This window comes from Nuphar pumila, chromosome 16, assembly GCF_984573655.1.
Source record: "Nuphar pumila chromosome 16, dmNupPumi1.hap1.1, whole genome shotgun sequence".
Lineage (NCBI taxonomy): Eukaryota > Viridiplantae > Streptophyta > Magnoliopsida > Nymphaeales > Nymphaeaceae > Nuphar > Nuphar pumila.
This window is the reverse complement of record NC_143264.1, coordinates 73,273,375-73,417,553: the sequence shown is the minus strand read 5'-3', so window position 1 is coordinate 73,417,553 and position 144,179 is coordinate 73,273,375. Positions and strand designations below refer to the sequence as shown.

Sequence of the window (144,179 nt, the reverse complement as noted above, 5' to 3'; positions counted from 1 at the left end):
CGAGGACTTATACATATTGGAACCATGATCTCAAGAAGTGTTCTCCACTCAGTTTTGGGTTTTTTAGCGATAAACATTGGCACCAAAATCTTGGCCATTCTCACATGGATGTCGTTCATTTTTTGAAGAAAAACAAATTGATAACTAATAGTTCTAGTTTCTCCAATAAGTCTAAAGGCATTTATCCTAGTTGCACCATGGCCAAGGCATGTAAACTTCCATTCTTCGACTCTAATTTTTCTTGTAAACATGCTTTCAATAAGATCCATTGTGATCTGTGGGGACCTGCACCCATAAGATCAAACTAAGGGTTTCAATACTATGTAGTTTTGATAGATGATCACTCTCGATTCTCTTGGATTTATCCACTTAAACAAAAATCAGATTTCGTGGATTGCTTTGATGATTTTAGAAAAATGGTTAAGACGCAATTCGATAAAGAGATCAAAATTTTTCAATCTGACGGTGGCAGAGAATTTGTTAACCAAAAAATGACAAAGAATTTACAAGAGCATGGGATACATCATAGTATCTCATATCCTGCCACACCAAAACAAAATGGTCGGGCAGAGCCCAAACATGCAAATATCACTGAGTTTGGCCTCTCAATGATGTTTCAAGCCAACATACAACAAAAGTATTAGATTAAAGCCTTCAAAACTGTTGTTTAGATAATTAACAGAATTCCTAGCCGACGTTTGCAAATAAAATCACCATTTGAGATATTATTCATTAAGATACCAGATTATGGATATATGAGAATATTTGGTTGCAGATGTTTCTCGTATCTATGGGACTATTCCTAAAACAAACTTGATCCATGATCCTTTGCCATGTGTTTTCATTGGTTATAGTCAGCAATACAAGGGTTATCACTGCTTGCATGTTTCTTCAGGGCATGTTTACATATCATGACATGTGATATTTGATGAGAACGTCCTGTCATTCTAGGATTCTAAGTCTGACTCTATTAAATATTTACCATTGCATAAATTGACAGAACTTTCCTCTTGGTTTCCAGGGACTACCGATCCTCCATCCACCAATGTGTCACAACATGATGTTCCAAGGCAAACATTGTATGACGATGTCGAACCAGATCAGCCTCCTAACATGGATGAGCCTCCCAATGCCGAGGTCGAAACCCTTCCACCGGATCATGAAGGACTAGCCGACCAGCAGCAGTCTGAGCTTGGCCATGATCAAACTGTTACCAGCCCGCCAGCTGCAGTTGTCTGTGCTACTCATGCCATGACCGCTCGATCGCAGGTAGGTGTGTTCAAACCCAACCCCAAATATCTCATGTTGGCCAGTTGTCTGTGCTACTCATGCCATGACCGCCCGATCGCAGGTAGGTGTGTTCAAACCCAACCCCAAATATCTCATGCTGGCCAATCTTACCATTCCTCCTAAACCCGAGTCCGTCAAGGCCTACCTCAAGCACCCTAGCTGGTTTGAAGCTATGACAGAGGAGATGTGTGCTCTTCACCAAACAGAGACTTGGGAACTCGTTCCCTCATTGCCCCCACATGAACGTTGTTGGCTACAAATGGGTGTTCAAAACAAAGCTTCGTGTTGATGGTTCCCTTGAACGACTCAAAACACGTCTTATTGCAAAAGGTTTCAACCAAGTTGCCGACATTGATTTTTTAGAAACCTTCTCCCCCATGATCAAACTGACAACCATTCGAGTTATCCTGTCAATAGTTGTCTCTCGTGCATGGACCATCCATGAACTTGACGTCAAAAATGCATTCTTACATGACTTACTGACCCCGTGTACATGCAGTGGCCGCCAGGTTTTGAAGATCCTACCAAGCCTCATCACGTGTGCGAACTTAAACACATGTTATACAGGCTGAAGCAATCCTCGTGCACATGGTTTGATCGATTCAGTAACTACCTCCTGTGTCTGGGGTTTTATTGCAGTATCGTTGATTCCTCCTTGTTTGTTTGTCATCATACTCGAGGGACCATTTTGCTTCTCCTCTACGTTGACCACATCATCGTCACCAACAGTCATCCCACTTTTTTATCTGACTTCATCCAGTGGTTAAGCTCTGAGTTCACCATGAAAGACCTTAGAGATCTACATCATTTTCTTAGCATCCAAGTTCAACATTTTTTGGGCGGTATTTTTCTAGATCAATCCTGGTATGCTCTAGACATACTCGATCAGGCTACTATGACTCATTGCAAGCCTATTTCCATGCCTATGGTCGAAAAACCTTCCACTTTAACGGACGATACATTGTTCTCTGATCTCTATTACTATCAAAGCTTGGTCGGGAGACTCCAGTATCTTACCTTCACTCGGCCTGATATCGCCTATAGTGTCAATCATGTTTGCCAATACATGCATGCCCCGATGAACCACCATTTTCAACTCATCAAACGCATTCTTCGGTATGTCAAGGGCTCTATTGGACATGGGATTCATATTTTGTCCAACCCTACCGTTTTGTATGATTTTTCTGATGCAGATTGGGCAGGATGTTCTACCACGTGTCGGTCCACTTCTGGATTTTGTATTTATTTAGGTGAAAATTGCATTTCATGAAAATCCAAGAAGCAGCCCACCGTAGCCCGCTCAAGTACTAAAGCATAATACCATGCGCTTGCTTCTGCCGCTGCTAAATTAACATGGGTATTGTTCTTCTTGCGTGATATTGGGTTATTTCTCTTTGATCCATCCACACTGTTTTGCAACAATCTCTCGGCCCTTCATCTCACTATCAATCCTGTGTTCCAGAATCCCTCTAAGTATATTGAACTTGATTATCATTTTATGCGAGAGAAAGTGTCTCTCTGTAAGTTAATTATGCATTTTGTTCCTTCTGCATCTCAAGTTGCCGATATTTTCACCAAGCCTCTCACTCGGCCATCCTTTCTGAGCTTACGACCCAAACTCGGTCTGCGGGATTCCCCCAACTCAATTTAAGAGGGCGTATCAGTAATATGGAAGCAGATTAGGTCATGCTGAACATGAGCATTTTTGCTCATGCCGACATCGTGGCTGTCTGTTTGCATTTTGGATGAAAGCCATGTGGTTTTGTTGACTTTTGAGCTTTTTAAAATGCAAATCGGATGGCCACGATGTCAGCATGAGCAAAAACGCTCATGTTCAGCATGACCTGATCTGCTTCCCAGTAGTATGGGTCAGGTTGTTAACACACACTCAGATATTATGGTCAACACATGTCATGAGAAGGATCACAATGCCATCCATAACACAGTGTTATCGATAACACATATGCTAGAGAAAAATCAGGAAATGCAATCGACGCATATGCTGGAGAAAAATCAGAAAATACAATCGGAGAAAAATCAGAGAATGTAACCGGTTTACCAAAATATTACGTAAAGATAAAGTGCTACTGTTAGATGAAGATCATGCATAAGCCATTATCGTTATCGATAACGTGCGCTGGTGAGAGCACGTGTGTGCAGAAGATCAAATGTTGTTAATATCTTTTACTGTTATCTCAAGTGTAACAACAATGTAACTCTGTTATCTCAAATATAAGGTTACATGTTGGAATTATAAGCTAGACTCTTCGTATTCCTCCCTCATTTTTGGGAAACTCATTTTACTTTAAGGCTTGTTGGAATTATAAGCTAGACTCTTCGTATTCCTCCCTCATTTTAGGAACTTGTTTTACATTAAGGCTATTTGCAGTTTTCTATGCAACTCTTTGGGTTCCTCTCCCATTTATTTTTTTCCTTGAAAATGTAATAGACTTTTAGTTTTTCTATGGTAGGAATTTATTATGTAATTAAATTCTAGTTGGGCTTGAATGCTATATATATAGCAGCCATGTATTCTCATTTTGACAGGTCATTGGAATGTATTGAAGCCTTTTGTAGCCTTCTCCTTCTCTTTCACCATTTCTGTGTGTTTTTCATTCTAGAGAACAATCTTCTTCTCTAGTTTGTTGCTTTATTTCCAACATAGTGGTATCAGAGCTATGATGGCTTCCAATAATATGGTGCAACCACAAGTTCCTTGCTTTGCTGGGAAAAATTACAACAAGTGGAGTATTCAAATGAAGGCATTCTTTGGTTCTCAAGATCTATAGGACATCGTTGAAAGTGGCTTCGATGAGATGAACAATGTGGAGGGCATCACTCAACGACAACAAACTGAGTTGAAGGAAAACCGGAAGAAGAACAATAAGGCTTTGTTCTATATTTATCAAGCTGTTGATGAAGCCATTTTCGAAAGGATATCCTCGGCGGAGTCGGCAAAGGTAGCATGGGATACTCTCTATACAACATACAAAGGAGAAAACAAGGTAAAAATGGTGAGACTCCAAACTCTAAGAAGTGAATTTGATTCTTTAAGAATGAAAGAATCTGAAACGATTGAAGCTTTTTTCAATCGAGTTTTCTCCATTGTTAATCAAATGCGAGTAAATGGTGAAAAACTTGAAGATCAAAGAGTTGTTGAAAAAATATTGAGGAGCTTAACTCGCAAGTTTTAACATATTGTTGTTGCTATAGAAGAATCCAAAGACTTATCCACCTTGTCCATTGATAGTTTAATGGGATCACTTCAATCTCATGAACTTCGTATAAAGCAATTTGATTCTCCTCCAATCGAACAAGCTTTTCAGACACAATTCTCTATTCGTGGTGGTGCTCGAGGACGAAGAGGAAGAGGAAGAGGATATGGAAGTGGTAGAAATCAAGAAACTAAAGAAGATGCTTGTGATTCATCTTATTCTATGCGAGGAAGAGGTCAAGGTAGAGGTCGAGGTCGTGATCGCTCTCTCTCACAAGTTCAATGCTTTCATTGTCAGAAGTATTGTCACACCATAAAGTTCTGTAGAAAGAGATTGGCAGAAGAAAACCAAAAGGAGGTAACTTTCATGCATGAGAAAAATGAAATTCTTGATGATGATATTCTCTTTATTGCTTGTGATACCAAAGAAGAAACACATGATGAAGTATGGTATATTGATAGTGGTTATAGTAACCACATGACTGAAAACAAAAAATTATTTGTGGACTTAAATGAAATGGTTCAAACTGAAGTTAGAACAGGTGATGATAATAGGCTTGTTGTCAAGGGACGTGGTGATATTCTTGTTAAAACTAACCATGGCAGCAAGCACGTCACCGATGTTTTCTATGTTCCAGGCCTCAAACACAATCTTTTGAGTGTTGGGCAACTTATTCTAAAAGGCTATGATCTTCATTTCAAAGGAGAAATATGTGAAATTAAGGATAAGAAGAATGCTCTTATAGCCGAGGTGAAAATGACTCAAAACAAAATGTTTCCATTTATATTTCAAAATGCTGCTCTTCCTTGCTTCAATACTATTATTAAAGATCCATCATGGTTGTGGCATCTTCGATATGGACATTTGAACTTCAGTTCTTTATCTCTTATGTGCAAAAAACATATGGTCAGAGGCATGCCTAACATTCATCAGCAAGACAAAATTTGTGAAGGTTGTGTTCTTGGAAAACATCACAGAGACTCTTTCCCTGGTAGCAAATCTTGGCGAGCATCAAAACCACTTGAGTTGGTTCATTCTGATCTATGTGGCCCTATGCGCACTACATCTATTGGAGGTAATCGTTATTTTTTAACATTCATTGATGACTTCAGTCGAAAGACATGGGTTTATTTTCTAAAAGAAAAATCTGAGGTGTTCAAATATTTTAAGCAATTTATGACATTTGTTGAAAAGCAAAGTGATCTTTCTATTAAAACTTTGCGTACTGATCGTGGGGCTGAATATATGTCCAATGAGTTTGAGGAATTCTTGAAAAAGAAGGGCATCCATCATCAGTTGATTACTCGGTACACACCTCAACAAAACGGCGTTGCGAAAAGGAAGAATCGCACGATCATGGAGATGGCAAGAAGTATGTTGAAATCTAAAGGTATGCGTAACATATTCTGAGCTGAATCAGTGGCATGTGCTATCTATCTTCTTAATCGTGCCCCCACTAAAAGTGTTCAAGACCTAACTCCTCAAGAAGCTTGGAGTGGGCAAAAACCATGTGTTGCTCATTTGAAAGTATTTGGCAGCATATGTTATTCTTATATTCCCGATGAACGAAGGAGCAAGCTTGAAGATAAATCTGAAAAATGTATCCTTGTTGGGTACAGTGAATGCTCAAAGGCTTATAAGCTTTACAATCCAATCACCAAGAAAATTATCATAAGTAGAGATGTAAAATTCATTGAAGAGGAATCTTGGAATTGGGATGGCGAGAATGAAAATAAAAATTCACATTTCATTAATAAGGAGGAAAGTCATGAACCAAGTGGTGATGGAGATACTTCACTCTCCTCTCCATCTACACATTTATCACCATCTTCCTCATCTTCAAGGAGTTCTGAATCTCCTCCTATGAAGACAAGAAGTCTTCAAGAAATTTATGAAACAGCAAGAAGAAATCTTGAGGAAGACTTGGTGAATTTTGCTTTATTTGCGAATGTCGATCCAATTACTTATGAAGAAGCATCTCAAGAAGAGAAGTGGAGAATTGCTATGAATCAAGAAATGGACTCCATTGAAAGAAATCATACTTGGGAGTTGACTGAGCTCCCAAATGGACACAAATCTATTGGCGTCAAGTGGGTATATAAAAAAAAGCAACTCAAATGGAGAAGTTGAAAAATGCAAAGCTCGGCTGGTGGTAAAAGGTTACAAGCAAAGGTATGGCGTTGATTTTAATGAAGTCTTTGCTCCTGTGGCTCGCCTTGAAACAATTCGCATGGTGTTAGCTTTGGCTGCTCAAAGAAAATAGAAGGTCTTTCAAATGGACGTAAAATCAGCATTCTTGAATGGTCTCCTTGAAGAAGAAGTGTATATTGATCAACCTCCGGGTTATGTAAAGAAGGGTGAAGAAAACAAAGTGTGTCGATTGAAGAAGGCTTTATATGGGCTGAAACAAGCGCCAAGGGCTTGGTATAGTCGCATTGATGGATACTTCTTGAGGAATGGTTTCAAACGGTGTCCTTTTGAGCATACTCTATTCATCAAAGAAAGCAATCAAGGGGAATTCTCAGTCATATGCTTATATGTTGATGATTTAATAATTACTGACACTAATGCAACCATGTGTGAAAATTTTAAGAAGGATATGATGCACGAATTCGAAATGACTGACATGGGGCTTCTCCATTTTTTTCTGGGCATTGAAGTAAAGCAAGCTGAAGATGGAATATTTTTATCTCAAAAAGGTATGCCGAAAATATATTGAAGAAATTTAGAATGGAGGGTGTCACACCTCTTAATACTCTCATGGAAGTTGGCTTGAAACTTAGCAAAAATGATGGTGAGAGAAAGATCGATGCAACTCTCTATAGAAGCCTTGTTGGTAGTCTTATGTACTTGACTGCTACAAGACCTGATCTTATGTTTGCTGTCAGCATGGTTAGCAGATTCATGGAATCTCCTTCTAATACTCATTGGGACATAGGCAAAAGAATCTTGAGATATGTGTGTGGCACTATCAATTATGGAATTCATTATAAATGTGTCGAAGATTCAAAATTGGTGGGTTTTTGTGATAGTGATTGGGGTGACAATAGAGATGATAGTAAAAGCACTTCAGGTTTCGTTTTTCACATTGGCTCAGGTGCAATTTCGTGGGCATCGAAGAAGCAAGCAATTTCGTGGTGCAATTTCGTGAGTATATTTCATTGGCTCTTTTTAGTTGTCAAGCTCTTTGGCTAAGGTGGATTCTTCATGAGCTAAAGCATCCTCAATATAAAAGCACTCCTTTGTTTTGTGACAATAGTTCAGCCATAGCACTCACCAAAAAACCAGTTTTTCATGGTAAAAGCAAGCATATTTGAATCAAGTATCATTTCATTAGAGACTTGGTCAAAGATGGAGATGTCAATGTCAAGTTTTGCAAGACCCAAGACCAAGTGGCTGATATCTTTACAAAAGCATTGAAGAATGAAACTTTCAATAAATTGAGAGAGAAATTAGGTGTCGTTATAGTCTAGCTTAAGAGGGGTTGTTGGAATTATAAGCTAGACTCTTCGTATTCCTTCCTCATTTTTGGGAAACTCATTTTACTTTAAGGCTTGTTGGAATTATAAGCTAGACTCTTCGTATTCCTTTCTCATTTTGGGAACTCGTTTTACATTAAGGTTATTTGCAGTTTTCTATGCAACTCTTTGGGTTCCTCTCTCATTTATTTTTTTCCTTGAAAATGTAAGTCTTTTAGTTTTTCTATGGTAGGAATTTATTATGCAATTAAATTCTAGTTGGGCTTGAATGCTATATATATAGCAGCCATGTATCCTCATTTTGAGAGGTCATTGGAATGTATTGAAGCCTTTTGTAGCCTTCTCCTTCTCTTGCACCATTTCTGTGTGTTTTTCATTCTAAAGAACAATCTTCTTCTCTAGTTTGTTGCTTTATTTCCAACACTACACACGTATTAAAAACGTGTAAAGACAAGTGAAAGAAATATAACACATTCTTTACTTTGAGAAAACCATTCTTCCATTATGTTACCCTCCATGAAAAAAATGAACAAACCATCAGATCAGATACCTCCTCACTCTGCCATCTTTGCATGGAGGTAGTCATTGAGCAGATGCTGCGTGTAGACCTGGCCCGACATCTTCACCGTCGCCTGCTGGATCATCAAGTCATTCACAACAGATACGCTCGCTTGAAGCACCTCTAGATTGAGCTCCTTGAGAGCGGACATCAACCGGGCAGCTGGGTGGTTCCTGCGGTCACATTGCACCCGAATCATGGCCTCCCACCCAAGCATCTTGATCTCAATCTCCACTCCAGGGCACCTGACGGGGTTCAGTATGGTAAGATCAGGATCGTCGTCGGAGGAGGAGTAGCCATGTAACTTCTTCCGACTGGCGCCGCTGCCGTTGGCGGGCCGGGACTCTCGGGCGGCCAATTCCTTCTTCAACGCCTCGACCTGGCCCTGCAACTTCTCCCGGTCGGACTCGTGCCCCTGCAACTTGCCTCGGAGCTCGTTGATGTAGGCGATGGCGTCCCCAAGCAAGGAAGCCTTGTCCATCTTAGACACATTCGGGACGACGGCTCGGAGAGCGTAGAATCTCTGGTTCAGCTTCTCCCGCCTCTGTCGCTCGGCCTCCACATGGTTTAACGGCTCCTCCAGTCCGTTGGCCGGCTCCTGGCCCCGCTTCCTCGGCCGGTTATCGTCGTTCACTCGGCTGCTCTCCGCCTCCCTCGCCGAGACCTCGAGGTCGGAATCCCCCCTTGACTTCACCACGGGCGGGGGGGCGATCGCCGACGAGAAGGACAGCATCCCATCTTCCACATTGCCATTGATCGACTTCTTCTTCCTCCTCTCGTCTGCCACCTTTGCGTCCTTCGAGCCAGAGAAGTTAAGGTCCCGCCCGCCGCGGCCGCTCCTCGGGTCGAAGCTCAGTATCTCGACACTCTCCGGTTTGCACACGGCCTTGCTAGGCTGGTAGAGAAGCCCGAATTTCGTGCCGTTGGTGGAAGAGTCCCCCAGGAACCCTAACTCCGTCAAGTTCAACTTCCTCTGGAGCTCGCTCTCGGAGTTGTCGATCGAGCCAGCGCTCGGTTTCTTCTTATGAAATGGCTTCTGAGCATCGCCACCCTCTTTGGTCTCGGCGACGGACGGCGGCGGATGGTCATGGAGCCAGATTGCCGGATCGAACCCGCCGGAGGCGAACGTTGACTTCACCTTCTGCACGAACTCCCCATTCGCCGACACGAGCTCGGTCGACCCCAGCTCCACCACGCCGTTCTCGACGGGGACGCAGAAGATGGTCTGGAAGCCGAGGGTGTGCGCCTGCCGGACGCGGTCGCAGGACGACGCCGCGAGGGAGCCGGTGCCGGAGAGCCAGACCGGCTCGTGGGAGCACAGGGTGTACCCGGCGAGGCCGTAGCCGTTCACATTGTCGAACGACTGCGTCATGGAGACGAGGTAGAACCACTCAGAGTCGGTGACCTCCTCGTCGACAACGCCGATGTCTTCGGCCGTCGGGCGCACGCCGGAGATGAGCGAGTTGAATTCGCGCAGCAACTTCTTCCGATGTGCCTGCTCCGCCGAGGAGGGGTTCCGAGGGGGCCGCTTGGGCTCGTCCCTGCGGTAGTACCCATCACCCCACACCAGCAGCGACTCCCCCGACTCGCCCACCGACCGCTGCCAGAAGATCGCGTACGTCCACCTGTCGGGCGACGAGTCGATGAGCGACTGCAGGCGGCGCTGCAGCATCTCCTGGTTCAACGGCACTCGGACGGATCCCGGCGCCGGTGCTGCCGCCACCGCAGACGACGAGCAGGACACGGCTGGCTGGTCCGAAGACGGCCTAGGGGTCGGATGGCACAGCGGGAAGTCGGACGCCATGAACGACTCCAGCATCGAGGTGTAGTCGTCCAGCCACAGGTTCGTCGACGGCGTCGACGCTGCCGGCGTCGAGCCCGCTGGCGCAGGCTGCGGCCCCATCCACGAAAACGACCAGTAGTCCGCCATTCCAAACAATCAGTCCCTCTCCTCCTCCAACACCACCATCACGAAAGCTAGGGTTTTAGTGCCGCTCTCCCCCCCCCCCCCCCCCCGGCGAGACTCCTAACGCAGAAACAGCGACGTGAGACGTGAGGCGTAGTTCCGCCGGTAAACCGGGAATCAGTTTTACGGCTTCCAAGTGCGGTTTTGGTGGCCGTGAAGGGGAATCCGGCGGGGCGGGAGGGATGGGGTGGAGACGAGACGTTGGAGGGATGGGGTGGAGTCATTGCATATTTGTATGATCTGATGAAGGTGCACGGTTTTTTTGTTTTTTTCATCCTCTTTGGCTGAATTTAGATTTAACATACGGCGGCCTTCCAAGCTTTTCGTTTTCACTTCCGGTGGGACCCGCTGGGGTGAGAGGGTGGTGTATGTCCCCCCCCCCCATGATTCACTGACGTCTGTGTTTGGGGCTTTGAATGAGCACCACGTATACAAGCACATGGGGCTCGTATTCTCGTGTATGTTGACATAACTTTGCATCGGACTCTGGTGTTGTTGCAAAGACTTAAGTACCCTTTCTTGCTATTCTTCTCATAAAGTGATGGTTTGAGAAAATGACAAAAATGTCTTTCATTCAAAAAAGAAAAAACAAACAGTTCAAAAAAAAGACAACATGTCCTCCATCCAGAAAGTCGAAGATGATGTTGACTCTTCAAAGACTTCTTCTTCTTTCTCCGTAAAACACTGTAAAACCCTCTCTCTCTTTCTAGAGAAGAAATCAAGGGAGGATTCTTGAAAAGACTTAAGTGCCCCAAAGATGATTATTTAAGACCCAGTCTTTGCACTGCAGGATTATCCGAGAAAGAAATCTCCCATGGAGGAGGCCATGAACATCAACCCTCTGACTCCCTTCTCTTTCTGCTTTTGTGCACATCCAGCAGACGATCCTACATTGCTCCATCAAGCACCGACTGACCTGCACATTGACTCTTGTGGAGCCTGATTCAGAGTTTTTACCCTTACAGGAGGAGGGTTAGGGGGCTCCTCCCAGCGTGGGTATCATCATTCAACTAAATGAGTTGTAGATCCTGATTCAGAGTTTTTACCCTTACAAAAGAGGGGTAAAACCTCATCTCACTCTCTCTCCCTTCTCTCTCTACTTCTGTGCACATCCAACAAACAATCCAACATTTCTCCATCAAACACCGACTGACCTGCACACTAACTGTAGCATCGTTCAACTTGATGAGTTGTGGAGCCTGATTTAGAGTTTTTGCCCTTACAGGAGGGGGGTTTGGGGGCTCCTCCCAGCGTGGGTAGCATCATTCAACTTGAAGAGTTGTGGAGTCTGATTCAAAGTTTTTACCCATTCATATTTTAAGGCATTAGATCTCATGTTTGAACATCCACACATGTGCAGTTTGCTTTCATCATGTTCATTTGCTTTCTAGATTATACTTTGAATTCTGGTGCATTTTAGATCTATCAATTTGTATGTAACCAGAGCTCATTTCAATCTGGATTTTTTACGGCAACTTCATGCATATGTCTTCATGCTCTCCACCAAAACTCAGATCATTCTGAGTTTGTTTGACTCACTTTAAAAATCGAGATTCAAAACCTGTTATTTTGCACCGTCAGGATTTTAGCAGAATCAGGACCAACTTGCGGGAGTGATTTCTCCCTAACCAGAGATGATCTTTCCAATATGTAAAAAGGGTTGTTTTCTAAATTAAATCTAGTTTGTTTATACCAAATTTCAACGATTTCTATGGTGTTTTCATACCAGTTTTGGGTCAAAAATCATAACCCTGTCACCCTGTGTCATTTTAACGGCTCAGATTTTGATCCAATTTGTTTGAATTTTATTTCCATAATGGGAGATCATTTTTCAATTCTGTAAAACGGGTTCTCTTTGTTTATGTGTCTAGTTCATCCCTGTAAATTTTCAGAATTTTTCATGGTAAATTACTATTTTATTTTGATTAAATACCAGAACCTTGTATCCAGATTTTATAAATGTTCTGATTTTGGCCCCCATATCATGACTTTGTAGCACTTCTTCAACAAATCGATATTTGATTGACAATATTATTCAGCAAATTATTGTTATGATTTTTTTTGGTCTCTAATAAGTCACTACTATGATTTGTAGTATTTTTGGGTCTCCAATGAGCATCACAATGATTTATAGTGTTGTTTGGTCTTTTAACTATGATTTATAGTGCTTTGGGGTCTCCAATGAGCCCCACAGCGATTTGTAGTGTTTTTCAGTCTTTTAACTATGATTTATAGTGTTTTCGGGTCTCTAACGAGACCCACAGTGATTTATAGTGTTGCTGGACCACGCTATAGCGATTTGTAGTGTTTCTCGCTAAACACTACAACGATTTGTGATACAAATCGCTATCCGAATCAGGACCAACTTGTCAGGGTCATATCTCCCTAACCAGAGATCGGATTTCAAATCCGTAAAAAATGGTGTTTTCGTTATGAAGTCTAGTTTATTCTTGTAAATTTTCAGCGATTTATTTGGTCATTTGATACCCCATTTGGATCTAAAACCAGACCCCTATCAGTCTGCCTTATTTGAGTGAGATAGGTTTTTATTTCATTTTGTAAGAGTCATATCTCCTCAACGGAAGATCATTTTCCAAATCCGTAAAAAAGGTTTTTTTTCTCTATGTGTCTAGTTTATATTTGGAAATTTTTATAACTTTTTATGCTCATTTGATATTTCAAACCTGTTAAAAACCGAGAAGGATTATAATTAACTTCCATCCACTCACTTAAAACGGAATAATAACATGTCTCGGTTTTTAACAGGTTTGAAATATCAAATGAGTATAAAAAGTTATAAAACTTTCCAGATATAAACTAGACACATAGAGGAAAAAAACCCTTTTTACGGATTTATAAAATGATCTTCCGTTGGGGAGATATGACTCTTACAAAATGAAATAAAAACCTATCTCACTCAAATAAGGCAGACTAATAGGGGTCTGGTTTTAGATTCAAATGGGGTATTAAATGACCATAGAAATTGCTGAAAATTTAAAGGAATAAACTAGACTTTATAACGAAGACACCACTTTTTACGGATTTGAAATCCGATCTCTGGTTAGGGAGATATGACCCTGACAAGTTGGTCCTGATTCGGATAGCGATTTGTATCATAAATTGTTGTAGTGTTTAGCGAGAAACACTACAAATTGCTATAGCGAGGTCCAGCAACACTATAAATCACTGTGGGTCTCGTTAGAGACCCAAAAACACTATAAATTATAGTTAAAAGACCGAAAAATACTACAAATCGCTGTGGGGCTCGTTGGAGACGCCAAAGCACTATAAATCATAGTTAAAAGACCGAACAACACTATAAATCATTGTGAGGCTCGTTGGAGACCCAAAAATACTACAAATCATAGTAGGGACTTATTAGAGACCCAAAAAAATCATAACAATAATTTGTTGAATAATATTGTCAATCAAATAACGATTTGTTGAAGAAATGCTACAAAGTCATGATATGGGGGCCAAAATCAGAACATTTATAAAATCTAGATACAAGGTTTTGATATTTAATCAAAATAAAATAGTAATTCACCATGAAAAATTCTGAAAATTTACAGGGATGAACTAGACACATAAACAAAGAGAACCCGTTTTACAGAATTGAAAAATGATCTCCCATTAGGGAAATAAAATTCAAACAAAATGGATCAAAATCTGAGCCGTTAAAATGACATATGGTGACAGGATTATGTTTTTTGACCCAAAACTAGTATGAAAACACCATATAAATCACTTAAATTTGGTATGAACAAACTAGATTCAATTTAAAAAACAACCTTTTCACGGATCGGAAAGATCATCTCTGGTTAGGGAGAAATCACTCCCGCAAGTTGGTCCTGATTCTGCTAAAATCCTGACGGTGCAAAATAACAAGTTTTGAATCTCAATTTTTAAAGTGGGTCAAACAAACTCAGAATGGTCTGATTTTTAGTGGAGAGCATGAAGACATACGCATTAAGTTGCAGTAAAAAATTTAGATTAAAATGAGCTTTTGTTACATACAAATCGATAGATCTAAAATGCACCAGAATTCAAAGTATAATCTAGAAAGCAACTGAACATGATGAAAGCAAACTGCACATGCGTGGATGTTTAAACATGAGATCTAATGCCTTAAAATATGAATGGGTAAAAACTTTGAATCAGACTCCACAATTCTTCAAGTTGAATGATGCTACCCACGATGGGAGGAGCCCCCAAACCCCCCTCCTGTAAGGGCAAAAACTCTAAATCAGGCTCCACAACTCATCAAGTTGAACGATGCTACAGTTAGTGTGCAGGTCAGTCGGTGAACGATGCTATCCACATTTGGAGGAGCCCCCAAACCCTCATCATATAAGGGTAAAAACAGTGAATCAGACTCCACAACTCATCAAGTTGAATGATGCTACCCACGCTGGGAGGAGCCCTCAGACCCCCCTTTTCTGTAAGGGTAAAAACTTTGAATCAGACTCCACAACTCTTCAAGTTGAATGATGCTACCCACGTTGGGAGGAGCCCCAGACCCCTCTCCTATAAGGGTAAAAACTCTGAATCAGGATCTACAACTCATTTAGTTGAATGATGCTACCCACGCTGGGATGAACCCCCAAACCCTCCTCCTGTAAGGGTAAAAACTCTGAATCAGGCTCCGCAACAGTCAATGTGCAGGTCAGCCGGTGCTTGATGGAGCAATGTAAGATCTTCTGTTGGATGTGCATAGAAGCAGAAATAGAAGGGAGAGAGTGTGTGAAAGGGTTGATGTTCATGGCCTCCTCCAGGGGAGATTTCTTTCTGAGATAATCCTGCAGTGCAGAGACTGGGTCTTAAATAATCATCTTCGGGGCACTTAAGTCTTTACAACCACTCCTTTTCAAGAATCGTCATTTTTTTTTGCACCAATGGAGGAGAGGGTACTTAAGTTTTTGCAATCGCATCAAACTCCAACGCTAATTAATGCTGACAAACATGGGGATACGAGACACACATGCTTACATATGTGGTGCTCTTTGGGACCCCCGAGCATGAGATGTAGCTAATTGCCCTGTTCGGGGGGGAACATATAACCTGCTTTGCGCTGGGGTGCCGCGGAATTCAGGAAGAGAGAAATTACGCTTACGCTAAGCCACGTTTGATGCACAGTCCCTCCTCCGAAATGGGATGGCGGCCGTGGCGGCGGTGAAATCGACAAACGACGGGCGTACGGAATCGTCTCTCTCCCTTTTCTTTTCTTTTCTTTTCTTTTCTTTTCATTTTTTTTTTTTAGTTACGAACGTAACAAGGACAAGAGGAACCAAATTTTGTTTTGTTTTTTTTAAATGAACCGACACTCTCTCTTGCCTCGAACAATCTCTTGAATTCTCTCACCCCCAACCCCTTTCCTCTCCTCACTCTTCCCATACTTAGGAATTCAAGTGCAGATGTTAGTGGCCGCAAGACCTAGAAAGACAAAGTTTTCATAATCCGATATAGGGGCCATAATCTCGCCTTCGAAGGGTTTTGAGCTTAGTTAGTCAGTCCACGTGTCAAGGTACGAGGTTCACCCGTTCTTGGCGCATTTACCAGGGGTAATTGAACCAATGATCAAATTTAAGCCTTTACTTTGCCTAAATTTACCTAAGAAATTATTCTAAGTCCTTAATGTACATTGAATCAGACTTGTGCTATGAATTTGAACTTGAGAAATATGTATGCTTTTGGAGATATTTCAGAAATTTAGATTTTTCAAGTGATTTTGAAATAGATTTTAAAGATATATTTGGAAAAGTTTATTTGAAAAATGACTCGAAATGATTTAGAAATTGATCTAAAAATCACTTAGAATTATTTTGAAATCGAAATTGAAAGTTTTTGACATCGCAAATGAAGTATAGAGTTGAACTTGAAATTGAATCTGAACTTTGAAAATGAAATAAATTTAAGTTTGAATTGAAAAGTTTGAACTTTGAAATTGAAGCAGAAATCTAAATTGGAGTTTGAGAATCAAGTTTGATTCTGAAATGAGATTTGACTTTTGAAATGAAAGTCAGAGTTTGAAATTGAAATTTTAACTTGATTTTGAAGTTGGAATTGATTTTTTTGAAATCAGAATTGAACTTAGAAATCGATTTTTAAAATTGAATTTGGAGTTTAAAATTGAAATTGAAAATAAGATTTAAAATTGAAATTGGAAATAAGATTTAGAATTGAAATTGGAAATTAAAATTGAACTTTGAATTTAAAATTGAAGATTCGAAATTGAAAATGTAATTGAATTTTAAAAGTTAAATTGAAAGCCTAAAAATCAAAATTGAAATTTTAAAATGAAATTGGAATTTAGACTTGGAAATTCAGATGAAGTTCAAAATTTAATTTGAAATTAAAATTGAGAATTGAAATGAAATTCAAAATTAAGAATTAAAATTTTAGAATGAAAATTTTGAAATTGATATTTGAATTTGGAATGAAAATAAAATTTGAAAATTGGGATTTGAAAGAAATAGACAATTAAAATTGATGTTTGAAATTCAAAGTTGAAATTTGAATATCGAAAATGGAAAATTTAGAATTGATATTTAAATTTGAAATGAAAATAAAATTCAAAATTTGGAATTTGAAAAAAATAGAAAATTGAATTTGATATTTGAAATTGAAATAAAATTAAAAGTTGAAATTTGAAATTCGAAAATGAAAAATTAGAATTGAAAATTCAAATCGAAAATTGGAAATTGAAAATAGATATTTGAAATTGAATGAAATTGAAAATGAAATTAAAAAATAACTTTGAATTTGATAATGGAAATTGAAAATGACTTTGAATTTTTAAATGAAAATTATTTTTAAAAATCATTTCGAAAATCACTTGGAACTTTAAAAATAACTTGAATAATTAAGAAAAATGATGCAATTCTATCTTAAATGATGAATATGCTATTTTTTTTGAAAATTTATTTGAATTTCAAGGAAAAATTTATACTTTATAGAATTAAAACAAGATTAATTTCCATATATTCATGACTAGGGCCACAAATATACTTTAAATTAATCTTTATTTAAAATTCTAATAAAAAAAGATTTTGTGCCTTTATAGAATTAAAATAAAATTAATTTTAATATATTCATGACTAGAGCCACAAATATATTTGGAATTAATCTTTATTTTAATTCAAGTAAAGGAAGAAAAGAGAATTAATTTTGAAAGAAATGATGATTTTTTAAAATGACTTAAAAGTGTAGGTCGAATTTTTATTTAATAAAGAATAATAACTCTAAGTATTATTCGCATTCTGACTAAGGCCGTAAATACGAACTTTACTTAGTGTTATTTATCCTTTATTAGATGGTACATGTGTCATTCGTGTTTCCATAGTGTATTTAAAAATAAAGGAAAAATAAAATGCAAGAAATCAATATGGAATTGATTTATATGCTCATTCATTCTAAACTAAGCATAAAATAAAAATTATCATTAATGGCATTATTACAACCCTTGAATGAATTACAACAATTAAAAAGAAAAGAAAATCCTGCAAAATGAGCAAACATGTTAGAATGTAGGCATTTATGGATCTTCTTCAATTCTTGAAAAATTGAAGAAAATCTAAAATTTAGCCTTTTTATGCCCAAAAAAATAAGGAAAATCCAAAAATAAGGAAAAAGGTTGAAATCTGGCTAGAGAGGCAATGGGGGAGATTTTTTCGATGAGGGAGTTCGGGCTTAGGTCGAGGACATCGAGGGAGGTGAGGTTTCCGATCTAAGGGGACTTCTCTCATGAGATTGGCATTGGAGATGACGAGTTTGGTGAGGAAGGGGGGGGAGTGAAGTTGGTGGAGAAGTAAGTGAGGAAGGGGAGGGCAGTGAAGTTGGTGGAGAAGTAGGTGAAGAGATGGAGAGGCGGGATGATGATCTAGGTGACGTGGGATTGAGGGGAGCAAGAAATGTAAGACCAGAGGCAAAGAGGAGAACTCACTTGGGGATTTGAAAGATTGGGGACATGAGATGAGGATTTGAGCTTCAAGATTGGTGGTGATGGTAGTAGTAGTGGTTGAGTGTGAGAGTTGAGCCACAAGGAGAGATGAGCGTAGGAAGAGGGGGAAGAGAACAGGGAGGAATAAAACACTTTGATTGATTCTGCTATGAAAGGACTTGTTTAGTTGTTCGCACATCGCTATAAAACAATGGATATTTGAAACACAGTATTTGAGTATGATCCAAACAAATGTTAAACTTGGTACAGGTGTTACAGAATGAATTGTGGTCTGTCTTAAGATTTTTTTCATTTCATCCAAACCTAGACAAGTCCTCAAACAAGCCCCCCAAGGTTCACCATATGCAGTCTGGAGTTTCCCACACTAGTCAACATCTCTCTCAATTACACTCACACTCATTCGATTTGAGGTAAAAAACACTTCTCTTTTATTATTCTCACTCTGAATAATACATCATTTGAAAACATAATATATGTATGAAAAGACCTCCCTTGTTACAAAAAATACCCCCACAACTTGCCCGCTCCAAGTCGTGTGAACTGGCTAGCAGTTTTCCAGAAAGCGGTGCCATGCAGTACACACACCTGTTGTAGTGTGCATCTACTTGTGGCATGCCACATGTGTGCACTATTGTCACGACATGCAGCCATGCAGGTGTGTGATGCTCGCAACGCGCACGTGCTTGTGTGTGTTGTGGTGTGCATCCACATAAAGAGCACAACAAGCTGAATATGTGCTTGTTGTGGTGCTCATCCACGTAATGCAAGCAATGGATGGGGAGGGTGTTGTGTGTTCTCCCCCAAAGATGCATTGTTTGCTACAGTGCATGTTTGGGGGTCCAAATGAGGGTCACGTATATAAGCACGTGGGGCGCATATCCCTGTGTGTGTCGGCATCACTTAGCATCGAAATCTGGTCTGGTTGCAAAGACTTAAGTACCCTTTCTCGCCATTCTCACCATGAAACAACGGTTTGAGAGAAAGGTCAAAAATTTTCTCCATCCAAAAAAGGGAAACGACGGTTCGAGAAAAGGACAAAAATGTCCTCCATCCAGAAAGTCGAGGATGATGTTAACTCTTCAAAGTCCAAATGTTCTGTTTGCATCATCTATTGTAACAGGAGCTCCCTTTGACGATGCACTCTTTACCGCCGTCTGCTGCCGCTGGGGCACCCTTTGTCGTCGTCTCGAGTCCAGGTTCTCGCATTGGTTTTTAGCTTATGTTACAACACATTATCGCCTTCTTGTTCCTGCCTTGTGTTATAAAACATTCTTGGGTTCGTTCCTACCTCATGGAGATAACTATAAATCGATCGACTGGTTCGATCATCGGTGGGCGTCATAGGGGCATTTGTCGACCATCTCTTTTTACAGTCTTTTCTTCTTCTTCATTTTTGTTAGGCAGTATAGAAAAAAGAATTGACACACAAACATTCCAACAAGTGTCATTAAGGCGTTGTGAGTATCTTTCCATGTCATCATGCTATTGTTGAAGAGCATATGTCATCATGAGTGCCATTAAGGCATTGTTTTGTTATTGCAGGTGGATCTTTTCTTTTCGACGGTTGGAAAATTAAAGATATTTGTAAGACACTGAGACCTGTTGACAAGAATGCTTGTTTACAAATGCGAGGAAAGGCCTCTATCCCATTCAGTATCGTCCATTCACTCAGTATATGCAATTTATCGCAAATCACGATTGTAGTAACATACTACCGATTTGTGAGATATTGTTTTGTTTGTTAATATCGATTTGTAAGCTATTATGCTGAATTTTTGTATCGATTTGTAATATATTTTGTGATATGTATATCAATTTGTAAGATATTATGTGTTTTACAGTGTCAATTTGTAAGCTATTATTCTGAATTGCCGTATCGATTTGTAGCATATTATGTGATATGTATATCGATTTGTAAGATATTATGTAATTTCTAGTATCGATTTGTAAGATATTTGTAGAAAGAATTTTAAAACGTGTGTGTGCGGAAATATATTGTTGCGCGCTTGAGGTGGCGATTTTTGTATTCAAATCGCTGCTTATTTAGCGATTTTTATTGAAATCGCTTCACAGCGTCGTAGATATAATTAAACTGTTGTCACGTGAATCGCTATCGTCAACACACATATACGACAAATCATTTCTTTTATTGGCATGGTAAATAACAACTCGATGCATAGTATAAGCAAATAACAAATCGTTGTTGCTTTTATATTGTGATTCATTCAATCATTTTTTTGACTTGCTTAACCTTATCGGTATCCGTTGTTATATGCATCTTGAATAAATCGTAGTAAACATATGCGCTGGCTAACGCAAATTAATATCTTTCTTATGATAGTGGTGAGCTTATCATCTGGTTGCAGTGAAGATTATCTATCTCAATCATTAGAAAGTTATGGAGAAGTGAACATTTGTACTAATGACGCACCTGAAGAAGTGAACATGTGCACTAATAACGCACATGATAAGAAGGGTGCAAGCATTCAATTCACTCTTGACTTGAATGTTCCAGCAGAAGAAATGCAATTCGATAATGAGGTAGACTATCATGATAGTACATTTGATAAAGGTGCAGGCACTGGGAATGTACATGATAGTACACTTGACTCTGTTCCCGTAGAAGGAATGCAGTTGAATAATAAGAAAGTTGCATATAAATTTTACAATGATTATACCTTAAAACTTGGCTTCAGTGTTAGAAGGTATTCTTGGTCAAAAAATACACAGGGTGTTGTGGTGAGAAAGATATATGTTTGTTCTATGGAAGGTTGGAAGAAGTCAAGTGGAAATCCAACAAGAAGAAAGTCATATTCAAGATATGGATGTCCAGCACGAATGGTGTTAAGAAGACTTTCAAATGAGAAATATGTAGTTCGTACTTTAATCAGTGATCATAACCATGATTTAGCAGCTTCATTTATGACTCCTATGTTAAGGTCACATCGTAAAGTCTATGATTATGTTTTGAGCAGATTCAAAGTCAAGAGTAGATTATGAATGCTTCAATGATGTGCTTGTTTTTTATACGACAATGAAGATTAATATTGAACAGTGGCCATTTATGCAGTTTGTCGGAGTAAACCATCACTCACAGAGTTGTATATTAGGCGGCACTTTTTTGTATGACTAGACCAAAGAAAGCTTTGAGTGGTTGTTCAGAGTATTTACACAGGCAATGAATGGGAAGCAACCTGAAGCTGTACTTACAGATGGTGATCAAGCAATTGCAGCTGCAGTGTCTCATGTATGGTCAGATGCACATCATCGCCTATGTTTATGACATATCTTTCAAAATGCAACAAAGAATATAGGACACATATTTAATCAAAAGACAGGGTTTGACAAAAAGTTTACAAGGTGTGTATTTGAGAGAGTAGACGAGGTCACCTTTATGTCTGATTGGTCGGAAATGATTCAGATGTACGACCTTGAAGACTGTGTGGTTACAAAATTTATATACAAAAAAAGAGAAGTGGGCATTGGAATATGTAAGACAATACTTTTATATAGGTATGATAAGTACACAAAGAGTTGAATCTATGCATGTCATACTGAAGAAAACCATGTATTCATGTTTAACAATGTTTTGCTTCATAGAATAATATGGATTATTTGTAGACAGTCTTAGACAGAATGAGCTTAAACAAGATGTGAAATGCTTCAATACATGCCCTATAATTTTGGGCATTGTTATCATTGCAAAATTTTACTTTTGCAAGTCAAACTGACCCTTGAAAAAGATTTTGAAAATAACTCACCTCTGTTTTAAAATGCAGGAAAATTCTGTAGAATGAGAGACGCCTGTCGGTACGAGGTTCAACCGTTCCTGGCACCTTTTTTAGGGGTAATTGAACCAAGGATCAATCTGATGCTTTGCTTTGCTCAACTTGTCTAAATCATGGTATATTTCCTAAATGCACAAAGAATCAGGCATGTGCTATGAATTTCTCAAAATGCAGGTTTGAAAACATGATGTATGCTTCATAATTTTGGAGAATACTTGGAAAAGGAACACTTAGAAAATCATGACCCATGTTGAAAGAACATTTCTGAGGAAAATGAAAATTAATTTTTGAAAAAGTTTTGAAGTTTTGAGGAAAATTGATTTCTGATAAAACTCAACGTGACTTAAAGAAAGTTGATTTCTCTGAATTTAAACTTCGAAAATGAGAATATAACTTGGAAAATCATGAATGGAGATGGAGAAATACTTAAAATATCCATGAAAGACCAAAGGGGGTTTTGAGAAAATCGATTTTGAGGAAAATCAGGGCAAATTTGAGAAAAAATTGATTTTCTGAAATAAGGTTGAAAAATAACTCAAAGAAGGGACGTGTGGCCCTGTGAAATATGTTCATGATGCTTTCTAAACCTAGATGATGCATGAATGTGATTTTGAGAAAAGATTTCTGAAGATTTTTTTGAGAAATCATTGATAAAAGAATTTTTGTGCCTTATAGAACTTTAATGAAATATTCAATTCATATCTGTGGCCATAGTTAGGGATATGAGGTGAATTTACAACTCATTTGATTCTAAAAGGATAAAAACATTTAAAAGATTGAAATATGCAATAGTTTTTTAAGATAGCCTAAGAGTGTAGGCTGATTGTGGCTTAAAAGAAGATGGTAAATCTAGATTTTGTTCGTATTCTGACTATGGCCATAAATATAAACTCGATCGAGTTTACCAACTCCCTAGAAGCTAGTGCACGTGCCATTCATGTAGACCATGGTGGAATTGAAATATGTGCATGAATGACAAACATAACAATCATATATCAAAGTTTAAACTATATATAATGCAAACCTTAATTCTAAGCAGGAATTTAAATTCTTATTCCAAATTTATTTACAATTTACATCACTAATTGAATTTAAATAGAGTAAAACAAAAATAAATATAGCCTTGAATGTCCCTGCAAAACTAGAAAGCTTGTTAGTGAAGATATGTTGGCTTTTCTAAATTTATCTAATAATATCTATAAATTACTGGATTTATCTAGATATAAGCATTTTTTCCATGTTTTCCCTGATATAAACATAATAAATAATAATGTAAAATTAAAGAAATAATAAAGATAAATAATTTTGAAATTTAGAATTTGGGGAAAATTAACAAAAATACCCCTGAAAACAAGACTATGGCCTTGAAATCAGGGCTTTCAGAAAATATGTTGGTAAAATTTTGGATTTAAGGTTCAAAAAGACTCAAATAAAATTTAAATCGAATATGCAATGTTCTAGCATGATTCTAAATATGAACAAATCCTAAAAACATGAACTTTTATAAAAAAAAACAGAAATACCATAAAAAAACATGATTTTGCTAGTGTTTTAGGATCCTACGGACACCCTATTTTGCAATATAATTGATTCAAGCTCCAAATGAGATCCAAAATTAATCAAAATCAACACCTGCACTGCTGATAACCCTAAAATTAAATTGGAATCATAAAAATTTATTTTTAACATTATCTCAATACAAAAATTACATAAAAATCTTAAAATATGCTATTTTTACCTATGGGCGCGTACCTTTTATAGTGTCAGACCTGAATTAAGGGTCAAATCACCATAGAAATTCATAAAATTTTACAGAGAAATAATAGACATAAAAACAAATATTCTCCTATTTATAGATTAGAAAAATCATCTCCGGTTAGGGAGATATCATTTCGGCAATCTGTGCTTGAATTTAACGAATATAAAATATACTAAAATAGGTTTTTTCGATTTCGGGTACAGAGAAAAATAGCAAAAAAAAATCAAAATTTCTAAAATTTTAAAATTGAATAGCAGACACTCAGACAAAGATTTTTCCTTTTATGGATTGTCAATCGGATCTTTGGTTAGGGAGATACAATTGACACAAGTCATCTTAAAGTTTAAAGGAAGCATAATGAGTTCTAAGAAGTTGATCCTATTTTCTGACAGAGGAAAAATAGCAGACAGAAAGAAAAAATTATGAGAAAATTTTATAAAATAATAGACACCAATACAAAGCTATTGCAATTTACGAATCATGAATCGGACCTTGGATGACAGAAATATCACATCTATAATCTATGCTTAAATTTCAATTGTGATTTTAAGGAACAGGAATCACGGTTTGACTTTCTATTTTTCTGACATGGTTCCCGAACCCAAAAACATCTGAATTTTTTATAGGGAGTTACTGAAAAATCTTTGGACCAACCACAAAAAAAACAGAATTTATAACAGATATTTAAACATAAAATAGCATGATTTTTACAGACCTAGAATCAAAAAACACGAATATCTAATAAAACACTAAAAAAACTAATTTAAACATGGAAACTAATAAATAAATACATGAACAGCATAACAAAATTTGATTTGATGTTGGAATATATAAAATAAACACTAATATGATAAGAAAATAAAAAAAATACAAGGAATCCATGGTTGATTTTGATTTACCCTTTGAAAAGATGGATTTAGCCCATTTAATGGGTAAATCTCATATTTAATTGGTTAAGAACATAAAAAATATATTTCTAAACAATTCTAATGGATTAGATCCTGAAAAACATCATAAAATTGAGTTAGATCATCTTCTTGAACCGATTTTGAGGTTCTTAGATGAAACCCATGGTTAAAATCCATGAACAAAGGGGCGCCCATGGTGAAATCATGGTGAAATCATAAAAAAATAATAAACAAATATGAAAGAAGGCATAGAACATCACCTTGGATGGCTGCAGCTGCAATGAAGGAAGGAGAGGATGCTGGGAGGAGAGAGAAGCTCCAAGAAAATCCAAGATAGAGGAGTAGGGGTCGACCCCCCTATGGGTTCTTTAAATAGAAAATTTTAAAACCTAATTTAGGAAGGTTTCCTAATTGATTTGGATAGGCACATGTGAGGGGCAATTTTTCTGAAATTTCCTAACCTATATGGACTCTAACTAACCTAATCAAAACCTAATTAGACTCCTAACTAACCTAAAAGATCCCAAATATGGCGCCGCCTAGTGTGGGCCCACATAGGGTTTTTAAAACTATAATTTAAAACTTAGAAAAACAATAGTTAAAACCCAAAGTTAAAATGGATTTTCAAAAATTAATTTTGACACTTCTAAACCTCTAATCTAACTAGGACACTCACTAACCCTAATCTAACCCTGACTTCTGCAAATGTGGCGCCACCTCGAGTGGGCCCCATTTGATTTTTCAAAAATGATTTTAAAACTTGAAAATGAGAGATTTTTCAAAAGAGGTTTAAAAGTAGTTTTGAAATGACACAGAGTCCTGACTGGGTAAAAAATCCTGTAGATATAGCGCCAACTAAGTGGGCCCCACATCAGGGTTTTAAAATTTTTGAAATAAAGACTGAAAATGACTTTGAAAAGGGGTTAAAATCAACAGATGAAATTCAAAGATTTTGAAAATAGAGTTCTAAGTGAACTAAAACTCTGGACCAGAGTCCTGAACCAATTAGGACCTAAGATTTAGATTTTTGTAAGCCAAATGAAGAAGATTTTAAAAGATTTTATCAGAACTGGTGAAAATACGTCGAAAAATACAGTCAAGGTTAGAATCCTAACTCAACTGAAACTCTGAAATAAAGTTTTGAATCAACTGAAACTCTACAAAATAGACTAATTTTCGAAAAACAAACAGAGAAGATGGAAATGGAAGTAAAAAAACTTCAGAATAGAGTCTTAACTGGATTAGGACTCTGAGACAGAGTCCTGATCAGACTAAAATTCTATATTTTTGACATTTTTGAAAAATAGATGAAGGATTTCTCGAAAACCAGTGAAAATGGCAACAAGCAATAAAATCAGAACAGAATTCTGATCCAACTGGGTCTCTGGGGACAGAGTCCTAATTTGATTAGGACTCTTAAAATTTTGGGTTTTCTGAGAAAACAAACGAGAGGATTTTGAAAACAGGTAAAAATAAGGTGGAAATTGAAGTCAGGTTTAGAGTCCTGATCTGACTAGGACTCTGAGGAAGGGTCCTAATTCGACTAGAACTCTGGGAATTTTTTATTTTCTAGAAAACAGATGATGAGATTTTAAAAAGAACTTTTAAAAACAAGTGAAAATGAAGTAAGAATATGAACTCAGGATAGAGTTCTGGTTTGATTAGGACTCTGGGATAGAGTCCTAGAATTTTGAAACCCTTGTGATAAAAGTGTGACAATTTTGGTTTCTAAAGAGATAAATGAAGAGCTTTTTGAAAGATTCTCTCAAAATTGAAATCAGGGTCAGAGTCCTGATCCAACTGGGACTCTTTGAATAGAGTCCTGATTCAACTAAAACTCTGATTTTTTTACTTCTTTTGAAAGATTTTAAAAAAATATTGAAAATAAGTAAAAATAACAACAAAAGATAGAGTTTTAATCTGACTGAAACTCTTAGGAAGAGTCCTGATCCAGCTAGAACTCTAGACTTTTGACCAGAATGAAGGATTTTAACAAAATTTTATTAAAAATAGGTAAAAATAGAGACAAAAAGCAGAATCCTAGTATGATTAAAACTCCGTGATAGAGTCTTAATCCCATTGAGACTCTAAGATTTTGGCTCTTTTGAAAATCAGGTAAGAAGGTTTTCGAAAACAAGCGAAGAACAAGAGTAAAGGATGAAATCGGGATAGAGTTCTGATTCGATTAGGACTCTGAGAAAGAGTCCTAATTTGACTGGGACTCTAAGATTTTGGCCAAAACAAAAGATTTTGAAAGATCTCAAAAATAGGTAAAAATAGAAGTAAAATGTAGAATCTTGATCCGACTGGGACTTTGAAAAAAGAGTCCTGATCCAACTAAGATTCTAAGATTTTGCCCAGAATGACAGAAATGGACAGGGGATAAGATCACCTCTGATTTAAAACCAAAATAGAATTTTTAAAAATGGTTTAAAAAGATGAAAAGATAGAGTCCTGATCCAACTAGGACTCTGTGATTTTTAAGAAATTTTATAAATGAAAGAATCCAGAAGTGACACCACCTAGATGGGTCTCATCAATCAATTAAAATTGAGTTTAAAACAAATCCAGATCATTTTCTATGAAAGGATTTCTGAAATATAAGATCCTGGGGGTTAGCAAATGGCAAAATGTCGATTCAAAACCTAGGTTTTTGAAATTGATTTCGAAAGAAAAGTTTTAAAACTCAAATCTGGATTAAAAGATTTTGAAAACAAGAGTGTTGGATCTCGATAATGAGATGCAATGCAATGCTATGCTATGCAATGAAATGATATGCCAAATGCATGCAGTGATATGCAATAACATATGAAATGTAAACCCTGGATGAGGAACTTGAAATCCTAGACCCCTGGCGGAGACAAAGAATTTGGTGACTCTCATTTGAGGATGAGAACTGACAATTGAAATTGAGCCAAAATAAGGATTGAATATTAATTGTAAGATGGAGTACTTGAAATTTTTATAAAAATTGGGCTATGAATAACCCTGGCTCAGATATCGACCAGTTGGTTCCCTGAAGATTGCAGAGAGTGGGTCCTAGTGGCAGGAGGTAGGTGTTTGTGAATGAGGGTAAAAATTTAAGGTGTTTACAGGCATAAAAATATTAATGCAACCTGCAGATCTATATACACTAACTATATTTGAATGGATTAAGAAAGAGGTTATACAAGTTATAAATTGCAATATAGAAGGACGCATGCAAACCGAGAATATGCACAAATACCATATTGTATGGGAGGGCGAAGAGCATCCGAAAAAGCAAGAAGCATATGTTACGTACAATATTGACAACGGATCAGTTGAATATATGTGCAAAATGTATGAATTCAAAGGTATTTTATTTCGTCATGCATTAAAGGCACTTAATCAAGAGAAGATACAAGAAATACCTTAGTCATATTTAATGTGAAGATGGACGAGACAAGCAAAGATTGAATTGTTGGATACAAATAATGTCAGTCAATCTGGGGTTGATGAGAAGTGTCACATAGCCTCCCGTTACCAACAACTATGTACGTCACTTATGCATGTTGCAGATTTGGCATCGAAAAGTGAAGAAGTCTATGTATGCATGAGAAAAGTGTCAAGGGAGTTACTTGGAAACATGCGGTTAATTCACCATCAGTCTGTTTTAGCTCATGAAGACCAGTCTAAGAAAATGAGAGCGAACAGTGGAGGTAAAAATCATGCTTCCCTTGACCAGCATGACAAGTTGCACCGAAGCGTAAACATCATCTCCAACAAGTCAGGAGTCAACGTTGTAGATTATGATAGAAAAATTTACCTAGCGAAGGGTATCAAAAGGAAAACTGCCTCTGATCGCAGTCGTCGGAGGACAAAGGGTGCACTAGAATTGGTTGGCAAGAAAAGGTCTAAGAAACAACCAACCTCTAAGCAAAAGCAACCAAGCCCTTCGCATGAACAGGTATATAATACATTATATTGCTTCCCATGTAAATTGCATTACATGCAGCTTATCAATATCTAACTTGTGTAATTTCCAATATGCAACAATACCCTTGTAGCGCCCCAAAAAATTTAACCTTATTATAGTTCAAATATTGAAATTTCAAAACCAAATTTTTTTTATAAATAAATCAGATCTTATAATGCGGAAACGATTTTTAAAAACGGTTAAGACTTTGGGCGCGGTTACACTAAAGATAACAATCAAATCAAAATGTATGGGATATACACATTTCAAACCACGTACAATATAAGACTAAAATATGAAGAGTTTTAATTTCATTTCAAATCAGAGTATGAAAAAATACTTCAGTCTCTACATGGTCAAGTACTTAAAATAAAAAGATCATGAATACCAAGATCGCAAGGTAAGAGTGGACCCTCGAGGATGCAGCTCGATCCGTCCTTCGCTCCAACTACTCATCATACTTTACCTGTATTACTTGACCCGCATAAAATGGGGTCAGACTCGCTAACGTCTGGTAAAGCAACCCAAACTCAAACTTAAAGAAAACATGTCATGCATTTAAAGGTAAAGATATATTATCCATCCATCGTCAAGTGATAGACAAAGGAACAACGTCCTATGAGTCATTCATTTCAAGCATTCAAACATAAAGCATTTAAAAGCATTTCATCACTTAATATTCTATTCAATATTAACTCACGTAATAAAGCATAATCTATATGCATTCAAGTCATACAAGTCATCGCATAAATATATATATATATATATATATATATATATATATATATATATATGCATCTGAGACATTCAGATCATTGCATCATTTTCATATGCATTCATAATTCTTAAAAACAATAAGTCAAATCACATTTGACCATTCCAACGTGAAACACACGGGGATACCTTATAAGTAATTTAGTTAGACATTCATGATACACATCAATCATGATACATAGGTGTGAAATATTTACTCAGACATTCATAATGCAATCATTTGCAATGAAACTATGTAGGCGTGATGTATTATTCACCTAATAAGTCAAAACTAATCATTTGTAGGCGTGATGTGTCATTCACCTATACGCTAATATAAGTGTCACAATCATAACCTCATGTCAAGATCTAAAATCAATAAGGATTTGATTATCATATCTGAGTTCAATATATAATCATGCTATAATAGAAAAGCCAAATCTATAGATTCATAACTCGCTATCTCAATCAACTCAGAAGATCATCATAATTCATCATAACATTTCATTTATTCATAATAAAGATTTATAAAATCTACGTCGGATCACCTAGTCTGGGAAATATACACCCTTATAAGGAGTTACCGCCCTAGACGGATGGTCTGCCTGGTCTTGGACAATGCACTTCTTCAAAGGAATATACCGTCTTTGCGGGCTACCCGCTCTTGGACAATACACTTCCTCACAGAGACTTATCTCTCTAGCCGGATTACCTGATCTGGTCATGCACACCCTCACAGAGAATCCTTTAGAAATAGTTCCTCAACAGGTACCATATCCAGTGAAAACTATTGTGATATATACATCAATACAATTAACCATTCTCAGGGTCGATAGCCATCAACACGGGCATAAGCATGTATACAATCAAAGTATCACACCATACATCACTTCATATGGCATTAAAATTATAAAATCACATATTTAACCAATAAGACTTCATGAACCAAAGTTCACTATTGAACTTAAACATTTATCGCATGCATTCATAATTTCATTTCACGTGGCATTTAAATCATATCATACATAAGCATATTATCATACACATTATATTATCGTCACAAAGAACATTACACTCTGTAAATTGAACCTCAAAGCATGTGTAAATAAAACATGAGTTCTATGCGTGCATACGTGAACATGCACATTTCATAATATGAAGCAACTAAACCTCAACATTTATTTCTCCTACGTAGTTTGAGATTTGCACACACGATAAAAGTCATATGCATTTTTCACCACATGAATCGATATATCACCTTAGATATAATTGTGTAAGGGTTGGTCAAAATCTCATTGACCATCCTACCATACATCATACGCATATATTTCTCAAGCAAACAAGACATACAAGTTCAAAACAGTTTATAACATTCACATGCTTTCTTCTATACAAGAATAAATGAGTCCATCATATGACAAGACAATATATATAACATTCACAGTATGCATCGAACACGACTTATACATGTCCATAGTAGTTATATGTGCACCATGTATCAAATTCATACAAACGTATAAAGCAACATAGTATGCCCAAACCAAAGTATGATGACACACATTGCGTACATATTATACATTCATAGGTGCACAGGCATTCAAACTCACACACAGGTGTACCTGCAGCAAACGCACTCCATATTCTGCTAACTACAATCATGACAAGCATGATCTCCGAACTACAATTACAAGAGTCCTAGATATCCACAACTAAGTGAAATGTGTGAACATAACTTGTATTTGCAATTCATTTAGATATTCAGTGCAACATCATGCTTACACAATTAGTGTCTAAACATGCTCTCTATAAGTTCAGTTAAGGTATCTTACCTTAATAATGTAAAAAATAATGAATCGAAACTCAAAAGATCAAGGAGTTTTGAAGTTCGCAAAGACCGCTACTCAAGTAATACAACAAACCCTTCGTGTGCGATCGCAAATGCCAAAAACTCAAAAAATGACAATTATAACAAGATTAGCCAAAATAGCAAATTACCCTATAAATCATTATCAAGAGCCAAATAACATATAAATACACTCCAATAATTTACAAACTCCATCAAAAATATATTTAAATATAATATATATATAGTGATTTATAGCCCAAAATAGTTCTATAAATGCAAATTATACCCTGATTGACTTGAATGAACAAATGAATATTTAATAAATAAATAAATAAAATTCAAAAGCTAGAAACACATTTCTAATTTGAAGATAAAAAAAATGAGTTCTTTATTTATTAATAATCCTTAAAAAATATGGATTTTACATCCTACCCCCCTTAAAAGAAATTTTATCCTCAAAATTTATACAATCATTTAAACAGGTGAGAGTACTTATCAGGTCATTGACCCTTCTTACCCAAACCATTTGGCAAAGAAAATATCACAAAATAAATGAGTCTTAGGCATATTTTTAAGTTAACATCAACAACATTTCAAACATCATAAATCATACAGGTCTTTCACATTTAATATTGACACATTTCATATATATGCATCTACAGGATTTAAAAACGAATACCTTACTTGCGACGGTCGTCTTACTCGCATCTTGTGGCCACTGTTACCAAACTACTCTAATACCATTTAAAAATTATGGGTTTTACAACCCTACAGACGTGCACTACAACATTGTAACCTTCAATCCTCCCGACCAATTTTTCCAAAATGATAGCTTCAGTTTTACAAGTCTTTTGATATGTAATCAATGTTGGGAGGATGTTTGCATTTCTTGTGAAACTTAATGTAATGTCTTATATTGTTCTGTTTCATGACAGGTCCAGATTAATTCGAAAGTAAGCTATGGAATACATGAATCGCATGTGAATTATGTTTAATAATGTATCCTTCACATATATAAATCGTTATAATATGTATCCTTCACATGTATAAATTGTTGTCTCATCTAGCCTACAGAGCTACAACTTTGATACCGTAGGTAAATTGCCATTGTTTAGTGCTTATACTATTAGTGAAAATTATTGTCTCATTTAGCTTTCATATATACAAATCGTTATATATATAATGTAGTTGAACCGTTGCGTAAAAAGTTGTTCTGTAAATAAACTATCTTAAAAGTAAAAAGTTGTTACATTTACTACATGTGCATGATCATTGTTAAATCGTTGTAGCTTAATTTTTAAACCATTAGTAAATCACCTCTATGGTGATTTACTTGGTATATAAATCGTTATACCATGTAGTGTTCTATCATGATTTACACGATGACGTCTATGTCGGCCACAACTGGATGAAAATTGCACTGTGCATGAGTACAAATCATGATAAAAGTGCACGGACAAATCATTGTCTCATCACGGTAAATACAAATCAATGTTATTTACAACCATATTCATTTAACATAAATATGAGTATCTAGTTACAATATATCATGACCAATGGTTTTGCCATGAAACGATTTACACAATGACTGATTCATAAATTGCCGAAAAGAACAACAATCAATGTGATTTACAACCGCAATCATTTATGAAAAACCTAGCCTTTTTTTACATGACCACAATGGTTTGGCTTAAATAAAATACATGACCATCATCATCAAAGAAAACAGATATCATCACCAGTAGATAATTATCGGGACGTCCAATTGTATTTATAAAGTAACTGCGGTAACGATATATCTTTGTTTGTCTTTATGAACGATATCGATATGTAATATCATGATTTACTCATATCGGTTTGCAATTGTTACTTAAATCGATTTGTAAATTGCTATAGAACATATCATTGACATAGACAATGCCCATAAAAGCAAATCGTGATAGGACAAATCTTTTCTGCTTTATGTTCGTGGTTGTACATTTCGTGATCAGACACTTCCTCTATGAAAAATAATCTGTGATCTGTTATAGAAAGAATTATATGATCATAGAATGTTACGTTACATAATGAATTATAATTGGTTGCAAGCCAATCAGTGTCAACCAAATCGCGATAGCACGTAGCCTTCATACGTATAAATCGTAATGTCCACTGTAAATCATTGTGTAAATCGCAATAGGAATACCATAAAAGCAAATCATAATTTCTACTGTACACAACGCTAATCACTTTTTCAATTTTCATTAACGAAGGCCGAACATTACAATGATTTGTTTATTGGCACTAGTGTTTTACACTTATTAAAAAAAGAGTACATTGTTCAGGCCTAAAACACTTATTCAATAAATGATATTGCAGTTTCTTTCTACAGTACACAACGCAAATCAAATATACATCATAAAAGAGACAAATTTTGAAGAGACTCGTCACAAGGTTTAGTCAAAGCCCGTAAAAGCAAATCACGATAGGACAAATCTTTTCTACTTTATGTTTGTGGCTATACATGTCGTAATCAGACACTTCATCATAGAATGTTACGTTACATAATGAATTATAATTGGTTGCAAGTCAATCGATATCAAGCAAATCGCGATAGCACGTAGCCTTCATACGTACAAATCGTTTCAACCTTTTATCAATCATTGTGTAAATCGCGATAGTAAGACCGTAAAAGCAAATTATAATTTCCATTGTACACAACGTCAATCGCTTTTACGATTTTCATTTACGAAAGCCAAACATTATAATGATTTGTTCAGTGGCACTAGTGTTTTATGCTTGTTAAAAAAAGAATACATTGTCTAGGCCTAAAACCCATTTTTTAGGTTGTCCATCATCACCGACCCGACCCATTTTCCAAGTCTAAAACTCTAATATATTTAACCTCTCTTCCTCTTTTATTCGATATACTTCATGAGAAATATGCTACAGTCGTGCAGGCTCCATCTTCTCTACCTCTTGAAATTCATACCTTATGCAGCTTCGTCAGCTCTGCCTCGAAGCTTTATGCACTAGCTCGTAGGCATGAATGCATGTGAAGCCTTATATGTGCTTAATTTAAATGCTTGCAAGGGGACCACAACTGTGTCGTATTTGTCATGAAGTATATCAAAGTTTACACAATATATAACAATGACAAATATACTACAATTGTGTGGTTCCATCTTCTCTGCCTGTAGAAACATATCGATGATGATGGGATCTCATACATTATGCAGCTTCGTCAGCTCTGCCTCAAAGCAATTTGCACTATCAGTGTTTCCTTCTGCAAATTCGTCTTGCAGTCGCCTGATGTTCTCTTAGAACTCTTTGCTGAGTTTTCGGACACCTTTTTTTGTGGATGTTTCACTGACATTAGCAGAATATTCAATTAAACGACATATCACATTATATTGCAATTCTTTTCTATAGTACATAAAACAAATCAAATATACGACATAAAAGAGATAAATTTAGAAGAAACTTGTAAAGCGGTTTAAAAAATATATGCATGATTCACTGTCGCTAGTCGTGTAGTTGTCGAAGTCTCTTTCCTCGCCATCGATACCCCCTTTGCGATGAAGCAGGTTACATGTTTAGCCCACGAACACGTCATTTATAAAGGAAACATCACTTCGTTTGTTCCTTACTCACAAAGCAAAGTAAAGCAACAACCTTCTGAACTTGTGCAATGTGTCATTCATTTATAAAGGAAATGTCGTTTCACATACTGCTCCTTATCAAAAATCATGCACAAAGTCTATAATTGTATAAACAAATAAATTACATTGCGTATTAATTAAAAAATGTTGATTTGTATTTATCAAGTTACCTAGATTTGTACTTTACCAATAAACATTGTGTCGCTATACCAGATAATGTTCCATAGTGATTTACACAATGACCTCTATATCGTTGAAGTTAACTCGATTTATACTTTATTAATTCTAAACATCATCTTGATTTGTTTATTGTTTCTCTTTTCTGTCTTTAATGAATCGGTCATTGTGTAAATCATGATGTTACATATCGTTCACTTAGACAAAGCTCGTAAAGGCAAATCGCAATAGGATATTTAAATGGATTTGGTTCGATTGTTGGATGGGTTTAGGTGGGATGGCTGTACATATTGTGATAGAACACCTTCTATAAAGCACAAATCGTGATCTCTTATAGTACTGGATGCAAGCCATGGGTATCAAGGAAATCGCATTAGCACGTAATCCTTATACGTACAAATTGTTTCAGCCTTTTATCAATGTTTGTGAAAATTGTTTTAGCAATTTATCAATCATTATGTAAATCACGATAGGAAGATAGCTCGTAAAAGCAAATCATAATTTTCACAGTACACAACGCTAAACGCTTGTTCAATTTTTATTTACGAAGGTCGATCATTACAACGATTTGTTCAGTGGCATTTGTGTGCTACACTTATTAAAATAGATTTATACACTTATAGAATGCCACGTTATAGAAAAAAATTATAGAATTACAACAAAGAATTATAGAATCCAAAAATAATTAGCAAGACGTTGATTTGTATTTATAAAGTTAACAACAATTTGTTCACATAAACAAAGCTCATAAAAGCAAATCGCCATAGGGCAAATATTGTTATACTATGAAACTTAAAAACTTGAAGTTGTAAGTCAATTTATACTTTACTAAGTCTAAACATCGTTTCAATTTATTTATTGTTTTTCTTTTTTTCCTTTTATGAATCAGTCATTGTGTAAATCATGATGCTACGTATCGTTCACTTTGATAAAGCTCGTAAAGGAAAATCACAATAGGATATTTAAACAGATTTAGTTTGATTATTTGATGTTTTTGGTGGGATGGTCATACAGATCGTGATGGAACACCTTCTATAAAAAACAAATCACGGTCTCTTATAGAACTGATTGAAAGGCAATCAGAATCAAGCAAATTGCGAGAGTACGTAGTCTTTATACGTACAAATCGTTTCAGACTTTTATCAATGTTTGTGCAAATTGTTTCAGATGTTTATCAATCATTATGTAAATCATGATAGGAACACAGCCGTTTATCAATCATTTTCACAGTACACAACGCTAATCGCTTTTACGATTTTTATTTATGAAGGGATAACATAACAATGATTTGTTCACATAGACAAAGCTCGTAAAAGCAAATCGCGATAGGATAAATACTGTTATTCTATGAAACTTAAAGAATATTGGTTGTAAGTCGATTTGTATTTATCAAGTTACCTAGATTTGTAGTTCACCAATATACATATATTGTATTTGAATCGTTATACAAGACAGTGTCCTATAGCGATTTACAAAATGACGTCTATGTTGGAGACAATAATTTGCCTTTGCTACAAATAAGAGTCTAACTTATTGGCGTGTTTAGTAAAATTTAAATTTTATCTCAACCCAGAGATATTTACATAATTTGTATACACAGTCTTACAAAATTTGTATACAAAATTTGTATATACAGTCTACAAAATCTGTTAGAAGTCTCTATATATTATATTACTTCTTGGGGGGTCGCGTCGTTCATTGCCTTCTAGGTATTCTTGCCGGTTGAGTTTTTTTTCTTTCATAATTAGAAACTCTGTCAATTTTTTGCATAGTTCTGTGTGAAATCCAGGTATATCATCCTGCAACAAAAAGGTAATGTGACACCAAAATATAAATTGTGTCCCCAATAATAGAGGATAATAAAACATGTTTAAGTGTAGAGCATACAGCGTCGAAATCAGGTTCTCGTTCATTGTATATTGCTTCAATATACTTTATTATAAATATGCTACAATCGATGCTATTATTTTGTAAAGGAGCATCGTGTGCTGAGGGAAACCTTCACTCACCAATGTCGACTCCCAAAACGTCTTTGACGAATCCCTCATGTGGTTAATGCAGAAGCAATTAAATTTTGGGCCACCGTACAAGATACGATACACTTATAGATGGAAACTTACCAAATGTATAATGTCACGTTCTACACCAGTGTGAATGTTTAATGAGTTGTATCACCATAGTTGTTTTTTCATAAATCCATCACGTATAAGACCCAATGCTCAGAATTTTGCCAGAGTGTAGGAATCAATATCTGCAAATCGATATAATATCTTACAAATCGATAGTACAAGTCATGTTAGGATTGTTATGCCTAAACCTTGGACAAGAGGTTTCTTCACTTACCTTTTCACTTGATCAAAAGTCTCTGCAGTGATCATTGTTACCCCAACATGGTAGTCTATTTTGAAATCCAATGGAGTATGGCATTCGGCAGACGAAACTCTGTTGAACGAAACAGTGATAATAGTAAGGTTAAAACATGAAGCAACAAGTGTAAATCAAAAAAGAAAATAAACATATAAGAGAACCAATATACCATGAAATAAGGGGTGACGACGCGTCTAGTATTGGTTGTTGCATTGCTTTGAATATACATGACGAAATCGGATATAGTTTGTTTGCAACAAATATGCATGTGTTAACATACATACCCATGGCATACGTAAATATATAACTGACAGTGGTTTCATACGTACAAAATTACTGATAGTGTTTCCTTCTGTAAATTCGTCTTACAGCCGGTTGATGTTATCTTGGAGCACTTTGCTGAGTTTTTTGGGCACCGCTTTTTGTGGATGTTCTACTGACATTAGCAGAATATTCAATAAATGATATTGAAATTCCTTTCTACAGTACACAACACAAATCAAATACACACTATAAAAGAGACAAATTTTGAAAAAACTCATGAGGTTTAGACAATATACGTCTGATTCACCATCGTTGGTTGTGTAGTTGTCATCATCTCCTTCCTTGCCATCGTTGGCCATGTAGCTGTCGTCGTCTCCTTCCTCGCCATCATTGGTCGTGTAGCTCTCATCATCTCCTTCCTCGATATCGATACCCCCTTTGTGATGAAGCATGTTATATGTTTGATTCACAAACATGATGTTTATAAAGAAAACGTTGGTTTGTCTGTTCCTTAATCACGAAGCAAAGCGAAGCAACACTCTCCTGAACTTGTAAGACATGTCATTCATATATAAAGAAAATGTCATCCTATTTTATTGAAGTGTTAATGATTCTAAAACTATATTCAACATTTTTTATTAAATTGTTAGTGATTTTGAAATCATAGACATCATGTTTTATTAAACTGATAATGATTTTGAAACTATAGTCATCATATTTTATTAAATTGTTAATGATTTTGAAACTATAATCATTCTGTTTTACTAAACTGTTAATGATTTTGAAACTATGTTAATAATTTTAAAACTATAGTTATTTTGTTTTGTTAAACTGCCATTGATTTTGAAACTATAGTGATAATGTTTTCATACTATAGTCAGATTAATTTTGCACCATAGTTGATGATGCATCTGCATTATAGTTTTAAAATGTATGCACATAATATTCTTTATGTTATGTTAAGCAAAAATCTCATGTAATGGAATATGATGGTGTTATGTTCAGATGTATGATAAATCAGACTATATTTAATGCGTAAGGTTCCATACTACACTTATATTCACAAATGACATATATGAAGGAATGATGTACTGTAAAGGCATGTGTATGAATGCATGAACTCAATATGCAATAATGATTGTATACCATGAATGTAAAGTTTGATATGTATGAAGCTCTATGTATGAGTTGCATGTTTATTGCCTTTGATTGAGCCTATAGTTTAAGGAACCTTCGTGGTGCTATTGGGCACTAATATGTGGATAATATTGTTGTGTATTCAATATTGTGATGTATGTGAGCCATATTTGTAGAATTGATAGCTCGTGCATGAGCTCAGGTTGGATAACAAACCATGGGTGCACAAAGAAGTATTGTACTTTGAATAATATGTGCATACATTTTCACCCTTGTTTTATTATGTTTGCCATCACCAACAGGGTGCTCATATGGGCTAAATGCACCAGAGCAACACAGAATGGGTTTAGGTACATATGACTGCATTATGATGTGATTGTTACCCTAGGTGGGTACTTGAGTTATTGAGCCCTGATTTTTTTCATAGAATGAGATACATGAAATGATAAAATATTTAAATAATAAAAACCTTGTAACATATTCACACTTTGATCTACCTTAAACAAGGTAGGTGATACACCCTCTAGTGACACAGGTACATGTAGATTCACCTACAGATCTTACTAAATGTTTATGGGAGCAATGGCATTCATTTGGTCTTCAGTCACTCAGAGTTAGGAAGGTTGGGGTTGTCTATGTATCCTACATGACATACTTCTACTACTGCAGATAGTCCTGGATTGCAATCCTTAGTTAGCGTCTAGCCTTTGTGAGAATTCTCTTAATCACAGGTCGTCTAGTTTGGTTATCTGATCTGTTAGACACTTTGGGTTAAAAATTCTTATAGCATAATAAACACCCATCGTGATCTCATCAAATGGGAGGATTATACCCGAGTACCCCTAGATGTCAATTAATAAATAAAATAAAATATGCATTGACACAGGAAATGTTATTTATTCTCTAATGTTGAGATACATGTTTGATAGTTGCATTGATTTTTAGATACATGTATGATATTTACATTGATGTTGTGATATATATTTGTTATCTGGATTAAGTTTGAGATATTGTTATTTACATTAATATTGAAATACATGTTTGCTCATTACTATGCTTCAATTATATCATGATATGGGAACTGTGATATCATGTTTGTAATGACTATTCTAGCATGTGCAATTTCAATATTAGTGGTATAAACTTAATGGCTTTCATAAGTCTTAACTCATTTTATGGGGATTACAGGTGATGAATGAGTTGCAGTGTAGTGGCAGGATATAGGGGGCAAGGCCAGTAGATCATGTTTCTATTTTTCTCTGATTCTAAGATATTTTTGTTTTTTTATATCTCATTTAGACTGAGATGATTTTTGGATGCATATGTATGGACATATTTTATTCAGTTGATTAATGTTATATTAGAATTTATGTTGGAATGGCGTTGCTTTTATTTTAATTTATGTGAAGATGGATTCCTGATAGAATCCTTAGTGTGCATACCTGGATCCAAGTCTGAATAAGAATTGAATCCAGTCTAGTTTAGAGTTCTTAATTTTTGTAACCCGATTAGGGTTGTCCAATTTAAAAACCAAAATTATTTTCATTGTATATCGATCCTCTCATTCAAGCTGGATAAATCATCTGAATAATAACATGTCCATAAATATGAGTCCAAAAATCATTTCAGTCTAACTGAAATACAACAAGACAAAAATATCTTAAGATTGACAAAACGATAGAAACATGGTCAATTGGCCTCGCCCCTGCATCGCACCACCTCACTGCGGTCCATTCATCACTTATACATCTATGATAGGGTCAGACTCTTTCGATAATACCACAAACATAAAGATTGAACAATGCTAGAGCATTCATTATGATCATGATATCATAGTTCAGCAATTTAATATAATCATGATGAAATTGGAGCAAAAAAAAGAGCAAACATGTACTACAACATTAGTGTAAATATCTAACATATATCTCAACATTAATGTAAATTGTAACATGTATCTCAATATTAGAGAATAAATAACATTTTTGTGTCAATGCAAATCTTGTTTCTCTTAATTAACATCCCTGAGTACTCGTGTATAATCTTTGTATGGGCCTTTTTGTTGGGCTATGACTCCTACATAAGATCAAGTCAAAGAAAATAAAAAGCTTTCCTAAAAACTAAACAATGCATGGACTTCATAAGTGAATAAAAAGCTAAAGTAGCTTCGGAATGTAAGAACTAATTTAATTAATTAATTAGAGTATACGAAAGGGAAACTTACTTACCCCTTTGGAATATTGGGAGGCCAAGAGGATTACATAAGCCCCATCACACACACACACACACACACACCCCTATTCACTTTTTCTTCTCTCTCTCTTTTCAACTCTCTTTCACCCTCTTCCTCCACATGGTTTTTGAGGGCTGAGACTCGTTTGGGGTTGTGGCTGGACAAGGAAGCACAACTATTGTTTATCTACGTCATGTCGGTTCGGTGTTCGCAGTTTCGATGATCGAGGTAGGGTGTTCTAATTCAACACATGTAGACTAGGACCCATATGCACGAGCATACTTCGTGTGCAAAATCATTTTGCGGCATTGATCCACACATGAATCAATGCTGGTCAAAATCTGGACAGACTTAGATCAGTCTCTGCCAAGGCTGGGAATGATCGGTCTCAATAGGCTTTTCAAAAAAAAAACCTTCCTAGATTTTTTAGTAGTGAACAGATAGTCAAGTGGATTCTTTCATGTGGAAGATGTGCAAACCCCATGCTGAATTTTAATTTGTGAACATTTAAATGGATATTTCATTAAGCATCCCTTATAAATGTTGGTTGACCTGACATGATGCCAATACCTAACAAATAGTGGTGCTTCATGGATGTGGTCGATATCATATTGTAGTTTTGAGTATGTTTTTTTTTATTCTAATGATCTTGAGTCTTAACTTGGTTACAACTAACAAGTAACTACGCAATAGTAATTCAGTGTGTTATGAGAGTATGTGGGTATATTAGTTAAAGAATTAAAAATAAAATATATCCCTACGTTCTACTTATTCATGACATTTTATGTGTTGTGTCCATGTCATATGTTGCATCTATATATACATTAGTCATAGGTGAACATCTTAAAACTAGGTTAAACATAAAATTTCAATTCAAGAGGGGTCCTTATGTAAAAGAGAAGCACAAGTATTGGGACCTCGGTCCACATCATAAGATGGATCAGACAAGTCCCTATTTGGGACTGGGTTTGTCCAGTTTCATGATTTTTTGTTCAGCGATAATATATATATATATATATATATAACATACGATGAAAAAGAATGGTTATATATGTTGCTGTAACTTCCATCAATCAAACCAAAGATCTGGCATGGTCATGAAACCTTTTCGATGTCTCTTAAATTAAAAGTTTTATATACATTTTTTTTTTTAGTTTGCACGTAAATGGTTTTGAATTGTGCTTCCATTGCAACTGAGAGCTTTAGAGAGGGAGACAAGAGTGCTGGTCAAAAATAGAATTTGGCCAGTTCTGTTAGTTGCATTAGGTTTACTTTGTATTGCCTACTTCCAATCTTTAACATTGTCTTCCATGTTCAGTCCTTATATTGGGCCACATCTCAAGTTTATATTTAAACTTCATAACTTTTATTCATGTTCATTAAGGCCTGATATTCAGGTATAGATATTGAACTGAACCTTTCAAGAATAACAAAATAAAAAAAAAAAAAAACCTTATAGGGGTATGATTTTCTCGAGCAGGAGACATAACTAATTGATGGACCTGGCCCACTTCCAGGTCAGTTTCTAAGTCTCGTGGGAACAGGTCAGACAAGCCTGTCACGGGCTGGGCCTGTCCAGTTTTGGGAATACAAAATAAAAAAATGAAATGGTGTTTGACCTTTGGGACCTATGCCCAGATCCTAGAGTCGGATCAGATAAATCCGCATATGGGACTAAGTCTGTTCAGCATCATGACTAAGGTTTCAGCTATATATATATATATATATATGGAAACCCGTTGGGGGTCTTGCCAATGCCCAACTGGCTACTCTCTTTTAATGAAAGCCATGCTTGCCCTGGCAAAAAAAATACAAAACCGAAAGAAGGCTTTAATCTTAAAAGAGAGAATAGGAAAAAGCAGAAAGCATGCATTTGAAAAAACAAGTTTTTTACACAATATCCTAAAATTGTTGGAGGTTATGTTTTTCTAAATTTTAAATGTCACACAATTTTTTTCAGCAATGGTTTCTAAAAATGTGATAAAAACTTAAACCTAATATTTATGCATGATCATACTGCAAAAATATCTATATTCAAAATAAAAAGAAACTAAATGAATCATGGCTCGGGATAACAGGTCCCGAACAGCTAAACCTAGTCAGACGGCCAAATTAGGCCAAACAACTAAATAGAGCCAGACAGCTAAATAGAGTAAGATGGCTAAAACAGAGAAATGCCTTGGACAGCCAAAGAGCGAAGGGTTGTTGGGCCTGGACGACCAACTTTATGGGAAACTTGTATAGCCTGAAGAGCCAAGTCGGCAATGAGGTCACAGAGCTAAGACGACCAAGTCTGTGAAAAGGATTTGCAGGACCTGAACAATCAATCTACATAGACATAAAAGAGGGAGAAAGGCAGATTCTAACCGGATGGCCAAATCTGTCAGGAACAGAGTCTGGTTGGAAACTCAAACCTGTCAGAAGCAGAGTCTAGCTGGACAACCAAACCTGTCAGACACAGCAGAGTAGACGGTGAGAAGATAATACACTAACAGGGCCTCGGACGGCCAAGTCTGTGGAAAAAGCAATATGGACGACTAAACCTAATTTAGCCATCCAAACACGACAACAATATTATCAAAAGCAGCAAAATGTAGGAATGCAGACAAGCCCTCGAATTGCCTAGTCTGCGAGAAAAGTTGGATGGATGGCTAAACCAGTTTAACCATTCAAATAGAACAACAATATGATCAAGAGCAGTTCCAATGAAGACGCAAACATGCCCTTAGACTGCCCACTCTACAAAAAGAAAAGGGCGGACAGTTGAACCTGGTTTAGCCGTCCAATAGAGCATAAAATAAAAAAAAACAGAGACCAAAATGCAGATCTAGCTATGAAATTTAAAAAAAAAAAGTGTCCCATCATGATCGCCAAAAACTTTTGATAAAATATTTTGAGACTTACCATTAATCGCTAAAACTCCTTTTTAAAACATATGGGGGCACCGTTCAAGTCTTTATCATCCTTCTCTAGAGGAAAGGTAAAGCTAATATAGGTTTTTTGAACTCATCACTAGAATCGCACGACCGGATAATATGAATGAATAAAAGAAACGTGTAAGTATTTGCTTTGAGCTAATAAAATTAACTACATAAATAAAATAAATAAATAAATTGAAAAAAAGGAGAAACAAACGCACTTTTTTCGAACTCGAGGTTCGTTTAAGGCTTTAGAGTTCTTTCGTTTGTTCAGTAGCACTTTTGCAAAAACGTAAGGGTTTTCTGTAGTTATTTCAACAAAACCCTTGCGCAGGTGAGAAAGATCGAAAAGACGGGTGTCAGCGTTCTTGTGTTCGAACGTCTTCCTTCACCCCACTTGATCATATGGGTGGACCTGTATTTATAGGTGTTTAAAATGGATCTAGATTATGGAGTTTTTTTTTGTTTGGATCTGGTCCAAATAGATCCGTACTCATTCCGGATAAGAGGTGAAGCTAATTGGGAGGAGTCTTTCTCGGAAGAAAGTTTACCGGAAGAAAAATATTCTCTTAGAATCATACAAAAGTGGTTGGAGATGAAGTAAATGTGTCTCATTTGCTCAAACTGATTAGACAGCTAAACTAGTTTGTTTGTCTAAAGATGGATGGCTAAACAGGCTTAGTCGTCCTTTGGAGAGGATAAGCCAAATGTGGGATTGTCTGGACGACTAAACTAGAGTAGCTGTCTAAAATCTAGGCAGGTGTTGGACGGCTAAACTGAGATAGGGGTTCAAGGTCAGGCGGTTAAACTGAGATAGCCGACCAAGGTCTGACGGCTAAACTGCTATAGTCGTCCAACAGATCCTCTCGGTTTTCTCGTGTTATCTTGAATTTTTTGACTTGATCTGGAGCCAAGGGTGGGTGAGGGTGATGGGGTTGAGCTAAAAGACCATGATCTAGGATGTTTGTTTTCATCTCGTGGGTAGAAGGCATACCTCATCATCGACTCGATATCCATATTTCTTACAGTAAATCCTGCTTTTTAAACACGACCCGAAAGGAGTGGATAGGAATCCAAGTTTGGATTAAAAGGCCGTGATCTAATCAAGCTTGTTGGTAAAAATTACACCTTATCATTGACTTGAGATCCCACATTTCACAGTAAATGTTGATTTTTTTTACTGGACCTAAAGAGGGGGGAGGGGAAGGGGTGGGTTGGCTAAAAAGACCATGATCTAAGATACCTTTTTCCCACCTGGTGGTGAAAATTATATTTAATCATTGACTTAAAATCCCCAATTCTCATAGTAAATTTTTATTGTTCGAGCCCACATGTAGGGGGAGGATGGGGGTGGCGGGGTTGGGCTAGAAGACCATGATTTTAAGTGTTAGAGACCAAAACTTGTCATCCACCTCACCTATCAAAAGAGAAAGTCTTGGCGAGTCCATAAAAAGAGAAAATTTTGAGGAAGAAATCAAGTTCACCACAACAGAAAGTCCTAAATCCAAAAAGAGAAAGATTGGTGAATAAAGAAAGTTCACTATAACAGAAAGTCTTGAGTCCATCAAGAAGGCAAGTCTTGAAGATCACACAAAGCAAGAAAAAAAGATCAAAAGAGAGGATTTTGGGAATTGGCATTAACATGAGAAATATCCAAGAGAATAAGAAAACTATGTTTCTTAACAAAGAAGAAATCTCTCACAATCAAGAAGATTTCAAATTTGATAAGAACGTAAAATTTCTAAAGGAGGTTGGACTTTGTTATGTTCCTCAAAAAAGAGAATCACCTCAAAAAGTTGTATGTGGCTGAATCTATAGATAATAGAGGTCCTCTCTCTTAATTGTGTCATTGTGAGAGACAGAAAGAGGGTCATATCGTGAACACGTAGATCCTTGAGATGGAACCACGTTAAAATTCTTTTGTGAGCTGATTCATTTGTAACGTGCTGTTTGACGAGTCAGGTTCTTTTACATTAAGATACTTTGTTTCCCATCTCATGGGTAATATACCTCATCATTAACTTGAGATCCCACTTCTCATAGTAAATCCTGATTTTTTTTTTTTTTTACCAGACCCAGAGGTGGATGATCTACGACAATGATCTAAGGTGTTTTTCTCACCACAAGGGTAGAAATTATACATCATTGACTTGAAATGCCCACTTCTCGTAGTAAATCTTGATGGACTGGGCTAAAAGGCAATGATCCAAGTTGGGTTTTTCTCACCACGTGGGTAGAAATTATACTTCATCATTGACTTGAAATCCCCACTTCTCATCATAAATCTTGATGGGTTGGGCTAAAAGACCATGATCTAAGATTTTTTTTTTTTTTTGATGACCAATTACTGGGTCATTTAATGAGCCCACCTCCCTACAAGGTGAAACTCCTGGTTGAGGACACTTTTCATGTATAAAAATTATATTCCATCATCCATTTAATTGAGATCCCCACTTCTCATAATAAATTCTGATATTTCAACCAGACATGTAAGGGGTTGGGTGGTGGTGGCCGGGTTGGGCTAAAAGACCATAAACTGAAATGCTTGTTTCTTATGTTGTGGGTAGAAATTATTTCTCAATCCCAACAATTGAGGCATTCAAACGCAGCCTTACTCAAAAAGTATAAAAAAGAGTGCATGTAAGCAACACGGCATCAGTGCTTGTTTTCTAAAAGGAGATAGCTTTTACTCAAAAATGATGTCTATTCAATTGAAAAATAACACCCTAAAGAATAGAAACAGTAGGCTCACTCTGAGAAAAAAAAACTTCAGTTTCACAAATACAGCCGACACTTTTGAATTTATCGGGATAAATCACAAAACAATAAATTCAAATATTCTCGTATAATGTGATTTTAACATCTTTATTTTCTATTTTTAGTTTTAAATTTTGAATATACCAAAGTTTTCTTGATATTTTAAAACAATTAGTTTATCATGGTATTTTCCTTTTCAATAACGCCATTTGTGACTGTGAGTATGATCGTTTTATATCACATTGTGACCAAAATCTTACATCATAATTTGGTATCACGAGCCCTATTAAGTCAAGGTTACCAAAATTGACATTGTTTTGAAAGTAAACTTTTGTACTCAACTCTGTTACTATGTTGATGATGACTAGCAGCACTAGGAAAATTTCTTTGGACTTTTATTTTTCTTTGATAGCCAAAATGCCTGCATTACGTACCCTTGTGACATTTGAATAATGAGACCCTTCAGATAGAATAATACTATGGGAATAATTTTAAAATTTAATTTTTTGCATGACACAAAAGAATGGGGCTCTTTGTAATTTTCACCTTTTTTTTATTTTATATTATGCTTTGCTTGGTTCTATTGGCAGTTATTTTCCCCTTATTTATGTAAAGGAAATGTCTGATCGATGTCGTTGTCAGTATTTGGTAACTATAATGCAGCAAACTTTTTTGGTGAAATAATACCACAAGATAAGACGAACCCAAAACCAGTAGTGTCTTGAGGTGCCAATTGCTACCCGGCAGGCTGGTACTGGTGGAGATGAAGGGACCTGCCGAATGAGGTAAGGGAATTCCGAGTACAGGCATGGACTCAAGTCCACAATCTCTTTTGTTTGTTTTTGTAGGGAAGAAAATTTTATTTAGAAAACAGAAATTTAGTGAATACTAATAAGATTAGTATTACAGTTTTGGATCATCAAGAAAAGACAGTTTTGGATTCTCAAGGAAAGAACCAAAGTTCAACTCAGCAGCAGCAAGCTAAGGAAATTAAGTGCATACACGGTTTGGCATTTAGAACATGGAAAGAAGAAAAAATCAGATCAGCAGAAACATGCGAAGGAAAGTAATAAGATTACTATTACAGCTTTGAAAACAGTTTTGGATTCACAAGGAAAGACGGTTTAATTTGGATTTACAAGGAAAGAATCAGAATTCAACTCAGCAGCAGCAAGCTAAGGAAAGTGCATTCACGGTTTGGCATTTAGAACATGGAAAAAGAAAAAAATCAGATCAGCAGCATCAGGCAAAGGAAAGTGCTTACACGATTTTGCATTCATCCATGAATCTCAAATCTGCTCACACGATTTTGGGTTCAGATCAAAGAGGAATTATAATCTTGAGGGAAAGGAAAATGTTCAAGATAATTAAGGGTAAGACCAGTCACACTATAGCAAGGTCTCAATGGTAATAAGCTCAATGAAGAAAGACAAGAAAGATCCGACTCGCAAGTTTAGATTTTGAAGGAAACCAAAGTGGAAAACATTGCCAACGTTTAGTTAGATGACTCTAAATGAGCAAGTTCAAAACACGTCTAAATGTATCCTGTGTTTTGAATTCTGTAACGTTCATTTTGGAAAATGCGATAATCAAGGACAAACATAATAATAGTCCTCTTGTATTGTTTTGGTTTCTGATCTTGCTTTCTACGGTCTGTAATAAAGATCTAGTGAGAACAAAAGAATAGTGTGTGTGAGGCTTTTGAACCGTGAACGTAGGTCACATCTTCACCACATTAACTGCTGCTTGTGTTTGTTCTTATTCTCTCTATTGTTTTTCTTCAAAATCATCGACACCTCTTCTTGTAATAGGACGTCCGAACTGTAATGGGAGTTTGTTGGTTGCATACAAAATGTGATTTGGAATCTCATGCAAATGAGAGAATGGATATCATTCGCATGGATAACCAAACTTGTGAATTGTAATCTCCAACAAATCAGAGAATCTTGTTTGCACAGCTAACTAAACATGTAATTAAAAATCTCATGCAAATGAGAAACTGAGTTAATCACTTTGTGGAATGTGATTTGAAGTGAATCTCTTGCGATTCGAAATCACTTTGTGGAATGTGATTTGAAATCATATGACTTTGAATCACAGTTTATTCCATCACAAAAAAACTCTTATACATTGTAAATTCCTACAAACTTCCTGCCAGTATACTAATCGGTAGTGTCTCGTGAGATTAGGACTCATGCCACGGCTAACAAACGTCAGAAAATGAGCAGTGAGATACCGACTTACATTTGCATCTTTCGTCAAAAAAAAAGTGGCAAAACCTCCTTCATCAAGCGGACTGAAAAAACAAAAAAGTACCCTTCAAAATAATTTGGAATGATTGAATAAAATAACACTACTCCATGCCAGACTTATTAGACAAAAAAGGACCAACCACAGCTGGGCAATTTCACACACGGACAGCTCTTGCAAGAAGTGATAGAAATCATGTGCAGAGCTATGATCAGCACAAGACTAAGACAAAATCAACTGAGTATTAGAAAACAACGGTTGACGAAAATATTTTTAAAATTTTAAAAAGGAGGATATCTAATATCTTTGTACTGCCGCAGTTTATTCATAAAGATTAGGGTAATTTCAAGATATGGACCCACCTTTTGCCTGATATTTCATGTCAGGTACCATTTTTCTGAAAGTTCTGAGATGAACCCAACTTTTCCTGACAATAATAAAAGAGCTAGCGACCTTCGGTAAAAAAACAAACAGTGGGAAATTAGGGATGGTAAACCAATCGAGCGCATGTTCGGGCTCGGCTCGTTTACCAGTAGATTGAGCTTGTGATTTGGCTCATGTACGTATTCAGCCAAGCCTAGATGATGCTGGGTTCGTCCTTGAATGAGACGAGCTGACTCGTGTAAAAATATTACATGTTTGTACATGGATATAAATATATTTTTATATATTATACTTAAAAATATTTGTATATATATAGTATACTTAATCATTCATATTTTATGTATATATTTTTCATTCATCATTCTCTTTTTATATATGTTATGCAATCTTCTTTTCATATATGACACTTAAAAAATATAAATTGTACATAAAAATATATTTTTTATTTATACCAGCTCTCCTGATCTGAGCCAAACACCCTATGTTCGGGATCGACTCAGTTTAAGCTAAATGAGCTGCCCATGGATCGGATCCGCAGCTATATGAACCGATCACAAACGAGTTCATGACTAGCCAAACCAAGCCTAGTCACAGGCTGCTTGGTTCGATTACCAACCCTATGGCTATGGAAAATGTAGAAAAGTTCCTGCTTTGCTCTTACGTACCTACCAAAAAAAACATGATTGTCATTTGATGCATACGCGAGGCCCTTGTCGCTATGCTCTGGTCCCTCACAGATCTGACCCACATCTCAGTTCTGGATATATCCAAATCTTGAGCAAGCCCTAGACCTAGATTGGAACCAAATAATCATATCAGTAATGTTCGCGTCAGAACCCTGGACCCAACACATCTTTTACATGAAAAACTATACGTGTGACTTGCTTTCAATGGATCTTGTCTCGCAGGTTCTCATTTTTTAACTGGGTCTGAAATTTTGTTGTAAGATATGAGTTGGATAAAATTGGATCTGACCTATATTTTGTACCACACCATGTGTATGAATTTGGGTTGGATTAATAACAAATATATTTGGGTTTATTTGGATCTAGATTGAAATCAAGTAATTCCCTGATATAGTCTTATATCCTTTTGCCTGATATTCCATGTCAAGTACCAAATTTTCTGAAATCCCTGGCATGCACCCAAGTTTTTTGACAGTGGACAAACAAAGACCCTGGGTTAACCTTTGTGACACAGTGTTGAAAAACACTTTAAACTGTTCTAACATTCATATTATGCCCTCATTTGTTAATTAAAAAGATGTGGTTAAGCGTTCAAAAATATATATCCTAACCTTCTTAAATGTTATGAACTTACTTCCAACTGCCCTTATATTTTAGGAACTTACAAGTGATTGAAACATATCAGACTAATTAGGTCCAAAACAAATTTACTCATATTTTCAGTTTTGCATAAGATTTAGCGAATGTGGGTCAGATCCACCCTAAATATATTTAGGGTAACCCAACCCATTTTTCACAAGAAAAACAGTAAGTACAAGTATAACTTTTCTTAATGTTTCCCATAGTACGGGGTCTCATTTTCTAACTGAACTAAAAACTTTCTTGTTAGACCAGAGTAGGATATATAGGTCTAAACTTGAACCAATATGTAAAAACTGAATCCAAAACTGTATCTAACACATACTTAGGTTAGATAGTTAACCAATATATTTGGGCTTAGATAATTGACAAATATATTTGGGTGTCAACAGGTTCGATGATAAGTTCGGATTGACTCGGGTTTAGACCCAGCACCAGCGCAACAACGTCAAATACAGGCCTGGACCCACATGGACATGGGGAAGATCCGACCTGTTGATAACAAATATATTAGTGAATAAAAAAAGAAAAAAGTACAAGGAAGTTTTGGCATTTTTGAATGTCTAGGTTAACTGGATGGGTTTAGGGGTAGGTTAGACCAGGCTTTTATTGTTGTCTAATTTTGCAGGTTCTTTACTCTCTTTTTTAGAACTTTTTTACCCTTAGCAGCAGCAGGAGCAAATCTCTTGATCTCTTGATTTTCGCATATTATAGAATGAAAATGGTTGAAGTGTTTGGGCTGCAAGCCATAGGTTTAGAGTTCAAATCCTATTGCTTATAAGTTTTATTTTTGCAAATGAGCCAGTTTGAGCTTGGCTTAGTGGGTTTAGGGTGTAAATTGTATTGTTTTTAACTCTTAAAAAGTATATATTTTTGTAAACGAACTTGCTCGTATTTGTCTCGATCGTTTAGCTCAGGCTTTTCATGAGCTGAAGCTCGGCTCAGCTTGACACAAGAAACAAACCAAGTTTGAACCACCACCACCTACCAATTACTTAGCTCCTTTGATTTTGGACTGGGTGATGTTGTCACAAACAGTTTTTGAACTGAATCGTTTTTCAGGACCATTGAGAAAATTGGCCTGAATCAAATAATTTTATTCAAGATTTTTAAATTTTTAAATAAAAAACCAAAAAATTCCAAAAATAAAAATAATTGAAAACTTTTTATTGGAAAAGCAAATGCATGAATGAAATAAGGTTCAACCAAATTTTAAAATGCGTGTTTAATATATACTTCAAAACATATAAATACAAACGGATATCATAATTATTACAAAATATTAAAAAAACAAAGGAAACTGAGTCGGACAGATTTTCAATAAATCGGCCAAGTATTGATCCGGTTTGAAGCAAACGATTAATGCCAATCTCATTTTATTTTAATTTTTTATTCAACAATTTCATTTTATATTAACAAGCAAAATGCTGGATACAGCTCACATAGGTTGCTCTACCGTGCAATCATCCAGTGCCAATGCTGTTAAAATTTCATTTTATTTTTACAGCATTAGTACTGGATGATTGCACGATAAAGTAGCATATGTGAGTTGCACCCAGCATTTTGCTTGTTTTCTACCCTGGACATCCATTATATCAGGAAATTTCAAACCCTGATTATCAGGAAATTTCAAACCCTGATGAATTTCTTTGTGGAATGTGATTTGAAATCATATGACTTTGAATCACATTTGATTCCATCACAAAAAACTCTTATACATTGTAAAATTCCTACAAACTTCCTGCCAGTATACTATAATCGGTAGTGTCTCATGAGATTAGGACTCATGCAAATGAGAAAGAATTTCATTGGGACGGCTAACAAACATCAGAAAATGAGCAGTGAGATACTGACTCACATTTGCTTGTTTCGTCAAAAAAAAAAAATGGCAAAACCTCCTTCATCAAGTGGACCTAAAAAAACAAAACGGTAACCTTCAAAATAATTTGGAATGATTGACTTAGACAAAGGAACGAGAGACCGTACGGTACCGGAACCAACCAGCAATTTCACACACGGGGACAGCTCTTGCAAGAAGTGATAGAAATCATGTGCAGAGAGAGCTATGATCATCACAAGACAGACAAAATCAACATGATATTACAAAAGAACGGTTGACGAAAAATATTGTTTTTTAAAATTTTAAAAATGGAGGATATCTAATATCTTTGTACTGCCACAGTTTATTCATGAGATGGACCCTGATATTTCATGTCACGTACCACTTTTCTTAAAGTTCTGATATGAACCCAACTTTCTCTGAGAATAATAAAATAGCGACCTTCAGCAAAAAAACAAACAGTGGGAAATTAGGGATGGTAAACCAGTCGAGCGAACCGAACAGGGCATGTTCGGGCTCGGCTCGTTTACCAGTAGATTGAGCTTGTGATTTGCATCATGTACGTATTCAGCAAAGCCTAGTTGGAGCTTGGCTCGTCCTTGAATGAGACGAGCTGACTCGTGTAAAAATATTACATGTTTATACATGAAATAAATATATTCCTATATATTATACTTAAAAATGTTTTTTTATATATATTATACTTAATCATTCACGTTTTATGTATATGTTTTTTTCATTTATCATTCTCTTTTTATATATGTGTTATGCAATCTTCTTTTCATATATGACACTTAAAAAATATACATTATACTTAAAAATATATATTTTATCTATACCAGCTCTCCTGATCTGCTTCCTCATATATGACACTTAAAAAAATATACATTATACTTAAAAATATATATTTTATCTATACCAGCTCTCATGATCTGAGCCAAACACCCTATGTTCGGGATCGACTCGTTTAAGCTAAATGAGCTGCCCATGGATCAGGTCGGCAGCTATGTGAACCGATCACAAACGAGTTCATGACTAGCCAAACCAAGCCTAGTCACAGGCTGCTTGGTTCGTTTACCAACCCTATGGCTATGGGAAATGTAGAAAAGTTAGAAAAGTTCCTGCTTTGTTCTTAACTACCAAAAAAAACATGATTGTCATTTGATGCATACGCGAGGCCCTTGTGGATATGCTCTGGTCCCTCACAGATCTGACCCATATCTCAGTTCTGGATATATCCAAATCTTGAGCAAGCCCTAGACCTAGATTGGAACCAAATAATCATATCAGTAATGTTCCCGTCAGAACCCTGGTCCCAACACATCTTTTACATGAAAAACTATACGTGTGACTTGCTTTCAATGGATCTTGTCTCGCAGGTTCTCATTTTTTAACTGGGTCTGAAACTTTGTTGTAAGATATGAGTTGGATAAAATTGGATCTGACCTACATTTTGTACCACAGCATGTGTATGAATTTGGGTTGGATTAATAACAAATATATTTGGGTTTATTTGGATCTAGATTGAAATCAAGTAATTCCCTGATATAGTCTTATATCCTTTTCCCTGATATTCCATGTCAAGTACCAAATTTTCTGAAATCCCTGGCATGCACCCAACTTTTTTGACAATGGACAAACAAAGACCCTGGGTTTACCTTTGTGACACAGTGTTGAAAAACACTTTAAACTGTTCTAACATTCATATTATGCCCTTATTTGTTAAAAAAATGTGGTTAAGCTTTTAAAAATATACATACTAACCTTCTTAAATGTTATGAACTTACTTCCAACTGCCCTTATATTTTAGGAACTTACAAGTGATTGAAACATATCAGACTTATGTCCAAAACAAATTTACTCATATTTCAGTTTTGCAAAAGATTCGGCCAATGTGGGTCAGATCCACGATAAATATATTTAGGGTAACCCAACCCATTTTTCACAAGAAAAACAGTAAGTATAACTTTTTCTTAGTCTATCCCATAGTACAGGGTCTCATTTTCTAACTGAACTAAAAACTTTATTGTAAGACCAGAGTAGGATATAAGTCTAAACTTGAACCAATATATAAAAACTGAATCCAAAACTGTATTTAACCCATACGTAGGTTAGATAGTGAACCAATATATTTGGGCTTGGATAATTGACAAATATATTTGGGTGTCAACAGGTTTGATGATAAGTTTGGATTTACTCGGGTCTAGATCCAGCACCAGCGCCGCAACGCCAAATACAGGCCTGGACCCACATGGACACGGGGAAGATCCGACCTGTTGATACTCCTGGTTAGATCAATAACAAATATATTAGTGAATAAAAAAGGAAAAAAGTACAAGGAAGTTTCGGCATTTTTAAATATCTAGGTTAACTGGATGGGTTTAAGGGTAGGTTTTTATTTCGAAAAAAAATGACCTTGTTGTATGGTAAATTTGGCCCGTTTTCTCAAATACCCTACAAATTTTGAAATCCACGGATGTCTAATTTTGCAGGTCCTTTACTTTTTTGAAACCTTTTTACCCTTAACAGGAGGAAATCTATCCATCTCGTTAAATATCACTAAAAACGAAATTTGTAAATCATGATTTTTGCACAATACACGCTGTGAAAATTACTACTACTCAATTTCGCAAAAGTCCCGTGATTTTTCATATTTATAGTACGAAAATTGTGATAATGCTTGCAAAAAAAAACCCTTACTACAAATTTCATCCACGGTTTCGAGTTGGTGGTTGCTAAAGGTGGTCCCTTACGTGAATTTCATAAAAGAAAACTTGAATTTCCCTACAACGTTAACAAGCCACGAAGAATTCCCAAGTTTGTAAAGTGCTCCTTTGAATTCGTAAAATGGGTTCTACGAGTTCGAGCATGAACAACCAATGTTCGTCTCGGCTTGGCTCGTATAGGGTTATTTATTAATAATAAATATCTTTTATGTATATTTTATATTATAGAATGAAAATGGTTGAAGTGTTTGGGCTGCAAGCCATAGGTTTAGAGTTCAAATCCTATTGCTTATAAGTTTTATTTTGCAAATGAGCCAGTTTGAGCTTGGCTTAGTGGGTTTAGGGTGTAAATTGTATTGTTTTTAACTCTTAAAAAGTATATATTTTTTGTAAACGAACTTGCTCGTATTTGACTCGTTTAGCTCAGGCTTTTCATGAGCTCTAGCTCGGCTCAGCTTGACACAAGAAACAAACCAAGTTTGAACCACCACCCCCTACCAATTACTTAGCTCCTTTGGTTTTGGACTGGGTAATGTTGTCACAATCATTTTTTGAACTGAATCGTTTTTCAGGACCATTGAGAAAATTGGCCTGAATCAAATAATTTTATTCAAGATTTTTACATTTTTAAATAAAAAACCATAAAATTCCAAAAATAAAAATAATTGAAAACATTTTATTAGAAAAGTAAATGCATGAATGAAATAAGGTTCAACCAAATTTTAAAATACGTGCTTAATACTTCAAAACATATAAATACAAACGGATATCATAATTATCACAAAATATTAAAAAACAAAGGAAACTGAGTCGGACAGATTTTCAATAAATCGGCCAAGTATTGATTCCGTTTGAAGCAAAGATTCATGCCAATCTCATTTTATTTTAATTTTTTATTCAACAATTTCATTTTATATTAACAAGCAAAATGCTGGTTACAGCTCACATAGGTTGCTCTATCGTGCAATCATCCATTGCCAATGCTGTTAAAATAAAATGTTAAAATTTCATTTTGTTTTAACAGCATTAGTCCTGGATGATTGCACGATAAAGTAGCATATGTGAGTTGCACCCAGCATTTTGCTTGTTAACTTTAGCCCTTGGACTGGAAACAACCCTAGATATGGGGTTGGGCATATGATTCGTGCAATAGGATCTAAGGCAACAAAAGTTGCCAACAGGGAAGTCATAATATCCTTGTCCGGCAGATCCCACCGACCAGAGATCATGATCCAAAATCTTTCACCCACTGATTACAAAGACCGAATTCATAGTTTGGAAGAGGATATAAGAAATATGAGTTGTCAGAGGCGTAATGCCAATGGTGAAAGGATGCCGTATAAAATTCAAGATTTCATTACGTGCCAAGACAACGAGCCTTTCGGGACTACTTCCAAAAAGTTTATGAAGTTCAATGGGACAAGGAATCCAATGACCCACGTGGCCTTATTTTTGGGTGTCTACTTTGATTGCCTAATGAATTATCGTGTTTTAATCCATTGGTTCCCTAAATGCTTGGATGGAGAGACCGTGTCTTGGTTTTCTACCTTGGACATTCATTATATCACGAAATTTCAAACCCTGATGAATTTATTTGTAGAAAGGTTTTGATATAAGATCAATATATTGCCAACAATAAGTTAGCTCTATGATTTCAAGCAAAATGAAAATAAAAATGCTCAGGAGTGTATTAATAGATGGAGAGTTGTATACCATCAGATGAAGGATCCAATACGTGAGTCTCATGTGCACACCATCATCTTGAAAAAATTCAATCAACCTCTCAAGGGCCTCCTAACTACTTAAAGATGTAAGACCTTCATGGATCTGACCAGCTAACATGGCCACTGCTCGAAAAGAAAAAAAAAAAAAAAGTTTGAGTCTCTCAAGCAAAACCAAGGGCAAACCCAAATGGCCAAATGAAAGAGAGTTCACCAACATCATATTTTTTGTAAAATGGAGATTTTGAATTACTCAATGTGTCAAATCATCTCTAAATCAAAATGAAAAAATATAATAAAGTTTCACAAATATCATCTGGTTCTTGGCCATGATATTGAAGAGTGCATTATCCTTAGTCACATAATCTAGGACCATATTGATAAAGGTGAACTATTTATGAAAAATAAAAAAGCTCATGAGAAACCAAGTTAAAGTCTACACGATTAGCAAAGTTGAATTAGTATTAAAAAAATTGTCATAATTCTCAATGTTTACATTGACTTTGTTTATTAGAAATGAGCCTCACAGTTGTCTGAATCACTACATCCTTCTTGCACTCAAGTTCACCAATAAGAGACTCAAGTCAAGGAGAAAGAAGAGAATGATTCTAGCCAAGTTAAAGAAAAAGTTATTGTGCCTAAGTAGTATAGTCAGTTGATGTTATAAAGGAGAAAGAGGAAGGTCTTGCTAATGCTCTATAAAAAAAGTATCATCAAGGCTTTAGAAAAAAACAGTTTTATGAAGGCTCCAAAAGAGGATGATCCTGCTAAGACAACAGAAAAAGAAGGTTTGGTTATACTTGAGTCAACACCTGGTGTTCTCATTTTAAAAGAAGAAGAGGTGCCTGAGAATCAATTTGAAGAGGAATATCTTGAATTTGATGATGTGATGGAAGACATTGACTCACCCAACTTGGCAAATACATGCGATCATGCTTAGATGAATTATCGAGCTTATGTTATAGAGAATTCAAAAACTAAAATTTTGCATATCTCTTTTAGGGAAGAAAAAGTTCTACTCAATATTTTCCAAATAAAGATGCACCCTCGTCATACTTATGCTCAAGTTATTCCTCAATCTTGTTATCTCAGCCTGGATCATGAGTTGTATCCATGAAATAACTAAGGTATTTATATATTCAATTTAAACCTCTATCTCTCATGTTGAAAATGGTGAATAAGTCACTTATAATTTGCACTATGTAGAACAAATATATTATAGGTCTTCAGTAGAAATTTTCAATTATATAAAAGATCAACATCACCTGCCATTTTACATAATCACATCTAGGGCAACAATGAAGCAAAAATCAATATACTAATCTTTTAAAATATCAAAGTTGAAAAAGAAGTGGACATATCCAAAATATGGTGAGTGATTTGTTCTGATCATCTTTTGTAAATAATCATTTGAAAATTTTAAAAATAAAATACCTCTATACCTACATATTCATGCATCATAGAGAGACTCATGTTAAGCTATGTACACTGCTTTAGCCATAGCTCCCATTGTTAGCCATCAATATCGTCTTTTGCAGGACTTTTTCAAAGAGCGTAATAACATAGTCAATCATTTGGTCTTTCAAAACCGGTGTCTACTTCTTCGTTATCAATTGAGTTTCGCACACTTGAAAACAAAGAGAATTTATAGACTCCTCAATTTTGACTGAGATATTTTATGTCATGAGTCATATGCCAGAATCTAGTGTTTTCGATTCATGCCAAAATCTAACTTCAATTGTATTTTTGGCATTCAAAATGGCATCATCAACCCTTTTAGCTAAAAGATGAATTAAACTAAAGGATCATAGCTTTCAAACAAACCCAAAACTAACTCAATCCGACATTGGAGTCAAAAAGTTATGACCAAAACAAGGTGACTTGTTCAGTAAATATCGTATGTTTTCAAGTAGGGCTCACTTTGAAAAATCAAAATCATAAATTCCGTAAAGCTATTATTTTTAGAGAACACTATAGATCTTCAATTAGTGTTATCAGATTGCAATAGTGTACTTTAACCCTTTCGAAGGTCAGCATTATTATGAATCTCGTATGCAAGGGGATTGGGGACCACAAACAAAGCCCTAAAATAAAAAAAAATAATATCTCTAAAATGCAAAAGATTGCTTTTTTATATATCAAAGTATCACATTTAATGCTAGTACAGACATTCACAAAAATATGGGGAGATTTGCATTTAAGTTTTTTAAAAAATTTGTGAATCTCATGTTCAATGTGTGAATATTCAAAAAATCTATAAATGAGGCACAAGATCCGCATATACTGATATTTGTGAATGTTGTATCGTATTTATGGACCTCCTCAATGAGTATTTACTTAAAGAAGATTCACAGGTAATATTCATGAAATTCATATTGTATTTGCAAAGGTCGTATTGTATTTGTGGATGTCTCATCAGAGTGTGAAAGTCGAGGACATTCGCTATTGGTATTTGCAAGTGTCGGCAGACATTTGCAGATCTCCTCTAGTATTCACTTAAAGGAGGTTCGCAGGTTATAATGGTGAAGTTTGTACTGTATTTGTGAATGTCTTATAGAAGTGTGAAAGTCAAGGACATTCACAACTGGTATTTGCGATTGTTGACAAGCATTTGCGGATTTTCTCAAAGAGTATTTACTTAAAGAAGGTTTGCAAGTTGTGGTCCCCAACTTATTGAAAAGAAAATCCGCAAATGAGACAAGATTTGTAAATACATATATTTGTGAATGTCGTACAGTATTTGCAGACCTCCTTGAAGAGTATTTACTTAAAAAAGATTTGTATGTAATATTTGTGAAGTTAATATTGTATTGTATTTGTAGATGTCTCATCAGAGTGCAAAAGTTAGAAGCATTCGTTGTGAATGTTGGCATACATTTATGAATCACCTCGAGGAGTATTTATTTTCTTAAAGAAGGTTTATAGGCTATATTCGTGAAATTCGTACTATATTTGTAAAGGCCATGGGGTATTTGTGAATGCCTCATCGGATTGCGAAACTAGAGGATATTCGCAACTAACATTTGTGAATGTCAACAAACATTTGTGTATCTCCTCAAAAAGTATTTACTAAAAAAAGGTTGAAAAGTTATATTCGCAAAGTTCATAATGTATTTTCAAAAGTCATATTGCATTTGCATATGTTGCAGAATCTCTTTTTTATTGAAGGGTTGCAAACTTCCTGCAACATACTTATTAATCATGCAAACCTCAACAAGTTCACATGCACGAAGAGCAAAAATGTTCTAAAAAAGTCAAAAATCAGTGATTTTGAATATAAAAAATATTTTTATCAAATTTCTAAGTATTTCAGGAAGTTCACCATTTTTGCAAAGACAGTATGGTCATCTTCCTTTTAAAAAGACCCGGCTTTTAGTAGCTCTCCATAAAGCTTCCTTTGTTTGCCGATGCATAGGTGAATGCACCAACCCATGCAGGTAAACAGTATGCCCTATTCACTGATTACTGCATCCTGATCCATGCCATTAAAAATACAGCTTAAGCAAAAGATCCAACGGGTACCCTAAGCTGCATTTTCCACAATCTTCTGGCACCTTACTAGGGAGATGAATGGGTCAGATCTGGGTTGGATTAGGCAATACATGATATACCTAATTGTATATGGGCTTCTTTGAATCTGGAGTTGAATATGGATGCAAATAGAACCATTTTGACAAAGCTTGATGAAAATAGCTATTTATCCTAATCTGGTATGATTACATACAAATTGATGAGGTAGTTTTAGATAAGAATCTACCATGAGGCTCTGTTTGGGAGTACCATTTCCATGTGTAGCCAAAATATTGCTTTGTCAAATTGTGGTGTTGAGAACAGAGTTGTCAAAAACATCCTCTTCCAAATGGTGTTGAAATGTGGTGTTGGGCTGCCAACTCCATTCCTGTTGTAGTGGTTTTGGCAACAATGCTGTACCTAAACAGCAGAGCATGAGCACTGGGGAAATAGCAACACCTCCAATTCCATCCTGTTTAACTAGTCAGATCAGCCATCTTACTATGAAAAAATGATGCTACAGAAAACCGACCATGGGAACAAGCACCACTATCAATGGAATTCAAGTACGAATGTTGTCAAACTATCGTTTTACCATCTCTCTCTCTCTCTCTCTCTCTCTCTCTCTCTCTCTCTCTCTCTCTCTCTCTCTCTCTCTCAACTAAAATGCATGTGAGCAGTAACATAGCACAAAACCACTTCTTAAATTATTAATAGCTGAAGCTTCAAGCAGACGCACAAAAAAGCAAATGTGAACGAATAGAGCTCTGAATTGGCATGTCCACTTAAAATAGGTCTGTGGTACATAACAAATAGTGCGACATATATATGCTATGACATGGGAAGTTCGAATTACCAACATTTCCCAAAGGAATTTCCAGAAGTGACAGGACAGAAAAACAAGCACCTTTCAAGTAACATAGAGAAAATTAGGAACTTTTAAAGCCTGAGAACAGACTACAAAGGCCACAAGCAACTAGCATTCAAAGAATTCTGTCCTGAATATCTGTTAGAAAACTGGAAGCCAAAGATGTGAGCTTCTTTCCAGTCTCCCCTGCAATGTTCTTCAATGATGTTATGTCTTGTGATGCCTGAAAATAGAAGAGTTACCATAAGGTGGCCAAATGAAAAGAGATGAAGGAAAAAAAGAACTAGAAAAGAGGTTGGATATATATATATATATATATATATATATATATATATATATATATATATATATATATATATATATATATATATATATATATATATATATATATCCATGAGTTTTTTAATCATTAATGAACTACTTTTTTTCAAGATATCAAGGTATAGGATTTCTTTTGGCAAAGAATTGTTCCATCAACTATGTTTTGTTAACGCTAATGCTCTGTTTGGGAGCCGGAGATGACAGGGGAGAGGGTATTTAATGAGGATTTAATAAATATCACCTACCATTACAGGTGCTTGGGATCCTTATTTTGGGAGAAGAGAATGGTGCCAGGAATGGAGATGAGCCGTTTTCAACCACATCCTCATAAGGATGTTGTTGATAACTCCAGCCTCGTTTCCCATTCTCTTCTCCACTCCAATCACCCCTCTCATCTCCTCCTCAACACAGGCTCCCAAACAGAGCCTAAATGTTAGTCTCCACGTTAAAGAAAAAAAAAGAGTAAAAAACAAAGGAACGAACATGGTAACCTTAGGATATACTAGGGAAACTCATGTGCAATGCACGTGCAGAAAAATCCCAATGCTGTAGGGGTCTGCCTAACCCCAGCTTGCCTTTCAAAAAAAAAGAAAAATCTCAATGCTAAATTTGTTTTCATGGATGCCTCTTTGCTCCTATTATACACCTCTCGGCATCAAAATTAAATAGACGAGATCGATTAGTTAATTATTGGATGTGTTCTTTTGGGAAGAAAAAACTGTTTTCTGTGAACAAGTGTCAAACCATAGAACAAACGAGAAAAAAAATGCAGGACATAATTCTAGGCCTAGTAAAACAAAATCACCATATTAGGAACTTTAAAGATTTGTTTTGGTGTTTAAGTTTCAGAAATCGATGGTATGTTAAGCGATTTTTGTAAAAGATCCATTAATACAAAAGTGTAAAATACAAAGTACATGCGTGAAATAAGGAACTTAGTTGTCATAGGCACTAGGCAGTGAGCCCCTAAAAAGGCCTAGGTGGTACCCAAAATAAAAAACATAATAAGAAACATGTATATTGTCTTCTCCTTCTTCTTCTTCTTCTCAAAGAAGAAAACAAATGATGTATCTTCAAAAAAAAAAAAAATAAAGCCTAGGCAGTGACAGCCTAGGCTGCAATATAGGACCCCACCGCCCAGACCTGGTCGCCCAGGCGGTGGGGCTGCGCCTAGGTCGCCTAGGCCGCAACTAGGCGCCGCCTTTGACAACTAAGATAAGGAACACATGTATTTTGGGAGGCCAAGTACCTTTTACCTGGAAAGATGCTGAGTTACCTTGGTGGATCTTATTTTATTTGTTTTTTATCTTGAATCTCTAAAAGAATGGTCACTTTGGGTCTTTGAACCCATAATTATTTTCTAATAACTTAACCTCCTCCATCATTTCAGAATAAGATGGGTAGTATAGAAAGCAGAAGGTGCTGACCCACCCTTTGGGTTCTATATGCCTTCACATACGTCCACTTGAGAGAGAGAGACGGACAGAGGCAGGTTGGTGGTGTTTTCAGCCAAGAACAAAGATGGGTTACAAAGAGAAGGGGTTGTCAAAGAAAGCCATTTTCATCTATCTATGGTGATATCTCAACAAGGTACTCTCCTGCGAGATGAAAAAACCAGCACCTCTCCTCAAAAGCGAGGACCACACTAATTTTGTTCCAAGCCATCAAACACGCAATTTCAAAGCTCACTGAAGTAGACTCACGAAGAAACATAGTCCAGACATATTTCAAAGCAATTGGATGAACAGAGAGACACCCACAAATCCGAAGGTCCCCAAAGATACACAACAGTCCTAAAATTCGCAATAGGTTCAAAGAATACAAAGAGAGTGAATGAATGAGCATCAAGAGCAGGGAATAGGAGGCTGCAGAGGTGCTTAGTCGATGGTCACATATTGAAGCAGTGATAAGGCATAGGCATCCATGGCTGAAGATCTAGAGGCAGAGTCCTCCTTCATGAATGTTAAAAGTGCTATTCTAATATGCAGGGTGATTGCTGGTCGAATTGCACAAGACCAACAGCCCGATTTGAAGGAGTGCTATGACTCTGTGGCAGGGCACTGTGGGGATTGTTCAGGTTTAAAGGAGTTATGTGTATAGCCGAAGAGCTTTTTGCGATCGTATGCAATTATAGCTCCTTTTTTTTCTTTCTTCCTTTCTACGTAGTTTAGTAATTTCTTTAGCTTTTACAACCTTGTCATCCATGGTATAATTCACACCACCTCCAGCTTCCTACCCACCTGCCAAGGTACCCAGAGTGCAACCAACTTGCCAAATACCCTCCACAGGGACCCTCTGAATTGCCAAAGAATATTGATCTCATCAGGTTGATCCCATAGAGCACTCCAAACAGAAGACACTGAGGAGGATACCACCTTAGAATTCTCCCCAGAATTCAGCAGACGGGTTCTATTCTGGGTTCCCCAGGAAGCAAACCAGACCAGTACCAAAACACGCATCCATCACATTTAGCATGTTGTCCACCTATATCTTAATTTACAACGACACAGTTTGGAGCCTAAACATACCAAGGTATCCTAAACACACATAAGCACATATCAAGCGTAAAAGAAATTAAAACACGACTTAAACTCATGTCTAAAAACAAATGGAAGATCTTACACAACAAATTAAAGCCTCATTTTTTAACAAAAATCATGAGATTCATGTTTGAACATAAAACCCTGAATTTTCTTCTCCTTGACAACTAATCCAATGTTTTATAATAAAAGAATAAGTGCACCAATTTATTTTGATCTAACAAAATCTCATATTAAGCTCTACACAACCAACCAACCCCTATGACAACATAAAACAACAAAAAAAGGAAAAATAATATTAAAGTCAACATTAAGGAAAAAAGAATAGAACAAAGAAAGAACTACCTAAGCATGTGGTGACTACTGAAAACAAGCCTAACAATCTTCCCGGTATGGCGACATGTATCTCACAGTCATCCCACACAGCCAGAGTTGCCCTGCTGATGCTGCAGGTACATTCAATGTAAGATGGATGAGGAAAAAGAACAGAAAGGTTTTTGGTAAACAAGGTGGGTTTTTGTCTTCTTTTTTTATGCCAAAGGAAAATCCTCATCAAAAACCAGGCCACTTAATGGGCACGCCTCTCTGTGAGGTTTTTCTCAGCTATTCAAAAAAAATCAACACACTCATTCCCTATGCTATTTGAAAATCATATAGGAATATGCATGCATCCTTACATTCATATCCACAACACACCAATCTTTACATCCACACATCCATGAAATCCATCATTCTCATATGTAAATCTTCACAACATGCCCCATTCCCTTGGGGGTGTCTTTCATGAAAGACCATGTAAACACACATATGGACATGCCCATATCTCCTCCCATAGGCCGTCCCACCAAAAACCAACATTCATCAACAGCTCTAACTCCAAGCCAATAACCACCAAACTAAGACCGAATACTTTTAAAAAAATCTTTTTCTCTCTTGGCATGTTCATGGGCTTATGGCACATGAGTAACTGTGATACCAATTGAATCAACCAAAATTGGTTTGATTTAGAGCTCGACTCAAGAGGGTGCAAAAATTTTTGCATGAGTCAGTTATATCTTTTTTTTTTTAAGAAATCATGAATCGGTTGTATCGGCCGGCAAGTTGAATCAGCCCCATCTAACCATTTCAGTAACAACAACAACTACTACGCCTTCATCCCAAAACAATTGGGGTCAACGATATGAACCAAAAAAGAAAATCATTCTGGGTCTTCCACATGAATCCTTCTCCTCCAATCATTTTTATCCAATGCCATGTCCTCGGTGAGGTTCAAAGCATTCATATCCTTTCCTATCACCTCCATCCATGTCTTCCTAGGCCTACCCCGACCTCTTTTAACTAATATATTTTCCCATTTCTCCATCCTTCTAATTGGAGCATCATTAGGCCTTCGCCGAATATGTCCAAACCACCTTAAACGATTCTCTCTCATCTTATTTTCAATGGGTGCAACGCCTACCTTCTTACATATCTCCTCGTTCCGAATCTTATCTTTTATTGTATTTCCACACATCCATCTCAGCATACGTATCTCAGCTACACTCATTTTTTGAATATGATGTCTCTTGGCAGCCCAACATTCCGTACCATATAGTAAAGTGGGCCTAATAGTCGTCCTATAAAACTTTCCCTTCAACCGCAATGGCATTCTACGATCGCACAACACTCCAGTTGCACTTTTTCATTTCATTCACCCAACCTTTATCTTATGATTTACATCTCCATCAATTTCTCTATACTTTTGAATGATAGATCCCAAATATTTGAAACAATCATGCACCGGTATTTCTTGCTCACCAAGCTTCACTACACTCCCATCACTACTTCGTTGCTTACTAAATCGACATTCCATATATTCCGTCTTACTCTTACTCAACTTAAAACCTCTTGCTTCCAATGTCTGTCTCCATAATTCTAACTTAGCATTAACCTCAGTTCTAGACTCATCAATCAAAACAATATCATCAGCAAACAACATACACCATGGCACATTTTCTTGAATTGATCTCGTAAGCTCATCCATCACTATAACAAATAGGAAAGGGCTTAAAGCAGATCCTTGATGTAACCCAACCGTTATAGGAAAATTGGTTGTCACCCCTCCACAAGTGCGGACATTGGTTACTACTCCTTCATACATATCTTTAATTATACTAATGTACTTGAGAGAAACATCTTTCTTCATCATTGTCCACCAGAGAACGTCCCTAGGTACTCTATTGTATGCCTTCTCCAAATCAATAAAAACCATATGCAAATCTTTGTTTCTCTCTTTATTTTTCTCAATAAGTTGTCTAAGAAGATGTATAGCTTCCATAGTTGATCTTTCAGGCATAAAAGTAAATTGATTCTCCGATATCATGACAACCTTCCTCAACCTAGACTCAATCACCCTCTCCCAAAGTTTCATAGTATGACTCATGAGTTTTATACCACGATAGTTTGTGTAATCTTGTATATCACCCTTATTCTTATATAGAGGCACCAAAGTACTCTTTCTCCACTCATTAGGCATCTTATTTGTCCGTCAAATCTTGTTAAAAAGATTTGTCAACCATTCTAAACCTTTCTCTCCAAAGCATTTCTAAGCCTCAATAGGTATACCATCTAGGTCAACTGCCCTTCTTGATTTTATTTTCTTCAAAGCCTCTGCAATTTCTTTCTTTTGAATCTTGCGCATGAAGTCACGATTCATCTCATGAAAAGGAATGGAGAAGTCTCCAAGATCCTGAGCATGACTTTCATTAAATAGCTTATCAAAATAATCTTTCCATCTCTCCTTAATCTCCTCATCTTTGACTAAAACCCTTTGCGTTTCATCTTTAATACATCTAACCATACCAAATCCCTCAATTTCCTATCTCTCATCTTTGCAATCCTATAAATATCCTTCTCGCTCTCTTTGGTATCCAACTTGTCATAAACCTCCTTATATACCTTATCCCTCGCGTTCCAAACTACTTTTTTAGCTTCCTTCTTTGCTATCATATACTTCTTCAAATTCTCATTATCACGACTCTTAGATTTCTATAACACTCTCTTTTAACCTTAATAGATAATTTGACATCCTCGTTCCACCACGATGTATCCTTACCTAGCGGTGCACCGCCTTTAGACTCGCCCAATACCTCCTTAGCCACCTTTCTCATGCCACCCGCTATCTTATTTCACATTGATTCTGAATCCTCCTCGAGACATCAATCAGCTTCCTTAACTACCTGCTCTACAAACATTCCTTGTTTAGCTCCTTTCAGTGCCCACCACTTAATTCTAGGATATATCCTATATCTATCCCTTTTGCGGCATTGTCTAATTCTAAGATCTAAAATTAAGACTTTATGTTGTGTAGCTACACTTTCTCTCGGTATAACCTTACAATCGATGCAACAACCCCTATCACTCTTTCTAAGTAGGAAAAAATCTATCTGACTCGTATTAACCCCACTTTTAAATGTTAATAGGTGAGACTCCCTCTTCCTAAACCAAGTGTTTGCTAAGATCATATCATACGACAAACCAAAATCTAAAATCCTTTTTTCACTTTCGTTTCTTTCTCCTATACCATAGCCTCCATGGATACTCTCAAATCCATCCCTACTAATGCCTACATGCCCATTAAGGTCACCGCCGATGAAAAGTCTTTCTCCATAAGATATCCCTTGTACTACTCCATCTAAATCTTCCCAAAATTGACGCTTAATGGAATCATCTAAACCTACTTGAGGTGCACAAACACTAATAATATTAATAATATCCTTACCTAGTACTAATTTAATAAGTAAAATCCTATCACCCTTCCTACGGACCTCAACTACATTATCTATAAACTCATGACTCATAACAATCTCTACTCCATTCCTATTCCTATTTATTCTTGTATACCAAATCTTATATCCCCAAGGTTCTATCACTTTTGCTTTCTCACCTACCCATTTGGTCTCTTGTAGACATAAAATATCAATCTTTCTCCTACGCATAACATCTACTAACTCTACCAACTTACCAGTTGAAGACCCTATGTTCCAAGTGGCTAACCTAATTTTATGGTCTTGGACTAACTTCTTTACCCTCACCCGTCCAACAAAGTGAGGGAACCCTTGCCTATTTGACACCACACTCGGGTGTCGGTGTGACGTGTTGCTTTCGGGCAACGACCTAGCAACCCTTGCCCATTTATCACTGCCTCCGGGCCTATAGAGTAGAGTGTGTCGCTCAGTAGGGAACGCCCCAACGAAATTCTCATATTGGTTCATATTCATAGGGTATGACTAAGTTTTTATGCTGGCTGTCACAGGCCTACCGCAACCCTCCTCCTTTATCCGGGCTTGGGACCGGCAGTGTATAACTAAACAGTTATACACAGGCGGAGTTCATCTAACCATTTCAGTATTAAATAAATTTTAATTTCCAATCTATGTAAGAAAAACTATTTTTTTTAAATATGACAACTTTATTGCAACATTTTTCAAAATGGCCTAATCCAAAATACCTTAATATTTTAAAAATGACATATATTTTAAAATACCATGATATTTACACAAAATATTTCCTAAGATTTTGTTTGTATTCTAATATATTTCAATATTTTCAATATCTTATAGTCGCCATTCTTTGCATATTACAATCTTCATAAGTAAAATTTTCAAGATTACAAAATTTTTCCATATTTGGAAAGTTCTGTATTTTGGATACATTTGGATGGCAAAGTTTTTTGTGTCATAAATCTAAATCTATTTTTTGAACATTATAACAAAAAGTATTCTTGGGTAATTCTAGAAAATTCATGTATTATAAACCTTCTTCCCCAAACTGCTTCCCTGACTGGCGATCTTGCACTTGGCAACCAATAGAAGAGAAGGAAACATTATACCCATGATGAGATAATTGAGAGACAGATAAGAGATTTAGGTTTAACTTGAGAATATATCTAATTTTTTAATAGAAAACCTTTTTGAAATATTTTTAAAATTTTATATTCTTTTTTATCTCAAGAGATGTCTCATCAGCAATAAATATATTTGACCAGCTTGAGTTATGACATTTAGATAACATATCATCATTTGGTATCATATGAAATGAGGCACCTGAGTCAAGAAGCCAAAGAGATTTACCAAGTTCAGAGATGCTAATAGAAGAGACCACAGCTCCGGTTGATGAAGCTCCTTTGATTATAGGTTAAAGAGCTTCTACAAGTTGAGTCAAGGACATGCTCTCAATGATTGATTCTTGTGTAGTTTTGAGCTCATTTGACTCTTGTATAACCGAGGAAATCTTCTTCTCACAAGGTCTCTTTAATTTAGGACAATACATCTTGACATATCTCGGTTCACGACAATAATAGCAAATAATTTTTTTATTCTCAAGCTCATTGCCTTATTTTCTATAGTGATCATTGTTAGGTCTCCCATAATGTGGTAAGTTTGTAATCATGGACATGGTTTTCTGGCCTAGATACGGCTAGGACCGAGTCATCATCATCTTTAGATGTCTTCTTGTTTAGCCTATTTTCCTCTATAATTAGCTCTTTAATGGTATCTTCAATAGAGGGGACTTTCCCTTTATGAAGAAGAGTCGATTTAATAGACTCAAACTTTGATCTTAGACCATTGATAAATCAATAGAAATGTTCTAGATCAATTTGTCTTTGGCAAAGTTCTATGTCTTCGAGACAATGCCATTTAGACTCAAGAAGGGCCAACTCATTAAAAAGGTCAAACAACTCACTAAAGTATTCTCTAATATTTTTTCTCCTTGAGTGTTTTGCAAATTGCATATGTACGCAACATCTTTAAAAGAATATATTCTCTTAAGAAAGTTGCATACTTTATTTGCATGAACCAAGACATAATCTTGGCATGACCCATTCTTCAATCTTTCTATTTTTTCTCATAAGGAAATATACCATTGGTTTTTTCCACCTCCGTAAGAGATACTTTTTTTTCTTCTATCTTAGTAAGAATTAGCTTGGGTTATGAATCTGACTCATCGACTAATCCCCACAACCCTTTCCCCCATATGAGGTGTTTCATGCTTGAAGACCATGTTACATAGTTTGTGTCATTGAACCTGATGAGTTTTATGGTGACATTATCATTGTCTTCCATGCTTACAAGGGAAGCAAGGAGGTTGGAAGTAAATTATTCAATAGCGTTGCGCAATGAATACTAATATTTATCATCATAAGCTAAAAACCAGTCAATTTTTCTTCCTTCATCAGTAAAAACCACTTTGCCACATGCAGAGGAAATGAAAATGTAGTAAATGAAAGCGACCAACAGAACCATTGCTTCAAAAATAGATAAAATTGCAAGATTAAAGAAAAATAATGAAGAGTTACCACAAAGCTTTATTGCCACTATACAGGCTGGTAAATATCTGTTGATTCTATTGTAATCAGACACCTGAATTGTTCCCGTTTCCAGTGCATAATCTTTGTATGCCCTGTATTGAATTGCTGTTTGTAAAATGACAGTGAGTTAACCTTTTTTATCTTCATTTGCTAAATTGATTGTGGTATAAGTGTACATATATATAATAGAGAGAAATTAGGAAAGTTAGATTCTTTGGGGGCACGAGAGAGAGAGAGAGAGTATTAAATAAGGATGTCAATGTATCAGGTTTTATCTAATATCTAATCAAATCTGACTCCATTTAGTAGCCGAAGTTGGTAAGCCAAAACTGTAATGAGATATGCGGAAATACAAAGAGTGCTATAAGCACTTACAATGTTCACCAATGGACAAACAAAAGAGATGATACCCAAGTCCACAAAGGGACAACACAACATAAAATATAAAGGTCTCTTATTGAAAGAGAGAGAGCTCTCAAGAGTGAAAATATACAAAGGGGGTCACCCCTAATTATACAAGAAAAATGGGAGGGGGGAGGCCAAATGGCCTCAAAAGAAGAGCCACAAAGGGGGCTCCCATGGAGTCATTGGGAGCCCCCAACGGTCACAAATGTGACCGTTGGGGGCCCCAACGATTCAATGGTGGGGCTCCTTTAAGTGGGTAAAAAAAGGAAAAATAAAAAGATAAATACAAAAAATAAAATAAGCAGAAAACAAGTACCCCTATTGGGTACATGTGAAATGACTAAAATACCCCTATCAGGTATGATTGAATATATATATATATATATATATATTGATTACATGTATTTTAACACCCTCCCTCAAGCTTTACGGGGATATAACCGAAAGCTTGCTGAGAAGGAACATAAAACGAGGAGTTGCAAGAGCTTTAGTGAAGAAGTCTGCCAACTGGTACTCGAAAATAACGTAAGGCAGTGCTATGGTTCCTCTTAGGTATTCATCACAAACGTAGTGGCAGTCAATCTCGATGTGTTTAGTACGCTCATGGAAGGTGTGATTGCTTGCGATATAGATTGCGCTTTTGTTGTCACAACACATCTTCGAAGGAATAGAGATGACTACGCCCATATCACTTAGGAGACTTCTTAGCCACACAAGCTCCATGGTTGTAGTGGTCATAGCACGATATTCTGCTTCTGTTGAGGACAATGATACTTTATCTTGCTTCTTGCATCTCCAAGAAATCATAGTCACCTAAGAAAACACAAAAACCAGTAGTTGAGACTCTATCATTGGGATTTTCTCCCTAATTAGCATCAGTATAAGCAATTAAATCAAGTGACGAAGAAGAGGAAAGAAAAACTCCCTTAGTTATGGTGTTTTTGATGTATCTGACGATCCTTAAGACTGCACTCATGTGCACAGTTGTAGGTGCATGTTGAAACTGACTGACTGAGTGGACGGCATGAGCTATGTCTGGCCGAGTGATGGATAAGTAGGTCAGAGACCCAACAAGTTGGCAGTAGGGAGTAGGATCCTCAAGGAGTGTTCTATCTTCCAACCTTAACTTTGCATTGATGACTTCAGGGGTTTCTGTCTTCTTATCATCGGAGATACCAGACTTGGAACAAATGTAAGCAGCAAGTTTCATCTAAGAGAGAATGTACCCTTGAAGAGAGTACGCTACTTCAATTCCTAAAAAATATCTTAAGAAACCAAGGTCAGACATGTCAAAATTTTCTTTTAAAACTTTCTTAATATCATTAATTCCTTGCTCATCACTTCCTGTGATGATCATATCATCAACATAAAGTAGTAGAATAACTACTGAAGACTCTGCACTTTTCACAAACAAAGCAGTGCCAGTATAGCATGAACGAAAATTCAAACTTGTTATTACATTGCTAAATCTATCATGCCAAGCCTTTGGAGCTTGCTTTAAACCATATAATGTCTTTTTAAGTTTGAGAATCTTATTTTCACCAATACATACTCCATGGAGGATCCATGTAAACCTCTTCATTTAATTCACCATTTAAGAATGCATTCTTAACATCTAATTGATAAATAGGTCATTTTTTAATTGACGCAACCGCAATAAGAGTCCTAACACCAGTCATTCTAGCAACGGGCGCGAAGGTTTCTTCATAGTCTATACCGTATTCTTGAGTGTATCCTTTTGCTACCAACCGAGCTTTATAGCGTTCTAATGATCCATCACTTTTAGTTTTAATTTTGAATACTCATATACATCCAATATGAAGTTATTTCTCAAGTTTTTGCTTTTTCAAGGGCACTAAGTTCTAAGTTCATGGTTTCAACCCATTGGGGAATGTTTTTTGCTTCATTATAATGTGAAGGTTCATAAAAAGAGTGTAACGCAATTAGACACGCTCTATACCTTGGGGTTAGAGACTCATAGGAAACAAACCTATTAGGAGGATTGGAGATTCAGCTAGATCTCCTTAAAGAGGTTTCTTCTATATTGGAACCTTGAGAGTATTTTTCTAAGACACTCATTGGAGCTTGTTGACCACGCCTAACATAGGTTTGGATGGGTTTATCACTTTCATTTTCAGCATTGTTAAGAGGAATATCCTCTAGATCTTTCAACAAATCATTAGAGATTTCCTTTTCTTGAGGAGTCCCATCTTCTTGAGAGAGATCAAATAAGAAAGCATATTCGCTTTCGTCAATATCTTTAATTTTCTCAAAACCATTTTCATTTTCTAGAAAGGTTATATCCTTGGATACATAGAGTTTGTTATTTTTAAGGTCGAAACATCTAAAACCCTTTTGATTTTCTCCATATCCTAAGAAAATACATTCAATAGCTTTAGGAGATAATTTGTCTCTTTTATGTGTAAGGACAAAACCTTTACACCCAAAAATTCTTAATCTATTGAAATCGGGTGTTTTTCAAATAGTTTTTCATATGGAGATATATTTTGTAAGGATGAAGATATCATTCTATTTATCAAGTAAGTTGAAGTTAAAGCGGCTTCGGGCCAAAAACTTTTTGGAATATCTTTGGAAATAAGAAGTGTCCTGGTGGTTTCCAAAATGTGTCTACTTTCTTTCGGCTAGACCATTTTGTTGAGAAGTCCTAGGACATGATCTTTGATGACAAATTCCATTTGTTTACAAATAATTTTGAAATTCATTTGATAGATACTCTCCACCTGAATCGGATCTAAGAGTAGAGATATTACTTGAAAATTGATTTTTGACTATCATATGAAATTTCTTGAAGAAGTCAAAGACTTCGGATTTTACAACAACAACTACGCCTTCATCCCAAAACAAAAAGACTTCGGATTTTAAATTGAGAAAATAGATCCACACATATCTAGTGTAGTCATCAATGAAAGTAACATAATAGGAGTATCCTCCTTTCGATATGACCGGAGAAGAGCCCCAAACGTCCGAATGGACTAACTCAAAAGGTGTTTTGGACACAAAAGTTCGATTTGAAAAAGGAGTGGATTTCATTTTTCCAAAAATACAATTCTTGCAAGCAAAATGTTTCTCATTACAAAAAAAAATTCCAAAAGGAAAGGAGTACATTTTTTAGAAACTTGGATGTCCAAGTCTTTGATGTCAAGTTTCAATATTTTTATCTTGGACATGATTACAAAAAGAGTTAGTGGGAAGTTTCAAGTTGCTCATGTAATAGAGATCTCCCCTCCTATAGCCTTGCCCAATCTGCTTCCCAGACCGGAGATCCTGTATAGAGCAATCCTTAGTTGAGAAGGAGATTTCATATCCATGATCACATATTTGAGAAACAGAGAGAAGATTTAAATTAAGTTGAGGTACCACTCTTATGTTTGGCACAATGAAATCTTTGAAAAAATTTAAAGTTCCAAAACTTTTTACTTGTAAAGATGTACCATCGGCGGTTGAAACATAAGAGTTTTTAGAGTTATTACACAAATCGGAAAGCTCATTTTCAATAGGGGTCATATGAAAGGAAGCTCCAGAATCAAGAATCCAAGAAGACATACCTGGAGGAGAAGAAGAAGCTATGGCGGCACCCGAGGTTGATGGCGATTTGAGTAGAATTTGAAGTACTGATAGTTGAGCAAGAGAGAAGGACTCCTTCTTTTGAGTAATTTCTTCAACGAACGCAACCTTATTCTTTGGTGCTTCATTTAGCTTAGGGCAATTAGGTCTTATATGACCCGGTTCTTGGCAATGATGGCAAATGGTTTTTCTATAGTTGGCATTATAGTTATTTTGTCTCCCAAAGTGTGAAGGCTTATAGGCTTTTACATGATTGTCGGGTTTAGACACGGCCAAAACTTCATCTCCTCCCTTAATCATGCCAAGACAAGTTTCTTTTTGGCATATTTCAGCTATGGCATCTTCCAAAGGAAGAAGCTTAGATCTATGAAGAAGTGAAGATCTAACTTGTTCATATTCGGGCGTAAGCCCATGTAGAAATTGAAAAAAGTGTTCTTTTTTCATTTGTTCTCTTCTTAGTTTCACATCTACACTAGAAACTCACTTTGATTCTAGTAAAGATAGCTCGTCCCATAAGGGTCCAAGAGTGCTAAAGTAATCTCTTACACTCATTTCCCCTTGCTTAATAGTCCGAATTTTTTCTTGGAGGAAGAATTGACGAGCAAGGTCTTTTTGAGTATACATATCTTTCATAAAGAACCATGCTTCATTAGCCATCCGAAATTTAGCAATGTTGGCGCAAATTTTGAGCTCCACATTGTTCATGAACCAAGCAAGAATCTTTGCATGCTTGCTTTCCCAATCTTCCACTTTAGATTGGTGATCTTCAATGGCCTTCATGCGGGCATTTCCTTCAAGAGCTTTTTCTTGATCACCATCCATCTTGGTGAGTTGGAGTTGCGGTTCCGAAATAGTGCCCATAACGTATCCCCAAAGCTTTTTGCCCTTGAGGTTGTTCTCCATGGTGGCGGCCCACATCATGTAGTTGGAACCATTAAGCTTGAAAGAGAGATCAATTTTTTGTTCTCCTTCATTTAATCTCTCTCAAGAAGACAAACCAAAAGAGATACAAAATAAAAAAAATATAACTACTCAACTAGCTATATTAAGAATCAAGAGCATACACAAGGCTCTGATACCATGTAATGAGATATGCGTAAATACAAAGAGTGCTATAAGCACTTACAATGTCCACCAATGGACAAACAAAAAAGATGATACCCAAGTCCACAAAGGGACAACACAACATAAAATATAAATGCCTCTTATGGAAAGAGAGAGATCTCTCAAGAGTGAAAATATACAAAGGGGGTCACCCCTAATTATACAAGAAAAATGAGAGAGGGGGGAGGCCAAATGGCCTCAAAAGAAGAGCCATAAAGGGGGCTCCCATGGAATCGTTGGGGGCCCCAACGATTCAATGGTGGGACCCCTTTAAGTGGGTAAAACAGGGAAAAATAAAAACGAAAATAAAAAGATAAATACAAAAAATAAAATAAGGAGAAAAAACAGTACTCCTATTGGGTACATGTGAAATGACTAAAATACCCCTATCGGTATGATTGTGTGTGTGTGTATATATATATATATATTGATTACATGTATTTTAACAAAAACCATATCCGATTGTAATGGGATATGAATATGGTTTCGATTTTTTGCTACCAGATCTGATGAATATTCGGATTTGACAGAAATTTGAATTAGTTTACATGCAAAAACTGGAATTGGTATGAGCTTTTTACTGTCCAGATCCGAATTTGATTTCTAATACATTTACCCAGACCACCAATGAAGAGCACGAACACTCCACAAAGTCAGCACCATGAACTTTTTTTCTTGAAGCACAATCATGATCTCAGAAGCACTTAAATGGATTTTACAAAAGAGGCCTTAACTCTTCCAAATCTTGAGTAGCACGCTTCCCAATGCACCAAAAACAGTTTGATCTCTGATACCATGAAAAAAACAAGGTCCTCCGAAGATGTCCACCAAATCAACAAAGTGGACACTCAAAAAGTTCCACTAGAGCACCGAAAGAACATACACAAGCCCCAAAATGAGCTCATACACCAAATCCACCCAAGGTGGTTAACACAATAATAAAAAATAATATTTTATTGATAGTGGAATAATGCAAGAAGCATTACAAATGGTGGGATTTTGCCCCATATTTATACACAAAAGAATGAGACTTAAGAGACTAGTCAGCAGATGTTGACTAGTCCTATTTCAAACAAAAAAAAAACTTACCCTAACTAAACTAACCCTAATTACTATCTAGTTACACATAAATATATATACATATAAATACATAGGATAACTGGAATATGTAAACCAACAAAATATATAAATCAGTATGCACCAAAATTTTCATAGGTTTTTTTTTTCTAAAATTTCACCATACGGATGAGATCTAGATGTTTGGTTTTATAGAAACAGTGTCTTAAATTATTCAATTACGATGTATAAGAAGGATCTTTTAAGGCTTGAAAATCATCGGCTCAAAATGTTCATAAATATTCACGCATACAAAATCACAATTCTTGATCCAATAGTCGATTCCAAGCAAATGGATCGCGTCGAATGCATATGCAGGGTTAGATTTGCAAAAAAAAACCTATGAAAATCTCAGTTCATACTAGTTTACATATTTCAGTTTCCCTATATATATATATATATATATATATATAACAGTTTCTACAAACATCATATTAACTGATAAAAAATGCTTAATATTATAACCAAAATCAAATCACATAATATTCATGGATTAAAAAAAACTAAAACCCTAATTACATATTCATGTCATTTGAAAAAATCCAAATCAATAACCTAAATCCTAAAAAAACTCATAAATGTATGCCAATTAGAAAAAATTAAAACCCCTAATATTCTTACCAAAATCAAGCATTTATATTCATGCCAAATGCTAATTGGAAAAAAACACAAAACCCTAAAACCCTAATGAAAAATTCATGTTATTTCAAAAATCAATAACCTAAACCCCTAAATATATTATGCTAATTGAAAGTAAAAAAACAAACAAAACCCTAATTAAAATTTCATGCTATTTCAAAAAAGAACTAAATAAAAAACCTAAATCCCTAAATACATTATGCAAATTGAAATTAAAAAACAAACAAAACTCCTAAAATCAAAACCCTATCTGGCATTTCTGGAAAAAAAATGGACACAAGAAGACCCAGCCATCAAGGTCAAGGGCATGTTCTAAAGAGGTCATCGGACGGCCAGATGCAATGAGGTGGGTGGTGGCCGATGGGCCTGCTGTGACCTGTGGTTGTGGGGTCGAGGGGAGGAGCACATAGAAAGTCGAGAGAGAGAGAGAGAGAGAGAGAGAGAGAGAGAGACGAAGAGGTGGGGTCGAGGGAGCTCAAAGGAATAGAGAGAGAGAGAGTGGGGTGGGTAGTACCGTAGTGGGTACTCGCCACTCGGGCTCGGTGAGCCATGGCCCCCTTTGGGTCTGGCACGAGTGGTGCCCACTCCGACCCGGGGCACTGCCCACCTGCACTCTAGGTCAGGGTGGGCATGTGCCCACCCTACCCACAATGTGGCTCCACCCCTCAGAGCACCCATAGGCTTCATGCCAGCTGACCACACTCACATTAAAGAAAGGGGCCATTAACCCTGCATGATCGCCACGTGCAACAACCTCACTGACTGCCCTTCGGACCACTCGCTATAATGGAAATAGAAACCCACCACCACTGCTACAAGCAGGTCAAACAGCCAGTGGTGCAACTAAAGTTCAATGAAAACAACTCAGGATTATGTGCATACAAGAAGCACGTATACACATCAATTAAAAGTCAACTGCTACAAGTCATCAACGACGTTTTCGGTGGCTCTTTGATGGCGGGGCCGGAATTTGCAGTCCCCTTCATGTAGAGGAAGGCGGTGAGGAGGGGAAAGAAGGCATTCTGGCTGAGGAAGAAGGGCGAGATCGAGAGGGAAAGTGCCAAGGAGGAGTAGCAGAACAAGACTCGGTGTGTTAGATGATAAAGAAGAAAAGATCAGTGGGTGCATGGTGGCTTATTTAGAGGGTGAGACAGAGAGAGTGAGTCGGTAGGCGAAGAGATCAGATAAGAAGAGCCATGTATAGCACTAGAGAGAGAGGCGGCAAAGAGAAAGCAGCCACGTATAAGATAAGCATGCAACAAAAAAAATGTGGCATGGTGACCATGCCACCTGCCCTCTCTCTCTCTCTCTCTCTCTCTCTCTCTCTCTCTCTCTCTCTCTCTCTCTCTCTCTCTCTCTCTTCCCCCACACACGTCCTCGCCTCAACTCTCAAGGTGTGAAGGAGCCACTACACGCCAACAAACGCATCCCATGGAAGTCTCTCTCCCTTAGTAGCATTGGTAGAATAGAACAAACTCAAACTGACTGGGAAGTGTCATTATTAGAAACATGAAAGTCCAAGCATAGGCTAGTGGGCACAATAAATGAGGCATAAAAATTGTACTGATGCATTAAAATTAGAATAGAATAATCAGGCAGAAGCTCACTAAAATGAACCAAGATTAGAGCATCTAGGAATTTCATAGCAGCTTCTATGAAATCATATAGGCTATTTCTGAAAAGGTTTGAAGCAACATAGCATCATCATACAGATGGCATTTGGTGATCATAGAGAATACAATGCATATTACAGAACACCCAAATGTAACAGGAAGCACCCAAAATGTAACGATCATTTTGAGCAAACTATCGGAAATACAAACACATCCTGCAAGCTAACTCTTATATTAGCCTACTAGTTTGCTCATCTGGTAGGGGCGACTTGTGAATGTCACCAAGTTGACGGGATGTCACAAGTTCGAAATCCATGGGTGGTGTCCCTTGCAATAAGATCAAAGGTGGGTGTACTTGTAAAGATTCAAAGTCTCCAATCACAAGAGTCCACCAACTCCAACTTAAGTGAATAACCACAAAAGTGTTCTCTAAGCAACACTTACAAATCCCACAAAAGTGTGCTCTAAGGAACACACACACACAAATCCAACAAAAGGGATACACACAATAAGGCACACTATAAAAAATATATTTTACTCAATGGAACAAGTGTGCAAAAGCATAACTTTACAAAGAGAAGAACACCCCTATTTATACACAAAATGAGAAGAGGGAGAGTTAGAAGAGAGAGAGAGAGGGACCTCACAACGACTAGATTTCTAGCCGTTGGGAGAAAGTCAAACTAAGTTGACTTGGTCCCAATGGCTAGATTTCTAGCCGTTGGGATCAAGTCAACTAGTTTGACTTGGTCCTTATATATTCTATATATTTATGTTCAATAAATATATATATATATATATAATATATTCATAGAATATGTGTAAAAATTATGAATATACATATATGCACATAGGATAGATCCTAGAATTAAGTGGTGGGCACTGATAGGAGCTAAACAAGGAATGTTTGTAGAGCAGGTAGTTAAGGAAGCTGATTAGTGTCTCGAGGAGGATTCAGAACCAATGTGGAATAAGATAGCGGGTGGCATGAGAAAAGTGGCTAAGGAGGTATTGGGTGAGTCTAAAGGCGGTGCACCACTAGGTAAGGATACATCATGGTGGAACGAGGATGTCAAATTAGCTATTAAGATTAAAAGAGAGTGTTATAGAAATCTAAGTAAGAGTCGTGATAATGAGAATTTAGAGAAGTATATGATAGCAAAGAAGGAAGCTAAAAAATTAGTTCGAAACGCGAGGGCTAAGGTATATAAGGAGGTTTATGACAAGTTGGATACCAAAGAAGGCGAGAAGGATATTTATAGGCTTGCAAAGATGAGAGATAGGAAATCGAGAGATTTGGCTATGGTTAGATGTATCAAAGATGAAACGCAAAGGGTTTTAGTCAAAGATGAGGAGATTAAGGAGAGATGGAAAGAATATTTTGATAAGCTATTTAATGATAGTCATGCTCAAGATCTTGGAGACTTCTCCATTCCTTTTCATGAGATAAATCGTGACTTCATGCGCAAGATTCAAAAGAAAGAAATTGCAGAGGCTTTGAAGAAAATGAAATCAAGAAGGGCAGTTGGCCCAGATGGTATACCTATCGAGGCTTGGAAATGCTTGGGAGAGAAAGGTTTAGAATGGTTGACAAATCTTTTTAACTTGATTTGGCGAACAAATAAGATGTCTAATGAGTGGAGGAAGAGTACTTTGGTGCCTTTATATAAGAATAAGGGTGATATACAAGATTGCACAAACTATCGTGGTATAAAACTCATGAGTCATACTATGAAACTTTGGGAGAGGGTGATTGAGTCTAGGTTGAGGAAGGTTGTCATGATATCGGAGAATCAATTTGGTTTTATGCCTGGAAGATCAACTATGGAAGCTATACATCTTCTTAGACAACTTATTGAAAGATATAGAGAGAGGAACAAAGATTTGCATATGGTTTTTATTAATTTAGAGAAGGCATACGATAGAGTACCTAGGGACGTTCTCTGGTGGACAATGATGAAGAAAGGTGTTTCTCTCAAGTACATTAGTATAATTAAAGATATGTATGAAGGAGTAGTAACCAATGTCCGCACATGTGGAGGGGTGACAACCAATTTTCCGATAACGGTTGGGTTACATCAAGGATCTGCTTTAAGCCCTTTCATATTTGCTATAGTGATGGATGAGCTTACGAGATCAATTCAAGAAAATGTACCGTGGTGTATGTTGTTTGCTGATGATATTGTTTTGATTGATGAGTCTAGAGCTGGGGTTAATGCTAAGTTAGAATTATGGAGACAGATATTGGAAGCTAGAGGTTTTAAGTTGAGTAAGAGTAAGACGGAATATATGGAATGTCGGTTTAGTAAGCAACGAAGTAGTGATGGGAGTATAGTGAAGCTTGGTGAGCAAGAAATACCAGTGGATGATTGTTTCAAATATTTGGGATCTATCATTCAAAAGTATGGAGAAATTGATGGAGATGTAAATCATAGGATAAAGGTTGGGTGAATGAAATGAAAAAGTGCAACTGAAGTGTTGTGCGATCGTAAAATGCCATTGCGGTTGAAGGAAAAGTTTTATAGGACGACTATTAGGCCCGCTTTACTATATGGTACGGAATGTTGGGCTGTCAAGAGACATCATATTCAAAAAATGACTGTAGCTGAGATACGTATGCTGAGATGGATGTGTGGAAATACAATAAAAGATAAGATTCGGAACGAGGAGATATGTAAGAAGGTAGGCGTTGCACCCATTGAAAATAAGATGAGAGAGAATCGTTTACGGTGGTTTGGACATATTCGGCGAAGGCCTAATGATGCTCCAATTAGAAGGATGGAGAAATGAGAAAATATATTAGTTAAAAGAGGTCGGGGTAGGCCTAGGAAGACATGGATGGAGGTGATAGGAAAGGATATGAATGCTTTGAACCTCACCGAGGACATGGCATTGGATAAAAATGATTGGAGGAAAAGGATTCATGTGGAAGACCCAAAATGAATTTCTTTTTTGGTTTATATCGCTGACCCCAATTGTTTTGGGATGAAGGCGTAGTTGTTGTTGTTGTATACATATATGCACATACATATACGTATATACTGTGAAATTGTCTACGAAGAGACAATACGCATACAAGCACAAATACTTTATAAAAGAAGTGCACGAAAGCACTCTCACAACACTTGAACAAAATACGCAAAAAGCGTATAAATAATAAACATGCAATAATGCATGTATTTCATAAATAAAAGCAAATGCTTAAAACTCTCAAGCTTATTTAACAACAAGGGGGAACACCCCTATTTATACAAGAAAGGAGAGGGGCTAGAGGGGGGCTCCCCAAAGGAGTCGTTGGGGAGCTCCCAACGGTTGGGGAGACCCCCAATGCTCCTTTTTAGAAAAACAAAAAGGAAAAATAAAAGAAATGAAAAAATAAAGTGAAAAATTACAGCATATTCCAAATGGAATATGCGCAAAATGTAAAAGGACTAAAATACCCTTTTCGGGTAAAAAAGAGAAAAATGTATAAATATATATACTTATATATAGAGATATGTATACATATAACATATGTATACGTATCTCTATGTGTATAAGTATATATATTTATACTTACAATAATGCTTTTGAGTATACATTTTAACACCCCCCTCAAACTTACGGTGTGATAACCGCAAGTTTGTCAAGAAGGAAATGAAATCTAGGCGAACAAAGAGCTTTTGTGAAGAAGTCCGCAAGTTGATACTCAGACGTCACGTATGGTAGATCAATGACCTTCTTCAAGTATTCTTCCCTGACATAATGGCAGTCCATCTCTATATGTTTTGTTCACTCGTGAAATGTGTGGTTCTTGGCAATGTAGATTGCACTTTTATTGTCACAGCATAGCTTTGTTGGTTCTTTGATAACAACTCTCATATCTTCCAAAAGACGTCGAATCCATACTACTTCCATGGTGGTAGATGCCATGGCTCTGTATTCGGCTTCGGTGGATGATAAGGAGACCTGTTGCTTTTTACATCGCCACGAGATCAAAGATTCTCCTAAGAAAATACAAAAACCAGTGGTGGAGTGACGGTTACTAGGATCACCTCCCCAATCTGAGTCAGTATAAGCAAGCAATTTTAATTCAGAAGAAGAGGATAGGAATACTCCCTTATTCACTGTTCCCTTCAAATATCTGATGATGCGAAGCACAGCACTCATATGAACGGTTGTAGGAGCATGCTGAAACTGGCTGGCGATGTGTATAGCATGTGACAAATCAGGTCGAGTAATGTTGAGATACATTAAAAAACCTACCAACTGTCTGTAAGGAGTAGGATCGATTAGAGGAACAACGTCGTCAATCTTCATTTTTACTCATACAACTTCAGGGGTTTCGCATACTTTGTCATCAGAAATTCCTGATCTGTCAATAATCTCACAAGCAAGCTTAGACTGAGATAAAAAATAACCACGTTGGGAATAGGCAACCTCAATTCCAAGAAAATATGTCAGAAAACCCAAGTCTGACATCTCAAATTTTGAAGTCAAGACGGACTTAATACCCTTGACTCCTTGAACATCATCACCTGTAATTAACATGTCATCAACATATAGTAACAATATTACAATCCCTGCCTTAGATTTTCTAGTAAATAGAGCAGTGTCAGTATAACATGAGGAGAAGCCATTTTCCAGCATTACACTGGTAAATCTGTCATACTAGGCTTTGGGAGCCTGTTTCAGACCATAAAGAGCCTTTTGAAGAAGAAGAACTTTATCTTTAGGGATCTTCATGCCTGGTGGAGCATCCATATACACTTCTTCATTAAAATCACCATTTAAAAAGGCATTTTTCACATCCATTTGAAAAATATTCCAATTTTTAATAAATGCAATAGTGATAAGACATCTAACTGTAACCATTCTGGCTACAGGAGCAAAAGTTTCTTCATAATCAATTCCATACTCTTGCCCATACCCTTTTGCAACTAAGCGAGCCTTATACCTTTCAAGGGATCCGTCGCTCTTAGTTTTAACCTTAAAAACCCATCGACAGCCTATAGTTTTCTTTCCTATGGGTAGAGTTTGGAAATCCCAAGTTTCAGCCCTTTTAAGAGCATTAAGTTCATTTTGCATAGCTTCTTGCCATTCTATACAATTTTTTGCTTCTTCAAAATTTCTTGGTTCAAAATAAGAATGAATGGCATTAAGACAAACCCTATATCGGGGTGAAAAAGAATCAAAGGAGACAAAATGAGTGGGAGGTCTCCTATTCCTCTCAGATCTTCGGTGATCGAGAACAGGAACAAGTTCACTATATTGATCAATAGCACTTCTAAAGGTGTCTTGGTTTCTACGTGAGTATGTTATTGGATCACTTGAAATCCTGCCTTCTTGTTGGTTATGCTCTTCGACATCACCCTCAATGTCCTCATTATGGTTTGATGATACATCATCATCACTAGATGTATCATCATTACTAGACAATAAGTCAAAAAGGAAGGAGTAATCAAAATTTTCTTGTTGAGAAACATTTTTTTCAAATCCACTTTCATTTTCCAAAAAAGTTACATTTCTAGAGACATATAACTTATCTTCTCGAAGATCGTAACATCGAAATCCCTTTTGAGTTTCAGAATATCCAAGAAAAGCGCAGGGGATAGCCTTGGGAGAGAGTTTGTCATTCTTATCCGTAAGTATGAAACACTTACACCCGAAGACTCGTAACCTATTATAATCTGGCTCGAGTTTATATAAAATCTCAAAAGGGGATATTTTCCCTAATATTCTAGAAGGCAAGCGATTTATCAGGTAAACAGAAGCAAGAGTTGCTTCAGCCCAAAAAAATTTAGGGATGTTTTGGGAAATAAGAAGGGTTCTAGTGGTCTCAATGATATGCCTATGTTTTCTTTCGGCCAACCCATTCTGTTGAGGGGTTTTAGGACAACATCTTTGGTGAATGATTCTGTGATCTTCAAGATATATTTTAAATTGGTTGGAGAGATATTCTCCTCCAGAATCACTTCTAAAAATCTTTATGTTACTGTTAAACTGATTCTTGATCATTGAATGGAAGGTTCTAAAGCACGAAAAAACTTCATGTTTGAATTTGAGAAAAAATATCCATGAATATCTATAGAAATCATCCACAAAAATAACATAGTAAGAAAAGCCTCCTTTTGAGACAACAGGTGCGGGTCCCCAAACATCGGAATAAACAATTTCAAAGGGTTTAGATGAGAACATCGTTCTTTGCTCAAAAGGTAAACTTTGCATTTTTCCGAGAATACAGTCATTACAAGAAAAAGAACTTTTACATAGGTCCTTCGCAAAATGCAGATAAGATAACTTGGTGATATTAGGATGACCAAGTCTTTTGTGCCACACATTTATATCTTTGTTTCGGGCAACATTACAAAAAGATTTTGGAACTTGAAGAGATTCCATATAGTATAAATCGTCTTTTCTAAAGCCTTTCCCAATCAATTTCTCGGACAGGCGATCCTGTATTAAACATTTATCACATGAAATTTTAATATCACAACCATGGTCCGAAAGTTGAGAAACAGAGAGAAGATTTAAGTTAAGTTTAGGTATAAATCTAATTTTTGGAATAAAAAAATCTTGAGTTTCAAAATTACTTATTCCTTTAATTTCAAGAGAGGTTTCATCCGCAGTGGAAACAAAGGATGGAGAAGCATTTTTTGAATAATCGGAAAGTGAAAACATGTTTGGGGACATATGAAAAGATGCACCTGAGTCCAAAAGCCAAGAGACTTTACCTGGAATGGAAGAAGTAGACACGGCGGCACCGGATGTAGCTCCCTTGAAAAGAGGTTGAAGGGTTTCCATTATTTGGTTCAACGAGAGTGACCCACTTGATGAAGCATCTTCCTTTTGTGGTGCACTGGTGGTGGCCATAGCGAGAAGCTTCTTCCATTTGGGACATACGGGCTTGATATGCCCCAGTTCTTTACAAAAATGACATATAGTCTTGCTATAGTCCCTCTTTCCTCTTTGTCCACCATCTCCTCCTTGATTTTGGAATTTAAAATGAGGAGGACGATAAATTTTTACATTACTTCCGGGTCTTGATACGGCATTAACCTCATTGTTTTCTTCATTATAAGGAATCATAAGAACACTTGATCCTTGTTTACATAGACTCATACGAGTCTCCTCACCACTTAATTTGGTGAGAACATCTTCAAGAGAGGGAGGAGTAAATGAGGAGAGAAGTGATGACCTTATTTGCTAAAATTCCGGTCTCAACTCATTCAAAAAATTGAAGAAACGATCTTCTTCAAGTTGCTTGTGGCAGAGTTCAATTGCCTCTCCACTCCATTTTGGTTCAAGCATAGAGAGCTCATCCCAAATAGAGGAAAGATCGGCAAAATATTCCCTAATAGACATTTCACTTTGAGTAAGGGAGAGGGCCTTCTTTTGAAGGTAATACTTATGGGAAAGATCTTTTGATGTATACATTTTCTCGAGATAATGCCAAGCTTCCGATGCTTTTTTGAATTTGATAATGTTGGCATTAATCTTTGTTTCGACGGATGCAAAGAACCAAGAAAGAATCTTGAAGTTCTTCATTTCCCATTCGTCGTGCTTCTTGGAGTATTCTTCAAGAGCTTTGATTCTTTCCTCTCCCTCAAGAATTTTGATTTCACTTCCGTCCATTACGGTTATCTTGGGTTCCGGTTCTGGAATTGTTCCTTGCACATAACCCCACAATCATTTTCCTTTTATGTGAGCCTCCATATTCTCGGCCCAAATATGATAGTTGGACCCATTCAACTTGAAGCCAAGGGCAAAGTGAGACTCTTTTTCACCCATTAATGCGTAAAGAGAAGGAGAAAAAAAGCGTACCAATACAATGTTTCAACTTTTATTTTGCACAAGATCCTTCTCAAATATTTGAGAAGCAAGATCCACCACTTCAATCTTTAAAGATCTGAAGGCATGGTTTTCGAGGCACTCGAACAAAGGAGGATCCCACGATCTTCAATCACCAACCGAGCTTTGATACCATGTGAAATTGTCTACGAAGAGACAATACGCATACAAGCACAAATACTTTATAAAAGAAGTGCACGAAAGCACTCTCACAACACTTGAACAAAATACGCAAAAAAACGTATAAATAATAAACATGCAATAATGCATGTATTTCATAAATAAAAGCAAATGCTTGAGACTCTCAAGCTTATTTAACAACAAGGGGGAACACCCCTATTTATACAAGAAAGGAGAGGGGCTAGAGGGGGCTCCCCAAAGGAGTCGTTGGGGAGCTCCCAACGGTCACAATTGTGACCGTTGGAGGCTCCCCAACGACTCTATTGGGGAGACCCCCAATGCTCCTTTTTGGAAAAACAAAAAGGAAAAATAAAAATAAAAGAAATGAAAAAATAAAGAGAAAAATTACAGCATATTCCAAATGGAATATGCGCAAAATGTAAAAGGACTAAAATACCCTTTTCGGGTAAAAAAGAGAAAAATGTATAAATATATATACTTATATAGAGAGATATGTAAACATATAACATATGTATACGTATCTCTATGTGTATAAGTATATATATTTATACTTACAATAATGCTTTTGAGTATACATTTTAACACCCCCCCTCAAACTTACGGTGTGATAACTGCAAGTTTGTCAAGAAGGAAATGAAATCTAGGCGAACAAAGAGCTTTTGTGAAGAAGTCCGCAAGTTGATACTCAGACCTCACGTATGGTAGATCAATGACCTTCTTCAAGTATTGAATAGATCATTGTGGTTGAAGGGAAAGTTTTATAGGACGACTATTAGACCTGCTTTACTTTATGGTACGGAATGTTGGGCTGCCAAGAGACATCATATTCAAAAAATGAGTGTAGCTGAGATGCGGATGCTTAGATGGATGTGTGGAAATACAATAAAAGATAAGATTCGAAACGAGGAGATACGTAAGAAGGTAGGTGTTGCACCCATTGAAAATAAGATGCGAGAGAATCGTTTACGGTGGTTTGGACATATTCGGCAAAGGCCTAATGATGCTCCAGTTAGAAGGTTGGAGAAATGGGAAAATATTTTAGTTAAAAGAGGTCGGGGTAGGCCTAGGAAGACTTGGATGGAGATGATAGGAAAGGATATGAATGCTTTGAACCTCACCGAGGACATGGCATTGGATAGAAATGATTGGAGGAAAAGGATTCATGTGGAAGACCCAAAATGAATTTCTTTTTTGGTTTATATCGATGACGCCAATTGTTTTGGGATGAAGGCGTAGTTGTTGTTGTTGTATACATATATGCACATACATATACGTATATACTATACTAATATACATATATATTATACTATATACATAAATATGTACAATTTAACACTCCCTTCAAGCTTATGGTAGGATAACCAAAAGTTTGCCTTAAAAGAAGTGAAACCTAGGAGCAAAAAGAAATTTGGTAAAAAAGTCTCTCAATTGGTACTCATATGTAACATAGGACATATCAATGGTTCTTTGAAGATATTTCTCTCAAAATAGCAGTCCATCTCGATGTGCTTCATCATTTCATAAAAAGTATTGTTCATAGCAATATAGATAGCACTCTTGTAGTCGCAGCTCATCTTTGAAGCTCCTAGAATGTTGATTCTCATATCAGTCAGCAATCTTCTCGGGTAGTCATGGCTCGGTACCCAGCTTCAGTTGAGAAGAGAGAGACTCTGTTACTTTTTGCACCTCCATGAGATCGATGATTTATCTAAGAAAACACAAAAACATGTGATTGAGTGTCCATTATTAGGATCACCTCCCTAATTTGCATCAGTATATTCAAATAAATTTAATGCAGACGAGGAAGACATAAATAGGCCTCTAAAAATAAAAATTCTAAGATATCTAATAAGAAGCAAAACAGCTCCAATGTGAACAAATGTGGGAGTGTGTTGAAACTGACTAATTGTGTGTGCAGCGTGTGATATATCAGGTCTAGTAATTGCCAAGTAAGAAAGAGCTCTGAAAAGTTGTCTATAAGGAGTTGGATCATCTAGAGGCTCCCCATCTTCGATTTTCATCTTAACATTTGTTACTTCTGGAGTGTCAACCTTCTTGTTATCTGATATACCGGACTTAGAACAATATCATAAGCAAACCTAGTCTATGATAATAAATACCCTCAAGGAGAATAAGCAACTTCTATTCCTATAAAATATAGTAGAAAACCCAAATTAGTCATTTCAAAACTAGTTTTAAGAATATTTTTAATATGTTGAACTTCATCTGTGTCTCCTCCAGTGATTATCATATCATCAACATAGAGAAGTAAAATAATAGTACTTTCATCAGAATTCTTAACAAATAAAGCAATGTAAGTCACACATAAGATCTGAAGTCAATATCAAGCATAACATAGATAAATCTATCATACTAAGCTTTGGAAGCTTGTTTCAAACCATACAATGCCTTATGCAGGCGAAGAGCCTTCTCTTGAGGTATACCCATGCATGAGGGCCTTCATGTATGCTTCTTTCATAAGATGAACATTTAAAAAGGCATTCTTAACATTTATTTGATATATGGACCAATTTTTAATTGAAGCAACTACAATGAAGATTCTAATTGTAGTCATACATGCAACATGTACAAAGGTTTCTTCAAAATTTATGTCATATTCTTGTGCATGTCCTTTGGCAACTAACCTAGCTTTGTATATCTCAAGAGTACCATTACTTTTGGTTTTTATCTTATATATCCAGATACAACCTATAGGTTTCTTTCTCTATGAAATATCTTGAATAGACCAAGTTTGAGCATGTTTCTAATGCATCTAGTTTTACCTTCATTGCTTTGACCCATTCGGAGTATTCTTTGGCTTGAACATAAGATTAAGATTCTACATATAAGTGAATTAAGGCTATGCATGCTTTATATTTAGATGAAAAATAATCATATGAAACAAATTTTTATGGAGGTTTAGAAACTCTAGATGATTTCATAGTTTGCAGCATCCTTGTCCAGAGTACTCTAAACAAGTTTGATTATCATGATTGATTCAATGAAATTCTCAAAATCATAATCAAAATCATCAATATCTTCGTTGGAACCAAGATCAAATAAAAAATAGTACTCAGTTACTTCCTTAGCTTGATCTTTATCAAAAAATATTTTTTTTACAAAAATATTAAAAATATACAATTTTTCAATCTTAGGATTATAACGTTGATATCCTTGTTGGTTGTCGGCATACCCAAAAAAGGCATAAGGAATAGCTCTAGAAGAAAACTTGTCATTTTTATTGGTTAATACAAAACATTTATAACTAAAGATTCATAGTCTAGCATAGTCAGGAAAAAGTTTAAGAAGTTTTTCAATATATGAAATATTTTGTAAAGAGAATGATGGCATTCTGTTTATAAGATAAACAAATGTTAAGATAGCTTCTACCCAAAAAATCTTAGGCACATGGCTAGCAATAAACAAGGTTCTTGATGTTTCAATGATGTGCCTAAGTCTTCTTTCTGCTAAGTCATTTTGTTGTGGCGTGTGAGAGCAAGATCTTTGATGTGTGATGCCATAAAGTTTAAAATAATCTATAAAATCATTTTGATACAAATTCTCCCCCTAAATCAGTATGATAGAAATTTTGTTTCTAAACCTATTTTTAACCAACTTATGAAATTTTGAAAATGAAAAAAGACTAGATTTATGCTTGTGACTAGTAACATCATCCACAAATATAACATAATATGCATATCCATCTTTAGATAATACGGGTGTGGGACCCCAAACATCCAAATGAACTAACTCAAGTGGTTTAGATGAAACAAAAGCTTTATCATTGAATGGTAATCTCTTTATTTTTTCAAGAACATGTTCTTCACAAGAGAAATCATTAAGATTACAATTTTTTTTCAAATTTGGAAAATATTGGATTTTTTCTATATTTGGATGTCATACATTTAAATCTAATTTTTGGAAATTACAGCAAAAAACGTCTTTAGGCATTTCTAAAAATCCATATAGTATAGCCCTCCTTCTCTATGGCCTTGCCCAATTAGCTTCCCTTACTAGTGATCTTACACCAAACATTCATTTGAAAAGAAATGAATGTTACAACAATAATCAAATATTTGAGAGACGGATAAAAAATTTAGGTTTAATTTAGGAATGTGTAGGATCTTTCGAATAAAAAACCCTTTTTATTTTAAAAATCCTTTTTAAAATTCTCTATTCATTCAATTTAAAGAGATGTCACATCGATCGTAAAAACATTTGACACACTTGAGTTGTTATGATATTCGGATAATATATCATGACTTAGGGTCATGTGAAACGATGCACCGGAATCAAGACGCCAAAAAAATTTACCGAGGTTGGATAAAGATGAAACGGCAACTCCAATTAAAGAAAGTGCTCTCTTGAGAAGAGGTTTAAGAGCTTACACTAGTTGAGCTAAAGACGTGCTTCTAATAGATGATTCTTGGGATGTGAGAATGTCACTTAACTCTTGTGGAGAACCAACCGAAGAAACCTTCTTCTCAAATGTCCCTTTTAGCTTAGGACATTGAGGCTTGGTGAGTACCGATTCATGGCAATAATAACAAAATAATTTTTTTTCTATCATAGTCATTTCTTGTGTTCTATAATGAGGTGGTTTACATGCACGAATATAATTTCCCGGTTTAGAGGCAGCCAAGACCAAGTCATCTTCATTTCTTATCACACGCTTTTTAAACCTATTTTCTTCCATACTCAACTCCTCAGTAATGTCTTCAATAGAGGGACATTTTCCTCTATATTGAAGAATAGACTTAGTTGTTTTAAACTCCGGTTTTAAAATGTTGATAAATTGATAAAAGTGCTCCGCATCTATTTGTTTTTTGCAGAGCTCAATATCTTAGGGTCAATATCATTTTTACTCTAAAAGAGTCAATTCTTCTCAAAGTCCAAACAAGTCATTATAGTATTTTCTAATACTTTTTTCACCTTGGGTCACTCTATCTTGCACATTACATACATTTGCAATATCTTTAAGAGAATACATTCTCTTGAGATACTCCCAAGCCTTGTTTACATATTCGAATTTGGCAAGGTTAGAGCATTTTTAAACATTCACACTACTAATGAGCCAAGACATAATCTTGGCATGTCCTATTCTCCATTCTTTCCACTTCTTCTCATAGTTGGTAATAGATTTGGTCTTTTCACTTTCGGTTAGTAGAACATCTTTCTCACCTTCTACCTTGATGAGAACTAGCTTGGGTTCCCGATCGCACCCATCTACTAGTCCCCACAACCCTTTTCCCTAAATAAGGTGTTTCATAATAGAAGTTCATGTTACATAGTTAAAATCATTGAGTTTCACGGGTTTAATGGTGACATTTTCATTGTCATCCATTTTGCAAGGAATGAGTAAAGAAAGGGATAATGAGAAGAAAAGAGGAAAGAAGAAAGAAAACAAAGAGAAGAATATGAGCACTCTACCGATATCATGCAAGCACTTGAAACCTCTAAGGAAGCATGATCACAATCCACAATCACGATCTCATGAACACTCTCCCAATGTCTTAATCGAGAATACTTGAATATGAATCAAAAAGAGCCAAGCTCTAATACCATGTAAAGATTCAAAGAGTCTCCCATCACAAACCAAGAGTCCACAAACTCCAACTTCAGTGAATAACCACAAAAGTGTTCTCTAAGGAACACACTAACAAATCCCACAAAGGGGATATGCACAATAAGGCACACAATATAAAAATTAGATTTTATTCAATGAAACAAGTGTGCCAAAGCATAACTTTACAAAGGAGAGAACACCCCTATTTATACACAAAATGAGAAGAGAGTTAGGAGAGAGAGAGAGAGGGACCTCCCAACGGCTAGATTTATAGCCGTCGGGATAAGTCAACGGCTAGAAATCTAGTCGTTGGGATCAAGTCAAATAGTTTGACTTGGTCCCTATATATATTATGTTCAATAAATATATATAATATTAATATAATATGTATAAAATATGAATATACATACATGTACATACATATATGTATATACTATACTATATACATAAATATGTACAATTTAATAGTACTCCCTGGTGGGCAAGGGGCCATCAAGGGTTTTACAAACCGGAGGCCAGCCAATGTGCAGTCGGTGATTGGAGGGGTGGCGGGCTGTTCCCTTGGATTATCCAAAAAAAAAGTAAAGTGAAGTAAAATTTTACAAAAAGAATTCAAAAGTACCTGAAAAGAGATACTGTTGATGAGATCATTGGCAGTTAAATCAAGCTGATAATCATTATTACCATGGCCAAAAAGGTCAGCACTTGATATAGCTGTTGAACCCTACAGTATGACAGATGAATTGTGAGAGCAGGAAGCCATAGCAGAAAACTTCCAAAGGGTAGGCAACCACAAAGATCATAAACGGAACATGTGCCATTAATAATACATAATGCAACAAACGAATTGAACCATGACTAATAGATATGCCAAAAAAGGAGAAAAACACACTGATGTTTGTGACAACCTTCAGTTTGCAATCTACTTAAATTGGTGCTAAGGAAAATACTCATCATAACTGAAACATACCGAGAATTTCTGCAGGGAGGACTGAGCCTCCATATCGTGAGCATTGTTTTGATCACAAAAAAACTGAGCTGATGAAATAGACTTTGCATTGGAGAACTTCTGTAGAGCTTCATTTGTCTCCTGAATCTGCAGATTAATAAGCATATCAATAAGAACATAAATGGCATCATTAACATTAGGGTACACCTTCTAGACAAAGTTCTTATTAAACAAAATATGAGTGGAATTTGTTGGTATTATTTCTGTAAACAAAAAGATAAACCATCTATCTTACTTTCTTCCTTTTTTGCTTCTCCTTTTGTAAAATCCTTTGCAACCTCCATAATGCAACACCCCTGCTTAGGGTTAGCATGTTGGAGCTTTACAAGCTGGTAATTTCAGCAACAAAGCTGCTATGGAATTCAATATTCTTTAACATAAGACTTTTAAAGTTATATGTAGGGATTCTGAAATAGCAGTATGAAGCACGGCAAATGCATCACTCTTCACCAATGTGAATGTTACTTAACATGATATGCAGGATGCTCAACTTTTATTAGGTAAAACACCAAGGCTTATCCCTGAAAAGATACAAGATACAAGTTGTATTAGTATCAACAGCTGGTGATTTGTTGAATTGATTTTCTGTTAGCAGTTGTTTATTTGATTTGTAATATTTGTTTTTGTTTATTTGGATCTGGATAAACTCTTTCAGTAGGATTACGGATCTGGTGATGCATTTAAGGGTGTAGTGAGAATAAGGGTTAGAATGAGGGGTAAGACGGTCTTTCTGATTTCAAGAGTTCTGCAGGGGCTAATTTGACTTGAGAAGGACATTACAGACCTTCTCCAAGGCTAAACGCCACCCAGGGGCAAGATGGTCTTTAGCCAAGCCAAAACAACCCCTCATAGGCATTTGCATCTTTTGGCTGAGGAGAGAAATCCTCACTCTGGATTCCAACATTTTTGGGGTCCCTCTTTTCTATTTAAGCATTGCAAAGGTTCCTTATTTGTTATGTTATGAATTTGAAATTGATTGATTTCCTTCAATCTTGGCCTACTTCATTTGGGTAGGATTGGCTCCTTATTTGGAAGGAAAATTGGCTCTCTGGGCACTTGCCTAAAGGGATTCTCTCTCTCTTTTAACCTTTTCCACCTCCTCTCTCTCAACCTTTCCATTCACTCCCCGCTCTCACCCTCTCATGTTTCCCTAAGCCCTCTCTTTCCCTCTCACACCCCACACAAGTCTCTCTCACCCTCTTTCTATCTCTCACAAGATCTCCACCTCTCTCTCACTCCCTTTCTCTCTCTCACGCACCCATCACCCCCTTCTTATCTTCCACTTCACCAACTTGGAGCCGAGGGCTAGAGCCTTGGCTATCAGTATCCCATAATCCTATCTCTAAAAAGAAAACTGCTCAATACCAGAACAGACAGAATGTTTTTCCAACTCTTTCTCTCAAAGAAAATTCTGATCTTGTAAAAACAAGGAAAATAAAACATAATCATTTCTTCTATTAGCAACATTACTTAAATCATTATATAATTAACTGCTACAGGGTATAAAAGAGGTCAAGCCAAATGCCACATTTATTTCTATAGACATCAGAAGACACCTAAATTCTTCATTAAAAAGAATCCTTACTATGAAAAATAAAATTCAAACCCACAACAGAAATTATGAGTATGAGTATGTATGTCCTTGTGGGCTTGATATAATGTAAGCTTAGGGCACTAAAATAGCAACCTCAATCATTTTCAACAGTCTTATGCATGTCATTCTACACGAACAAGGTTAAAAACATTTCAGAAAACAGAAACTAACTGCTGAACTAACTAAAGAGGATCAAGATCCAAATAACACAACCTGTCAAGCAACTGAATGCTCGAGAGAAGGAAAAAAAGGCTATCTCTAAAGACCAAAGTGACCAATAAAATTATCCTCCAGAGAAACACATAGATATGTCCATAAACATATTTTGATGGTCTATGCAACAAGGCCCAGCACTTTGAGAATGATACCTGCACTTTAGAGTAACTAGAAGTTGCTTTCCTCTGACCTCCACCATCCATCCCATACCCCTCAAAGAAGCTTGTAGATTTAGGTGGTGCAACATGGCTGATGACTTGAGGGCCACTAGAGCTGTTATCAGAAGAACTCTCTACATACTCAAAACGAGAAAGAAAAGACGGTCCCAATGCGGTTGAAGAATTGGCTGAGGAACTGACTGCAGGTGCTCGTTCTTCAGGTTTCTGATCATAGACACTTTCACTGGTCTGCATTGAAAGAATCATTTTGTAAGTTACAATTTGAAGGAAACGAACCATTTCATCTTCACAAATGATGAAACTTCCCAAAGATTTGTAGTTCATAACAATTTAGGGCCTAACTTTGGTATGCTCTATAGCACCATACCCTACAGTAAGAAATCATGATTGCATGTATCATTTTGCCCATTAGACACTGAAGACATGTTCAGCATGGTTTGTTTGGTAAGAAACATGATTTGGGTCCATTGCTTTTTATGAAAAATTAGAAATGTTTTTTGTGAAAAAGCTTTAGTGCATTGTGGCTGTTGTTTTTTGTTTCCTTTTAAGAACCTGACTACACAAAAAAATATCTTAGTTTAATAAAGTTTTTGTGCATTGTGGCTGTTGTGTTCTGGATTCTTTTGAAGACCTGCCCACACACAATAATATATTTATTTATTTATTTAATACATGTGCACTATGGAGATCATGTCTATATGGTAGGCCTATAAAACATTCAAGCCAAACATTAGAAAATCAATGGGCTTACCAGAGAGTTAGTTACCCTCAGAAGTACCAAAGTTGGGGCCAATAGTTTATTGATGTATCTTTCGCAACAACTTGAAATGGATATACCTTTGTAGTGAGTTTCCTAACACCAAGCCCTCCAGTCTTACTTCCTGTCTTCTTTGCACGTAAAGGCTTTTTTAAAGGGTATAAAGGAGCTTTAGGTGAAACAGGCTTTTCAGCTGCCTCATGCTTGTCAAACGAACTTTCTTTTACTGTATCCACAACCTTTACATCAGGAAATCCATTAGTGGCATTTGCAGGCTGAGAAACAACAGGAGACCGAGGAGAATTCAACACATTGTCTTCTGTGAGGCTCTTTGCAACTTCTTTTGAGAGTAATTGCCTGTATAATTCAGCAACTCTTGATATGTATTTAGCTTGAATTTTACCTCCATCAGTCCATCCATGTTGTTTAAAGAAAACATGAGCACGATTATTTCCTCCAAAGCTCATCATCTTCAACTGCTCTGGCATCCATGAATCTAGATTTGTGGACCTGTTCAGCGAACAACAAAGCATTAGCCTTGGAGGTTCTGAGACAATATTTTTATACCATACAAAGGAAAAATCAACCATTTGAAAGTTTATTGAACATGACTTCACTCAGCCACAATGCAAATTTAGGACATGCAAGATGTGCAAAGGAAGAAGCATGGTTGAATTCAGAATCAACTCAAAAGACTTTGATTACTCAGGCTTATGTAGGGGTGTCAACGGGTCGGGTTTGGTTCGGACCCAGGTAGAACCAGACCCAGACCTGGTTTAAGATGCTGGTATCAGGTCCAGAACCGGGTCCAATCGAACCCACCATAAGAGAAAACATACCCAGATCCTATAAGGATTACATGAACCAAACAAAAATAATGTTTTTTTATCCTTTTTACATTGAAAATTAGTGGATCTTTGTCGGAACTCGGGTCGGTTCCAGGTCTGGTATGAAATTTCACAAACCATACCCGGCTCCATAAATTAATCAGACCTTATTTATCACCAAAACCTGACCCTATAGGGTTTGGTACGGGTCAGGTCAATTTGGTGACATTATGCTCACCACGACATGGTATGGACTTACACAGTTGAAGCTAATTTTCAATTCCCAGCAAGCTTGAGCCCAGAATTATCTGAAGTCAGGCCTGAACTCTAAACTACAGGTGAATCATTGGAGCATAACATGCAAAAAATAGTTTAGCATCATGCAATACAAAAACTCTAATTGAAAGAACTTTTCAAACCCTGCTTGCACAGTCCAAAAAACGTAAACTTACTGAAATTCATGCAGTTTCCTGACCAAATATAAGTTTCATGCATCCGCATCAATTTGCCTCCCTCGTAGGCAAAAGTCACAAACCCAATATGAAACACAAGAATATTCCATAGAATAGGCAATGTTTTTCCGTGGTTGTTTTGACAAATTTACCCAGTTAATTGAGAAGTCCTTGGATAGAGACTGAACTAACTATGGGCAAGAAAAATGGAACTTACCAAAGAATACATAATTTCAAAATATAAATCAGTTAAAACATCTTATTCTGTTTCGACTATATCTTTCCAATCAGGAAGAAATGATAAAGCTACCTGGAAAACCACTGTACTGGTTCATCTGTAATTTCTTGACAGAAGTTTGTAATATGCAATCCCACAAAGAGCACCTCAGACAGTTGTCAATGCACAAATAAAGCAAACCACTCACAAGACGTAAGTGTGTTAAATCACAGAATGAAGATATAATTGATAGAGCATTCATTAACAGATGCAACTACTCCAAGTTAGTCTAATTGCTTGACTAGAGTCGGAGACTGAGGAAGAGAGTAAGAAACTGTTAAAAGGTATAGTGATAACAAGTTGATTACATGATGATGTTAAAATATATGTAATCATATATATATATATATATATATATATATATATATATATATATATATATATATATCATTCTACCCGATAAAGGGTATTTTTGTAATTCTGCCCATTAGGGGCATTTTAGTCTTTTTACATGTATTTTATTTTTCATTTTCTTTTTCCTTTTTATTTTTCATTTTTCTATTTTATTTATTTTAAAATGTAATTAATGCATTGCATTGGGGGTCCCAACCAAAGGAGTCGTCGGACCCCCAACGGTCACAAATGTGACCGTTGGGGGCCCAACGAGTCCCCCTTGGGCCTCCCAAGGTCTTCTCTCTCTCCTTTTTCTCACTCTCTCCCTCTCTCCTTTGTGTATAAATAGAGGGGCATTCCCCCCATGTAAGGTATGGCTTTTCAAGCCCTCATTCAATAAAGTTCATATATTTTTTATGTGTATCCACTTTGAAGGCTTCTTGTGTTGTCCCTTAGTGGACTATTTCTATATTCCCCATTGTAGGTTTGGGTTTGTCCATTAATTGGACCGTGTGAATGCATTAAGCATTCTTGTTATACCTTTCCGCATACTTTCTTACAGATGATCCTTATGGAAACAGCATCACTCTCCATCCACTTGGTGCATATGAAAGTCTTTCTGCTCAAGTAGGCAAAAAGACTTCCATATGCACCAACTTGTCATGGACAAATTAAAAAACTCTGTCATGGTTGGACTTTGTGTGATACAGGGTGATGAAGTGGAAATGTTACTTCTTTTAATTTCGTTCTATTTTATTTCACTTTTTCTATGGCACTTTTACATGTAAGGGTTGCACTTTCTTTAAGCAAAAAAGGGGAACAAAAAGGAGTCTGAGAAACTGAAGTGCAGGTCACAAGCAACAACCTGAAATGGTTCAGAAGAAAGCTAAAGAGGACAAGAATAATGCAATGGTGTTTTCCTGTTCAGCCTTTTGATGCAAGATAATTTTCAATAAAACTATTTAACACAAGTTAAAAGTCCATGAAGCCAAAAACAATACACAATTGAAAGATAATATGAAAGATCAAAATGACCCTTGTGAGTGATATAAATGTCCACAATACCGCCGACTGCTGTGTTCTCAATACCAATGGATAATGACTAGCAACACAAAGGAACTTGGAGCAAGAAATATTAATATATCAAAGAGAATAACTGTTGATCAAATGGAAGGCATGATATAAGTATAACAGAAGGTTCATAATAGCATTCAAAAAGAACTCCATGGGTAGCAGAGTTCCTCTGGAAGCAAGTAGCACAAGAAGGGAATCTGCTACAAACTGTGGTCATTTTCAGAGTTCGCAAAGGTTCCAGACTATCAGGAAATAAACCATAAATTTGTAAACAATGCAATGACAAACAGCATTTAGTAACATTACTCCCATAATTGTCCTTTTGCTTCCAGGTCCAAGTGTAACAAAAGTTTCCCATAAATCTATGTCACACGAACATGACCCAAAGGACAAGGGACATGCCATTTTTGAGCAGCTACCCATGAGGAGCAGTATATGAGGGGACACAACACGGGCATAAGTTGAAGCATCCATGTGGCATAGCCATAAATACAAGTAAATGATATGGGCTTCCAACATTGAGGAACAACAGTAAGTTGAAACTCATGTATTCCTTCATTTTATAGCTTGAAAAGCATAGCTGAAAAACTTGCTGATCCAACTAGGGACGTGGCTGAGTTGTATAGGTTCGGTCCCTAACTGAATCAAAAAACTAAGCGACTTGGTTAGGGACCAAACTTGCCAAGTCAATATTTTGACTCTGATGAGTCAGACGAGTTTTATCATTGACTCAGCTGAGTCAGACGAGTTTTATCATTGACTTGGCCGAGTCTATTTTTTTGAGAGTTTTAAAGTTATAACACAATTAATTAATATATTATATGTACATAGACATCAAGATGCAAAATTGTGCGACTGCAGATTGGTAATCGGTCACCAAGTAAAACATGTGTTTACGATATAAAATCCGGAATTTGTAACTTAAATTAAAAAAAATGACTTGCACCACACATAATTATGCACTTATGCTGGCATTCGAAAAGGACTGTTAAACCTACTCAACTAACTCAATCAACACTATCGTTTTCAATTTGCTTCACAAACACTGTTGAATCCAGAAAGCAAGACGCAAACATAATGCCATGCAATCAACCGGTAGAAGATTTAACAACAACAACAATCATAAAAATAGTAACAGCAGCACCTGTTGCAACAACAACAAAATGAAAAAAGAACGAAATAAAAAAATGCACAAATCATTCTCGCATGCACATGGTAAGGCATTAGTAAGGAACAAAAATGAAAAAGGAAAACGGACAAAGAAAAAAGAAAAGACTGAAAACACATAGTTCTAATCAATTCAAGTTGCCTCAATGAAAAACCACGAGCGACAAAACAACGACCAAAAACTCCACAACTCAAAAAACGTAAAAAATCTTCCCCTAAGCATCAAAATCCTTCGATTCAACGAACCGTGGAAATTCAAAACGCTCTCTCTATCACACGCATCAATACATTCATCATCAGATCGGAGGAAATGCACTGAAAAACCTAATAAATCCGCAAAAATTGTTGCAACCATTCCACTTATCATCAATTCAAACACCTTAACCGAAAAAAAAGGCGAATTCACAAAAAACGTGCAGTGAAACGATCAGAATTCTCTCATTACCCATCAATCCACCAGCAGAACCAAAAAAAGAAAAAGAGAAAGAAAAAGAAAAAAGATCACCTGACGAAGCTGATGTGCACGCCGAGGCTCCGATGAACGGCCGAGCAATCGATGCAGAGGAAGATCCCGTACGTCACCGACGCCCAAGTCGGGTTCTTCGCGCTGCAATCGAAGCACATCTACGCCACAAACAGAGGGCCCCGATCGAGTTAGGGTTTGCGATCCAACGAATTCCTATCCAGATCTACGAATTCTTCTCCCCCCCCCCCCCAACGAAAAAAAACAAAGAAGCAAAAAAATGAGATCAAAAATAAGGGGGAGAAAAGGGGCACCTTGTTCTCTGGCTTCGATCTGAGCTTGCGGAAGAAGGCGTTCTTGTCGTTGAAGTTCTCCGTCGACGCCATGATCGCCGGAGAACGAGCGAGATCACGGCGCGCGCCGGTGAGAGAGAGAGTGGCGCGTTTGGAGTTCCTTTGGTTCGGGAAACACGAGGGATTTCAGTCTCGTCGTCCCGGAATTGGATCTTTAAAAGCAGCAGATCGGCTATTCGTTGAAATTACGTTATTACCCATCATTTTGCTTCTCGTAAGAGACTCGCACGTTGTTGTTTTGTAAACATGAGGGATACAGAACGATTCTGTTGAGTATTGGTATCGGCTAATACAGCTGAATTGGTGGCCAAACGATTCAGGTCCGATACCAATACTGACAACATTGGGTAAGACCATAGCCTGAAATACATATAAACTGGAAAAAAGCCTTAACAAATCAACAAATATTTAAAGATGTTTAGCACCCAAAGAGCAAAAAATGGTGTAGCAATATCAATTGTAAAAAAGGGAAAAGTGGTAGCTGCCTACCAAGTGAATAGGTTTTTTCAGGTTGTTTTTGTAAATTTGACTGTTCATGTGTCTTCGGCATGATTTGCTAGAAAACGATACTTGGATCATGTTTTTTTAATAAAAAAATATGATTTTTTAAGACTTGAATATTTAAAAAAAAATTAACTATTGAATTTTAAACTTTATAAAAACCTAACTGCATTCTCATTAGAAAAAAAAGAAAAACCTAACTGCTTGTCAGAATCAGACCGTCCAAGAGTCGGTTCCTATAAAATTAAGTATGTAAAACACATTTATGTGGTTAGATTTTAAAAAAACATAAAAAAAAAAAACTTTCAAAATCCCAGTAGACTTATAATAGGCCAGAAAAGTGGTAGCCAGCCACCACCTACTCGTGAAAAAGTAGGCCAATAATTTATGTACGTAGGTTTAGTTTGCTTTTCACTTCATAAACCAAGGTGAAAAAACACGTGAGTTTTTTTTATTAAAATCCAACTTTGGTTATAAGCAATAATTTCTTTATATTCAAGATCCAACATGATTTGAATTCTTCCGATAGTATTATTGTGAATATGATTTGTTATGTTCTAAATATTTTTCTAAAAAGCAAAGTTTTTTCTCTAGCATTCTGAAAAAAAACATTTCTTTTTTTTTTGCTAAGTGAAAAATGGCGGACGGTCTCCTCTTGGCAAAACCCTTGAGGTCTTTTCTGTCCACCAAGGAGTATACTAGGGATGCAAATGGGTCGGGTGCAAACAGGTCAGGTTTCTAATTTCAAAATACATTGGGAAGTTGGCTTGGTTCAGATTTGGGACAGCCAAATTTTGCAAATTCTTCTTCCTAGATCCGACCCATTTGTGTAACACCCCGATCTGGGACCTCAGAAGTCCGAGTTCGGTTGGTATTACTTTTCAGAAGGAAGAGTGCAAAGCTTGCACAGTAAAAACGTGGCTAAAAAAAACTTTTCATTTTATTGCATAATAATACTTTTTCTTACATTGATCATCATTCGTAACAGAAGAAAAGCAATTACATTATTTTCAATGACAAGGAAAGTAAAAGATACCAATACTCTGCTGAAGAAGAAGAAGAAGTTGCTCACAAGTGACTGAGCTAAAGCCTGGAACCTACAGTTGTAATTAAACAAAAATGGGGGTGAGTCTACAACCCAGTAAGGAATAATCATAAGTAAATAAACAACAATTTACAACTGTAGTGGGCTCTAAGCCCCTAGTCTTATTTTAATTCTCGATACACCACACATGTTTGTATATTTTAATTTTCCCCATTATCATTCTCAAATACTTTCTTTCACACAACTATCACTAGGTTGGCTATACCGGTAATAGTCATCTATGGGCGTAGCAACCCTATAGAACACATCAATTCTACATGTTGCCCAGACAATGAACCATACACTCCCAGTGGTCCCCAGACCTCCAAGCACTGCAGTGAACCACCACGGGGACCCCACCGGTAGCTAGCCGGGATGTCAAGCTCTCAATCTCGGCATGGTTCATGCTACATCCTAAACATAATGGTTATCAACCATCCATGATCCTCGAGTCCCAAACCAGTGTGAGTGAAATCCTAAGTCATAACTAAGTTCACACATTGAACAATATTCTCACATTCAAAGTTCACTCGTTCTCTCACGAATGGTGTCATGACAAATCACAACAATCTCATTCTCAATCTCATGGTGACATTAGAACTCACACCTCTCTCACTTAGCATGCAATGATGTAGTGTCTCTACATCGTTAAATCACCGGCGGCCCACTCTCCATGGTGGCTGCACTCTGGCCGCGAACCAGGTAGCCCTTGCCACAGGTCGCCACTTCTGGGATTTAAGGGGTCATGCATGATGATCTCAAAGTATCTATTCACACGTTTTAACTCTCTCTCCCGTTTTGCCAAGTCCTTGGTAGTAAACGAGAAAGAGAAGTGCAGAAGGTTCGAGAGGGGTTTGAGGCCCGATATTTTGAGGTTAGTCGGGCCACAACAAATAAAGAAATACAGCCGACTGGTGAACTATGCCTCCAAATACGAGTTTTGTGAGATGCGGACATCTGAAAAACAGCAAACGAAGGAAAAAGTCAAGACGGAAGAAAAGACTCAGCATAGTGGTGGCAATATGGAAGAATCTTCTCGAAAGAAGTTTTATTCTAAGGAGAGATTCAAGCGCGGCAATAAGAGGCATTTTGGGGGACAAAACCCTGGTCAGAACCAGGGTAAGCAAGTCAAGAATACTGGTAATCAGCAAGCCAAGCGGTAAAGGTTCCAGAAGCCGGTCCAGTCGGACAATGACAAGATGTAAGTCTCTTAGCTCTGATACCACTTTGTAACACCCCGATCTGGGACCTCAGGAGTCCGAGTTCGGTTGGTATTACTTTTCAGAGGGAAGAGTGCAAAGCTTACATAGTGAAAACGTGGCTAAAAAAAACTTTTTATTTTATTGCATAATAATACTTTTTCTTACATTGATCATCATTCATAACAGAAGAAAAACAATTACATTATTTTCAATGACAACGAAAGTAAAAGATACCAATGCTCTGCTGAAGAAGAAGAAGAAGTTGCTCACAAGTGACTGAGCTAAAGCCTGGAACCTACAGTTGTAATTAAACAAAAATGGTGGTGAGTCTACAACCCAGTAAGGAATAATCATAAGTAAATAAACAACAATTTACAACTGTAGTGGGCTCTAAGCCCCTAGTCTTATTTTAATTTTCGATACACCACACATGTTTGTATATTTTAATTTTCCCCATTATCATTCTCAAATACTTTCTTTCACACAACTATCACTAGGTTGGCTATACCGGTAATAGTCATCTATGGGCGTAGCAACCCTATAGAACACATCAATTCTACATGTTGCCCAGACAATGAACCATACACTCCCAGTGGTCCCCAGACCTCCAAGCACTGCAGTGAACCACCACGGGGACCCCACCGGTAGCTAGCCGGGATGTCAAGCTCTCAATCTCGGCATGGTTCATGCTACATCCTAAACATAATGGTTATCAACCATCCATGATCCTCGAGTCCCAAACCAGTGTGAGTGAAATCCTAAGTCATAACTAAGTTCACACATTGAACAATATTCTCACATTCAAAGTTCACTCGTTCTCTCACGAATGGTGTCATGACAAATCACAACAATCTCATTCTCAATCTCATGGTGACATTAGAACTCACACCTCTCTCACTTAGCATGCAATGATGTAGTGTCTCTACATCGTTAAATCACCGGCGGCTCACTCTCCATGGTGGTTGCACTCTGGCCGCGAACCAGGTAACCCTTGCCACAGGTCGCCACTTCCGGGATTTAAGGGGTCATGCATGCTGATCTCAAAGTATCTATTCACACGTTTTAACTCTCTCTCCCGTTTTGCCAAGTCCTTGGTGGCAAACGAGAAAGAGAAGTGCAGAAGGTTCGAGAGGGGTTTGAGGCCCGATATTTTGAGGTTAGTCGGACCACAACAAATAAAGAAATACAGCGGACTGGTGAACTATGCTTCCAGATACGAGTTTTGGGAGATGCGGACAGCTGAAAAATAGCAAACGAAGGAAAAAGTCAAGACGGAAGAAAAGACTCAGCATAGTGGTGGCAATATGGAAGAATCTTCTCGAAAGAAGTTTTATTCTAAGGAGAGATTCAAGCGCGGCAATAAAAGGCATTTTGGGGGACAAAACCCTGGTCAGAACCAGGGTAAGCAAGTCAAGAATACTGGTAATCAGCAAGCCAAGCGACAAAGGTTCCAGAAGCCGGTCCAGACGGACAATGACAAGATGTAAGTCTCCTAGCTCAGATACCACTTTTTAACACCCCGATCTGGGACCTCAGAAGTCCGAGTTCGGTTGGTATTACTTTTCAGAGGGAAGAGTGCAAAGCTTACACAGTGAAAACGTGGCTAAAAAAAACTTTTCATTTTATTGCATAATAATACTTTTTCTTACATTGATCATCATTCATAACAGAAGAAAAGCAATTACATTATTTTCAATGACAAGGAAAGTAAAAGATACCAATGCTCTGCTGAAGAAGAAGAAGAAGTTGCTCACAAGTGACTGAGCTAAAGCCTGGAACCTACAGTTGTAATTAAACAAAAATGGGGGTGAGTCTACAACCCAGTAAAGAATAATCATAAGTAAATAAACAACAATTTACAACTGTAGTGGGCTCTAAGCCCCTAGTCTTATTTTAATTCTTGATACACCACACATGTTTGTATATTTTAATTTTCCCCATTATCATTCTCAAATACTTTCTTTCACACAATTATCACTAGGTTGGCTATACCAGTAATAGTCATCTATGGGCGTAGCAACCCTGTAGAACACCCAAATTCTACATGTTGGCCAGACAATGAACCATACACTCCCAGTGATCCCCAGACCACCAGGCACTGCAGTGAACCACCACGGGGACCCCACCGGTAGCTAGCCGGGAGGTCAAGCTCTCAATCTCGGCATGGTTCATGCTACATCCTAAACATAATGGTTATCAACCATCCATGATCCTCGAGTCCCAAACCAGTGTGAGTGAAATCCTAAGTCATAACTAAGTTCACACATTGAACAATATTCTCACATTCAAAGTTCACTCGTTCTCTCACGAATGGTGTCATGACAAATCACAACAATCTCATTCTCAATCTCATGGTGACATTAGAACTCACACCTCTCTCACTTAGCATGCAATGATGTAGTGTCTCTACATCGTTAAATCACCGGCGGCCCACTCTCCATGGTGGCTGCACTCTGGCCGCGAACCAGGTAGCCCTTGCCACAGGTCGCCACTTTCGAGATTTAAGGGGTCATGCATGCTGATCTCAAAGTATCTATTCACACGTGAATAGATTAAATGAGACTCTAAACTAAACATTATCTCATCACAATGCATGATATTTGGCAATCATATAAACATGCAATCACAAATCAAATTTCTTTTCATCATGCATGACATATCAAAACCAACTTGCATATCACATCAACATGTATATAACTCAACTCTAAATGTCAAGCATGAAATTTATGCATGCCATGGTCTCTCAAAACTATCATGTTAATCAATAACAACATATAATCACAACCAACGTAAAAATGTTTATTTACGTCTAAGATTACTTATAATATCCCTTACATCAAGTGCTGACTCTGTGCTCTCTCCGAAATTGAGCCTCACGAAGCTCTAACACTAGGATCTGGTCATTAAGGTAATATACTTTAATCAGTTCACAAACTTCTTACTAAAATTACCAAAATACCCCTCCCAAATCTTATTAAAGAACCCACAGTTTCTGTATTTCAAGTTTGACTGAATCTCATAGACTATTGAATTTCCCTCTTCAATACGAATCCAACGCACCAAACCTCACTCGATTCCAAGTTCGGAGTGCGAAGATATGCCCGTTTTACTAAAATGGATCTCACGGATCCAAATGGATCTCTTGGCACATTTCAAATTTTGGGCCAATCCGAGACTATTTTATGATCCAACTCTGATCTGGATACAAACTCTGTTTGTTTGGGTTCAGATCCATATCATAACTGGATCCAAAACTGCTTGACTGGATCTGGAAAGTCTGATTGGATCTAAACCGGATCCATTCTATTCTGACTGGATCCAGAATAGTCTGACTGGATCCAGGACAGATTGACTGGATCTGGACCTGCCAGACTTGATCCTGGATAGTCTGATTGGATCCAGATTTGCCTGATTGGATCCAGGATCATCTAGCTGAGTCCAGACCTGTCTGACTGGGTCCAGATCCGAGCCTGATCCAGTCAGATCTGAACCTGGTTACTCTGGATCTGAGACCGGTTCAGATTGAACTGGATCCGAACTGAAAGCCAGATCCAGACCCAAATGGTTCGGTTTGGACCTTGGTTCAACTGGGTCGGTTCAGACCCGATTCGGTCTGAACCGGTTCGATCTGAATCCGAAATAACTGAACCCGGTTTGGCCTGAACCGGTTCAACCCGAACCGGTTTGGCCTGAACCGGTTCAACCCGAACCGGTTTGGCTTGAACCGGTTCATCCTGAACCGGTTCGGCTTGAGCCGGTTCGCCCTGAACCGGTTCAGTTGGAACCGGTTCGACCCGAACCGATTCAGCTGGAACCGGTTCGATCCGAACCGGTTTGGCTTGAACCGGTTCACCCAAATCACTTATCCGGTTCGGTCTGGGTGCGACCCGGATCGACCCGGTTCGGTCTGGGTCGCACCCAGGCCGAACCAAACCCTTTTTGTTTTTTTACTTAGTCTGGGCGCGACCCAGACCGGAGGGCTCGGTCTAGGTCGCACCCAGACCATCCCGGTTCGGTCCGGGTGCCCGGACCGAACCTGTCCCTCGATAAAAGGGGCGGAAGGGGCTGTGCTCCTTTCGATCACAGTTGCAGAGGGTCGGCCCCTGCCGACCCTCTCTCTGCACTTCCTGCCTGGGCCGGCCTCCGGGGCTGGCCAACTGTGTCGGCCGGTCGTCGGAGTCGGCCGCCATAGGGGCTGGCCGACCTCCCCCCCTTTCTCTCCATCTCTGTGATTTTTTTTTTAAACTGTTACACGCCGGCAGCCATGGCTGCCGGCCCTCTGAGTTCCCAACAATAAAGAAGAACGAAGAAGGAGATGGGGGAAGGGGCTTACCTCGCCGCCGCCGTCGCCACCGTCGCCGGTAAGTCTCTCCTTTCTCTCTCTCTCTCTCTCTCTCTCTCTCTCTCTCTCTCTCTCTCTCTCTTTCTCTCTCTCTCTCTCTCTCTCTCTCTCTTTCTCACTGTGCAGAATGCGGAAAAGGGGAGCCTGCGTGAGGGTTTTTATAACCCTCACGCAGGGTGGGGGCTGAGGATAACCTCGCCCCCCCTTTCCGCAGATTATGGGGGGTGAGGTTTATCCTCACCCCCACTCGTTACGTGGTTTCTCCCTTTGGGGGGGGGGGGACCGCAATTTTTTTTTTTTAAATTAATGTTTATCCCCTCCGGCGACTATGCCGGAGGGGTTTTTACAATTTGTATCTAGAGTACACCATGCTTCAACCTTATAATAGGTAGGGGTGGCAAAACCTGACACGACCTGCCAACCCGCCTCTTAGGCGGGTTCGGGTTTGGCAAAAATGAACCCGTTTAATAAATGGGTTGACCCGCCTAACCCGTTTATTAAATGGGCCGGGTTCGTGTTAGGGGTATGCCAACCCGGCTGACCCGTTTAATAAACGGGTTAGGCGGGCAGGTCAACCCGCCAACCCATTTATTAAGCGGGTTGGCGGGTCGTGTCGGGTTACCTGTTTAATAAACGGGTCGGGTTCGGGTTGAGGTATGCTAACCCACCAACCCGACCCGATTGCCACCCCCAATAATAGGGGACACTCCCTTGATTTTCAAATTATGGGCATCCCATGTTAGCGACAAACCACTTTGATCCCTAGTCAAGTTGTATGTACTTTTTGCAGATCTAGACTTGAATAAAGATTAACATTGTTTTGATATGTGCATTTAGATCTCAATCCAATCCTTTTATAATTTCTATATCAAAAATATATGTTCAACCTATTTTTAGTTGCATATAAAATTGGAATCTAGAGGAAAAAATTCAATCATTAGTTTCTTGTCTTGGCTTATTGTAGCTAAAAAACAAAATCCAGAAGAAGACATAAATTTACGTGGTTCGGTCATAGAGACCTATGTCCACGGTAACACCTCACAACCTCATATTTCTTCTATATTTTTTTATGTTGTTTACACCATATTTATACACAGCAACACAGGCTCGTGGGATAAAGACAAGCCAAGATAACAAATCAACGGGCAAAAAAGTGCCATAACTGCTAAACAAGTTTCATAAAAAAAAAGATTTAGGAAGCATGAGGTGGCGAGATCTTTTATCCTTATCTTCAACACTTCCCCTCAAGTGGGGTGTAAATATTCGTGCATCCCTAATTGCCAAGAATTTTGTGACGTTGATCTCACATCAACCCTTTGGTGAGACCGCCTGCAAGTTGTTCTGAGCTTTTGGTATAGGGAGTAGAGATTTCTCCTTTTTGTACTTTTTCTCTAACATAATGGCAATCAATTTCTATATGTTTCATTCTTTCATGAAATATAGAATTTGCAACAATATAAATGACTGTCTGATTATCACAGTGCAAAGAAATTGAAGAGTTAATTTAAAGTCACATCCCAGTCATTAATCTTTTTACCCACGTGATCTCACTGGCGGCAGCAGCCACTGCTCGATACTCAGCTTCAGCACTGGATCTAGATATAATCTCTTGCTTCTTGCACTTCCACGAAACCATATTTCCTCCAACAAATATATAATAGCTTGAAGTGGACCTTCTGTCTAGGCTACCGACCCAGTTGGCATCAGTGTACCCTTGAATGAGATTGTTTTCATTCCTCTTAAGCCATAATCCTTGACCTGGTGTTCGCTTTAAGTATTGTAATATTTGATTTGCATTCTTTCAGTGACTCTTGTGGAGCATGCATATATTGACTTATAAGATTAACAACATAAGTTGTGTCCGGCCTCGTAATGGTAAGATATATAAGCTTACCTACTTACCTTTGATAACTTTCTTTGTCGATAATAGGATCTTCAGAAGATATAGCAAGCTTTTGCCCTGCTTCTATGGGAGTTTTTAAGGGTTTACATCCCAGTTTGCCTACATCTTTGAGTAGATTTAAAGTATATTTTCACTGTGATAGAAAAAGATCCTTCTTGGAGTGAGCAACCTCAATTCCTAGAAAGTGACAAAGTTTGCCCAAACCTTTTATATCAAAGGCATCATGAATGAGAGCTTTGGTGCGTAGAATGCTTTTAACATCCATCCCTGTCACAATAATATCATCCATATATACCAACGTAAGAGTTAGATTACCATCTTTTCTTTTAATGAATAAAGAATTATCATCATTGCATCTAACAAAATTATTTTGTTCCAAGGTCCTGCTGAGGCAGTAATGCCAAGCTCTGGGAGATTGCTTTAAACCATATATGGCCTTCTGTAAGCCACATATAAGGTTATTATTCTTTTCCTTAGGATGTCCCGATGGGAGTTTCATATATACTTCTTCCTTTAATTCTCCCTGCAAGAAAGCATTTTTAACATCTAATTGATATAATGACCAATTATAATTGCAAGCAATAGAAAGAATGATCCTAATAGTATTCATCTTTGCAATTGAAGCAAACGTCTTCTCATAATCAAGACCCAAAGTTTGAGTATATCCCTTAATTTGCAACTAGCCTACCCTTGAACCTTTCAACTGAGCCATCACTTTTGCATTTTATATTATATACCCATCGACATCCAACAACCTTTTTTTTCAGGTGGCAAGGTGACAATATTTCAAGTCTTGTTTTTATGAAAAGCATCTAATTTTTCGTTCATGGCTTGCACCCATATAGTGTTTTTTCTTGCTTCTTCATAGCTTGTTGGTTCTTGAGAAATATCTATATTGTTAATATAAGCATTGTAAGACTTGGTAATATTTCTGTATCCAATATATTTTTCAATTGGATATGTGACAGTAGAGTAAGTGACATAATCATTCAGCCAAGATGGCGGATGAGTAATTCGTTCAGATCTTCTCAAAATAGGTTGAACTTCTTCAACATCTTCAGCCTGATTTATAGAGATATTATCTCCATCACCCTTTTGAGACAAAGCAAACACAACGGGTTGATCTTTATTTTCTTTTATATAAAAGAATTCATCATAAGTATCTAAATTTGGTAAGATTGTCTCCCCTGAGATGTAACATCCTTGAGATTTTGTGAGAAATGTGGGGTATTTTCATCAAAAAAACACATCTTTTGATACGTAAAGTCTCTTTTCTTCTATATTGTAACATTTATATCCCTTTTGAGAAATAGAATAACCCAAGAAGACATACATGGAAGCACGACTGCTTAGTTTATCAAGACTCTAATTTTGCTTGGCCACATATATGATGCACCTAAAGGTACGTTTGTGACTTATGTTTAACTTTCATCCTTTCAAAATTTCAAGAGGAGCACATTTTTTAAGGTGTTGACTTGGAATCCTATTTATAATACAACTTGCATTCATAACAACGTCGCTCCAAAAAATTTTAGGAACATTCATTTGAAGAAGAAGAACCCAAGTTACCTCAAAGACATGCCTATTTTTCCTTTAAGGGACTCTATTTTGTTGAGGAGTCCCAACATAGGTAAAGTAATGATCAATGCCTTTTTCTTTTTCAAGCGAATCAAAAAGAGCATTTTTGTATTCAGATCCATTATCAGATCTAAGAGCTTTAATTCATATCACATATTGTGTTTCCACCATAGTGTAAAAGGTTTTGAATTTATCAATCACCTCATCCTTAGATTTAAGCAAATATAGTCATGTCACTTTAGAAAAATCACCAATAAAGATCAAATAATATCTAAAATCAGAATAAAATGTAATTGGGGCAAGCCCCCACACATCAGAATGCAACAAGTCAAATAAATGTTCGGCATTATTTTCAGACTTAAGAAAAGGAGGTCTACACATTTTTGCATACTGATTGTCGACAATCATAATGAAAAATAAGAAATAAGGTTTTTAAGGTCTGACTTGAAGGATGACATAATCGTCTGTGCCACAAGGAACAATCTCTTCTAGTGGTAAGCATGACCCATATCCTCTGTTCAACAATATATAAGTCATTAGCAAGTTTTCCTTCACCAATCTTCATCTTCGTCATTCGATCCTGAAACACGACATTATAAGGTGAGAAAATGACATCGCAATCCAATTCTTGAGTGATTCGGGAGAGAGATAAGAGGTTGGCCGATAACTTAGGAACAACAATCACATTTAAGTTTTTACCCTCATTGAGAAACTGTAATTCACCCATTCCTTCAACTTTCACACTAGAGTTGTCTACAATAGTAGCCTGATTTCTCTTGTCTGCTTTTTGAATACTATGCAAATTTGTCATAGAATTGCATATATTTTTAGATGCTCTAGAATCAATAATCTATGTATTTTTGTAATCAGTTAAAAAACAAAAATCTTACTAGTTTGGGAAGACTAGAGGTCGATGCTACCATTATTGTTTTCTCATGCTCCTTACAGAGTTTTTGAAGTAGCTCTGTCAATGTTTGCATGGTAGTATCACTCAAATTTGTTGATGTAACTTGAGTTCTAATATTTTGTTGATCTAATTTCTGAGTACCAGGTTTCCCATAAAGCTTCCAGCATCTATTACGTGAATAGTCATCTTTCTTGTAGTGACTGCAAGTGATTTTTCTGCCCTTGCCTTTGTAGTTGGTATTGACCTGATCATCATGTTTGGAGAAAGAGGCAACAAATATTGTCTTATCATTGGATTTATTGTGATTAGCATCAGATTGAATAATATCACTATTTATCACTCATCTATGGGATTCTTCTCGCATAATAGCATAGTGCGCGTTGCTAATCGACGAAACTTCAACAACCATTAAGATTTGACTACGTAAGTGTTTAAATTCATTTCCAAGGCATGCTAACAACTAAAAAACCTTTTCATGTTCTCTCAATTTCTTAAAAGAAATTAGATTTGTATAAGTCGATGTATAGGATTCATGCTCGTCCCACATCCTTTTCATCTTGTCGTAATAATTACAAAATGGCATGGTCTCATTTTTTAGATTATGAATATCACAAGATATAGGTGTGGTACATTATTTTGTTCAGAATATAGCTATTTCACAGTATGTCAAATCTCTTGTGTGGTGTCAAGAAATTAAAAACTTTCAACTATGCATGGTTCCATAGAGTTTAAGAGTCATGACATAACAAGATCGTTGGTCGATCTCCATTCATGAAATTTGGAATCAGTATTGGCTGGCTTTTGGATTTCACCATTGATGTAGCCGAGCTTAGATCTACCACTAAGATGTAGCATAACAAATTTTGACCATTGCAAATAATTTTTTTTATTCAACAGAGTAGAGGTAATCTTTGAATTAGGTATTTGTTCTTGCATGAGGACTCTTTCAACACTAGCATCGGTTGCAATACTAGATTGACTTCCCAAAGAGGATGAATTATCGATTGCCATGGTGATGACCCAAACACAATACGCAGCTCGAATGGCTCTGATACCATTTAGCAAAAAAAACAAAATCAGGAAGAAGACATAAATTTATGTGGTTCGGTCATAAAGTCCTACGCCCATGGTAACACCTCACCTCATATTTCTTCTATATTTTCTGATGTTGTTTACACCATATTTATACACAACAACACAGGCTTGTGGGATAAAGACGAGCCAAGATAACAAATCAGAAAAAAAAAGAAACTGCCATAACTGTTAAACAAGTTTCCTAAGAAAAAGATTAAGGAAGCATGAGGTGGTGAGATCTTTTATCCTTATCTTCAACGCTTATTGCTTAAAATTTAGATATGGATTAAGATCAATGATGATATATCTTGCATTCAAGCTCTTCACACCCGAGTATGTCTAGATGTTATTCTAAAGTGGATACCAGTTTGTTTGGTTTGGATTTGAGAATATCTGCATCTAGCCCAGCTGCGTTAATTGTAGAATCATACTTGAGAGGTCCACAACTAACCCAAATCAACTAGCTATCAACACGTAAAACTAAATATATGAAAGACTTATTGACCCTTCAATATAGTTATTCTTTAAATATAGACAACCAACAAATATGGATAGATGTTTTGAACGATAATGACATAGAATCGATGTTATTTAGTTGTGATGTTTACTTAGAGGCTCACAAAGTTAAACAATGAGTAATTGCTAGTAAGAATGACAAAAATCATGTAAAAATGTGTATTTATCTCAGACACCATCTATTTAGCACAATCATTTGATGAATATTTAATTGTCCCAAACTATGGTTGATATTGATATTTTTAACATGCATGCAGAGAGCACGCAGTTACCCGAAACAATTAGAGATATAGATGTTCGACGTACAGGTAATGAAGAACCTCTGTGAATAATTGATGTTATACATAATTAGAGGATCACTACAGATAATGCATAAAACATAAATAGGTACAAGTTGGACTTTGTAATTTATGCTTGAGATGTAGGTGTGATATTGAAGGTATTATTTTTATGATTAATATTGAAATTTATAAATACAAGAATGTTGTATGTATGAAAGCAAATAAAGTGATAAATAATATAATGAGTTTTGATTTAGTTTATACATATGAATAGTCAATTAGTCGTAGCAGTGATCATGTTGATAGTGAAAAATCAAATGATGATGATGATTATACAATGTCAAATGATGATGACTTAGAAAGAATAGGAGAAAACAAAAACACTGACGGCGTGGGATAATTAATCATGAATGAAAATAATGCACAAATAGCAATTAAAAATAGAATTTTTGGTATTTTATACAAGCTATATGAGTATTTATTGGGCTTTAGAATTGTTTTTTGCTTTTATACAAATGTGGCATTGTTGAATAGGTTCTCATACAATGAAGATCAATTGAAAACCATTGAAATTGAGGCATCTCAATTGATTGACGAGTTACATAACAAAAAACTTAATGATCTAGACTATTTTCAATGGCTAACAACAAGCTTAAGTGATAGAGACATTGTTGAAAGATAAAGATTTAATGATCTAAAACACTGCCAAGATTTTTTAAAAGATCATTTGATCAGGAATAACTATAAATCAAAATTCATGACGAGCGACAATAATAGAGTGAATGTCGTATGTATGAGAAATAACTTGCAGACTATGTGTGATTGCCGTTGAAAGATCCATTGCATAAAAGTGCATGAAGCAACATTTTTTCAAGCGAAGAAACATAAAAAAACATATTTATGGTGGATCATTGGGTAACCTTTGAGTGAAGAAAGTGTATGTTGCATGAATTGCATGTGTTATTCATTAATGTTTACATGATAACCCAAAGTTGACTCCAAAAAAAATTATCAATGATATCAATCATGATAAAAGTATGGAGATTAAGTACACACAAGCATGGTCTGGATGTGAACGCACAAAGAAAGAGATATATGGTTCATATGAAGACTCCTTCAAAAAGCTTTATGCATATTTGTATCATTTGATAGAGGCGCACTCAACAATGATAGGGTTCATTAAGGCTGATAGAAAAGTGTGACATTTGTCAAGGATAATACTATCATTTTCTATATTTAAAAGCATTAAGATTTGTTTTTTTTTAATTTATTACACAAAAAACTCCACCAAGCTTCAGAGACCTGACCAACAGTTGTTTTTCCATTGGAGCCTCCTACTTCGCTTTGCGGAACAGGGTGAGCACACGTGGACTTAAACTTGGGGTATGGGAATATCTCCCTATCCATGAGCTTGAAGCCATGTGGGCAACCCCTTGGGTCCAAAGGCATTAAGATTAATAAGGCATTTTTAAAAATACAAACAAGGCACAAGGGTTATGGTGCATTGAGGCAAAAGATAATGGGTTTTGAGGCTTAAAGGTTTAATACAATTAAATTTTTTAACAAAAATGTTTTTTTTTTAATTTATAACCCAAAGAAACTGCACCTGGCACAAAGGCCTGGTCACGCTGGCTCAGCCTGACCTATAGTCATCATGGTCGGCTGCATAAAACTTCGAAGCTAGGACCCTTGCCCTCAAGGCCTATGCTATGCATTGGCTTGCGCAGAGGGGTGATGCCCATGGGAATTGGACCTTGACTATTCGTATAATAGCCAAGGCCCCCACCCCACTAAGCCAACCCCCATGCATTTCTTGTTATTTTAAAATTTTAAATACTAGTAAAAGATTAAATTGCTTATATCTATTCAATTTTAAAACTTCTACGTGAAATCTTAACTTGTTATGAGTTCATTTTTATGCAGCAGTGTTGCATGCTTAGCATGCAACTCCACTGCTGAATTACCATCCATCTCAACATTTCTCGAGATGGACTCCACACCCATCTAGATAAATGCCAAGATGGATGGCTGTCAAGTAAGTTGTTGCATTCCCACCATGCAGTGACACTGCATATAATCCCAACACTTTCATTTATTGATACTCAGTTTTACTTTTTCTTCCTCATTCATTTTTTATTTTTTAATATACATACTGGTACATTTTTACTTTAGCAAGTTTACGTCCCTATACAATAATTTTAAGAAGCTTAAGCCTCACTCAAATGCAGAGTAAAAAACACATGGTACCGAAGCCTCAAGTCCCCAACTATAGCCTTTCAAAAGCATGCTAAAAGCTCACTGTATGCTTTCTCTATAGGCTAAAAAAAGGTACACTCGAGGTTGTAAAAAGCATTGAAGCAAGACAAAATGTTACAACCTCAATAACGCAAGGTGTAGGTATCAAGGGGTTGAAGTGCAGGTATCACAACAATGAGTAGCACAAGATACAAAAACATGAAACTATATAATAAAATAAATAAACAAGTAAATAATTATGTATTTTACTAACAATAACCAGTGAGAACATATATTTTTTCATCTAAAAAAGGATTACATTCATACACACAAAAAGTACATTCAAACACATATGCATATTAAAGATTAAGAACTAAATGATTCAACTTGTTTTTAAAGTAAGATTAAAAACAAAACTAACATAACATATAAATTTGCATTATGAGTTTTGATTCAACTTTAAATTTATAAGTAAATTGAAAATATGCATAGCTCATGTTGAGCTTTCAAATATTGAGAGAAAAAAATCACACATGAAGTAGATGAACATGTGATGGATTGGGTTATAGTGTTTTGTATTTCACTTGTATATATATATATATTTATTTAATCAAGCTATTCTAATATTAAAGAAATGTACTTAATAAATTTGCAATTATTATTTGGAATGCAATGCCTTGTAGGCCAAACAATACAAAAAAAAGCTCAACCTGATAACCATCTACAACTTTCATAAAAAACAAGGGACGTAACATCCATTCATACTTCAAATTGAAATGGCAAGATATGCAACACGAGAAGAAACCCCCCAACTCAGACCTTTTAATGAACAATGAAAAAGGTTTGAACCAAACAACTCGGAACTAGGGTTCATTTGATTAAACTCACAAAATTTTGAGAATCAATATATATATATATATAGAGAGAGAGAAACCCATACCAAGTGACAAGAAAAGAAAGACTAAACTTTTAAAAAAATAAAAAAGCATGTCCTTAATGCACACACTTGCCCACGTGAAACATCACCTTTTTACATGAATACCTTTTTAGTATATGAGGTGTGGGCTCCTCCTCAATGCACATGCCTCAAGCAAGGCGTGCACGCCTCATAAACAGCAACACCTCAATGTTGCGCCTAGAGGCATGAAGGCTCACCTCTCACATGAGGTGTACACTTCACCCCCTCGAAACTTAGGTACTTAACAACATTGGGTGCGCTAACATCACAGTTGAAGCAACATGCAAGTTTACTGGCAATGTGTAACCAGATAAATATGATCAGCGTGGTTTGTTTGGTAACTATCAAGCCATGGATTGTGCTTTTCTGATGTAAAAATGTAATTTTTTAGTAATTTAATTTTTGCCACTTTTTTAACCCCTTTAAAAACCTAATTACTTGTCATAAACAGCATCCTTAACATTTTACATTTGATCTACAAAAATTATAAATTTTCTAAAAAAACAGTGATTTTTAATCAATTCCTTACCTTCAATAGTAGCCAATATTTACCACTTAGTAAAAGACGAGCTATATTGGTACAAGGAGTAGCATATTGCTAGCAAGGATCTGTGTGTGTGTGTGTGCACGTGCGAGAGTGTGCGTATGATGCACATTGGGTTACAATGCCTACATTTATTATCTTGAGATGCATTTTCATACAACAGAATTGAACATAGTTCTCTGAACAGATAATAATAAAATGACATAATACCAATACTCTAGCATTCAAAATCAATATCCAAGTGCGAGGCACCAGCAGCACAGGCACGCTGTAAAGCCTGTGGACTGATGCTCTGATAAGAGACGACGCTGCTGCTGCTGGATCTCGCACTCTCACTCCTTGAGTGTCTCCTGGGAGATGGCACTGAAGGTGAAGTTAGTTTTGATAGTCTGGCTCTCTTTAATTTCCTGTCCTGAGAGCAGTCACTGAGAGATCCATTTGCAGGGCTCATGCAGGCCATTAAACTTGATCTCCGCGAGCATGGCATTCTGTTAATCAATCTCTTCAAGCTGTCTGTTTTACGTTGCTCCTCTAGCGATGGTGGAGTTTTGATGGAAGGCTTCTTTGGAGGGTTGAGATTCTCAACCTCAAGATCAGATCCTGGCCGTATTATCTCGAAGATTTCTTCTGTATGTAATTTGCGAGATAGAATTAGTTCCCTGTAATAGAAGCAAAAGCATCAAAAGCAATTAAGCATATGCTTGGACTCTCGTTTACCAGGCTCGTCATCGAGATAGTTGGACTCGAAAGCTGGCATGGGAGTTGAAGGACACGCATCCATGGCTTCTGGGGTCTCTTCAACCTCACTGCCAGAACCACTTGTAGAACAGTTTGAAAGCGGCAGGCAGACTGCATCAGTGTCATCCAGTACTGACTGAGGAGATGTACTGAAGCTGTTCATATCAGATTGTTTCTTCTGCATTTCCATTTTCACTTCTATTGAGCTGGAAAACCATGGTGAGTCCTGCCGCTTGTAGAACAAAATGTATGCCTCTTGAGTGAGAGCTGAGGTTTTACTGGCTGTGTCTACCTGTAACAAGTAGTTGATTAACAAAACGAAAGGAAATGCATAGCAATTGAAAACTTATATGCAATTTCTCAATAGCAAATCTTCTTATAATCAGGAGAGTATTCAGCAAAGTTACCAGAAGCTTTTTAGATAGGTGGGAAGCCTCGCTTCGGAAGCACGATACTCCTCGCTTCCAAAACTTGATGAGAACCTAGATTCCCTCAAGCTTCTCCTATGCTTTCCACACACTTCATTTATTCATCTTATATGTTATCTTACTCAACTTTTCATGTTTTTTATGTGTTTTCTCTCACTCTTCTCACTTCCATGTGCTTTCTCTAAATTGGTAATCATCATTTTTAGATTTTGTTAAAAATTTAATTCTTACACTAAAAAAAATCATGAAATTTAGTATTAGTCACTTTTATTTTAGTTTTTATTTGTGTTTCATTATGAATTCACATTCAATTATTATATTTCTTTTTTTTTATTCCTTGCTTCCCGCTTCCTATACATTTTAAAATGCATCGCTTCTCGCTTCCCATATTGTTTCCCGCTTCCGCTTCCTAGTCTGGCAACCTTGGTATTCAGTACTGTTCAGTTTTGCCTGTAGAGTCATGAATTGAAAGAATTAACATTGTAGTTCCTTGTATATTTTTCTGTTGTCATCTAAATTCACCACCACTACCTCTTTTCAGCAATAGCATCTGGTTTTTTCTCTCTCTCTCTCTCTCTGACCTATGATCACCCCGAACCCACCTTCACTCATTCATGGTTTTGCACCTCCATACCTGAAGGTTGTGATTCTAAACCAGATACCTCACTTAAGATTAAATTTCTAAATGGAGTGTCAGACATATTTAAAATGAAAAACCTATTATTTGAAGAAAAGTATTGAATGATGGTATTATGTCAGTATGCTTTGTGATTGCATAACAATTTTCAGTCAATTGATTAAAAGACTGTTGGTCTAAATGATTCAAGTCTTCCTTGATTCCAATTTTAGATGCAGTTTAGTTGGTTGATTTTGACACTTTCTCACAAATTATTCAAATTTTGAAATGTTAAACATGATATCAGAATGAACTCTTTATGGATATCAGACAGATGGGTTTTCCAACAATCACGATACATGTTTGTGAAGCAACATTAAAAGCAATTGACACTGACTAGCTGAGATAGAATGAAGCCTTATAAACGTTCTCATGTATGATGATGTTGAGTAGACATACCAGTGAATCATCTAGCAGGTGCCAAGAATCTGGGGAGGAACGGAAGAAACTGAAATAATGCCCATAGCATGAAGTGCCTCCAGTATGTACAACAATTGCATACAGATCATACTTGCAATTATCCTATAACCAAGGGGGCAGAAAAAGTTAAACTCACTACTTATGAAAGTTAGCATAAGGAAACTAAGAGGGTGGAATGCTTGAACAAATACAACTAATTAACTGAATGCAAAACCTAGGATAAAGTTTCAACTTTCAAAAAAGCTGCAAAAATTTAATCAAGCAGATCTGTGTTGAGTACCCAAAACTACAAAACTTTGCTATTTGACTGCCAATAAGAACAAGCACACACTACAGCACCAACAAAATTCATGAACTGAAGAAACTTAAAACTGGAAAAAGACCTACATTTCCATCATCTCGGCTGCTAAGAAAGGGTTGTAAGTCAAGCTCCAAAGGATATTCCACGAAGTTGCCAATCTTTTCGACTTCAGATCCATTATTTCTGAAGCGTTTGAGATGGAACGCAACAACATTAGGTACACGATCCAAAGTAAGCTGCTTTTCTACAGCTACTTCCCACTTACAACTATCACAGGTGAATTTTAGATCGGGATCATCTATCAGTTCAACCTTTGTGAATGATGACAGAGCATCAATGAGAGAACCGGCATTGTCAATCTCTAAGCTTATATCTAACAGAGGCTCAAAAGTATCTGAGCAGTGACCACAGTTGCAGCACCTAATCTGAGAAAAACGATCAAGAATAACAAAGACACAGTGAATCAGGTGTATAAGAGGCAATAGTGCATAAACTACCCAAAAGACAACCATGCCAATGCATCAAAGGCCACCCAACAAGATGCCACTTTCAACAATATGAACGATAATATCCTTCATATATTTAAAGGAAGGAATCAGTAATCAAACCATGCCTTTCTATTATTCAAAGCTGATTTGTTGATCTAACCTGGCTTCGGAGACGGCCTCCAAAGATCTGTTTGACAAAACTATCTTCATCTTGCAACAATGTTGTATTATCTGCCACCTTAGGATGCAGCGAGGACATGTGAAGACCGTCTAGCAGCCAGTGCAGAAATTCGTGTGCATCTCCTTGCTCATATCTATTGAATGCTGAGGATACATCTAAAAATTGAATGGAAGAAGTTTTAGATTGGCAGGCAAAGTGTGTTTCATTAACTTTCAAGTTCATAGAAACAGAATTATGGTCCTCAAAGCGCAGATTGATAATATTCATGTATCTTGTTAAACATTGAGCCATTGAAACAAATTAGTACAAACGAATCATGTAGACTTCAGCTTTATATAGAATGAGATGAATAAACATTTTGAGACTACATATTTGGTAATGAAAATCATTGGGTGATGGGTGACCAAAAAATCCTTTTACCGTACACAATAAAAGAATGCCAGTTACTAGTCACAAATAACAACAACAACAACAATAATAACAATTTTTTCGATAGAGAGAGCTGGGATTAGGCAAGCCCCTACCAGTTATACAACCATATACCATTGGGATTCTAACTTGCAACGTCCCAACACAAGGTGACGTGCACTAAATGCTCTTGCCAGACAAGCGGAGCCCCCGTTGGTATAATAATAATAATAATTGTGAAAACATAAAGATATGTAAAGAAAAACTTCACGAGTCACATACTGCGGTTTCAAACTAAAAGACGCAAGAAATAGTTTGAGACAAGGATCCGCACATAATAGTTTGAAAACAGAAGACGATAAATATGAAACTAAATGAGTCAGAATCAACAGAACCATAGTTACTCTAAATCATCAAGCTTGTAAAAGGGAGGGAGGGAGGGCGGGGGCGAAGGGGCATAATAAAGAATCTAATCCGTTGAATAAAAACAGCAATCAACGCCTACATAAGATTCGAAAGCCACAAAATTTCTCAAATTGCAACAAAATCAAGCACCCTTCAAAAAGAGACCCTAAGAAAAATGCTTCCTACCACAGAGGTTCTCCACCAGATATCTCGGCAAAACGATCCCCCCAGAAGATGATAGAGCCCGCTCAACATGATCATATACAGCACAAAGAACGCAAAAATCCTCTTTTTTGCCTGTAACACCACAAGTACAAGCAAATCACAAGACAAACAATTTTATTCAACCAAAATTTAAGAAAAATCTCAAGAAATTGGCAACAAATCAAAACATAGGACAGAAAACATAAAGCAAAATCACGCCTTCAAAAATCTTCTCCCCTTAATTCGCACCAAAAAGAAGCTTAAACGGACCAAAATTCTGAAAACGGCAGCACGAATTGCTTGAAACGCATTCTTACGTCACCAAAGAGAAAAGAAATTTTCAGATTTTCAAAGAGGAAGCAAAAAACAAAAGAATTAAGATTTTTTAACAAGAGATCCTACATCAATCCTATTGAAAACGACAAAATAAGAAGAAGAATAAGAGATCTTACATCGGGATCTGTGACCGGAGGATCGGAGGGACTTGACGAGGGGGACGGTGTGGGTGACGCACTGCAGCACGGCGTTCAGGAAGCAGGTGTTACCAAGATTCATCAAACCCGCTCCCTAACAGTAAAAACGAGAAGACGAGGTGAGAGAGAGAGAGTTAAGGAACAAAACCATCGAAGTAAAATCTACCCAATTCAAAGTGAGGCAAGAAAGAAACTCACCACAGGAGGAGAAGCAACAACAACAACGCTATCATCGCAAAAGGACGGAGGAGGAGAAGAAGACCTGGCGGAGTCCACCTGGCCCTCCGTCAGCTGTGAGTCTTCGGCCATTGACGACGGAGATTGATGGTGAGAGAGATAGAGAGAGATGGGAAAAAACTATTTTTGGAGGGAGGGAGTTTCCCTCTCTTTTTAAATATTTGTTTTTTAGCTTTTGTGTTTGAAGAGGGAGGGAAAGCATTTTCCCTCCACTTTCCAAAAACCAAAAGAGGACAAATTAGGGATCCAAACGGGTCGGATCTTGCCCGATCAAACCACGACCAATCCGATAGTATTTGGATCTACATCTACTGAAGACATGTCAACGGGTGGGATTCGGGTCTGATCTAGGCATCACAGAATCCAACTTAATCAGATCTGACCTAATCAGATTCAGATGAAAAAAGATAAAACCGAATCCGAATCCAACTAGTCTAAAACTCGATATTTATACTTAATCAGATCTGGATTTGGATTTCAATGAAAACGTAATACCAAATCTGAATCCAATTATTAATCAGATTTGGATTTGGCTGCCAAATCCGCAGAGCCGTACCTGTGTTTTATGGGGCCTGAGGCCGAGGGAAAAAATGGCCCCCCTATTAATAGTAGGAGTTTGGGGGGCAGCGCCTCCGAATTTTTTTTAAAGAATCAAAATAACAATAAAATTTGCATTCACATTAAATAAATATAATATTTCAAATGTTTATATTATATTAAATAAAAATATATAAAATATTTATATAAAATACCTAAACAATACTCATTGGCCTTAAAAATGGGCCCCTAAATTTTTTTTGGGCCCTGAGGCCCAAGCTTCATTGGCCTCTTTACAGGTCCGGCTCTGCAAATCCGACTAATTGGATTCGGGTTTGGGTTGGATATTGGGTTGTGTCTGACCCGTTGGCATCCCTCTGAAATACATGTTGATTAGTTGATGAGGCAAGAATCAATGGATCGTGATTCCTACTAGTGGTGGATGGACTCAGGTCTGGTTCTCACCTTTTGAAGTCTGTAAACCAGACCCAGCTGGACTCTAGATGGGATTGAGATCTGGGAATTTTGCTCATAAAAAATATTAATGGTAGAAGACAGAATTTGCTAGTGGATCGGGTTGGGTTGGACCAATGATCTGAAATATAAAATTATATTCTCGAATGTGGTTCTTGAAGCAAGATATGGATGTGTGATGCGATCGGACTTGGGTTAATCCAATCAGTCCCTTTCGTGCTTGGAATCACATCTAGATCAAAATTTTCTGTTGAATTTGTATTTGGATTTGGATGAAATGCAATCCATTTGCATTACCATATAGGAATTTGGATTCAGAGTCAACCATCTTTCGCTCGATCTTGTTTAGAACCAAATCTGAAGCTGATTTGATTCTTAGCATTTGAATTTTAATTTTGATGGATATTATCCTGCCATATCCAAACCATTTACAGCTCTTAGTTTTACCTGATCAAGCGTGGGGCTACCAATGAATCAAGATTGCGTTGGATACCTGACTGGGCCTGAATCCAAACATGAGGGTATGCGTACAAAAAGTGATAACCCAAATATTATTTGGGTTGGCCTGACCTGAACCCAAGTAATGTGTGGGTTTGGGTTTGGGTTTGAGCTACATTGTTTGTCGGATATCTTATCCAACCCAAAAATTATATGGGTTGGGTATGAGTTTCTTTTTCTTGACCAATAGGACCCGACCCAAAACATATCGACTAGTGATATTTGGCTGGGTTTGGGAGATGCTTGACCCACTGGCTGCTTGATTCAAATGGGCCAGGCTCTTACCATGCATACCTGTATCAGATATGATCCAGACTAAGCCAAGTTTAATATGATCCAGGCTGGGTACCGAATTCTCGAAGTCAGATTTGGGTCCAGATCCACCTGGATTCATTCCAAGCCGGACCCATTGACTGTGGTAAACATTTAAAAGTATGTGACGGTCAAGCCAAAGCATTAATGGAATTAAGAAAATTTGTGGGAAAGGCGCAGTAGGTCACATTACAGGTGGCAACAGAAGAAGGAGCAGCCTTCTTCTCGGACCCAATTCGAGAGATCGGATCAGGTATCCATTTTCAATATCGACCGTCCATCTTGGTCGATCACCGTCTGGATACAAAATCCACTGTTCAAAAGAATTTGCGTGATTTGGGGCTCAGTGCAAAACACTTGAAAACCGTTTTTTCCAATGGTTGGCACCTGGAAATTCCATGAGTATGAAATCAGCCGTCCATCCCAACACGGTCTTGTGTCACTGACAATGTCCATGGTGATCTATGGACAAGATGGGTTCAGGCCAGACTGTCAGATTGATCTCAAAATGAACAACATCTGAACCAGTACCCATGAGATGCCCATCGCTTGGATGGGCCACAATTATTTTCCCCTCATGTCTTTTGTGCTTCCCAATGGACAGCATTAGAATGTTATAAAAATGAATGACTTGTGATTTCTAGGCCCGGACGCACTATGTTGGGTCCGATACTGATGTGATTAAAAAATATATATAATCACAATAAATCAACAAAAAAACAAATAACCACAAGATAACAGGATTTCATGTGGTTAGACAAATCTACTTACATTTACAATTTATAAGATTCGAAAAAATCAACCATCCAATTTTTTTGTAAATTTTTTAAGCTCCAAATATCATTTTTTCATCGAAAACACATGATCCTTGTAAATCTACCATGTTCAACACATTTGTAGAATAAAAACTGTGAAAAAAATAACGATAAAACAGAAAAAACCATTAAACGTGCATCATTATGCATATTTTATTAACCACTTACCCATTTCTCTTTATTAATATAATCAATCATTAATACAAGAGAGAATAAATAAAACTCATAAGCGTATACAATGGTCATTCAAAAAAAAGTCAATGTATAATTTTCTTTAGCTCTTTCAATTTTTTCTCATAATACCCAATATAATCTCAAAACAACAAATAATAACTGTTCAAGAGAGCAAAATCACAATCTTTCTCTCTTACATCACTATCCAAAAGAGATACCCTCCCTTGATTATAAAAAGAGTTCAAAAAAGACTTCTTTATATACCAAGGTAGCCCAATAAAAATTCATTAAAGTCACAATTAGGGGTGGCAATTTCTGACACAACCCGCCAACCCGCCTCTTAGGCGGGTTCGGGTTGGGCTTAAGCCAACCCGTTTAATAAACTGGTCGACCGTAACCCGTTTATTAAACAGGTCGGGTTCGGGTTGGGGGTATGCCAACCCGGCTGACCCGTTTAATAAACGGGTTAGGCGGGTGGGTCAACCCGCCAACCCGACCCGACAACCCGTCTGCCCGACCCGTCTGCCTGACCCACCAACCCGACCCGTCAACCCGACCCGCCAACCTGCCTACCTGCCAACCCGATCCATCAACCCGCCAACCTGACCCGCGAACCTGAAAACCCGTTTACCCGACCCAACCCATTTATTAAATGGGTTGGCGGGTCGTGTCGGGTTACCCGTTTATTAAACGGGTCGGGTTCGTGTTTGCCACAGCCGACCCGTTTAATAAACGGGTCGGGTTCGGGTTGAGGTATGCTGACATGCCAACCCGACCCGATTGCCACCCCTAGTCACAATCAACACGGTTCACAATGAGTGTTATTATATGGGTGTCGTTCATTACCAGATAAACGGCATCAAAGGCATCCTTGATGGTAATCTGACCCTTTCTCTATATGCATATGCATGTCTGCCCCATATGCCCCCCTAAGGCTTCTGAAAAGTTTAGAATCTGGCTTAATTTGAAATCGTGAAACTATATGCATATGGGATTTAATGAGAAACTGGCTTGCCGAATATTATAATAAACTTACTTCACCCAATATGGAAGTAAACATTTTGGATATCATGTATTTTTCATGCTACGAGAATCACACTTATTTTTTAATTTATGCTTTTATCATACTAGTAGAACGGCCCGTACAAATGACGGGCACTACCAAGAATATGTGCGTGCATATAGTAATGTTATATTTGATTTTTAAACTTTAAATTTATTTTTTGTTTTGTAAAAATTAATTAAAATTGTTTTTTATTCTTAATAAAATGTTTTACCTATTTTGCTAAAAAATGCAAGATATATAAAAAAAAAATTATAAAATTTTGGCTAACAATATTTAACAAAAGAGAACCGGTTGTCATTATGATCCGAGATAGGTGCGTTGTCATCAAACCTAATGCATTTGCAGCCTTGCAGGCAACATGAGCAGGTGGCTCAAGAAAAGTTGAGGCCCTAGAGTAAGCCTCCGAATGAGGTTCTAAATTTTCTTTGATTGTACATAAAAATTTGTCATTGTTTTTTTTCATATATCTCCTCACTTAAACTAAAAATGAGATTTTGGGTATACAAAAAATAATGAAATATTTAAGCCTAATTCATCAAAACTATTTTGGGCTAAATCCTAAGCCAAAAAACATACTTTCTAATGTCGAAATCAATCAATCAAACAAAATCGGTTGCTAATGAAACTTCATTTATCGAAAATTTAAGATTGAATCAATCCTTAAATTTGAATAATAATTTGAGCAAAAAAAAAAAAACTCTTAAGGCCTTGCAATTTTATAATAACCATTGCATACAAACACAACATCATATTAAAAACAGAAATGAGGCATCAAAGTTAGAGGCAAACCTGCTTAGCTGCTGATGCATCCCACAAAACTGTTCAAGCATTAATGCGTGTAATTGGGTCATTGTCCTCATCTACGAACATCAGCTCAGAAGCAGTCCCATCCTATTTATCCCTGAGAATGACAGAGTTTCCAAGACCAATAGCCAAATCGTTTACTGCTGCTTCAATAAAGCATATTCAAACAGTAGTCATCCTGAAGCTCCGGTGCATCGAGAGTTCTCTTATTTAAAAGTGTTATTGAACCACAAGGACACACCTGAGGGATAAATCTTCGAGGCTTGGTGGTTCCGGAGCCGTGCGGAGATGAACTATCATGACACACTTCCTGGAGAACATTCTTCATAAGTTAAGAAGGTTTGCTTCTGAAAGCAAGGATCCTGGTTCGGGTCTTCAGGCATATCTTTGCAAGGCATTTATGACAGTGGCAGAGCCAGGGGTGGGCGGTCGCCTATCCCAAAATTAGAAACCGAAAAAAAAAATTCGAACAAGTGTCAGGTATAATATCAGTAATAGTTTTTTGCACATTATCTAGTAATTTTGTTACTTTACCTTATATTTTTACATACATTAGCTTAAAAGAGTCTCTGATTAGCCCATAAATGAATTGATTCGGACCTAAATTCGCACGGGTCTGGACTGTAGTCCGACCTGTATGCAGCCTTAGACTCTCTCTCTTTCGCTCTCTCTATATGTCTCTCTTCCTCTGCCACCAAGGCCGAAATAGAACAGGAGAAGACGACCATCTCTTTCTCTGAAACCGATGGCCTGCACCATCAATTTTCGGTGTCTAGATGAAGGGCTGGGAGACCAGAACAGCAACAAGCCAAAGAGATCGGCTGCCAACGACGGTGGTCAGCCCCTCGCCATGGAGATCGATGACCACCCATCTTTGAAGAGGGCAGCCCTCCCTTCTGCCGAGGACCCGGACAGACCCACCTTCGGCAAGCCCACTTACGATGGAGTTATCGCCGGGAACTTCTGGCATTGTCCCTGGGACCCAAAGTCTGCCCACCCAACCAAAAAACTTCTGGCTCAGCCACTGATTTATGATATGTTTTTTTGGGTTTTTTGAAGACAGTGTTTCTGATGATTTCTCTCTTTGAAATCCAAAATTTGGAGGGCCCTCCAAAATAAAAGGCTTCAGACGGTGGCCACAAATCTGCTCTCCTTGAAATTCAATCCAAAATAAAAGGCCCTAAACGGTGCCCTCAAATCTCAAAGAGGCCACCCGGCCCTGAACATGGGCCATCACAACAACCAACAAAAACAGGTGTCATTACAATAGTGACTAATGGTTGTACGCTAACCTGGAAGCGACGTAAAACCATTTCAAATTGATAGATAATGCACCTAATGTATTTTAGGCAGCATGGGTCACAATACACCAACCTCAAGGCAATTCAAAAATATCTCTCTGATGTAATAACATATACCAAGAAAACTACATTTATCCAAAAATCATAAAAGAGCCGTGGTCTAAAACAAATTTCGGAGGTTACCTTTCTTGCCAACAACCAACAATTAAGAGTGTCAATGGGTAGAACCACGCTAAAATGGGTGGGTCCAATCCCACTAAGCGATTTAGGTATCGGATCCGGATTTGGTTCCAACTGAATTTTTCATAAGAAAACCATAACCAGATTCGATAAGAATTACATCAACCAGACCCAATCCATAACCGATAAAATTATAATTTTTAAGCTTTTTACATTGAAAAATGTAGATCTTAACAAGAATTTGGGTCACAATCGAGTTTGGTATAACATTTCATAAACCGTACCTGGCCAATTTAATAATCAAGCCTTATGGGTCTGACCTGAATAGTTAACCGGGCCCCTTCTTTCACTACAAGAATTCCGCGGATTAGCGACGGACATTATCCATCGCTAAAATTGTTAGCGACGGATTGGCGATGGATAGCGTCCATCGCAATTCTCTGGTCGCTAATTAGCGATAGAAAAGATCTATCGCTACTTCTGTCGCTAAATTACGAGGGATTTGCGAATGCCACAATTCGTCGCTAAATAACGATTGATTTTATTTTTGCGACAGATATAAATTCATCGCTAATCCATCGCTAAAATTTACCGACAGATAATATCTATTGCTAAATTGCATTGCTATTTTATGCCTGATTTTTTGCTGAATTTTGACGAATACATATCCATCGCTAATCCGTTGCAAAATTTAAAAACATGAACTCTAGGCTGGAATTTCAGTTGTGATGAAATTCTTAATTTTCAGAATCAACCCTCTCAAACTCGCAACACAATGTATATTACACTTTTGAAAGTTGTTTCCCGTAAAATTGTTATTTCAATAGTTACTCCCTGAAAATTCAAGTTAGCAGAACAATAAACAAGCTAGTTACAAAACTGAACTTGAATTAGCATATCAAAGTGAACTACAACAGCACAATCAAACTAAATCTGCTGAAGAGTGACAGCAATAGGTAGGTCTTCTGCCGATACCACAAGTCCGGAAGTTGAACACCCAATGCATCTCAACACTAGGAAGCATTACAGAACTTGTGGGTGTCCACTGTCTATATAGCCAAAGAATGAGAAATATACATACATATATCCCAAAAAAAATCTTTTAGGCGGCGCTGCCCCCCACGACCCCTCGCTTGCTGACCATGCAGCGGGACTCGCACCGTCGAGAGCCCCCGAACCCCCCTTTCTACAAGAACAAAAACTCTGAATCAGGCTCCACAACTGATCACTTGCTAATCTTCTCTCATGGAAATGGCCACAAAAACCAATGCAATATCCATAAACTTTTACAGACTTGATTGCTTCACCATGTAGGTTCCTATGTTTAGTAAACGCCTTTATCCCGTCCAAAACAGAATGAAGATAGCACCTTCACTTTGCTCTTAAACCTGATAAAGACTCATCATCAATTGTTTCAGTCCCGTGCGAGGGATAAATTCTCTTCCTCTTGTTATGCTCCATTGGTAATAGAAGTTGGGTCAAAGAGAGGTGGGAACTTGGATAGATCCACTGCTTTTCTTGGTACAAAATTTGATGTAGTGACAAGGCTACTATTTACGCTTGTCTTTGACCTCTTCCGACTCTTCCCCTTTGGCTGGCCAGTGTCCAAGTTTTTTTCCAAAATCTTCATCATAATCCAATGGAATATCCATCTTTGTGGCTTGAACATTCCTGGAAACTTTCTGAGAATTGTGCTGCCTTGAAGGTGTTTGCTTGTCAGAATTTGCTTTCCTATGCAAAGTTTATCGCAGAGATAGAAAGGATCAGAAAATTAAGAGTTCTGACATACGAAAAAAATCAAAGATCCAGAAACAAGTAAAAGAATATAGCATATAGATTCATTGCACATTATTGCAGGGTGCCTTTCCATTCTCCAGGTCTGGTGCTTGGTCACCACCCGCGTCCTCACCACTAAGGTTTGTGAAATCTTCTAACGAGGCATCTCCTTCAAGATCAAGATGAATGCCCTTTGTTACCCATTTTTTCTTTTGCCTTTCCCTTGTCTGCAAAGAGAAGATAAAATACATTGACACATCACCCTTCCCACATAGGATTTTCCCTTTGCATCCTTGCTCGCATCAGGAAACCATGGTGTTCTTAGACTTAAATAATGGGATTGCAGCACTTTCATATCTGGTTACTGGTCCAAATCAACAATTAGTCAATGTGCCATGGGACATGAATTTACATTAACCTGGCTTGGTATTGATCGATGTTTTGTGGGCCACTTAGCGTGAAAACAACTTGACTCACAAGACAATGACAAACATTGTTACCAAAGCAGAGCGCAGAACCAATAGCTATCAACCCTTTCTCAAAAAAGCGAAAGCTAAAGCAGCAAGCTTCCTGACAAATTTGTCAGATAGATGGCTCAAACATGGTTACTCTCCTTTCTATATAATGTTTTCTTCAAGCAAAAACATTTGAGGCAACTCTTTTATATATACTTGACATCATTCATGTGCATCTTATAAAACCAAGTTTAAAAGTTGTATGCTCCTAGCTCCACTCAGACTTGGAAACCTTTTTTAACTTTACTAAAGAAAACCTTAAGAAGTAACCTGTTGAGGTATCTCTTTTAATTTTTGCTTTAACTGAGCACCATCAATAAGTAAGAAGATAACGTCCTTAGGTGCCAAAAGTTCTCCCTGAACATGACCTCCAGTCATAACAAGCTTATGTACATTATTTTTCTGACTTGCTCTTTGCAAAATTTTCTCTTCAACTGTCTCTTTGCATATCAATCGATAGACAGTTACCTACATGCCACACATACAAGTAGTGTTTAGCCAAAAAACTATCTTTTATCCTTCCTTCAGCACACATAATTAAAAAGTGCATCCAAAGCGATAAACTTTAGCCAGTGTAGATTCATGTAGAGTACATAATCACCGAAAAAAATATAGAAGTAAGCATATATAATTCAAACAAACATTAATCACTCACAACTAGACAAACCTAAGCATCCGTATTGTGAATCATGCCTAATAATACAAGCAACCAAATCATCATCCACTTTGATCAGTATCAGCCAAAAAACAGTAGCCTCAAATGCATGAGATAATAAAACACATAAGGAAGCAATCATCTATACCCCAAGATCTACACATAATGAAAGTAAAAAATTCCATCATTGACTCAAAATGAGATCATACTTCTGTATAAATATCATGGTTTTTGAACTGTGTAATGATACTAAATGATATTAAATTTGCTCCCTAGCAATAGAAGAAAAAGTAAGAAACTGAGGAGATGAATTATTAACTGATGAAAATGGAGAGGACGGGGGAACAAGCCTACAATTTAGTTTCTAACCATGCCTCTTTTAAGACCAAGGTGGTTTTATGTGTAGGTGGAGCATAAGAAAAAATAAAAGATAAGCACCATATGAAAGCATAATCAATTCATTCACAACAATACAAAAAAATTAATTAAATAGCTATATATTAGGTAAACTGACCTCCTTTGTCTGACCTAGCCGATATGCTATATCCATTGCCTATAGATCCAAGGTTGGGTTCCAATCATTTTCATAAAATATGACTATATCTACAACGGTCAAATTAATTCCAAGACCTCCAGCTCTAGTACTCAATAGAAACACAAATATATTGCTCCTACACACAGAGAAAAAGATACTTTCATGTACAATAGATAAAAAAAAAAACACGAGAAAGAAAATTCAATAGGTATAAATGAAATAACTCCACAATAAACAAGGACAAATTTTATCTACAAGCAGTTTGGGCATCCCAAACATTTAAATACCAATGGGAAGATGGTTTCCAAATCTGAATCATATCATGGTCATTTTCAACCATCAGAAGTCATCGTCATATCTTAGCACCAAAATTGCTAGGAAGTTGCAGCAAAAGATGTTAGATTGAATTCAAATTTTTCATTTTCAATAAATTAGGGTGAGTTTCATCGGATTCATTTTTCCACCAAGGCGACATGGCAGCAAACTAGTTATGTGGAGTTTTGCTACCATGTTGGTGAAATTTAAACGGTTCTACCTTAATTAGAACAGAGGTAGTGTTGACAAAATTTTCTCCCATAGGAGTTCATTTTCACCACCAAACACTGCCAAAATAAAAAATTTATAGCGACAATAAACAGAAACAACCCCATCACCTCATGCTTCCGCCCCTCCGGATCGATAGCGAAGATCTTCACGATCTGATCGACCACCTTCCCTGACGACGATGATGACAACGACAACGCCGAGGAGGATTTAGAGAGGAGAAAGCAGGGGGGAGGAGGGAAGAGAGAGAGAGAGATCATGCCCTAAATGAGCCTTTTTATATCATAAATTAGCGACGAATTCGTGATGGATATTTTCTGTCTCAAAATCTGTCGCTATTTAGCGATAGATTAGAGACAAAAAAAATGTTCATCGCGATATCCGTCACTAATTTGCAATAGATTAATGAAAGAATTTTTTTGTCGCTAATCTGTGCTTAATTTGTGATCGATTTTGAAACGAATTTTTTTCGTCGCGAATCTGTCGCTAAGTAGCGACGGATTTTGAGACAGGTTTTTTTCGTCGCTAATTTCGTAACTATTTTCAATTTTACGGATGACTACTTTTCTCTAGCTAATCCATCATAAATTTGTGATGGATTATTTTCGTCGCAAATTTTTGTTGCAAATTAGCATTTTCTTGTAGTGTTTCTAACCAACCCTAACCCTATAGACTTCACAACGGGGCAGGATTGGGTCATACTCATTTCATTGTCACCCATTCTTATCATACAATATATAAACAAAAAAATAATTGTACTGTATGAATAAAATGATGTGTATTTTGAAAAACTATAATTTATTAAAATTCGCTCGATATGCATGTCAATTTGCATAAATTTTTATTTCCTTTTCATTTGCCATTTAGATAAAAAAACCAGAACTCTGTCATTTTTCTTTGTCAGTCTTTGCATAGGTTTTGAGCCAACTTGCTTGGATCAGATCTTCTTAATGGGAGATCAGTTTCTAGATTTGTAAAATAATTTTTTTTTCTCTGCATGTCTAGTTTTCCTCTGCAAATTTTTATCAATTTCTATGGACATTTCATATTTGATTCTGATAAAAAATTAGAACCCTGTCATTTTGCCTCATTAAGCATTACTTATATCTTATCTCATTTTGTTTAGATTAGCTCTATCTAAAAAGGGGTTTCTTCCATTTTGTGTCTAGTTTATCCATGTTAAATTTTATAAACTTTCATGTTCATTTGATATTTCAATTATGCTAAAAAACAGAACTGATTACAAAACTTTCAGTTCTCGTAACTTTTTTGCTATAAAAGGACCTTTTCACCCTTCACACCTTTGTTATGCAATTTTTTATCTCAAATATCTAAATATGTGAATTTTCTCCCTTATTTGTGAATTTCTTCTCAAATATACAAATTTTCTCCGACACATATGTGAATGTCCTCGTGCATGCTTTCACACAGATAAATCTATATTTGAATCTAGATCCTGTTTGATAGGTCTGGATCCAGAACAGAACTGGATCTGGTTCGAATTAGTGTTGATTCCATATCAAAACTAGGTCTAAATCTAGTTTGACAGTTCTAAATCCAGATCAAAGCAGGATTTGGATCCAAACTGGATGGATTACTTTTGGATCCAGATCAGAACTGAGTCTGGATCTAGTGCGACAGTTTTGGATCTAGATAAAAAATGGATCTAGATCAAGTTTGTGATTAATTTTGAAATTTGAGGATCCAATTGAGTTTTTTAACCAAACCTAGATGGGTTAACTAGGTTTAGTAAATTTAGTACTCTAAGTGCATAACAAACCTATTTTGACTTAGGATGAGTTGGATCAAATCATAAGAGTTGAAATAACCAAATTACTCCTATGTATACCCAAAATCTAATTAAGTAAAATAGGAATAACTTTGCACTCTGAACTCAAAATTGAGTGATGTTTGGTGTGTTGGACTTGTATCGTAGAGAAGAATCCTCGTGTTCTCTAGTTTTAGTGAAATAGGAGGCAAAAAAATTTGAGGTCTAACAAGTCGATTTGAGAGGAGTATTTTGGTAATTTTATCAAAATATAAGAAGTTATGTATATTAATACAAATATGGTTATATGATGATCAAATCCTATTGTTAGTGCCTCTTGAGACTTGATTGCGATTAGAGCTTAACATTCGTATTTGAGGTGAGGGGTATTATAAGTAATTTTAGTTATGAATAAACCTTTTTACGTTGCATGTTATTGTTGATGGCGTATATTAGCATGATTAAAAAGATAAATCTTAAGTATGAACATGATATGCATAAAATAACTATGCATGAAATGATTGCAATGAGATGATTATATACACATGTTAGTAGTGATATGTCATGCATATTAAAAAGAGATTGTTTTTGTGATAACATATCTATGTTATAATTTATAAATAATATGTATCATGATGAGATTATGATTAGACTTGAATCCTTTTATTCTAGTCATATAATTTAACTTTTATATTGAGATTAACATGTATAACCCCTTAAATTCATAAAGTCACGACCTGTGGAAAGGGCTATCTTGTTTGCAGCCAGAGTGCAGCTACCATGGAGAGTGGTTTGCCATTGATTTAAGGATATAGGGACTCTACATCGTTGCGTGCTTAGTATAAGATAAGTGTGAACCCTAATGTCATTATGAGATTGAGAGCTGGATCTGTCGCGATCATTTCATGATATCACTCGTGAGAGAACGAGTGAAACACAAGCTTAAGAATATGGTTTAATGTATAAACTTAAGATATGACTTAGGGTTATATACACACAATATTTGAGACTCTAGACAACCATGAATGGTTGAAAGTCATCATCGTTAGGATGTAGCATGAACCATGACGAGATTGAGATTGAGTCAGACCTCCCGGTGGGGTTGCTTTTTTGTTTCACTACAGTGCCTAGTGATCCGGAGATCACTAAGAGTGTATAGTTCATAGTCTAGCAAACATATAGAATTGTAGTGTTCTATGCGGATTGCTACACCCATAGACGGTTATGACCAGTATAGTCGACCTAGTGTTTTAGTTTAGTGTGAGTGAGTGTTTGAGAGAGTTCAAATGGTAAGAATTAAAGCATACAAACCTTGTATGATGTGTTGAAAACCAAACTTAGACTAGGAGCTTAGAGCCCACTATAGTTATAAGTTGAAGTTATTATTGGCTTATAAATATTCTTTACTAGGTTGTAGACTCACTCCCTGTATAATTACAACTATAGGTTCTAGGCACAATATCACAAGCATGATATAATCGATTACTTCAGCAGAGCACTTAGTAGTTTTATTTTCTTGACATTGAACACTTATGTACTTATGATTTTCTTCCTTATGAATGATAAACTTTGTGAAAAAATGTGAGTTATTGAAAAAAATTCTTAGCCATGTTGTCTCTGTGTGAACTCTGTATGCTTTCCCTCTAAGAAGTAATACCAACCAGACTCAGACTCTCGAGATCCTAGATTGAGGTGTTATATGAGTTCTCAAGCAAGTGTATTTTTTTTGTCATATGCTTTGACAAGTTTGTTTTGAATATCACTGACTTTTATTACTTGTTAACATCGAGTCCACCATTTCATGAATTACAAAGACACTCTCTTGGATGCTTCTCCCTTTTCAAGAACATTTATTGATTAACACTTACGATTCGATCCAGAATCTCACTTATTTTGATAACCATGATATTAGTTATGACCTTGTATATAAAATTGTAAATCCCAATAGGGAGACTCTTATAAAGATTTTCTTGGCAAAGAAAAATATTGGGCTAAACTAACAAGATTACTTTTTCAAAAAAATCTCATAAACAAATCAACATATTTAAATGATAAATATAAATATAAAATATACATATAAGGAAAAATATTAACAATATAAAATATAAAAATAAATAAATATTGCATTAATAACATGATAATATCAGGATAGAAACATAATATTTTCAAAGTGATATTTTAAAAAATTGTATCAGTTTTGGAAAATCTTGCTATAAAATCCTGAGATTTTCAGAAAATGGTTGATATTTGTGACACACACTAGCATAACATGCACGATGAGGAGAAGTTGTGGCATTTTAGCATTGTTGGTTAACTTATTCAATTGGTTAACACTTTAGAATTTTGTCAAGCATACTATTTTTTTGTTATTATTTAGTGATTTATCATTAAAAAAGAAAACAAAAACTTGGTTAGTTTGTTTATAGAATTCATTGACAAAATTATTTGGTGTAGTTCTAATTAATTAATTTACTGAACTCGTATTCAAACTTTGAAACAAAGCGGACCGACCCTATCCGGTTTGGATCAGGTGATATTGAAAATCACCACCAGTTGTGATGTGGTGATTTTTTTCAATATCTACCACACATCATGGTGGCATGTTCGTACCACCGACCATTGATGTGACCCACAGTGAATGCATGCAAGCATGGAGCAGCTGGTTGTATCGGTCAACGCTGCCACGCAAGTGCAACAACAACATAAGGCCGCACTTGCCAGCGTGGGATGTTGATGCTTGTACAAAATAACGATGCCAGCAAGCTTGCTACTTCAGCTTAGTAGCCAGCAGCAGTCAGTCAGTTGTACGGTTGAGAGTGCACCACATCAACATGTCTGGATTCATTGTATGTGTGCCTTTGGGCATCACTTCAGCAGGCCGGGTTCAATATATGTGCGCCTTTGAGCTGGCTAGGACCACCTGTGGTTGTTGAAATATTGTTGTGTTTTCTTTGCGTGGTTTCTGGTTTTGTTCAGCCTATAAATAAGGATCATGTATAGTGAATTGTATCTTTTGGAAATTTTGAATGAAAGTGAACTTCGGTCTTTAGGAAGATAGTATTATCTTTTGGTGTCTTGTGCATTTGGTTTCCTTGTTAGGGAAATTCTGGCTGGTGCTTTGCATCCATCCTTGGGCCAATCTTAGTTAGTTTCAAGCTGGATAAGTTGGATTTGACATTGATCCAGCGCTTCAAGCCTAGATCGAGCCCATCACACATCTGGCGATTATCAAATTCCTTTGAAGCACTTCATTGCAGCGAAGACGTCAAGATCGCAGTGCTAACCTTCCAGCAAAGGTGAGTACTTGACGCCTCTTGCCTTTTCAGTGCAATTCTTGAACAACGCATACTCTAAATCAATGTTCGTTGCACTTGCTGTTTCTTAAAATGGATGATCGACAATGACTGCCGCTCGGGAGAAATCACTCTGCTCACCGCAGAGGTCTTCCTAGTCCAGTTTCAGCGAAGGGAGGCTTTACGGCTATAACTACCTCACAGGAAGGCTCAGCAGCCGCATGCACTCTGTCCACTGAGCAATGCTTATTCGGGCTAGCACAGGCCTAGGATCGTCCAACATAACTCACGCACTTTGCAAGTGCGCCGGTCCTTCGTACAGCGCAACGCACATTGCTCACGCACATATGCCGCCGCATGCCTGTGAACTCCCGTGCAGCCTCAATCAGCGCACACATTGCTTACTGCGAAGTGCATGCATCTTGTGCAGCCGCGCAACATCTGTGCTCCGATCGTGCAACGTGTGAGTATATCTGCGCGCCTTCTGTATGGCGCACTTCCATCGCACCACGTGCGCACCGCCTCCTGCAGTGCACGCATACCACATACGCACCACCTCCTGCAACGCACGCTTACTACGGTGCACTACCTCCTGCAGCGAGCGTCTACGCCGCACAGCTTCCTGCTACGCGCCCAAACACCGCACCTCAACGGTGCCGTTTCTTGCAACAGGCTCCCTGACAGCAACTCACTTGAGTGCACCCGACGCAAGATAGTGACAGCAACCTACAGAGCCACAGCACATCCGTTTGCAAACTCTTTGCATTCTAAGGAGGCCGACAGCCTCCCTTGACTTGCAGTCCCTTGTAATCTGTCGGTTGTGTGACAGAATCTTGTAACAAGGCTGAGCGTGGCCTATTAGGCAGCAGCCCCCCTTGTAGTGAGTGTGTGAGTAGTGATCACTTTTACTTTGTTTTAAATAGCTTGTATCTTACCTACGGGTTAGACGAAACCCCAACTCAATCGTAAGCACACAAAACCATTGGGATTTGAGCTTACAACGATCCAATACAAGGTTGCGGAAACTCACTCTTCCTACCAGACAAGCCAAGCCCCCGGTTGGTATTTGCTTTTGTTCATTTAACCATTAAAGAATGATTAACTGTAGGTGTGTGGGTGCCTTTACCTAGTGGGCTCAGCAAAAGCTTGGGTGTCAGGTGACCCCACCCAAGGTTTACTGAAGCAGATGCTGAGCAGGAGGCTCATGCTAAAATCGTAACCGTCCCTTACACTTTTTGATGAACGCCACGTGGCATTTAACAGAAGCGTTAACGGGTGCTTTTCCATCAATTTTGAATAAAAATATTAAAAAAATAAAATGTACAGGTTTTTCTTCCCTCTCTACAAACTCCCTACCTCTCTGCAAACTCTCTACAGAATAAAATGAACCGGCACTCAAGCGGGGAAGAGAGACGCACGCTTATCGGCTACAGACCTCTCCGAAATCACTGGATGGAGCGTCGAGCAAGGGGGAACCACCAACGACACAATGAACCAGGGGAAAGGAGAACCAACATTCACACGACTCCCAAGACCTCACCAACGGGACATTGGACGGTGACAGGACACCAACGATGCTGCAAGCAGGAGGTGGAGAGATGGACACGGTGATGAGGGACGCGGAGGCCACCCCAAGGCCAGCACATGCCCCTCAAACACCAACCCCCCTGCAGCAGGGACAGGGGAAGAAGAACGACGACAACAGTGCTGCTGTGCCATCGCGATCCGGAGAGGAGAAAGGAGAACGATGATGACGGCAGTGCTGGCTACACCACCGTGAACTAGAGAAGAAGATCCTCACCTACGGATGGTGGTTTCTCAGCGGTGAGAGAGGAAATGCAGGGAGAAGGATCCTCCAGCAGGGCACGATAGGGGCGGTGGTGGCTTGCCGGAGTAGGAGGGAGGTGGGTCGGAGAAACAGAGTTTGTATAGAGGGAAAGAGTTTGCAGAGAGGGAAGAGGACCCGTACATTTCATATTTTAATAATTTTTTTTATTTAAAATTGACAAAAAGCAGCTGTTAATGCTTCCGTTAAATGCCACGTGACATTCATCCTAAAAGTGTAAGGGATAGTGACGATTTCAGCATGAGGCTTATGCTCATTTCCAGAATGACCTGATCTGATTCCACGGTTTAAATCGCAGGAGAGTGAGCCACATTAAATGACCTGGTTCTTGATAAGGGTTTATCGTCATAAAAAAAAACGTTATGATTGTCCCTGGCATTTGGTTTAGAGTTTTTTAATAATGGTTCATGGTTCCTCCTTTATAAGGCAAACTGAAAACCATGCACACTTCCCTTATCCCATTTTTCAGAATCTGGCAATTCAATGACATAAGCATTATTCTCTAAACGCTTTAACAAAAAAAAAAAACCAAATCTTTCTAAGCACTTTCCACAAGTGTAAAAAAACACTAAGGACACATTGTCACGGGCCTATTTCCTTCAATGGGCCAGCGCGGCGCGACGGTCCTTCCTTACCGCCGCAAGCCTACTCGTCAGCTCGCTTGCCGGTCGCGGAAGCTTGTAATCAGAGTGCAAGAGAGCAAGAGAGAATATAGGGAGAAAAATTGCAACCACAAGAAGCAATCACAACGAGGGTGAACAAAAGAAAACTCAACACATTTAATTCATTCACAATTTTGCCCGCAGGCTATTACAGTTCAAGTATACGGGCTGCCCCTTCGGGGTATTGATTCACCTGAACCGGGCAGCTTACATCAGACTCAACAAAAGCAAAACAGACTCTAGCGCAACTGTACACTGTAAGTCGCAAGGGAACGTGCTCCCCCCTTCAAATCATGCGCCGTCCTCGGCGCCATCTGTTTCGTGGTAAGCCCTGACTTCAGCCGGGTAGCGGCTGTTCATTCGAAATGCAGGCTCCCACGTTGGTTCCGCTGTTTCCTCCCACTGCACCAAGTATTTCTTCGCTTGCCCCAAGTAGTTGACCTTGTGGCGAAGGATCTGACTGAGGTGCTTCTCGGCCCGTTGTGCTGCCGGGGCCCTCTGCATGATGGGAGCGCGTTGCGGCACATTGCGTTCCGGGTCTCCATCATCTGGATGGAACTGTTTGAGGTTGCACACGTGGAACACCGGGTGCACCTTGAAGTCTGGGGGCAACTCCAGATTATATGCCAGCTTGCCCACCTTCTTTGTGATGGTGAAGGGTCCCTCATACTTTCTAAGTAGTCCGCGGTGCCGCCCGCAGAAGATGCCTGTGCGACCAGGATATAACTTCACCAACACTTGGTCCCCAACCTAAAACCCTGCGGGCCGACGGTGTTTGTCCGCTCACTTCTTCATTCTCTTCGCCGCTTTGTGGAAGAATGCCTTCGCCAACTCATTCTGCTCGTGCCAGTCGCGAACAAACTGATAGGCGAAGGATGACCTTCCCTTTTCTTGTGCGGCAAGAGTGTGCGGGGTCAGTGGCTGCTGCCCCGTGGCTATCTCAAACGGGCTGTGGCCTGAAGATTCGCTCTTCTGCAGATTATAACAAAACTGTGCCACATCAAGGAGCTTCACCCAATTTTTCTGATTGGCACTAACAAAGTGCCTAAGGTACTGCTCCAGTATCCCGTTGATGCGCTCTGTCTGCCCATCTGTCTGCGGATGGAAGCTTGTTGAAAACAGCAAATCAGAGCCAAGTAACCGAAATACTTCACGCCAGAACTTGCCCGTGAAGCGAGCATCGCGATCGCTCACAATGCTCTTTGGTATGCCCCAGTGCTTCACCACATGCTTTACGAACAACTCTGCAGGGCATTCCTTAGAAGCTGAGATGAAGGTGACATACTTTGAGAAATGATCCACCACGACTAAAATAGAACTGAGGCCCTCTACCTTTGGCAGACTAACAATAAAGTCCATAGAGATGCTTTCCTAAGGACGTTCTGGAATTGGTAGAGGCTCAAGGAGACCGACAGCCTTCTGGTTTGTCCCCTTATCTTGCTGGCAGATGAGGCATGTCCGCACATACCCCTCAACATCGTCTCTCATCTGCGGCCAATAGTAGCCGCGCTCAAGGAGTGCTAAGGTCCGCTCCTGACCAGGATGGCCGGCCCATAGTGTATCATGGCACTCCTTGAGTAGCTCTCGGGGAAGGCTTCCCCACCGTGGTACAAAGATGCGTCCCCCTTTTGTTACAAGGAGGCCATCCTGTAGCCAAAATCGTCGAGTCTTCCCTGCCTGCGCCAGAGAAACAAGGTGTTGTGCGGTCGGATCCTGCTGGGTACCCTCGCGGATGCGGCTCAGCAATGCACCCTCCAAATGCACTTCAGAAGGCTCTGCGCGCGCAGCAGCTAATTCAGCCCTACAGCTCAGGGCATCCGCCACAACATTGGTTTTTCCAACCTTGTACTCTAAGGCAAAGTCGAACTCAGCCAAAAACATCTGTCATCGAGCTTGCTTGGGCGTCAACTTCTTTTGCGTCTGAAAATAGCTCGTGGCCACATTGTCCGTCTTGACGACGAACTCGGCACCCAAAAGGTAGTGCCGCCAGGTCCTGAGGCAATACACAATGGTGGTCATCTCACGTTCGTGCACTGTGTACCGCCTCTCTGCATCCTTCAGCTTGCGACTCTCATATGCGATCGAATGACCGTCTTGCATAATAACTCCGCCAATGGCAAAGTCTGAGGCATCAGTGTGGACTTCGAAGGGTCTCGAATGATCAGGCAGTCGCAGCACTGGCTCCCTCACTAAGGCTTTCTTCAAGCCGTCGAAGGCATCTTGGCACGCTCCTGTCCAAAGCCATACCCGATTCTTCTTTAACAAATCCGTGAGAAGCGCAACAATGAGGGAATAACCTTCGATGAAACGTCGATAATAGTTTGCCAAACCAAGGAATGACCGCAATTCTGGCACTTTGCTTGGCGGAACCCATTCCTGGATGGCCCTTATCTTCTGCCCATCCATACGCAGCACACCACGCCCCACAACGTGGCCAAGGAAGCTGATCTCCTCTTGCCCGAAGAGACACTTCTCTCGTTTGACACAGAGGTCATTATCCTTCAGCACCTGAAACACTGTTCGCAAGTGCCCGACATGTTCCTCCATGTTGCTGCTGTAGATCACGATATCATCCAGGTAGACTACCACAAACTTGTCTAAGTAAGGGTAGAAGATCTGGTTCATTAAAGTCGTGAAAGTGGCTGGAGCATTTGTCAACCCGAATGGCATTACTAGAAATTCGTAAGCACCATAGCGAGTGACGCAAGTTGTTTTCGGCTCATCCTCTTCAGCAATCCTCACCTGCCAGTAACCCGATCGTAGATCTAGCTTGGAAAAGATACGGGCACTGCCTAGCTGATCGAACAAGTCTGCTATCAATGACAATGAGTACTTGTTCTTCACCGTGACCTTGTT

General features: G+C 37.3%; 2 protein-coding genes and 1 pseudogene across 7 annotated transcripts; all 3 read right to left on the bottom strand.

The window, feature by feature from the left end:
- Window positions 1-8,451: 8,451 nt before the first annotated feature.
- Window positions 8,452-10,473, bottom strand: LOC149813570 (transcription factor MYC2 pseudogene; annotated as a pseudogene).
- Window positions 10,474-54,611: 44,138 nt separating this feature from the next.
- On the bottom strand, window positions 54,612-101,608 carry LOC149813569 (putative ADP-ribosylation factor GTPase-activating protein AGD9). 3 transcript variants are annotated; one of them, XM_089991085.1, is made up of 8 exons: window positions 101,447-101,607; window positions 101,175-101,293; window positions 96,620-97,049; window positions 95,756-96,010; window positions 93,755-93,880; window positions 93,407-93,508; window positions 70,774-70,890; window positions 61,674-61,798 (listed from the first exon to the last, which is right to left on the bottom strand). In XM_089991085.1, exons 1-7 carry the CDS (start codon window positions 101,516-101,518, stop codon window positions 70,792-70,794), a joined length of 1,203 nt encoding a protein of 400 aa, XP_089847211.1. In that variant the 5' UTR covers window positions 101,519-101,607; the 3' UTR covers window positions 61,674-61,798; window positions 70,774-70,791. The 3 variants fall into 3 exon arrangements, with proteins under 3 accessions (XP_089847209.1, XP_089847210.1, XP_089847211.1); XM_089991083.1 differs by lacking the exons at window positions 61,674-61,798; window positions 70,774-70,890 and adding an exon at window positions 54,612-55,035; XM_089991084.1 differs by lacking the exon at window positions 70,774-70,890 and having other exon boundaries at window positions 61,393-61,798; window positions 101,447-101,608.
- Window positions 101,609-118,799: 17,191 nt separating this feature from the next.
- Window positions 118,800-129,238, bottom strand: LOC149813568 (ubiquitin carboxyl-terminal hydrolase 21-like). Of its 4 annotated transcripts, none has more exons than XM_089991885.1 (11): window positions 128,784-129,238; window positions 128,491-128,682; window positions 128,235-128,389; window positions 123,531-123,631; window positions 123,312-123,426; window positions 122,842-122,952; window positions 121,822-121,997; window positions 121,260-121,598; window positions 120,852-120,974; window positions 119,328-119,640; window positions 118,800-119,237 (listed from the first exon to the last, which is right to left on the bottom strand). In XM_089991885.1, the coding sequence occupies exons 5-11, from the start codon at window positions 123,412-123,414 to the stop codon at window positions 118,828-118,830; spliced, it is 1,575 nt and encodes a 524-aa protein (XP_089848011.1). In that variant the 5' UTR covers window positions 123,415-123,426; window positions 123,531-123,631; window positions 128,235-128,389; window positions 128,491-128,682; window positions 128,784-129,238; the 3' UTR covers window positions 118,800-118,827. The 4 variants fall into 4 exon arrangements, with proteins under 4 accessions (XP_089848011.1, XP_089848010.1, XP_089848008.1 ...); XM_089991884.1 differs by having other exon boundaries at window positions 128,235-128,346; XM_089991882.1 differs by lacking the exons at window positions 128,235-128,389; window positions 128,491-128,682; window positions 128,784-129,238 and having other exon boundaries at window positions 123,531-126,327.
- Window positions 129,239-144,179: the final 14,941 nt, after the last annotated feature.

What these genes read in the sequence shown, in the direction of transcription:
- LOC149813568 (XM_089991882.1), bottom strand. Translation starts at nt 123,641, where the DNA reads ATGGCCGAAGACTCACAGCTGACGGAGGGCCAGGTGGACTCCGCCAGG. An exon ending in CTCCGGTCACAGATCCCGAT is followed by an intron (nt 122,953 to 123,311) that starts GTAAGATCTCTT and finishes GTGGTGTTACAG; the next exon opens with GCAAAAAAGAGGATTTTTGC. An exon ending in GCAGCCGAGATGATGGAAAT is followed by an intron (nt 120,975 to 121,259) that starts GTAGGTCTTTTT and finishes CCTTGGTTATAG; the next exon opens with GATAATTGCAAGTATGATCT.
- LOC149813569 (XM_089991083.1), bottom strand. Translation starts at nt 101,518, where the DNA reads ATGGCGTCGACGGAGAACTTCAACGACAAGAACGCCTTCTTCCGCAAG. An exon ending in GTGCACATCAGCTTCGTCAG is followed by an intron (nt 97,050 to 101,174) that starts GTGATCTTTTTT and finishes TTCGCTGAACAG; the next exon opens with GTCCACAAATCTAGATTCAT. An exon ending in CTAGTTACTCTAAAGTGCAG is followed by an intron (nt 93,881 to 95,755) that starts GTATCATTCTCA and finishes ATTAATCTGCAG; the next exon opens with ATTCAGGAGACAAATGAAGC.